The sequence below is a fragment of the Pinus tabuliformis genome, chromosome X (assembly GCF_031772625.1).
Source record: "Pinus tabuliformis cultivar Carrire ecotype Pingquan chromosome X, CPIR1, whole genome shotgun sequence".
Lineage (NCBI taxonomy): Eukaryota > Viridiplantae > Streptophyta > Pinopsida > Pinales > Pinaceae > Pinus > Pinus tabuliformis.
In genome coordinates this window covers 314,371,193-314,515,371 of record NC_142308.1, presented here as the reverse complement: position 1 = coordinate 314,515,371, position 144,179 = coordinate 314,371,193, and positions in this window count along the sequence as shown.

Genomic DNA, 144,179 nt, shown 5'->3' with positions numbered 1-144,179 from the left:
TATGCAGAGTGCAACTCAGGCTTATCTGAGGAACTTTTGAGCACAATCCTTATTGAGGCGAAAAATTGCATAGGGGCCACTAGGAGATAGGATTGCACAATGGAGATAGTCAGTGGCTGATGCAGGATGTTACCCTGGGAGACAAATCTACGTAGTTTTCAGATGCAAGGAGGATTGGGTAGCAGAGAGAACTGGAGGACAGATCTGCGCAATTCATGATGTCAGTGAACTCCGGTTGAGGGAGGACACTGCGGGGCACTTTTGATATTTTGGAGGCAATACGTGAAGGGATATTTATGAATTTTAGGTTTCCAGTCTGCAAGGGGAGAAGCTTGAGGACTGATATTGTGAAGTGCGCAGTTTAAGTCAAGCCAAGAGGAGATACTGCGCACTTATGGGGATGAAAGGAGGTTTCTTAGCTCTCAAATTACGCAGTGCAACTAACCTGGGGGTAGTGATTGAAAAATGCATAGTTCCAGGCAACAAGGTTTCATCACTGAGGGCTAATACTACGTAGATCGCATTTTAGTCGGGGTCCAGTGAACTGAGTTGCCCGGTCGGGAAGATTTTCAGAGAAATGACTAAGTGCAAGAGGAAGGTGAACTTGTGTCGAACTTGAAATTTGTGATCACACACTTAGAATACTTTGAAGGCATGAAAAACTAGACCACTAGAACAACAATACAAATCACTAACCTCTATGAGACTGTCTCATAACAAGAAGCGACAAGTGCGACACTTGAGTTAGACTTTAGGATGACCAAGACAACAAGTGTGCAACAACGATTAAAACTTTGTTTATGAATGTGACAGACGTTTACATAGCTAGGATAACTCAAATACACAAAGACTAACATTTGAAGCCACCATAAAAGGTCCACAAGCATGGTAAAAGAGTCAAACATGTCAAATGATGACAATTAATCAAACAAGAAAAAGGGTTGAAAATAATCTACGAAAGCTCTCGAAATTGTTTCAAGTATTTTCAAGAATAAAGGAAAAGACCAAGGAAGGCTCCAAGATTGGAGTGTAAGCCAAAATTTTGGAGGGTGTTCCAACCATTACAACAGGGTACATGGCAGTGCAATCCATGGTAGTGTTATCTAATACATAACCGTATGATGTTAGCATTCCTATACACTCATCATATGTGGTGCGCCTTCCTATATACCCAAAGGTATGTGGAAGAATTATCCTATATACTTCGAAATACATGGAAAGAAGACCATCTCCTAATGCAAATGGTTAATGAAAAATCCTACATTTAGAGATGTCAAAAAATATATTCTAGCCTAGACCAACTAAATGTGTTTTCAATGTTTCAAATTCTCCTTAGATTCATTGGAAAATTTTAAAGGTTCCTCTTGATTAAGGTTTATGTTTGATTGTAAAAGCAAAGCATCCACTTGAATTATTAAAATGTGGCTAATATGGGAGAGCTCTTTTCAATTTGATAAATATATAGCTAGAGGAAAGGAGTAGGTTCTAGTTCAAAAATGTAGAAAACAAAGCTTCCAAACAAGACCTTCAAAGACACTATTCCAATTTCAAAATTTCAAAGCCCTAATGCATAAGAAAATCAATTTTTTTTTTTCTTTTTCCCTTTTTTTCTTTCAATGTATAGAGAACTGAAACTATGACTAAATTACTGTAATAAAAGAAATTCAATCAGATAACTATTATAACTAATGACTCAATAATCAAGTTATATGTAAAAATATCTAATGGACGAGAAGAAATAAAATTTCTACCAAAGAGCCATCTATTGGAAAGCAGGACACTACTGAGAGGGGTGGTGAATTAGTAGTGTAGGAATTTTACCAATTTTTTTTTTTTTGTGCACATCATTAAATACTTCATAAATAACTTAAATAACCATAACAAATATTAATGTAAACAATCACAATGGAACACACAAGAACAAGTAATTTTTAGAACTGCGCTTCAGCTCATTCGTAGGGAAAGATACAACTTGTTGTTACAATTTCTCTGGCTACGACCAATAGGAAGCTACAACTCCCTGATTTTTCAACTACAACTAAATGGATCTACAACCCCAACAATTCTCTAGAACCCACTAAAAGGAAATTCAACCCCTAATAAACATGCTACAACTTGCTTTAGAGACTCGATGTTCCATATTTCATCTATTTTCATTCTAGGATCGATAAGTCCCTTCTCTTCTTTCAAAAATAATTAAATATCAGTCACCGCTCAAAAATTGTTGGAAAAAATGATAATACTGAGAGGGGGGGTTGAATCGATATTAAGGTTAATTTTAACTTTTTAAGCCTATTTACTTTTCTTATTCAAGCTTAATGACACCCATCCATATAATCAACAACAATATGTAATATGGCAGCAACATTAACTCAACATACAAGCATACACACCATGAGACACAAGGTTTTACATGGAAACCCTTTCGTGAGAAAACCACCTAATATTTTTGTTGTTATTGATGTAAATAAGAGCACATACTCTATTACATCAATCTGTTTTGTGAGCCACCACTCACAGGAAGCACCAACTCCCTTTGCTTATTTTCTAGCACCCACTAGCAGGAAACACTAGCTCCCTCTTTTAGTAGATCCATGTCTAGCTTACCAGAAGCACCATGTGAAGCACCAACTTCACAAATTTGTTGCAAGTACCAACTTGCAGGACGCACCAACCCCCAAGCCTTCTCAAGCATCCACTAGAGACAGAAGCACCAACTTGTGTTATGTAGGCTCCAACCCACACTCAAATACGAACTCAATGTTCTTTGTAATTTTCCAGCCACTCTCCCTGATATCAACTATGTTCTCTACTCACTTTGCTCACTCTACAGTAGCCCATGATATGCTTCAATAATAGTCACTCATCGTAGTCGATGCAGCTATGTCTCTACTCTTCATTAACATAAACTCAACTCTCACCCTCTTGCTCTCCATAGCACACAACACAAAACTCTCTTCCTTCTTTTTCTGTACAGGCAACTTTGATCTTTCTCATACATCACATGAAACTACGACCTCTTTCACACAGCACATGAAACTACAACCTTACTCACATAGTATAGAGACAAATTTCACCTTTCTCATAGTAGTGCATCTCTCAGGATCTCTCATCTATGCATAGGCACTCTCAGCCTTTATCAGTAGAAAAATCTCTCTCTCAGCCTTACAGAATAGTGCACTCACCCACACTTTTTCCATTTAGCTCACTTTTGCAACTACTTTTCTTTGCCCCCATTGCACATTTGAGCTCCTGGGTTTTGTTCCTTTGTTTCTCCCTTATCGATGTTGCCACTTTGTCCTATATTCACACTGTGCAAGTGTACCTTGGCATGGTTCTACCATACCGTTTTCATGTCTAACATGGTTTCTTCCACTGCGTTCACCATGGGAATGGGCACTTGGCTATTTCTCCATACTAAGAATGAATTCTCAGTCTACCTACACACTCCAACCAGGCACAGTGCTCTCTGTGTGAAACTTTCCTATCACTAAGCCTCTCCATGATTATTCATTGTTTCGTACGAATCAGTTGTACTTCAGCAAGGCTTCTCTGTGGACCATGTCATTTTTTCCTTGTCTCAGAGTTTTATACTGATCTTTGACAGTCGACATTTATTCCAACGAACAACTCCATTGCACTCATTTACTCTTTAGCTACCAACTCATCCAACCTTCAATACTCCTTTTTGCTACTCTATCAGAGCTTTTACACCGTAGTGCAATTTCAAAGCCCTAGCATCTCGTAACTATATTAAGAAGATGTTACGATAATACAATATTCTAATTTGCCTTTAGCCCCTTCTTCTTAACTCCTTATAGAATCTCCACGATAGGACTCTTGCCTATCACCATCGGTATAACACTTAGGTGCTGACTCCTTTAGGGTCCTACTGGGGGCTTTTCTTGTTGTGTTATTTCTCTGTGGCCTTTTTTTTCTGGGCTCCATGATCAAGCACCAACAACATCAGAAACTTCACATATCGTAACTTTCTCCAAAATTCATTTAAAGCGGAGTTTCGAAATCTCCAACCTTCGATATGATCCACAACATTTAGGTTCTAAGTCGTGCTCTATCCCCTTGGCTATATTGGTTTCCTCGACCAAGAGCCAAAAACATCGAAGCCCCCATACTAATTTTTTTCAATAAATAACTTTTATAAAGTTCTGATATCCTCAATCCTTTGATCACAAACTTTGGATATGAAATCATCACTGCCACGTGGTGACTCGTTAGATGTGACACATGTCACTTGGTTATGGCCCATCAGGCCACCAAAAACACCAAAATTGCCTGCCACATGTCCTTCCATACTTCCATGTCATGCTGACATCATCTCCCACTTGTCCCTTATAAGAGCCAATTAGATCTTCTCATGTTTCTTTATCAAAGCTAGGAGACGTTGCCATGTGTACTTATCAGAGCCAGTCACATGCGACCATGTGTCCTATTAGAGGAGAGAGAAAAGGGCTCACACACCTTTGATTTTGAAATGAAATCCTTTGTTAATCCTTTATTGGCATTTCCAACGGTTTTCAACACTATTGACGCTTCACCCATATCGGAACTTTTTAAAGGGTTCACACAAAGAAGTTTCAATTCTTCGATTGCCAATATGCGGATATGCTAGTGTGAAAATCTTTGATCTCCTAATGCACCAATATGATAACCTTCGATTGTGGATTCACCAATACACTAACCTCTGATCACTGATGCATCGATATGTAATGCTCTGATGTTGCGATGCGTTAGTATGCCCGACCTCCGATATGCGATCGCCGATATGGATGATGCTTCGATGTGTGATCTCCGATATGCCTAATGTCATTGGACCTCCAATATGCCGATACACCAATGTGTCAATCTCTGATTTCCAATATGCCAATGTACCGATACACCAATGTGCTGATCTTTGATATCCAAGCCTTCTTAGGACTCTAAGTCCCTGAACTTCAGCGGGCCATAACTTTTTATCTAAGAATCCAATTTTGGACTTCTACATATCATTGGAAAGATTATTTGGAGCACTTTATAATGGATAGGGTTTGATATATGTAATCAGCCCATCTACTAACTCTAAGAAGGCTCCAAAATCTCAGCCATTTTTCTTCTCCTTGACTCTCTAGATAGTTGAACTCACAACCACCAAGGTGATTCTCTAAATGAAGCCTACAGTTACCATGAGATTACGTCCTAACTGGAACAATAGTAATCATTTTATGGCTTCTTCAGTAAGCCTTCTACTGTGATGATTTTCTACAAGAAGCCTGTAGCTACCATCGAATTCCATCTGGCTCATCACTGCAATCATCATTTTATGGCTTTTCCACTAAGCCTTTTGATATGACGATCCTCTACTTAAAGCTTGAATCTGTCATAGGAATCCCTCTGAGCCATGAAAAAAATGGGATTCCTCCTGGGCCATCACTTCCAACGTTTACTCTGACAAGCATCCAAGCTAGTCTGGTTGAAATCAATGCCAACACTCATGCTAATATTTAGGTAATGCCAACTTCCCAACACGTCTCCCCAACATGATTGTTGACATCAATGCCAACACACTTGTAGATGCCTTCACTAGGCCACTATCACTAGTAGAAAATGGTGAAGTTAGTGACTAGGTGACTAAAAATGTTAGTCACCACAACTTTTCCAAATGAAATACTACCAAAAATTAGCAATATTAAGAGACCCAACTAAAAACGGCTAACATAAATGACTATTTTAGTCACCAGTTAAAATATACGACTAGATAATAAGTAATACTAATAAAAATGACTAATTCAGTCTATGAAAAAAAATATGACTACCTAACAAAAACTACAATAATATGAATTAGTCGTTTATGTTAGTCATTTTAATTGCGTCACTTCAAAAATCTAAACTTACAAGTCATAGGGGATTCAAAGTTTGTTTTAGATTGGGTGAAAGGATGATTAAAATTATCGAGTTTATTAGAATCTTTAGGGTCATATCATTTGATCACATTCACAAGCAATCAAATTCAAAGGTCGACAAATTATCGAAAAGGGGAGTGGGCCAACACCTCCTTTTGCAACACAAAATGACCACCTATATAGGTTGCAACAACCATTCCAACTTATTTAGTTGGTTGCACATATATTTCACATTTCTTCTTGATATTGAAAAGTGGTAGTGCTAAGGAGAGGGTATGAACTTTGATCAAAGAATGTTCACTTAGTACCACTACCAAATTTCTTTCATGCAACTTGCATGATGATAAATGGATTACATTTGAATGTTACAAATGTGTAAGTAGTCCACATTCAACTTTTTGGTCTTCATTGTCCTTAGTAACAACGACAAGTTTGAATATTTCCTTTATTTATCATCGCAAACACATAACTCTTTGTTGTCCCAAACATAGTTAATATTGTTGGTGTATGATCTCTTAATTGTGTAATGGTCTCTTGATGATGATAACAAACTCTCAATCTCAAATGCTCATGAATATGTTGAATGAATGATCTAATGCCTTACTTGTATAGACAATTTATGATTCATTTTCTATTTTTATTGTGCCACTGTATATATGCTTCACTAGCATCCCATGCTATATGGTTACTTGAGCAAGATTTATCTTTCATTTTTCAAGTATAAGTTGGTTGCATAAATAAGCATAGTTGTGTAATTAAAATCATTCAAAATTTGTTAATAATTCATGGTTTGTTTGACTATTCGCACACTTATCCCTGACCTTTTACTTTGACGGTGAATAGTGTCAAATCACTAGTCTTCTTTAAGGAACTTGCTTTCATTAAATGACCTAGCTTAGCTTGATATTTAAGGATTCCCCCCAGAAAAGGATATCCTTCTTGTAGTCTAAATAGTGAGAGAAGGCCACCAATTGACATTCGGTGGCTTTCTTGATGGGTAGGGTCAAGACTTTTTTTTTCTATGAGAGTGTTTGAGTGGAGATACAATCTATAAAATGCTTACAAGAAAATTAGTTTCCTTTATTTCCATCACCTAAACTACTTCCAATAAAATCATGCGCTTTTAATAAAATCTAATTTTGATAAATAATTAATTCAATAAAATTTAAAAAATAAGATTATTATTATTATTGTTATTTTTTTGTATATGAGATACTACCACAGTCACCTCCAAGTGTACCCACATTGCCTCACACGTGACACACTGAGCTAATGGAAGTTTAAACCAATAACATCATAAGAAATGCCTTAACAAGCCAGTCTGTCATCAACTAATCTACACCATGGGGAAAATTAGAAATAACTTTCAATATTAAAAAATATCTTTTAATATTAAAAAATATAGCCAATTTATTTTATTTGAAAATCAATTTTAACATCTAATTTAAGGAAAGTCTGTAAAATAAAATTTAATGTGAAAAATGTTAAGAAAAATAAAGTTGGGGTAAATTATTAAAAAAAAATTAAGTAAAGTGAAATATAAAATTAATAATTATAATTATAATTAATAATTCAATCATATTACTCCTAATTTAGCAAGTGTCATATGCATAAAATCTCTTCATATGCAAACCTTTTTTAAAATGAAAAGAGATTTGATCCCCTCTACCCTTGGTAAATCCAAAATTAAGATCTAAACTTAAGATAGATCCAAGCTAGTTTTATATCAATTTATGTAATTGAAAGTAAAGAATTATTATTTTAATGAAAAGTTACTTTCAAAAATATTTGTAATTTCCTCAATTTTAAAATAAAGCTAGCCTAGTTCCATCTTAACTCTGGATCTATCAAGCGATGAGAGGGATCACATCTCTTGAGGTGCAAACCTCTTTTTTGAGTGCAAAACTTGAGGAAATGTTTGTACCTCGAGAGATTTGATACCTCTCTATGCTTGACAGATCCAGAGTTAAGATGGATCTAGGTTGGTTTCAGTCATGTGTGACCAAAGAAAATCTAACGAACATATGATTAATTTGATCAATAATACATAAATTCATCTAATATTAATATAATCATTTTAAATATGCTAATATGTCTCAGATTAATCTATATATTTTAATTTTAAATTTTCTTAGTTGCCTCAGTTTGTTGTGATGATAATAACTTTAATGATGAAAAATGATGAAATATAAATTTTGAATGTAAAGGGACAATGTAATAGTGTTGAATGATATAAAATGTGAATAATAAGAATATAGTCAATTACAAATAGTCTTCATTGTGGTTAATCTAAAACTATTTTCTTCTATTATTCTTATTGTCACCCTTTTTACCTTTTTCATCTTTTCATATTGATTGTCATATTTCCATATCGATTATATGAAAAGGATAGGTTAAACCATAAACCATTTAAATCTTTAGCTCAATCTATTGTAGTAAACATCATTCCTTGTCTCTCCTTCTCTCCAATATTAATAGGTTGAATTACTATAACACAAAAATCAATGTACATTGTCAATAATTTTTTGTTCTTACACTAAAATCAATGCACAATGTTAATCCTATAACTTTAAAATTAATGTACCATTATACATCCAATTACATCAAAACAGAAATCAACATTTACACTAAAATTAATGAATCTAATGCAAGTAATTAAATAATATTAAAAAACAACATTTACACTAAAATCACAGCATCTAATGAAAGCAATCAAATAATATTAGAAATAAACATTTACACTCAAATCAATTCATCTAGTGCACGTAAGAAAATTGGATTATAAACCAACATCTATACTGAAATTAATGCACCTAGTGCAAGTAAGAAAATAGGATTATAAAGAAACAGATACTCTGAAATAAATGCATCTAGTGCAAGCAATCAAATATGTTTAGAAATCACCATCTACATTTAAATCAATGAATTTAGTGCAAGCAATTAAATAAGATTAGAAATCACCATCTACACTGAAATCAATGCATCTAGTGCAAGCAATCAAACATTATTTGAAATCAACGTCTACATTGAAATCAATGCATCTAGTGCAAGCAATCAAATAGGAATAGAAATCACCATCTATATTGAAATCAATGCATTTAGTGCAAGCAATCAAATAGGATTAGAAATAATCTACATTGAAATTAATGCATCTAGTTAAAGTAATCAAATATCATTAGAAATCAACATATACACTAAAATCAATGCATCTAGTGAAAGAAATCAGCATCTACATCGAAATCAATGTATATAGTGCAAGAAATATTCTTCCCTCTCCCCCCCCCCATATATATCTACATCTCCACTCTATCTCAACCCCCCAAACACACATGCTATTTCAATTTATACCTATCAATCTCTTTGTCCCTCCCTCTCTCCATCTCTCTCTTCTTTCCTCTCTTCACTTTCCATCTATATCTCTATCTCCATTTGCCTCTCTATATCACCACCAAAACATACACTCTATTTCTTCAATCTATCTACCTATCCCTCCATCCTCTTCTCTCTCTCTCTCTCTCCCTTGCTTTTATCTCTCTTCCTTAATTCTTTCCTCTCTCCCTCTCTCTCCATCCTCTTCATCACTCCCTCTCTCTCTCTCTCTCACCTTTCTCTCTATATTTCTTTCTTCTTACCCCTATCTCTCTCCCCCTCCAAATCCATCTCTTTTTCTCTCCCTCACTCCACTCTCTCACATCCTATCTCTCTTCCTTTCTCTCTTTCTCTCTCTCTCCCTTACCCTTTAGCCTCCAACTCTATTACTATATCCCTCCCTCTCCCCTTCTCTCCCCCATTCTCTAAACCTCTCCTTCTTTGTCTTTATCTCAACTCCAAACATACAAACTCTCTCTCCATCTCTCCATTATTACTCCCTCTCTCTCTCCACTTACCACTCTCTATGTATTTCTTCTTCCCTCCCTCTCTCCCCCACCAACTCCATCTCCCTATCCATCCCTCTCTCCTCCTCTCTCTCAAATCTTATCTCTTGTACTTCCTCTTTCTCCCTTTCTCTCCTACCTCCCTCTCTCTTCCCCCATCTCTCTCTCTCTCTCTCTCTCTCTCTCTCTCTCTCTCTCTCTCTCTCTCTCTTCCCTCCAATCTTATCTCTTCCCCCGTATCTCTCTGTCTCTCTCTCCACCTATGTTACTATATCCCTCCCTCTCTCCTTCTGTCTCCTTCTCTCCCCCCTTCTATCTATCTCTCCTTATTTATCTCTTTATCTCACCCCTAAACATACACTCTTTCTCTCCAAATCTCCCTTACCAATCCCTCTCTCTCTCCACTTCTCACTCTCTATGTCTTTCTTCTTCCATCCCTCTCTCCCCCTACAACTCCATATCTCTATCCCTCCCTCTCTCCTCATCTTTATCATCCTTCCTCTCTCGCCCTTTCTCTCCTATGTTTATCTCTCTTCCCCTCTCTCTCTCTGCCTTCCAATCCTCTCACTATCTCCCTCCCACTCTCCTCTCTCTCTTCCCCCTCCATCTTTGTGTCTCCCTCTCCCTCTCCCTCTTTTACCCTTCTCTATCTCTCTCTTTTTATTCCTCCTCTCCCCTCTCCTTTAGTTTATCTCCATCTCTCCCTTGTCACTCCCCATATTTCTCCACCTCTATAACTTTATGTCTTTGTTCTTACCTCCAATATATATAGAGTTAATATGTATCATGACATATTAATATATATTATAATATAACAAATTTAATATTGGATTAAAACAAAGTTATCATATTTAATAATATCAATATTATGATATATTAATATGAATATTAGATCTAATAATAATAATAATATTTTAATATTAATATTATGGTTAATAGTATTTTTTGCGTGGTATTAATAATAATTTGGCCCATAGGCTTCACCTAAATAAAACCTATTTTTTGAGTTTTCATAAATATAAAGAGGTTAATGGAGTAAAGATAAAAAGAGGTTTTATTTATTTACCATACCTTTGGAGTAAATATATAAAAAAAGGTCTTATTTATTTACCATACTTCTGGTTTATTTATATTTTTATTTATTTACCATAGCTCTTTCTTTTAACTATTCGTAAACCTCTTTATATTTTAAATTTATGTTGTGTTTATACATAATAATAATTAGATTGATTTTTAAATAGGGCCGACATTAGATTAACAATGTTAAATGTTAAATATTAACTTTTACATTTACGTTTATGTTTACATTTACATTTAAGTTTACATGTTTACGTTTTTACCGAGATCTACCCCATGGGCGCAATAATTATTTTATTTTTAATCTGAAATTACAAATAACTTTGAAAAATACATATAAATAACCAAAAACAATTTTATATTAATTAAAATAAAATAAATTTCAATTAATTGAAAGTTAAAATAATATTATTTGAATGAAAATTTGATTTATATTTTCAAAGAGAGTAAAGAGATTTATAATTATTTTATTTAAACTTTGAATTACAAATAACTTAATAATTTAATAATTTAAACTGCTATAAATTTGGGGTTTTGGGTGATTTTTCCCTAAACTATAGGGGTTATAGATCATCTTGCCTTGATAATTGGCAATGTAAAGGCATTGTTTTACATCTCACACTGTTTCTACCAGGGTAACACCTATCCAAATCCAAATCTCTAGGAGGATAAAATTGATCCAGATCTAGATTTTTAGTGGATCCATGTGTTTGGTGCCCCTGAAAACCAACATCTCAACCATTAGAGTGATTTCACATTCTATCGGAATTGAGCTAGCAACAACTAGTTGGGAACTAGAGAAAGAGAGATGAACTGAGTTGTGAAACCTGGAAAAAATGTAGTAGGTTTTTAGATTCGAAGTTCCTTGTAATGAAGACATGGTGGGTGCTTTAGATGTTGGTTACATGTCTAGCAGTTCAAACCATTGCCCATGGATCAATGGATGTCGAGGTTTCATCGAAATGAAATTCAAACCTTTCCCGACGGATCAATGGACAAGGTTTCATCGAAATGCAGCTTGAACCGTTGCCGACAGATCAATGGATGTCGAGGTTTCATCGAAATTTGGTCTTTGAAAATGTTGAGGAAACCTTTGGATCTGATGCTCGATTACTCTCATATTTTTTGTTGAGCTAAATCAAATATTCAGCTTGCAGAATGATTGATCTAATCATTACGCACTATGGGAAAGGTCAAGTATCTTCCTTCTTGGCCGATCTAGATACTATGCTAGATCTGGTGAGTAACTCTTAACAAAGTGTGAAAAAGCATTTCCTAATTAATTTTAGATTTTCTGGAGTATTTCCATATTTTTTTTATTAGATTACGTTTTTCATCTATATCTCGAAGATGATAGTGGATGGTTCCAAATTTAGATTTGACATTTTTTAATTATTTAAATCATGTGTATTTGATTTTTCTGGAGCTTCTCTATGTTATTTATTTCTCTTGGGAGATCAGATCTTCCATATATGTCTTCAAAACTTCGACCCGAAAATCATTATCCTTTTTCTCTTAAATGTTTTATTTTTTGTTTGAATTCAAATTGCAAATATCGGTAGACATGGTTTCTAATGCAACTTTAGCAACCATGGCCAAACACGCAAGAAAGCATTGCGTACAGGTTTATCAGGTTGCTTCTTCAATGGTAAATCCCATCACAATTCAAGAATTTTAAAAAATAATATTTGAACATTTTAAATGTAATCCCTACATTGATTGAAAAGGAAACCCAGTAAAATTGTTGAAGCAATTGACCTACGTTAATACTATGGAGAATTATGGGCAGGCTCTAGACACAGCTATTAGTTCGACAAAAAATGCCAGTAAAATTGTTGAAGCAATTGACCTGTGTTAATACTATGGAGAATTATGGGTAGGCTATTATTTCACCAAAAAATGTAAGTTGTAATGATGCTCTGTGTTTCTCACTCGAAATTTTGATGAATATAAGTGGAATTTGAAAAGTTAAAAATTTACACACGTAAATTTTATTTTGCATATAATTTTTGCATGTAATATTTGTTCAAGGAATAGATTCATTATTTAATCTAAAGGATTATTGGTTCACCATAAATAAAAAATAAAAAAAATACATAAAATGAATAATTGCAAAATGATAGTCATATTGCAGATAGCGAGGTTATCAAGATCATCTATCAATATCATCTAAAAAATATATGTTACAGTGATTGAAGCACCTAGAAAAGATCTACGAGCCATATGCATTCTATGAAGGAAGGTAAATTATGTGCAATGGAGATGAAAAACAAATTTGTTGGTGCTGTATTGTTTTAAACATTTTGATTGGTAATAAAGCAACGTACATTAATATTTTTTTTAATATATTTATGCAGATTCGATACAATTTTGAAAAATTGTTTCAAGAGCTATCTGAAGATGAACGAGACAATTTCAGATTTCATGTGAAGATGAATGATATAGTTTCGGATTTGATGTTAAGATTATCAGGTGGAAAAATTACATTGGAAATATTCATATTCCTTGACTTGGTGAATATATCTTAAATGGGTGAATATGTATCAGTGGATCACAATGGCTGCAATGGTCGACATCAATTTTCACTTCACTGGGTTCACTATTTCTGGGAGAGTGATGGGGGTTGTTGGAGCAGAAAGTTGTCTATATATAAATGGAGGTCGTGCCAGTGTGAACGTTGAACTCATTTCCACTAGAAATGATCTCATTAATGATGTGTTTATATAGCAAGGAATTAGTTACATGTTTACAAATATTACTCCAAGGAAATATAGGCTGGCTGCTTCCCATTATGAATACATAAACTTCATCAATTCTTGAGTAGTATACAAATATTAGGTCATATCAAATCCCACTACATTTTTTTTCAAAAAGGAAAGGCCATGATAGTTTTCTCTCTTTTTCTTAGCTTGATACATAGAATAAGCTTGGAGATTCCTTAAGGATGAGTGTCTAGAGGACACAATAGCCCTCCCTCCATGAAATCAAATGTGAAGAAGTGGAAAGAACAAGCTCTATGAGCCAATTGTTAAACAAAGGAAGAAGATAGAAGGTCATACCTAATGTTGCTACACATGAGGAACAATGATTGAGGTTTATATAGTGTATCTTCTATAATATTCTCTTTCAAATATGTGACTCTCATGTTCTCTTAACAATTTTCCAAAGAGGCTCTCCAAAGATGGAGTTGGGCTTTGGAAATCTGGTAGTAGATGACATCTTTTATGTCCCAAGTTATGATATGGATGATTTAGTTGTTTCTCAGGGTAACCCTATTTTAGGTGTTCATGTATACCTTTATTGAGATGATTTCCATGAGGTGAAGTGCCCTCAAAGAAGCTCCTTGGCAAAATCAAGCACTTTGTCGTGCAATATATGATGCATATGGGAAATTTGCTTTTAATTTTATGCCATGTGGGAAACAAAGGTTGTTTCCATTCTACAAGGGTGAGAATACAATATTTAATGTTTCACTTCAATCTATAGAGGTTCTTGTTGAGCATAGTCATGCTAATATATCTCAGCCATTTTAGGTCATAGGTTTCTCAGTTGGAGGACTTGTGGTGACTTTTGAAGGAGTTTGTTTTGAAGGTGTTAAGATATTAGTTGATGGACAAGAAAGAGCTACAACATATTTCTAGGGATATTACAAACTTGATCATGAAACATCAACACGCTACACAATCAAGGCTAATAAGGATCACTTTGAGTTTAGGAGTTTGGAAAATTTCATGGTTCTGCCAAACATGGCTTCAATCCCAAAGATAGAAGCAACACATTATAATATTTGTGGTTCCCTAAAATTAGTGACAAATGGCTATTATGGCAAGCATCAAGTTGGCTTGACACATGGGCTAGACAATGTTAAGCCTGAACTAAAGAGGATTGATGATATGGGAAATTTCTGCTTTGAGGTTCAACCATGTTAATATGGAATATCCCCACTGACCACAACAGTAGAACGTGATTCTGGTTTTCAATTTTCACCATCACATATTGATGTGACAGTAACTAGACCAATGTTTGGCATTGAATTTATAAAGGCCCTTGTTGATATACATGGATTGGTGATATGCAAGGAAGGATGCATCTCTTAGGTTTCTATATCACTTACCTCTCTCGTTGTTGAACTCTGGGTTCAGAGAAGCTTAACTCTTTAAGTTTAAAAAATGAGAGTAGTGACTTCATATTTGAGAAAGTCCTACCTGGTGCATTGTGTCTTGAGATAAAACATGGACCTTCACCTGATTTGTTAGAATGGGATGATGATTGGTGTTTGGAGAGAATGGTTATTGATGTCAATGTTGGTGTTTTCGATCATTCAGAGATAGTGTTTATCCAAAAATTTTATTGGTTGTGTATTATGTCTACTCATCCTGTGCTTCTTACATTGTGTAGCCAAACAAAGAACCAATGAATTTTTTGATTGAGAAAGGATGGTAGCAAATCTACTTAGAAGCTTCTCGTGTGCACATGCTTCATTTCTTGAACTCGTGCATTTTCTTTGGAATGTCTTCATTAGAATTCAATGTATTGAACCATAAGCCTATATATTTGACTGGTGAAAAATATCTACTGAGTGGTGAAATACATGTTGATTCAAGTTCTTATCCCAAAGAAAATGAGTTTTCTCGAAGAATTATTATAGACATACGACAAAATGAGGGTGCATTTATAGATATGATCAATAATGTCAAACTTGTTTCAAGTGCTAATGGAGCAAGAAACATTGTTGTATATCAGTACACTCATTGGGCCAATCTTGAAGATGAAATGGTCTTTGTTCTGAGAGATAAAAGGAATGCTAGTGAGTTTTTTTTTTTTAAAGGTCTTGTTTTATCCAAGAAGTTGGTACGTTATTGTTAAAATTGATGGGTACAAACATGCTATTCCTTCTTTTGTGGGTTTCCTAGGAATGTACATTCAGGGTCAGTGCTTCTAGCAATCCCAGGTGTTGAAATTAAAATAATTTCTCAAAATGACAGTAGCAATGGTCTTTTGAAGAAGGGTGACTTGGTTCTTCAAACTTCGACGTGATCAGATGGTCTGTTTTTGAGTGGTCCTTTGTATGATGCTACTGAGTACTATGTTGAAGATTCCAATGGATATCATTTAAAAGAACTTGCATAGGACCCATTTTGAAGCTTAGCTATATGCTCATCTAATTTGATCGGATGCCCCACTCGACTAGCCAAACCATAAAGAATATTTGATCATCAGTATTCGACCTTCTGTGCACTCCCTGCGTTTGTGGTCCTCGGTAGAGGAATCACTGAATTTGCGTCAAACAACTGCTAGATATGGACAAAACCTCTTCAATTACATTGCTTCAAACTACAACCATGTAAGTCTGGATTTTACTATTACTTTCAATGCTTTACAATGAAACCAGTGTAAATGCAAGTTGTATGTGGATAAAATATAAACCACTGTAAACGCAGGTTGTCTTGTATGTGTATGCAGGGGCATACATGATAAAATATTTGAGAGTGAATGGGATATTGTTTCAAGAGCTTTCATGCTCTATCTTGAGACTCAATATGCAACGTGGAAGTAATTTGACTGTACTGGAAATGGACTCATATCCCAATAATGCATACAATTTCTTTGTGGACATATTGATTGAGATGATGGGGAGCTTTAAATCATTAAAGGAGCTGGTCATATGTGTTGTTCCTTTGCTTAAATAAATATGTGTCTTCTCAATTTATTGTTTGAGAGGCTTCCTAATCTCAAATGTTTGTTAATGGGTGACAACTTTATCTCTGTAAAAATAGGATTTTTTCTTTTCTTTTACATGTGTAATGAACAACATGTTTCAATGTTTAAGAATGTTTGCATTTTCTACTTAGTTGTCAGGTATAACATAAAAAAAGAATTATACAAAGCATATATTGATGTAGCTTAGGTTGACTATTATGTTTTGGTTCATTATTATGTCTTGTTTGTAGATTTAGTATATCCAATAGATATGAAACAAAACCAAGTAGCGACTTTGTTTCATATCTATTCCTTAATGAAAATCTACACTACCTAAATTAGAAAAGTTAACCTGCTATAGGATGTGAAAAGACCATAGGCCCATGGGGCTTGTATTGACGGTGAATGGGTGCACTGTTAAGGCACTCCTTGTGATAGGTCATTGGTTCAAATCCCTCATGGGTGCTTACCTACCAAAAAAAGAAAAAAAAAATGTGAAAAGACCATAAAATTCTTCTATGGTTTTTTCCATAATGTTCATAATTAATATTTATGTCTTTTACCTCGTAAATGAGTGCAAAGTTGGTTTATTCTAGTTTTGAAATGAAATGCACAAACTTTCAAAATATCCCATACCTCGACATCTCAAATCCCCACTCTCTCATCTCCATATATACAACTTTATGTAGACATAATTGAATTTCATGATAGGGAAATCAGAGTATGAGGTTGCTTTCTTCATAGCACCCCTGCTCTACAAATGATAGAACTTTGTTTAATTGATGACTTGAATTATGATGATCCGCGATATGTAAAGTTTTTGGAGGAAGTGATGAAATTGAATAGAGTTTCAAAGAAAGAAAGGATATTGGTATGAGAATCTTCTTTTTAAATACACGCTTCAAAATATTTAAACTGTTGACTAGTAAAAAGGCTTTCAGGATTCCTTTTCTTTTCTTTTCTTTTTCTTTATGGAAGGGTATGACCAATGCAGGTTGTATGTGGATACGAGGATGAATTCTACTGTTGATACGAGGATGTGGACACCAGTGGAATGACCTGCTTAGACTTGGGCAACATCGAGTATGGTAGTCTCATGGAATGGGTATGCGACATTTTTCCCCATTTTCATTTTGTTTATCATTCATTGTTTGCATTGGTTCTAATAGCCAATTTTAATTATTTATCTTTTTTCCATTTATATCATTAACATTCCATGTTTCCTAGGCAAGGTAACATCTTCGGTTGCTTTAGATGAGCAGCCTATAGGATTAGGATGTTCCCAAAGAGTTTTGAACATTTGCCCAATATGCCTTGCTGATTTTGGATTGTCATTGTGGGTTATCGCTTTAATTGTTATCTGGTTTGACATTTGTTTCTCAACGAAATTCCATGCTTTTATAAATTATTTGTATGTTAATTTTTAAAATTATTTAAGAAATTTGTCTTCAGTAGCCACACTTCAAACAATGGATTTCACACTACTAGGTTTAAGGTTTGGGTTATGTATTTGGTTAAAATTTCCCAAGATTTATATAATATCTCAAGTGTCAGGTTTGGGTTATTTATTTTGTCAAAATTTCCCAAGATTTATATCATATCTCAGCCTTTTAAAATTCATGCATTCATTCCATTTGAATTTGACACATCACGACAAGGATGAGCCCTATTAAGCTCACCAACTCTGTTACTATGGTTCATGAATGATAATTCAAATGGACTCTGAATTTGGTTTTTATCCTTGAATAAAAAGTATTAAGCAAAATCCTCTCATTCAAACTCAACCCCATGTCATACTCAAAATTTTGACATGTGAATAACATTGGCTCGACAACAAGTTTGACACCCAAGTCCTTGCAAGTTAGACAAGACTGTCCATTTAAAAAAAAAATGATCATATCCTTAAATTGTTAGCCCTTGGACTCCTTCATTAAAGAAAAGATCATTCTATGCTCTTGATAATTGGTCTATCAAAACGTGGATGGGGAGAAATATGGGTTAAGAAGTAGAGAAAGAAATTTTCCTTGACATCACCTAGAAAATTTTGAACTTTTGGGGGCACATCACATGACCCTACCATCACGACACCAAATTTTTTTGGTAAAGTTCCACTGCAAGGGATCCACTCATTCACGTTCCTCAACCCGTGATCATAAAGATAGTTCTTCCTCAACATTTTTCCTAGATGATGATAATGAGATATATTCCTTATCATCATAAAGTATTGATTTTCTTCCTTCACCCATTCTCCACCTTCCCCCTCCCAATTGTATATAAGCATCAGTTTCTCTTGCATGCTTCCCTCTGATTGCAAAGTTATACCCATACCTAAAATCGTCATCTTAATCTTAGTTCTTATGCTTCTCTTCTTCTTCTAAGCTAAGAAATCGGAAAAATATTACCTCCCTACCACCACAAATAGATAAATCATTTTTCCTACACTATATTTCAAGCTCCACAAGATGAATACTAAACAATTCTCGAGTTGTTTCTCCCTCTCCAATCACCATAACAACATCTTGATTTGGACCAGATCCATCTGTTATGTCCGTAATATTGGATTCAAAACTATCAAGGTCCTTCCATGGTGGGGCATCTCCACATATTGAATGAAAGAGAGGGGCACCTAAATTTCCAAACTAAAGAAAGGTAGCTCTCCATCCATTCACATAAGCATATGAAAGGAGAAACTAGTATGACCAAACCTGGAGAACTTTCATCACTCTCTCCTAAAAGGACACCATAATATAAGTGTAAAAAAATTCACAAAAAGATCCACACGGTGATTACACTAATTATGATATTTCTTTTACGAGTAAAAATTACCAGCCGCCTTTCCAATTAATGACCAATAAGGGACTAGATCTTAATACATGATCTATTTTCATCATTACTATCCTCAACATGTTCTATTATTCAGAGTGATATTTTGTGAATTGGAAGGTGTTTTTTTCCACATTTCTATTTTTATACCCCACATAATTGGAATCCTGCTACATTTAGCCTCCTCTACTTCCCTAGGCTAGATGTGTTAAAGAGGGTACAAAGCACTAATGATATGTTCTTTTGCCATAACTTCTTCTAATTTTTTTGGATCAATTTTGTTGAAATTTTATTCTTGCCAATTATGTGGCAGGAAATAATGTTCCATTATTATTTTTTATCATCTCTTGTTTATGAGTTAACATGCTTCTATTGTACTAGTTCATTACAACTATGTCATGTAAATATCAAGTTGAGTGGGTTTTACATTTGATTTCCATTGTAGTCAACAACTAAATATATAAGTTTTCTGTTAGGTTGAATGATGGGACAACACACTTTGATTTCCACTAGTGCTCTCTTTTTTATATACTATCACAAGTGCACAAATACAAACTCACTTTTGTTTTTACCTAGATAAGCAAATGATGCCAACTTTGTATTTTATAGTGACAAGGATAACTATGTATTAGAGCTAGACCTTGAGCCCTTCAGTTCATCCTTTCCTTACCAACATGACCATATCCTATTGGTAAAGGAGTTCAATTTCTGAACTAACATTTGTCTTCAATACTATTTCATGATAAAGAAAGAACACAACCATTGTTGGATTTCCTTTGAGAACACAAATACCAAAGCCATGTCATTTTTATTTCCTTGGTTAATATATTGTATTGTTGTGTTTGATAGTTAATTAATTATTATTCTATGCCAATAAATCTCTATCAAATAGAAAAGAAGGACTACTTGGCTGCTTTAGAGATATATAATATGAATTAATTAAAAATTCACAGGGTTATTTCAATTCTCATATTTCTATTTCGCTTCTTTAGAGAAAACTATATATTCAAATACCAACTCAACTCAAACCAAACTAAAATAGAGAATCCTAGTTATCAAGATGTTTCTCTCTCCATACCTTATAATGACATTATTTTTTTGAATTATACTTGAAGTTCACTGATAGTAACCTGTATTTATATATTTCTTTTAGCATCAAATTGAAATCATGGTAAAAATACGAATATCACCTTTAGTCTGAGCACAAGGCAGAGTAATTTTTGAGGTGTGAAGTTTTATTAGAGGCATTGTTTGTTTATTTATTTTGGTTAGAAAATGGTTTTCTCTTGCTTTTATGTGACTTTCAATTTATCATATCTAGCATGTTGAGAAATGGGAAAGAATAATGTGTGACATTTATCTTATAGAAATTGGTGTTGAATGAAAGGATAAAGAGTTTAACCAAGCTACAACCTGCTTTGGTAAAGGTAGAGGGACATCTTAAAAAGTTACCTAAGAATACACCATATACATAGTTTGAACATAAGTAATATATGGATTTTTGATTTGTAGATATGTTCTTTTCTCTATCCAAGATATCATAGCAAGACAAATATTGATATTGTAGAAATTGTTAGAGTATCTCATTGAGGTCAATTTTTCTAATGTTCTGCTTGATTGATACATTCTCATGACAGGAAGGCTTTAAATACGAATTAATATGTTACCAAAATAAATTATATTCAAAGATTATACATATAAAATATAAAAACAAATGTCAATTCCTTCATTTGATTGTTGCTTGACTCTGGTGAGATTACATGAAATGTGATTGGAAAAAGGATGGGGAGACAATATAAAGGTCATGTCTTCGATACGATTCATTTTTTGTTGGAGATCCTTTAGGCACTTCAACCATCGACTTTAGAATTTTTTCTAGTAAGTATTCCTATGGATTTTAATGTTGTGACTCTTTCACCTCATGGTTATTTTGGGCAAGCAAATGTTTTAGGAATGTGTGATAAGATATCGATGGACAGGTGAGAAAATAAATTATAATTGCAATGTCCATTCCATGATATCATCTCTTTATTGTTTGATTGTATTTTGAACGTTTATTTCAATTTTTCTTTGTATTTTAACTATGAAATTGAAAGTACTTGGTATTATGTCCGTTTAAACAACAACAAATCTTGAAGATGAAATTAATATAACACGATATTGACTGAAATCCTTTTAACTATTTTGTATTGAAATATTTTCATGATTATTAGAAAAGTTTACTTTCATGTTTTTATTTGAAAACATGTTGTTTATATACTTGACCAAGTTCATGCATTAAACAACAAATTATTGTTGCAAATAAAATGAAAAGGATTAGACATCACACCTCAGATTATTTGTTTTAACAAGTTATCTACAGCTTGATCTTTTTAGCATGTAACTTAGTTGGCATGATTGTGCCTAAGCTTTCCCTGAAGGTTGAATACTAAGTTATAGTTAAGGTGTTATTTTCTATGGTGACTTTAATTTATTTATACAGGTCATCTAGCCACATAGTGGTCACTATCTCTCAACTGAAGAAACTTGTTCGAGTTTCTTGCTCTTATGGGGAAGAATGTCTTTAACATTGTTGATGTTGAGGTATATGTAATAAAAATCCTTTATAGTCTACTTTCATTTATATTCTATTGCTCATCGTCTTTCATGTCTTACACTCTGAATTCTAGGTTCTTTTGTTTTTAGAAAAGGAACTCAGTATTGATGGTAAGTATCTGGATTTGAAGAAAGAGGAGAACATTAACACTGGAACAACAAATGCAAAAAGAGAGAGAAGAGAACCAGTCTAGTGGTACCCTTAAAGCCAATATCCTACATAAGACACACACATAGAGACTGATGTTCAAGTCTTCATAGTTGGTGAATTCACCTGCAATTAATTGACAACACAATGATAATGTTTTATGGTGATGAAACAACATTTCATGTGTAAATTGTAGTCCAACCAATGTTAAGTTGGAAACTCATATTGTAATACTCGACATTTCATATAATATAATTTATGTGGTTGAAATTATTTATAGTTGCACTTGATATTGTTTGGTATTTTAACTAACATGTGTAATTTTGAATTTTCATATTAGATGAACCAATTCACATTGTATGATGTTTTTTCAATTTAGTCGCAAAATCATACTAATTAATCTATGTTGATTAATAATGAACATAGAAAATCAATCTGAAACTACTAAATTAGAAGCTTATATTGATTAATGATGAACACAAATAAAATGAATATATGACCAAATTAGTCGTTTATAATGATTATTAATGAAAATAAGTGAAATGAATATAAACTACTAAATTAGTCGTTTATATAATGAATATGAAACTACCAAAAAAAATATTAATGACTACTGTAAATGATTAATTTTTCATTACAAATGACAACTAAATTTTGCATATATATGACTATTAGTAGCTAATCTACAGTATCTTATAACACGAAAAAAATTTAGTCATATTTCTTTGGTCATTGATTAGTTTCAAATGACGACTAAAATTTTCATATATATGACTATTAGTAGCTAATTTACAGTATCTTATAACACGACCAACATTTTGGTCATATTTCTTTAGTCATTAATTGTTTTTCTCAAATGATCATATAGTAATATATTTTGTTGTATATTTGGTCATTAATTGTGGCAATTAATTAATAAATCAATAATTAAATTAATGACTAAATATACTGCTAGATGATAAAATTGAGGCAATCAATTAATGACTAATCTAAAAATGACTAAAATTTGGTCGCGTTATAAGATATTGTAAATTAGCTACTACTAGTCACTGACTAAAAAATAGTCATTTATATGCAAATTTTAGTCATTGTTTTAGTAACTAATTAGCCATTTGTACTAGTGTATCCATCCAAACAATTACAACTATCCAACAATATCCCCCTTTGGCATTGATGGAAACACTCCATCCTTCTCTTCATGTGATGCCCAAACCTCATGTTGCTTCCACACATCTCATTGCATGAGACAACACTGGCCTGATTTCTTCTACACAGACCATCATAGCTTCTCCCCATATTCTCTCCCATTTTGACATCAATGGAAAGGGGATACATGCTTCCTTTCTCCCCCCATGCAATCACTTGGTTGTGAAGACTAGAGTCTAGTTGTTGAGATGTGCATTACGCTTCACAGACATCTCTTCCAGGACTATCATTGATGCTGCTCCATAAGCTAGGCATATTTGATATGCTCCCCCTAAACATATACTACTTGTTCTTTGAATGCCTCTAGTTTTGGCCACCTTATGGCTATTGGATGAGCGCTCTCTCCACTAATGCATCCTTTTTATAAAAAATATTGATACCCATTAAACTGTTCATGGTATCGCTACTGTTGTAAATACCAATTAATGATGATGCATTTCAGCTCACACTTCTTCACCGTTGTTACGTTTTTCGAGACTATGCTCATATTTTTGAGAATTTACACTTCTCCCCTTGAGATAATTCTCATATAATAGGGATTGCTTCTTATACTAGTTGCACCAAAGGAAATTATACAAATGGAAAAATGTACTAGGCAAACTCTAATATTTATTTTCTCAAAAAGAAATGTCAATTTGCACACAAGATTACTCAACATGAGCCCAATACAACCAATTAACATAGCAATACCAATTGAGGGCTAAGGGACATGGAAATCTTGCACCAATTGTGTTTCATGAGCACAAGACTACTATGCAAAATCAAAATTACAACTTAAATGAAATAAGGGTATTTGACCAAAGATGAAAACCTTTAATTTTCTCAGTAATCTCCCTTTCTGAAGATGTCCATTGTTGCTTACTACGGCTTATCAAATTAGCTCCTCCTGAGCCAATGCTCTTTGATCTACTGCAAATGCTTTCTTTCCTTTGTGTGGGGACTAATCCCGTGGACCTGACTTGACTGTGAGCTTCCTGTCATTCCACACTTCCATTGTAGCCCAACTTCTTTCCAAAACATAAGATATTGTTGTGTACTTTTCATGTTGGCTGCACTCTTCCTTTTCAATGTTGATGCATTCAAAATAAACCATTTTATTATTGTAATCACCAAGAAAACACATCCATTCCTTCATAATCAGATGCACCTTTCTGTTTGCTTCTCGCATCTAACTTATTTCGCCTCCCTTAAGGTCATTCTCTTCCTCCATTGAAGAGAAATAGAGGATCTACTCCCCATAAGTAGATAATCCTCCTTCTTCGAGACCTTTTATGGCCATGTCCTGTTAGAAGCATTACTCTCCAACTTCTTCTTTACCCATATTTGGGATTCTTCTCCGCTGCTAATGGATAGAGGAATCTTTTTGTTCAACTCCTCTTTCTTCACCCAAATCCTCTTGATACCCTTTCTCCTTACAGTTGGGTTTGGTACAAGAGTAGGAGGGTCATTCTTTTGATTTCTTCCTCCTCTTTGCATATTGCTCTTTTGACACAAAGCACTGAAGACAAGTCTGTATTTCTCAACTCCATTCTTTCTCCTTGTATTCAAATGCCAAGCTCCTGCATTCACATGCATATGATGAGAAGCATTCCATTTCTTCTCATTTATGTAGCCATCTCTCTTGTTCCTAAGATTTCCACAGTTGTAGCTTTCAACATGGCTTAAGACTGGGGCAGAGGAGTTACCTTTCTTGACAATATTCTTGACAAAAATCCTACCATGGCCAACATGACTTCTCTTATCCTTTTTGTGCATTCTTGGGTTACTGCTACCTAGCACATCTTGTTTCCTTGCATGCCATCTATATTCTATGGCTTTATGTCCAAATTTATTGCAAGAAAAAAAATACCCATAAAAATTCTTTTGTTGACAGATGTTACTTTTTCTTTGAAGACTCTATCTTTTAGAAGGAGGGTTCCTCTGCTGGCTCTTCATGTGCCTTCTATGATAGCTTGCATTGCTATCATGCACTCTTCCTTGCAGCTGCCTTGCCCTCTTATGCTACACTTCCTGTTGTTTCTTCTTAGCCTTATGATGCTGCCTTTTCTTCTCTCATTACTGTTGCTTTTGATGTTGTTGTTGTTGTCCAACAACCTTTATTTCTTTGTTTTTTCTAGAACCTTGAACTCTCATTACATGGGAAGTTGACCCTTCAACATTCACAATCTTGGATCTTGGTTTTTCCTTTAAACCCACACTAATCTTGATGAGAGGGGATATTTGCTTGCCAAGCATCTCATCCAAGACTTTCTTGCTCACTTCAATCTTCTGATGTTGAGACAACTCTATTTTTTACTTCTCTAAGTCATGTCTCAATGAGACTACCTCAGTTTGTAGTCTCTCACAGTAATCTTCCTTCTCGCTTAGTTGATTGGTTAACATCTCACTCAGTCTGCTAGCCTCTTCTTATTGAGAATTTAGTTCAACCATTGTTTTTCTCAACTTCTCATTCTCAAGCTCATATATTTTCAATTGCTCCTCTCCCTTAAGATTTTCCTCTGATAGGTCCTTGATCTCCTTTAGGGCAAAGCACAACTTCTTTCTAAAAAATAGCCTTTCATATATATCCTTTTCCTGACTATTAGAAGTGCTAGATGAGTCACCACAAACATCTAAGCCCATCTCTATGTCTATGGAGTCTTCCAAAAGTCTAAGGGTTATCAATTCTTCATCAATTTCAGTGATACTCCTATTCTCTCCACGGGATATACTCTCTTCACCTTCAGAGAATCCCTTATTTGATATTACTACTAAAATGGGTCTATCTTCATTAAAACTACTAGATGCATGGCTCTCTCTATCTTCAAGTGATTCACATGAACATCTATATAGTGAATGGCCTATTTATTTACATTTATTGCAAAGCAATAACATACCTTATGAGTAGCATGGTCTCTCATTGAGACTTCTTCATCATCAACAAGAGAGTGATGAGACAAAAATTCTTCATGTTCTAGTTCATTGCAAGAACAGAAGTGCTCCTCAAGCTCTTCTTGAGCCAAATGGCCATCTCCACGATATAGACATTACAGTTTGTCCAGAAATTCTATTGCTGACACACAGTTCATCACTTTATCAAAATCTGGCTTAGACAACCCTTTCATGATGACCTCCTTGGCTTTTCATTCTACTCATTCTCTTCTCTATGCACTAAGGATAAACACATATCATCATCCACGGACATAAAATAGGCTTCCATTCTAACCTTTCAGAATTCATACCAAAGCTCATGGCATGATATGTATAGAAATGGAACTCCTGTTGTTAGCCAAGGTCGATTATCCATTGTTTCCCTTTGATCTACCTTCTAACAATTAAGTTATTCATGAAGGAACATGGCTCTGATACCAATTTTTGGAAATAATGATAATATTGAGGGAGTCGCTGAATCAATATTAAGGCTAATTTTAACTTTTTAAGCCTATTTAATTTTCTTATTCAAGATTAGAAGCCATCCATATAATCGGTATCAATATGTAATATGAAAGCAACATTAACTCAACATACAAGCATACACACCATGAGCATCATACACATGAGACACAAGGTTTTACGTGGAATCCATTTTGGGAAAAAACCACAAAAGCTTGTTGTTGTTATTGATGTAAATAAGAGCACCTACTCTATTACATCAATCTATTTTGTGAGCCACCACTCACTGGAAACACCAACTCCCTTTGATTTTTTGTTAGCACCCACTAGAAGGAAGCACCAACTCCATCTTTTGTAGATCCCTGTCCAACTTACCAAAAGCCCCATGTGAAGCACCAACTTCACGTATTTGTTGCAAGCACCAACCGCCAATCCTTCTCAAGCACCCACTAGAGATGGAAGCACAAAATTCTTGTATGTAGGCTGTTGGAAACAATATTACTACTAAGAGGGGGGAGGGTGAATAAGTATTATGGCTAATTATTACTTCTTTATGCTAGTTTACTTTTCTTATTTAAACTTGGAATTCATCCATATAACCAGTAACAATCTATAATGTGGTAGAAACACTAAATCAACAAACAAGCACACAAATCATAAGCATCATACACATAGACACAAGTCTTTCACATGGAAACCCTTTTTGGAAAAAACCACAAATCTTGTTATTGTTATTGATGTAAATAGAAACACCTACTCTATTACATAAATCTATCTTGTGAGCACCCACTTACAGGAAGCACAAACTCCCTTTGATTTGTTTGCTAGCACCAACTAGTAGGAAGCACCAACTCCCTTTGTTTGTAGACACGAGTCCAACTTACTAGAAGCACCATATGAGGCAATGACCTCATGGATTTGTTGCAAACACCAACATGCAGGAGGTACTATCCCCCAAGCCTTCCCAATATCAACTAGAGATGGAAGCACCAACTTCCTATATGTAGGCATCAACCGACATTCAAATAGGAACTAAATGTCCTCTATGATTTGGCAGCAACTCTGCCTGATAACAACTTTGAACTCTGCTCACTATGTTGCACTTTTCAACTCTCTACAACTCTCTTCAGTAGCCCTATGATATGCGCAACATCAGTCACTCATCACCATGTATGCATCTCTGTCTCTTCCCCTTCAACAACATGCACTCGACTCTCATCCACTTTGCTCTCCATAGCACAAATTCTTCTCTCTGCCTTGCTTCACACAGAACATGCTCATCTCTCCGCCTTCTACTCACAGTAGCTCACATGCTCCTTCAGCCTTTCACATAGAGTACATGCACTTCAGCCTTTAACACAGGGTACACAGGCAACCTCGGCCTAGCACACACATAATGCTTCTCTTTGGATCTTCTCTTTTCTACTTAGGAAATTTTGGCCTTTACTCACAAAACTGGATCTCACCTAGCTTTTCACAGTAGTGCACTTACTCAAAGGTCATTCCTCTTGGATCTATGGAAACAATAGTGTTTTACCCCCACATGCTCAACCGATTTCCTGGGTTTTGTTCCTCTGTGGTCTCCCCGATCAATGCTGCCACATCGTCCTGTGTCAACACTGTGCGTTGTACCTCAACATGGCCTTGCATTTTTCTATCTATATAAGACATGGTCTATGCCACTTCATTCACTTGAGAATGAACCTCTGACTACCCTGAATGTTTTCTCCATACTGAGAATTAATTCTCAGTCCACCTTCTTACTGAAGCTAGGCACAATCATCTCTATCTGCAACTCTCCCATCATTGAGACTCGTCATACCTGTTCAAGGCTTACATAGATTGAAAACACTAAAACATGGCTTTTCTGTACTTCAAGGATGGTGTAAACCCTCCTCCGATATCCACCCAAGGAACTATGCTAAACGTGGTAAACATGAGATGAGTGGCTACTATGGTCATATTTGACATCCTAGGTGACCTTAAGGAAGTGGAATTGATGGAACATCACACACAATCATCCAAAATCATCAACAAAACCATCAGGAGACAAGCCAACGACTTATACAGCATGTCCCTAGGCCCCATTGTTGTTCTAGACCTATGAGACCATAGCTTCTCTCATGCTATGGGCAAAGGAGTGACTAGAGACCTAAAGTCACTCTCATAGGCTTGCAAGCTAGCGAATGTGGACCAAACATTCCATATCAATGCTAGCGACCCTCGATTTAAGCCACTTTTTCAGGTCAAGAGCCCAGGCCACTACCAAGAATGGAATGAAATCTTGAAATCAATAAAAGTATAGGGAAACAATGATGCAAAAGAAATAAACTCAACAAGGCCTTAACCAACCCCTACTAGACATAATATACATTTCATCAAACACATCATCAACATGTAACCTACATGCGTAAACAACAGAATTAAGTGTAGGGATCTCATAATTATATGAGAATCACTATAAACCATTGTTCTCGTATGTCATTTGTTGTATATTCATTAATTAGGTCATAGAAACATTATCTATTCACATACAATAAGAACATGTTGAGATCCATACATAGCTTTTATCATAAGATATGCATATAACCAACATAATAGGGACAAAAATACAATAAGCATATCAACCATAAAAATCCATATATACACCAGTAAATTTACCCATGAAAATCAATGGAATGAATTTCTCATTAATCAATGCAATGAACCAACCAGTGATGGGACTACCACATTTGACTTGACCATATATTGGCTGAGCCAAGTCTCTTTTCAGCCAATCACCCTCATGCCATATTCCAAGCATGAATGTGGGACTAATAGAAAACATTATAAACACCAATCAATGTGGATTCCACCATAGTTCTTCACCTACACCCTGAGGAATTTGAGTGCCTCATAGTATTTGAGGGTTTACCATGCATTTTTAGTCTGATCCAGGGATCACTAGGCCATACACCAAGACATACTCTCCAGGATTTATCATGCATTCCATCCCAGAATCAATAGGCCCAACGAAGAGAAGATCCACCTCTTGGCTTTACGTATATCCTGTGATTCACTCGCAAGGATTCCTAGGCCCACTAAGGCACACAATTTAGCTTTACCACAACCCACAGTTTGGTTCAGGGGTTACTAGGCTAGTGGCTTCATGCATCCTTAGCCTGGTTCAGGGACCATTGCACCATGTGCTTATCAATTCAGAGATCCACCCCACTCAGCTTCGAATCCAATTCGACCATCCCACATAAACTGAATGCAAGATCCCATCTTATCAAGGCTATCAGGAAATGGTAAGGCTAGGCTGAAAATATTATCACACCTCAAAAAAACCCATGCCATGGTGGAAAATAAAGACATGCAATCCCATGCATGCTAAGTCTAGCAAGGAAAATACACATGCAAGTCGATACCTGCAAAGAAGCCTATTGTAGCTACTTGATCCTACCTTTTCATGCTTGATCTTTGCTTTTTCTTGCCTTATTTGTCTTTCTTGCTCCAATGCCAAAAGTGCTCCAAGAAACTCTAAGTGTACAAGAGTATGAGAGAGAGAGAGAATAATGAAAGAGCTCCAAAGCTAAATTGATCAAGTCTTGCCCAATGATTGTCATAAGCATTTTTATGAATGAGGCCTCTATTTTCTTCATTTTCCATTATTTTCCTTCATTTTCCTCCTCACACGCAACCTATGACCTTTCACCTTCCTTTTCTCCTAATTTCCTTTATTTTGATAAATAAATGTGCCAAAATACCTTTTTGCCTCTTTAATGCCTTAGTCATTTGCTTTTCCGATTTCCTTAGCCATAAACAACCAAATGAACACCGACTAGGATGTCCTTCCCACTATTCAGCTTGGAATATGTGTCCCATCATCCATGTTATTTATATATTTTTACATGGAATTTTCACCAAGGTTGTTATAAAAACCTCCCCCTTGGGGGAACACCTTCCTTGGTGTTCAATCACACCTATAGACAACAATATTGTTGAAAACAAATTATACTTCCCATGGAGCTTTATAATATAGCTCGTTTGAGTATTTTTACAATGACCATCTACTAAAAGAAAACAACATGACAACATGAAAACATACCACATAGTGGAGCTTTATAACACAACTCATTACGATATTTACTATAATCACATATACACAATTACTAAACCAACAAATAAGAGAATACGATGCCCGCATCAATCAATAAGGGAATCTAGAGGCTCACACCTCCACCCTCAAAGTAGTACCAGGATTCACCTCCTTCCTTGGAAGTCCAAAATCCACTGCCAGAGTCAAACTGCATCTAATGTCCATGCTATATTCCTGTGCCACTTGTCCTCTTAGTGAACAGTTATGTCTCATTTTTCTAGATCACACTCCCAATGTGCATCTGATTCCATTTGGCAATGCTAATTATTGAAAAAAATCCATCCCTGACCTTCCCTTCTCTTCTACATAGTCCCTCGGGCACTCTAGTCACCCCTTCCATGTAGTCACTGACCTTCCAAGTTCTATTGGCACCCCATCTCGGGTAGTCCATCCGTTGGCAAGGTTTCCTTGCATCAAAAGATACAAAAATGAGGGCATATCCCTACCTCAAAACCATCATACCAGTTTATAGCATGCTCATCGTAATCAATGGAAACTATTGCGTACGAGTGTCCCACAATGGCCCTACTCCTAAAGTAAATTCCCAGCATATTGTTGAATTTTCTAATTTCTTTCACTATTGCTGCCAATTCTTGCAGTTTATTTTAACCATCCAAACATGCATTTTCGTGCTTCCTGTACCAAGCACATAACTTCCATTAGTTTCCAAATAAATTAAAATAACTTAAAATCATACCTCATTGGTAGCTCGTCAATAAGGTACACTTGCAATCCTATTTACTTCCTATCACAAAAAGTCAAACTAGCATCATGTATAAAAACATCACATCAGGTTAGCTCAAAACATAACCATCATAGATAAAAATCATAAATCACATGTAACCATCATAAACTAGAATCATGTATCACATGTAATCATCATAGACAAGAATCATAAATCATATGCATAGTAAAACTAAAATACAATACCGATACTTATCCTTCATCGATCCTTACTTTTTCCTTTGTTCTTTTGTACACACACCAGATCAGTTGCCACACCCAGTAAACACCCAATGCCTTCTCCTCCACCAAGTGCACATACCCATAGTGTGCATCACACACATGCAACCACACACACCATACAAAAAAATGCAATGCATGCACCTATACTTGACGTACAACACATGCACCTACACCCAATGTATGACACGAAATAATTCATGTGCCTACACCTTGAGTACAACATGAAGAATACACACATCACAATACCATGATTATAAAATGCACATACATAGTAGCACATACCCTCAACACAACATGTATGACATGCACACAATACCACACATACACTAGTACCATATCTACAACATGTACATAGTACCATCTGTAAAATGCACCACTTTCACAACATGTGCACAACATCACATGTACATGACACCACTTGCACAATGTGTACACAATTCCACATGTACACCACACCTCTGTACAATGTGTACACAATACCACATGTACACCGTACCACACACACGACATGTACGCGACACCACATGTATACAATGCTACATGAAATACTTGTACACAGTACCACCTACACACAGTGCCACTTGTACAACATGTACACAGCACCATATGCACACAACATCGCTTGTACATTCATGCACACCACACCATATGTACATAGGACTACATGTACAACATGCACACAACACCATTTGCACGTAGCATTGCATTTCCAACATGTACATAGCATCATCCATACACAAAACTGCATATCCAACACGTGCATAACACTATATGCACACAACACCGCATGTCCATCACACACACGATATCATATGTACACAATACTTTATATCGAACATGTACATAGCATCATCTATACTCAACATTGAATATGAAACATTGATACAACACTAACTATACTACACCATGTACATAACATTACATAATCAACATGTATGCACACTAAATATACACCACACCACATGCACACAACATCATAGGTGGAACAAGTACAACATATACAAAATATGCACAACAATTGTACCACCCATCCAAAACCACATTGACTCTTTACCAAGCAACCTTGCTTCCAGTGTTTTATCCATGCTTGTCCCATCATGTCTGTTACACTAAAATTTGTCACCATGACTATTTGCAGTTAGTATGGCTCCATCAACTGTCATACTATCCTCCTTGGCAAGTCTTATACCTCTGCTCTTCATGTCAAACTCCAAGAAAGAGAGAAAGTCTTTAAAAATCTATATAACTCTGGGTACGCAGTTTCTCTTAGCCTTACTTGCGTGTACGCACCTCAAGTTGACATTCCATGCGTACTTGTACGCTCTGTCTGTAAAGGGGTGGGTGCGTACCCCTGTAAAGGTCAAAAGGCGCAAGTTTTACTTCAAAAAAGTTACTTGTGGTCGATTCTAGAGCATTCTAGAAGTTTGTTTGACGTGTATTGAGCGCCTCCAGATGGTTCATGTATCCCTATGAAAGAGGAACTTATCCCATCAAGAGGGGAGCTATCCCATTCAAAGAGGGGCTTATCCCATTGATGGTGGACCTGATTAACTTCCTCTAAAGCACTATAAATATAGGCATTGGGCCAGAGGGAGGAGGGGTTGAAAGCTGAACATTCCTAAGGGTAGATGCTGCTGGAATTAGGACTCCCTTATAGAGCTTGAGAGGAGAGATTCCCATCCTTTCTTAGCTTCATTTGGAAGTGGGTGAGCTGATCAAAGTAAAGGAGAACTCTTGCTGGACCCTGGGAGGGACCTGCACAACACCAAGGCTTAGGTTGTAATGGTTTCTTTTGTTTCCACTTAATACAATTAAGCTCACTTTTCTCAACAGATTGTTATACATGATTTGTTTCATATACTCCTTGGTCTGTATGATGAATATGTTTTATTTTATAAGTTATTCAGGTGCTATGTAATCTTTTGGCTTGTTAGTGAATGCAGGTTTCGAAGAGAAGGAGGAGCTCATCCGGATCGACGAGGCTGGACTACTACAAAGCGTTGGACTAAAGGTATGTTATAAACACCTGATTACTTGTATTCTAAATGAATATTTAGAGAAAGGTAGTGTTTACTTGTCTTGTTTGTCACTAGAAAGCCTTAGCTTCTAGGGAGGTCAGTTTTGTCCGCAAAATTGACTCTTTCCGCATGACAAAATGGCGACTTCGCTGGGGAACTCCATTGATGTGAATGATTTTTCCTTTATGTGAAACTTTGATTTGAGAAAAGTCGTTTGTTTTCTGGTTTTTGGCTGTTTGACTGTGCATTTGGGTGGGATAGCTTAGGGTTAAATTAGATTTTAGTTTTTCTTGGTTTTGCTAGAAGTACGCAGCCTCTGCATTGAGCACAGTGCGTACCTGTACGGACTGCAGCTTTGTATACAGAGCGTACACGCACCTGTGCAAACAGGCTGCCTGCGTACCCCTGTCAAAAGCTTAGAAAATTTCCCTTTTTTCCTTTTTCTCCTATTAGATTTTGTTTATAGCTTATTTTTGCTGCCCAGATCCACTGTTCACCTGTCAGAAGCTTTCATCTTGGTTAATTTCATTGGCATTCCTACTTTAAGCTTTCATCAATTGGGTGTTTTGAGTCTCTTTTTGAGAAATTCTTAATTTGATTTCCTTTGGTCATTACTTGGAGGTTTGTCTCAGTCTTTTCACAATTTTGCATCTTTTTGCTTTTGTTTTTGCAAAAAAAATTCCCCCTCATTTGCCGGGGGGGGCTAAATTGTGTATGAGTGTTAATCGCCTTTGAGTGTTTTTATTTTTTGATCTTTGGAACTCTCACCCAATTTTCTCGACTTGCACTTGATTGGTTCTTAGATTAATTTAGAATCATCTTGTGTTTGAGAATTCTCTTGCATAGATCACATTTGAATAATTAGAATTCTCATTTTTCAGAATATGAATGAAAAATGTGCATAGATTACATTTGCATACTTTTCAAGTGAATTGTGCATAGGTTACAATTGCATAGTTTACATTCTGAAAAATTAATCGTAGATTTAGATCAGTTTTCTTTGATTTGAATTTACACAAAAAAAAAAATAAAAAAAATGGTTTGAAATTGATTTGCATTAGTTTTTCTTGATAAAATTAGTGCATTAGAGAATTTGTTATATTTTCTCTTAGTGATCAATTTTTTGCATTGTTGGAAGTGAATGGAAACTCTCTCCTTACTTTAGTTAGGATTCATCGAATTGAAAAGATTACATTATCATATTCGATTGCATTCAGTTGAGTCGGGTCATAACACCATTGGTTTCATATCCATTTACCCATTTGAGTAATAACAGCCTTAATAACACAACGCTTAATTAAAATTCATCTAGTAAATTTTACGTTTCTAGGGCTCTGAAACACCAATATAGCTTAGGCTAGTGTCTTGGAGTAGGAGAGTAATTAACTCTCCAAGACAGCAAAACCAAACAAGTAGCTCATCTTGTGGTAGGATAAATCCAACTGTTACATTTATACTCTGGGAAAGCTCCTCTTAAAGGAGAAGCACGAGATCGTGTCCGAACCAGTGAGGGGATCAATCCCCCTTCATTGGGAACGGCGCCAGATACGCACGTACTACAAACGGTAAACCTCGGATTAACCATTGTCGAGGAGCCTGGGGTCACTTGTCGGTAAACCTTGGATTATTGTCAAGGAGCCGGCAAGGGGATTGAGCTTGTTACTCTGCCCTTACGTGCTATCGGATCGTAGACTGTTCCCCCAGGTATATTTGTTGCTGTTGGTAACCTTAGTGACTATTATCTTTAGGGTTCTACCCAAGGTGATGGTGGAGGGAAGATCTCACTGTACCTGGAGTAGACGACGGCTAGACTCACTTGGATTTTCTGGGGGGTTCACTTCACTCGAGACGGTTAAAGTGGAGGAACTTGGTCCAGTCTATTCATTAAGCAGGTTTCCGGGGTAACTGTTCCACCCGCCACTTCTGTACTGAATTCTACGATGTTGGATTTCATCACCAACTAGTGTTTTCGGTCCGGAAGGTTACTGTTTGTGTGTGGTTTGACTCCTAGATTTGATAGCGCGTGTTAATTTGTTTGTTTTTACTTTTATAGACCATAGGTGTGAATTGTGAATTTTAATTGTTAGGTGTGAATTGTGAATTGTTAATTTTAATTATAAATTGTTAATAAAATTCACTGAAGTTGAATATAATGGCAAATGTTCTGAAATTTACCAACCTAGGAACCCCTCCTAATGAGAAGCCTAGTACTTTTCCTTTGGAAATGTTGGTCCTCCTTATATGGCTACTTTGTCATTACCTGGATTCACAATAGGTTTACCGATATGGTTATTTTCAACTTCGTTGGCCCAAAATACTCCAATTGTTCCACCTCAATCGAATGCTTCACCTCAACAGAGTTCACCATCTCAACATCACCAACCTTCTGTTGACCCTTTACCTTCTTCGCCTAATTTTTATTCCTGCATTTTTTCCTCTTCGCTTGGTAAAAGCCATGATGCTAGTAACCAGGTGGCTAAGAAGAAGAAGAAAGGGAAGAAGAAAAAGAAGAAGAAGAAGCAAGATAAGAAAGAAGTCAACCAACCAACCACGACTGTAAGTGTTAGTTGTGTGGAGGAAAACTCTGACATGCATCGTAAACCCAAATACCCTTGCAGGCTTTGTAAGGGTGAACACTTCCTTGTCAATTGTCCTGGTATTTCAAAGGTCTTGGAAGTATGGTCAGAAAAATCTCATCAACTTTCCATTGATCCATCAACCAGTGATAGTCAGGTTCCTGGGAAAAAGGGTAAAGTTACGTTTCCTTGTAAGTTATGCAAAGGGAGTCATCAAACTCACATTTGCCCTCACATGGATGAAGCCTCAAAATTGTTGGAAAACCTTACTGTTCCACAGCAAGAATTTCCAACTGGTTACCGTAAACTTTTTCCTAACCTACCGTCAACTGACGGAGTGATTGATCTAATTTCAAGTACAGTCGATCACACTCTTCCATCGGAGAGTGAAACTCATGTCACTCAGGTTGATGATCCATTAGTTTATCAAGTGGTCAATTCAATTTCACATTCGGTCGATCCCACTTTCCCTTTAGAAAGTGAACGTCATACCGCTCAGGTTCTTTTTGTTACATCAGATTCTTCTACGCCGGGGGGCATTTCACCTGTTTCTACAGAACCCCCTCCAAGTACTGAGGTCTTTTCCTTTGATTGAAATAGACTGACAGAACCTCGTCTTCCTTCCTCCATCCCTTTCCAAATCATTGTCAAGGTTGGTGGTAGGGACATACATCGTACTCAGGTAGATGAAGGTGCTTCTGTTAGTATTTTATCTTCAACTGTTTGGAAAGCTTTGGGTTCCCCTCAACTTGCGCCTATTACGCAGAATCTAAAAGCTTTTAACAGAACCATTAGTGAACCTTTAGGGATCCTTCCTAAGTTTTCTATTACCTTGGAAGGTAAAACTGTCTGTATTGATCTTATGGTAGTTCTAGGTCCCTTGGATTTCAATTTACGCTTAGGGGGCATCAAGCACAGTTTTCTCTCTGTTTCAAGCTTGTGTAAAAATGAAACTACTTTGAAGCATAGTTTTTGTCTGTTTCAAGCTTTTGCAAAAATGAAACCTATTTCGAGTCAATTTCAGTTATTTTCAAGACTCGTTAAACTCATGAAAATACCGAGATTATTTTGCTATTTTTCATTCTCGTTAAAAAAATGAAAATGCCGAGTTCTTTCCATCTTTTCCTGCTCGTAAATTAAATTGAAAGTCGGCCATATGAGTACATTTTTATCATTTTTTCGAACTCATTAAAACTTACGAAAAAGTGAAAACCATGAGTACATTTTTATCATTTTTTCGAACTCGTTAAAACCTACGAAAAAGTGAAACCTTGGAGTTCACTTTTAAGCCCTTTTCAGACTCCTAAAATATGAAAAGATTGGCAAGCGTTTCTTTTACACTCGTTAAAACGGAATTAAAAGACGGTCCTCTTATAGCCCTTTTCTGACCGTAAAAACATGAAAAGATTGCCGGATTTTTGTCATTTCAAATTCGATATTGGAAATAAAACGACGTGTCCTTGATCGCTTTTTACTTTTCAGATCAGAGACACTAATCATGAAAGTACTCCTTGGTCGTAAAGATCAAGCGGTTCTCTCAAGTATTATTTTATACTTTTTCGGGCTTGGGAGACACAAATTTATGAAAACATTCAACCTTGGAGTCTTCTTAAGTTTTTCAGACTCTCTAAAATTGAAAAACGCTGAGTTTCTCCTATACTGGACTCGTTAAAATTTCACAGTAAAGGACTAGTTCGATTACAAACAGGAACGGACCACTCCTTCTTAGGGTTCAAATCTAAACTAAGTTGGACTCATCTGAAGGATGAGCTTATAATCAAGCATATGGTATCCTCCTCAATCTTGTAAAAAATAAAGAGGTACTTGCCAGAAATGGTGGGGGATAAGAGAGAAAAATGAGCCTATTTGTTATCCTTTGTCTCAGAAAAACCATATCACCACTCTTGAACATGACACTTTTTCATTCACCTGGGTTGGGAAATCCTTTGCCTAACAGTTGATCAAACCACATTGAAAATCTTCAGCCGGTTCTGGGTATTAACTTTGGGTCAATTGTCACCAAGCCATCTGTCGTGTCGTTATGTGTTCAAGAGGTCACTGCAAATAAACCATTCATCTGCAAAATACCTGTCATCCATTTTTGACCATCCCTGAGTCAGTCCTTACAGCTACATTTCTTCAACTTGATCTATGATTTCGTGTTGTGGGCTTGCCTGCAACGGGTCGCTTTCTATCGACATCAGCACATTATCTAGAAAGATGATCTAGAAATCGTCAGTGCCTTGAAATCTGCATGCATCAATGGCAGATTTCTCGCCTTTGACGATAGTTTACATCATTGACTTTCGATCGAAGGATTCCGTGACATGTTCGACATCAACACATTCACTTACATCTCATGGATTGTACTGGGTACTTTGAGAACCATTGAAATCACTGGTGGTCTCTCTCACACTTGTTAACAGTTTACATTATCGACTGGTAATCAAGTGGTTTCTACCATGTTCGACATCAACTCATTTATTCGCATGGATAGAATCGTACCTTTTCGGGAAGTAGAAATGAAGACCCTGGATCTAGTTTCCACCATCCAGGCTGCGAGGAGTTTTGTATTCATTATACAGTAGACTAATCATAAACAGATGGATGCGTCCATACTGTGTCTACATGAGTCTATGATTATGATGTACTGCGAAATGATTCCTATATCAGAGCAGTAGTTAGTTTGTTAGTTAAAGTTTTCAATCTGAGTATGGGAATGCCTACCTCAGCGATGATATGATCTTATATATGTATTTTGTGTTGAATATTTGCAGGTTCCGACTGGGCTCTCCACGAGGTAATCCTTGAAATGATAAAGTACTTCACCCTTCCTAGATGATATGACACCCTAATCTACTACAAGCTTCACACTTTAGGGGGCAATCTGTTACACTAAAATTTGTCACCATGACTATTTGCAGTTAGTATGGCTCCATCAACTGTCATACTATCCTCCTTGGCAAGTCTTATACCTCTGCTCTTCATGTCAAACTCCAAGAAAGAGAGAAAGTCTTTAAAAATCTATATAACTCTGGGTACGTAGTTTCTCTTAGCCTTACCTGCGTGTACGCACCTCAAATTCACATTCCATGCGTACTTGTACGCTCTGTCTATAAAGGGGTGGGTGTGTACCCCTGTAAAGGTCAAAAGGCGTGAGTTTTACTTCAAAAACGTTACTTGTGGTCGATTCTAGAGCATTCTAGAAGTTTGTTTGACGTGTATTGAGAGCCTCCAGATGGTTCATGTATCCCTATGAAAGAGGAACTTATCCCATCAAGAGGGGAGCTATCCCATTCAAAGAGGGGCTTATCCCATTGATGGTGGACCTGATTAACTTCCTCTAAAGCACTATAAATATAGGCATTGGGCCAGAGGGAGGAGGGGTTGAAAGCTGAACATTCCTAAGGGTAGATGCTGCTGGAATTAGGACTACCTTATAGAGCTTGAGAGGAGAGATTCCCATCCTTTCTTAGCTTCATTTGGAAGTGGGTGAGCTGATCAAAGTAAAGGAGAACTCTTGCTGGACCCTGGGAGGGACCTGCACAACACCAAGGCTCAGGTTGTAATGGTTTCTTTTGTTTCCACTTAATACAATTAAGCTCACTTTTCTCAACAGATTGTTATACATGATTTGTTTCATATACTCCTTGGTCTGTATGATGAATATGTTTTATTTTATAAGTTATTCAGGTGCTATGTAATCTTTTGGCTTGTCAGTGAATGCAGGTTTCAAAGAGAAGGAGGAGCTCATCCGGATCGGCGAGGCTGGACTACTACAAAGCGTTGGACTAAAGGTATGTTATAAACACCTGATTACTTGTATTCTAAATGCATATTTAGAGAAAGGTAGTGTTTACTTGTCTTGTTTGTCACTAGAAAGCCTTAGCTTCTAGGAAGGTCGGTTTTGTCCGCAAAATTGACTCTTTCCGCATGACAATGTCACAGGCCACACTGGTTTCACTTTGCTAATGTATCCCTCGATATAACCTATCCATAACATAAGCATAGGCATAATAAAAGCATACAATATAAATTCATATTTAAATGATATTGACCTCATATTTTTTTCATGATTACTCTTCCCACATGATTCCTCATAGACCAGGAACCTCTTCATGTGATTTTCCTATGTAAGAAATAATTCCTCCACAAGAATTATTCCTGATGGCCATGTCAGACAGTGACATAGATACATGTACCCATACATACATCCTAAAATAATAATGATCTCACTAGTCAACATTATACATACATACATATGTACATATAAACATTAGCATAAAATAATCATGATTCATGATCACCCTGTCAGACATGACATACATATAGGCCTACATGTATAAACATCAACATAATCACGATCACAACAAAATTAGTAGGTATTATAAGGTCAAGGTTAAGATAACTTCCTTTATTCATGTAACACATGTGCAATTTTGAAAACAACAGTCCCGACCTAGCCAAGGCATCTGACACCTTAGATCCATTTATTTCACGTTTTCTTGATTACCTTTCCCATGATTGTTCTGTTATCATCCATTTACCACAATGGACCCAACCATTCCAACCTCTTTCCATAGTCTTACCTTATGCTGTGCTTACTCATACATCGAGCTTCATTCATGTCTTACATTACCTGTTGGGTACCACATAGCTCTCCCTGAGCTCCATCGCATTTTCCTCTTTCACAACCAATTCCCCATACTCAAAACATAAAAGGAATGAACAAAAACAACAAAAAGAAGAAAACAATGAAAACCAATAACAACATGACCCAAAAAATGAAGTGGTATGCCCGTACACTAGACATAAAAAGAGCCACCAATTAGGAACAACAATAAAAAAATACCAAAATCACAAGTTTAGCAAAAGACACCATGATTCAATCCCCATGGTTCCCAAGGAAAGCTCGACCTGAGCCTTCTTCGAGATTTCATGGGAACCTCTCGTGCCATGCAACTCCCTGCATTATACTTCCATAAACACATAATGTTAGTGCATAAATAAACATAACAATACACCAATTACCTTATCTTTGTGTTCTAAGAATGTTGCTTGTAACTGAACACATCTACACCATCTCTGAAGGGACTCCAATTCCCTTGAGACATCCACTTGTAACTAGAGATTGGCTAATATACCTGTTAAGTACATGTTCATGACTATAGCATGTATCCACATAATATCAAACAAGATTAAGGTTAAGAAGACTTCTTGTAGGCAAGTCACTCCTTCATTTGGAATTAGGGTTTCCAAACATAGCTAAAGGTATTCTTTCCTAATTCCTTTCTTTTACCTTTTCACCCTGTTGCAATCAAGGTTTACTAGTATTGTCGCATCAACCAATTATTAGTTAAGTAATCACATCAGTTGTTACCTTGTCATGCTAATACCTACCATGTTACCCTGCGACGTATCACACATGTCAACCACATGTTCCAAATATCAAGACAATCATATCTATCAATTTGAAATCAATTTTTACAAACATTCATGTCATAATCCATAGTCATTAGAAGTAATGCTACAACTATCACCTAATACCCTCAAGTACATATCAATTTTCTTAACACGTGTTAATAAAACCATCTTAAAGCAAGATTGTTGGAACACATACTGATATTATGAAATTCATCAAATGTTCAACCAACTTGAAAACATACCATGTTAAATAAATCAACTAGGAACTAAAAACTCAAACATCAAATAGACATCATAATCACACAACCAAGCACAAAATATACGACATAATAAAACTCATACTTTATTGTATATCATAGGAGGCTATCTTGTCTACACAATAAAGCTAGGCTAGCACGATACAACTTCACAACATATCAGCTCAAACATAAATCATGATATCCATAACAATAACTAACTAAAATGTTCACATCATAAGCTCATAAGCATTTGTCGTTCATGAATAACAATAAAACATGTATGATCAATATAGATTAGTATGGCACCATATCACAAATATGTCGGCTCATACCTAAATATCGCGACCCTAACCATCTACATAGGTCAAACCAGGTTAACAAAATACTTATAACATCAATATCTTCAATGTAGTGAACATAACCATCACACATATGACCAATCCAAATTACAATATCAAGATCTCAATGAAATAACCCTAATCATCAAGTTAATAGCATATAACAACATATAACATAATCATTAAGTTATCTAACTTAAAACAACAATAGCAATGCAGACAACCACAGATTACTATCATTCATGACTATCCAACACATGTGCATATCAGTACACTAATTAACTAGAATCTATAATGTATGTAACCATAACATCAAAAGGCATGTACATAAATCTAATGTATATCACCCTAATGCATATAAAAATCCTTAACTTACATACCTGCATGCTAAACATACAATACTTGTATTACGATCTGGTCTTATCCCAAAGTCTAATGTTGCAACCTCATTATAGTGATATGCATCTCCTGCCCTATCTCAGCAAACACATTAGCATCATAAAAACCAATAGCACCATGATGACCTAATTTTCATACAATGACTTCACAAGGATTGTTTGACATAATATTCAAACTATACCAAGACCATACATGGATAACAATTGTATATAGACATATAAAAAATGAGTGCCAAACCATACACACACCATTCTAGCTAGAGCCCAATCATCGATGTGTGACCATATCAAGTACCCAAACCATGAAATCATGCATGACAACAACCATTAATCCATTGTACACATTGCCACATGCAACCAATAGTATGCATAAGCAATGGAAAATCAACTACACCTACACATAAATGCATGTAGTCGAACATAAGCGATCAATTCTTCTAATCAACCTACAAGACTGATACATGTAATCCAAAATATTCAAGAATGTAACCTAACATACAAGGATGTAAGTAGTTGATATAAAATCAACATATAAGTGACATATAACCATATGAAAATAGTCACGTACTCATGACAAGTACATTTCGTGAAATCAATATCAAATTCTCCATGATAACCATACTACAACCCTAACAAATCATCATGCAAATGCAACAAGCACATGAAATGCAAGTGTAAGAGACACACATGCAACTAACATGCATGCATGACCAACATGTTCAACCCATCGAGTCGAAGAGTTGAACCATGCTCCAATACCACTCTGTAACACCCTCCTCCCACATCCACCCAAGTAACTGTGCTGATTGGGGTAGACATGAGATGAGAGGCTACTAAGATTAGATTTGACCTTCTAGGTGACGTTAAGGAAGTGGAAGCAACAGAACATCACACACACTCACCCAACATCATCAATAGAACCTTTAGGAGACAAGTCAACCACTCAAACATCCTATCCCTAGGTCCCACTGCTGTTCTAGACCTCTGAGGCCATAGTCGCTCTCATGCTATGGGAAAGTGAGCGACTAAAGACCTAAAGTCAATCTCATAGGCCTACAAACTAGTGACTATGGACTAGACTTTCCAGTGACCGTGGGATTTAAGCCACTTTTTCAGGCCTAGAGCACATGCCACTGCCCAGAATGGAATGAAATCTTGAAATCAATAAAATTACAGGGAAACAATGATGCAAAAGTGATAAACGCAACAAGACCTTAACCATACCCCTACTAGGTATGGCAGGCATTTTTTCAAACATATCATCGACATGTAACTTACAGTTGTAAACAACATAATGACGTGTGGGGATCTCATACGTATCTAAGAATTGCTATAAACCATTTTTCCCTCATGTCATTTGATTCATATTCATCTATTAGGTCATAAACACATTATCCATTCATATACAAGTAAAAACATGCTGAGAGGCATACATAGTTGTTGTCATAAAATGTGCATATAACCGCCACAATATGGACATAAATACAATAAGAATATCAACCATCAAAATCCATATATACACTAGTAAATTTACACATGAAGATCAATGGAATGAATTTCTTATTAATCAATGCAATGAACCAATTGGTGATGGGACTACCATGTTTTACCTGACCGTAGATTGGCTGAGCCAAGTCTCTCTTCAGCCAATCACCCCCATGCCATATTCCAAGCATGAATGTGGGACTCATAGAACACATCAAAAACACCAATCAATGTGGATCCTACCAGATTTCTCTGCCTACACCATGAGGAATTTGAGTGCCTCCTAGTCTCTCAGGCTTTACCTGTTGGCATTATGATACATGTGTTGTACTTGATGGAATCCCACTTGTAGCAGAATAACTCACTTGTATATGGTAACAAGATGAATCTACATAACTAGATGAATCTATAAGAGAGATATTAGATGTGACAGAATGCATGGTAGTTCAAAGGAATCATTTTAGAAGTAATATGGCAAATTACAGTGTAACAGGCCTATTCAGAAGTCACAGGACATTGGTATAGAAGAATATGAAGATGGAACTTAGGTCTACAAATCAGAATAAAGAAAGTAAAGGAAAAGGTTGATGTAAAGCCGTTTAAAAAGTATATGCAGCTCCACTTAGACAAAATAGTGTATACACGTTGGTCCACATAACAAAAAGAGCATATACGTATTCACACACTCGCATAGAAGGAAAAGAACGTACATGTTGGGAAACCAAGGTTTTGGTCCAAGGTATTTGTCCGAGGTATTTGGTCCTAAGTGGTTTTGGTCCAAGGTATTGAGAAAGGCATAAAACTATATAAGGAGGAGAAGATCAAAGGGATAAGTGCACTAGTAATGAATATCTTATGGAGTGTTAGATCAAAACAAATATGCATGTAATGGGTTTCTGATGCTTTGCTTGATCTAGACTAAATATGCACCTGAGCATTGATGATGGATGAGGTCTAATGATGGATCAGGATCATAATGACTTATAATTATGTGATCTAATAATGGATGGGTTGGATCTAATAGCTAACACATGGTTTATCCTTTATATGTCATGATCTGGGTATGTCTGAAGTCAGGAATTGCAGCGAAGTTATAAGTAAGTATTTGTAGATCTATACACTAGTTCGCTTTGGTCAAGGTGCATATACACGCAGGTTTGGCTATTCCAAGTAGCGTATGCAAAAGAAAAGCTTGATGTTCAAGGATGAATGACCTATCAAATCAATGCCGCTGTTTTATTGTTGTATGTCAATGAAGTCTTCTTAGATCTGAAAGTAAAAGTGAATGCATAAAGAGTTTGTGTCTCATTGATTAATTGATTGAGAAAGAAGGGTGATCCTTGTTGCTATCTATTTATAACTCTGTAATATGACAGTAGATATTCAGAATGTCACTGATTGGTACAGTTTGTAGGTTTTATGATTCAGTGTCTTTAGAGGTATATGCAAGCTGGGAAAAACAAAGTAGCATATACATGCATGTTTTCTTCATTAAAGAAGCATATACATTCTGACACATGCCTTTTGAGGTTACACTTAGCTCTAGTTGTTGATGCAGTGTTCTGGGTTCAGATTTGTGTACTGGTTACAATGATCTGTCTATTCTAGTTGAGGGGTTGAATTTGATTAAGTTTGGATGAATGGTTGATTTAGTTGTGTCAGAGGTTCAGTGATTGTTTGATTCAGTTGTGTTAGAGGTTCAAAGGTTTCAGTGATTCATTGTTTCAGTTATATCAAAGATTGTTTGGGTATTTGATTGATCAAATGTAAAACTAAATGCATAAGGAGGCTGGTATTTGATTGATTAATTGTATAAGTGAGAGGAAGTGATTTCTGTCGTTGCCTGTGTAAAGCTCTGTAAGTTGAAATTAGATATTCAGTACATTTCTGGTTGGTACAGACTTGATTCAAAAGTTTATGTTTTCAGTAGTTTTGAAGGTATATGGAGGTTTGATTAACTGAAGTAGTGTATACACTTTGATGCATGGTTTTTGAGGTTACAGCTGGTTCTAAATGATGATGCAAGTTTTTGGGTTTAGCACAGTGTTCTGGTGTCAGTGATCTAATTGTTTAGATTAACTGAATGTTGGTTGATGTAGATGTATTTGATGGTTGTATTGCAGTGGTGATTAATTTTGAGCTTCAATGTTGTTGATGGGTGTAGTATGAAAATTTGATGAAACATGGCCTTCAGATTGTGGTTTTGTGTTCCAGGAGTATCCAGTCTGAAAATTTATGAAACGTGGTCCTTGGAGGAAGAGAGAAGGTCGTAGCGTTCTGTAGGCTGGCGCCTACATACTGGTAAACATATCAGCCAGTACAAGTACCAGGGGGTTGAAGCTTCCTTCCAGTAGCAGCTGGAAACGAGTGAAGGTTGGAGCCTTCTGTAGGTTGGCGCCTACGTATTAGTAAATGGATCGGCTAGTACAAGAGCTAGTGGGTTATAGCTCCCTTCCAATAGCAGCTGGAAAATGAGAGAAGGTTGTAGCCTTCTGCAGGTGGGTGCCTCCATACTGGTATGACTCTTCACCAATACAAGATTGTAAACAGATTTTCTTACTATTAAAAGAAGACAGAGATGATAGCAGTAGGTGGTTTTCACCCACATTGGGTTTCCACCTTAAATATTGGTGTTCATGTGTGTTTCTTATGTGTGATGGTTTATTCTGTTATTACTGCACATGGTTACTATTTAATGTTTAATAAAGTACTGATGCACTGATTAAAGATCAACATATGATGAATTAACTAAATCATAAGTTCACTGGATATATGTTGGTTGCCTTAAGAACAGTTGCGTGCACACGCGAGTTCCCTTCACTAAAGTAGCGTATATAAATCTAATTATGAAGATGAAAAAGTTATTGATTTGTAAATACTAATTCACCCCCCCTGTCAGTATTATTTACAACAATTGGTATCAGAGTAGGTCCTTTGGAAGAAGCTTGATCGCTTGAAGGAGATCCGTAGTAACAATGGGAAAGAAACTAAAGAAGAAAGCACCCCAAAAGAAGAAGACATCTCAAAGGAACTGTGACAGTGGGAGAGATGATTGGCCTTTATGTAGAAGAAACTCTTCAGATTTAGAATCACCTCAATATCAAGATGAACAAGCAAAAAAACTATCAGGTATGAATTGGTTGTCCTCTGGTGATACATTTCTCTGTTCATTTGAAGATATTGAAAGTGATACTGAAACAATAGAATTTTCTCTTATGGGTGAAAGAGAAAGAACTCAAATAGAGGTAGAATTTAAAAATCTCATAGACACAATTAGAGATCAACCAGATCTATTGGATAAAAGGGCGTGTGCCTTCAAAGAAGAAGTTACCAGACTAAAAACTCAACTAGAGGAAGGAAACAAAGTAAGGAAGTGGTACAAGGAAAATGAAGATCAATGTCAAAAGCTGCAGGATGAAGTGACATCATTAAGAAATGAAGTAAATAAAAGGAGTACAACAATCAAGAGACATAAATATATATCCAGCTACTATGAAAGTCTTGAAGCTAAGATCCTCTCTCTAAAAGAAGATCTTGAAAAATCAAATAAGAAAAATGAAGAACTACCTCAAGTAGATGAAGAACAAGAAAATGAGATTCTCAAATTATGGAAACAATTGGAAGAAGGAAGAAAGGCTGAAGAAATCTTGAAGAAGCAATATCTAGAAAAGGAAGAGCAATATCAAGTTGAGGTAAATATCTTACAAGGTAAATTAGAAGAAAAGGATAAATTGTTACGATTTCAAGACAGTACTAAGATTTTGGAGAATATTCTTAGTAGTCAAAGGTCTCCTACCATCAAAGTTGGTCTTGGTTTTCATCAATATGTTGAAGGTGAATCTATCTCACAAGATGAGGCAAGGAACTCTAATGCAAAATCTGAAATTCTCAACAAGGAGATAAAAGGTCAACCCCATCAACAACCAAGGAAAGAAATTCTTCAAAGAAAAACATTCACTCCTAACTATGGAAGTGTTAATAGATTCTTTCCTTTGATGAATAATGTAGAGTGTTTTATATGTCATAATTTTGGACATGTTGTAGCAAGATGTAGAAGTATAATGGTTCAAGCTAATAACTGTCACAGAGAAAGATCATCAGCTTCCAGGTACTTCAACGGATATTGTTTTTCTTGCAATATGTTTGGTCACAAAGCCATTGATATCTATAGAAGAAATATGAAACATATAAGATGTTATGCTTGTAACAAGTTTGGGCATATATCAAAAGAATGCAGGAGCAAATCTCAGCCAACATACCAAAAGGAACAAACGTCATCACACTCCAAGGTATGGAATAAGAAGGAATTATAGTCAAAAAGATGTGGCATAGATCAGTATACAGATAGAATATACTCAGGAGGAACTGCAACTATGAAATTTCAGTATCCTAATTCTTATATGCAGTTATCATGAAGACAAATCGCGTATATACGAAAGTTAGAAGTTGCACAATCATGTATATGTTGGTTTAATGAAGAAGCAGTTGGACAGACTCAAAAAAATGATCTAATATGATTCAGACAATCATCAATTATCTTTTATGTCTTGATGATGGATGACTACAGTCTGTGGATGTTATTTAGAAGTGCTTTTTATCCTCATAAGTTGTTGATAACTTGATGTATATCTGATTGATGATGATGCCTTGACATTTCTTACTGATATATGCAATGATTAGATCTGACAGTGAACATGTGACATAGGTTCAGGGGGAGAATATGCTAGGCTTCTAATATTGAATTGTTGGCATTATGTTTAGAAGTCTTTGGTAACAAATGATTCTTATCAATGGTGATGATGCTTATGTGGCTAAAGTTTTTTGATACATCATGCTATGTAGCGGATATAAGTTGCCTATGATGACAATACTTGTATTGCTTGGGGTTACATAGTTGTTATTCAGATCAGATTTATGGATGATAGTGGATGACTTTTTGATGATGCATACAGTACATATATGTTTCTTACATGGTGATCTTCATAAGGACAAGGAGAAGTACAAAGCTTGAGTACACAACTTCATTATTTGATGACAAGCCACACGTTTCTTTTATGCTGCTATCATCATGCCTTCAAAGATGCATAAAGTTCATATGGGGCAGTTACGATGCAGGATTACTATAGTTCTTGGCTCTCACATGGTTGAGGATTGTTGCTGTTGATGGTATCAAGAAAGCTTGACACATGCCTATGAGCTCATGTTTTTCTAGATACATATTGCTATCTCTTTGATTGATATACAGTATGCTAGATACATGGATGATTACTTGCATCTTGATAAATATCGTTGGTTGGCCAAGAGAATGGTGTTATTGCAGGCATAGCCATTTGAGGACATGGATATTGGAAGACATGGCTTACTTATTCACATAATGATGATGACTTCTTACTTTATGATGATAGGTTTGATACTCACATATGTTGATTATCATGGTTGATGCTTATCAGATGTGGGATGTTCCGTAGTGATGATACATGGTTGATATATTGAGGGTTCTTGTGGAAAGATCATGCAGTTATTGATGAGGTCAAGAGGATGAGTCGATATCTATATATGACATACTTTGTCACAGGTTGATGATATTTACATTGTCATATCTTGAGAACTGATAATGGATATATACAGGTTGTTGGTCTGGATGTTGCTTGCATATGCTTATGGTGCAAATCATATATGGTGTATGATAGTTGATGACGACTATGATGGTCTTGTTTTGGTCTTTGGTCTTTGTTAAAAATGTCATGTATATCATTTGATGTAAAGGTCATGTAAAGGCTGATGATGTAATAATATGTCTCTATCTATCATAGTCTTTTAATGAGTCCTTTTTGGTCATATGATGTAATTTGTACCCCCCCATGCATGGGAAGGATGATGTAATAATTGCTATATTTTAGTCATGTATAAACAATTGGTATATCCCCACTTGGTTGGGAGATTGATGTATGTATGAGTCATTGGTGATAGGAAGGTCAAACTCACATAGTTGAGTTATAGAGTCATGTTATTCTTTTGGAAAATATTTTTGTAGACTTTGCATGTGCTCAGGGGGAGCATGGATGGTTTAGTGCATCACAACATGTACAAAGGGGGAGTTTAATCAACGAATTCAGCATGTGCCTAGGGGGAGCATGATCAATGTTTATATTCAGTTGTTCAGATATGAAAGCCTTCACTTTGGTCAGCCCTTTGCCCTTGATATCAAAGGGGGAGAATATCTTGGTCTGCCCTTTGCCCTTGATGTCAAAGGGGGAGAGTATTTTGGTGTTGGTTGTTATCTCTAATAGTTTCTATAGCTTGTCATAATCAACACCAACATGGTTGCCATCAAGTCCAAAGGCGGAGATTGTTGGCATTATGATACATGTGTTGTACTTGATGGAAACCCACTTATAGCAGAACAACTCACTTGTATATAGTAACTAGATGAATCTATAGGAGTGATATCAGTGACAAAATGCATGGTAGTTCAAAGGAATCATTTCATAAGTAATATGGCAAATTACAGTGTAATGGGTCTATTCAGAAGTAACAAGACATTGGTACAGAAGAACGGGAAGATGGAACTTAGGTCTACTGATCAGAATAAAGAAAGTAAAGGAAAAGGTTGATGCAAAGTAGTTTAAGAAGTATACGCAGGTCCACTTAGTCAAAACAACGTATACACACTGGTCCACAGAACAAAAAGAGCGTATACGTATTCACGCACTCCAACAGAAGGAAAAGGGCGTACATGTTGGAAACCAAGGTTTTGGTCCAAGGTATTTGGTCCAAGGTATTGGTCTAAGGTATTTGGTCCAAGGTATTGGTCTAAGGTATTTGGTCCTAAGTGGTTTTGGTCCAAGGTATTGAGAAATGCCTAAAACTATATAAGGAGGAGAAGATCAAATGGATAAGTGCACTAGTAATGAATATCTTATGAAGTGTTAGATCAAAAAAAATATGCGTGTAATCGATTTTTGATGCTTTTCTTGATCTAGACTAAATATGCACCTGAATGTTTGATGATGGATGAGATCTAATGATGGGTCAAGATCATAATGACTTATTATTATGTGATCTGATAATGGATGGGCTAGACCTGATTGCTAACACATGGTTTATCCTCTATATGTGATGATCTGGGTATGTCTGAAGTCGGGAATTGTAGCGAAGTTATAAGTAAGTATTTGTATATCTATACGCTGGTTCTGTTTGGTGATGGTGCATATACAAGCAGGTTCGGCTCTTCCAAGTAGCGTACGCAAAAGAAAAGCTTGATGTTCTAGGATGACTGATCTATCAGATCAGTGCTACTATTTTATTGTTGTATGCCAATGAAGTCTTCTTAGATCTGAAAGTAAAACTGAATTCATAAAGAGTTTGTGTCTCGTTGATTAATTGATTGAGAAAGAAGGGTGATCCTTGTTTCTATCTATTTAGAACTTTGTAATATGAGAGTATATCTTCAGAATATCACTGATTAGTATAGTTTGTACGTTTTATGATTCAATATCTTTAAAGGTATATGCAGGTTGGGCAAAACGAAGTAGCATATACATGCATGTTTGCTTCATTAAATAAGTGTATACATTCTAACACATGCCTTTTGAGGTTACAATTAGTTTTGGTTGTTGATGTAGTGTTCTGGGTTCAGATCTATGTACTGGTTACAGTGATCTGTCTATTCCAGTTGATTGGTTGAATTTGATTAAGTTTGAATGAATGGTTGATTTAGTTGTGTTAGAGGTTCAGTGATTGTTTGATTCAGTTGTGTCAGAGGTTCAAAGGTTTCAGTGATTGATTGTTTCATTTATATCAGAGATTGATTATTGGGTTTTAGTTATATCAGAGATTGATTGGGTATTTGATTAATCAAATGTAAAAATGAATGCATAAGGAGGATGGTATTTGATTGATTGATTGTATAAGTGAGAAGAAGTGATCTGTGTCACTGCCTATGTAAAGCTCTGTAAGTTGACAATAGATATTCAATATATTTCTCGTTGGTACAGACTTGATTCAAAAGTTTACGTTTGCAGTAGTTTTGAAGGTATACACAAGTTTGATTAATAGAAGTAGCATATACAAGTAGTTTGGGTTCAACCAAGTAGCGTATACACTCTGATGCATGCTTTTTGAGGTTACAGCTAGTTCTGAATGATGATGTAGGTTTGTAGGTTTAGCACAGTGTTCTGGTGTCAGTGATCTGGTTGTTCAGATTAACTGAATGTTGGTTGATGCAGATGTATTTGATGGTTGTATTGTAGTGGTGATTAATTTTGAGCTTCAATGTTGTTGATGGGTCTAGTATGAAAATTTGATGAAACGTGGCCTTCAGATTGTGGTGCTATGTTCCATGAGTATCCACACTAAAAATTTATGAAATGTGGTCCCTGGAGGAAGAGAGAAGGTTGTAGCCTTCTGTAGGCTGGCACCTACGTAATAGTAAACATATTAGCCAATACAAGATCAAGGGGGTTGGAGCTACCTTCCAGTAGCAGCTGGAAAACGAGTGAAGGTTGGAGCCTTCTGTAGGTTGGTGCCTACATACTAGTAAACAGATCGGCTAGTACAAGAGCTAGGGGGTTCTATCTCCCTTCCAGTAGCAGCTAGAAAATGAGAGAAGGTTGTAGCCTTCTGTAGGTGGGTGCCTGCATACTGGTATGTGTCTACACCAATAAAAGATTGTAAACATATTTTCTTACTATTAAAGGAAGACAAAGATGACAACAGCAGGTGGTTTTCACCCACGTTGGGTTTCCACCTTAAATCTTGGTGTTCATGTGTATTTCTTATGTGTGATGGTTTATTCTGTTATTACTACACATGGTTACTATTTAATGTTTAATGTTTAATAAAGTACTGATGCACTGATTAAAGATCAACATATGACGAATTAAATGAATCATAAGTTCACTGGATATACGTTGGTTGCCTTAAGAATAGTTGTGTGCACACGCGAGTTCCCTTCACTGAAGTAGCATATATAAATAGGATTATGGAAATGAAAAAGTTATTGATTTGTAAATACTGATTCAACCCCCCTCTCAGTATTATTTCCAACATTACCATGCATCCACAGTTTGATCCAGGGATCACTAGGCCCTACACTAAGACATACTCTCTAGGCTTTACCATGCATTCCATCTTGAAATCACTAGACCCAACGAAGAGAAAATCCACCTCTTGGCTTTACCTATATCCCTCCATTCACTGGAATGAATTCCTAGACCCACCGATGCACACAATTTGGTTTTACCACAACCCATGGTCTGGTTGAGGGGTTACTAGGCGAGTGGCTTTTGTTATCACCTAGATTGACCTCAGGCTGAATGGAGGCAATTCTAGGGTAACCACAAACCAAGCTTAACCTAGTAGCTAGCCCTAGCATGCCGGGAGAGGGCTCTCTCCTTATGAATCTCAGTCAGGATGACTAAATCAGGTAAGGATTTTAGGCTAGGTATAGTATTTCAAAAGGTTTTGATTGAATTTTGTTGGTGTTTGCAAGATCAGGCGGAGCTCGGCAATTTGGGTATGGGAAACTAAGTCGAAATTGCAGGGATTCTATGGGGCAAGGTAGGTATGATATTCAACACCTTAAGCTTGATGGGGTGAAAGGCTAGACTAGTGAGGAGCTAAGAAGGGCCTAAGCAAGTCAAGAATCCTTCCTAAACAAAAGAAAACATGAAATATTGGTGTTTTCCCAAGGCAGAGCATTAAAACCTAATGTATTCCACCTATTTGACTTGAAACCAACCAATCAGAAGCAATTATATGAAAGAGGCATACACAAATAACATGAGAACATATTAACAAAAGAAGAAACACATTTTAAAGGCCATACCATAGGTATACCATAAAAATAGCTGCAACTTTATTAGTTTCCTGCCACAACTGCTACAAAATGATAAGTGTTCAGTACATGAGCATCCAACTGAATCCAACCCTTGAAAATGATAAAGAGAATACATGATATAGACATCTAAACCACTCATCCTAGCCATAAGGGTTTGAATCCATGAGAATAGGAGCTGTTTCAACCATTTCTAAACTAAGAATAGGAATCTAGGCAGTCAAACAACTTGCCTCTACAAGAGTGGAAACAGATTCATTACCCTCAAAACCACTTTTTGTCCATGAATCTACCATCTACTAGTGTTTAACTATTACATTTACAATCCATGGAATTAATTACATCAACAAATTCACTTGCATGAGAGAGAAATCAAGAAAATAGGCGAAATTAGGAAAAAAAGTCATCCTGAGTGAAAAATGCCCTACGCACAGCGCCATTGGTCCTACGCGCAGTGCCACTTTGAGTTCACTTTTGGAGGCCTTCCCATCATCCAAATTGAGCCCAGGATAGCTCATTGGAAATTTATTTAAGTCTAGTTTTTGGAACACCTAGAATTTATGGATTTGGAGCTCATTTGACCCCTCAAAAACTGATTCTCCCAAGGCTGCTTCTGTGTGTCCAAAAACTGGCATAGAGGTCAAATTTTGAGTGTTTTTGGACCTTTTTGTGGATTAAATTTGCTCCAAAAATTCTGAAAATTGCTAGGGTGCATGTCCTTGATGCCTTGAATCCAAAAAATCAAACCATTTGTGCATTGGATGCCCCTAGGAAAAGCGCAGCGCCACTGCAGATTCCCTATGTTTTGAATTTCCAAATTTTCAAAATGTCAAAATTTCTTCAAAATCTGCCCAAATTTGGCATGAGACACCACCATCAACTACTTTGATGGGCTAGGGAGGCTTCAGCCAACATCTTCAATCTATCTTGCTCCTTTTTGCCTTCCAAATCTCTCCTTAGCCTAGCCTTTAACTTTCTAATCCTCATGTTACAAATTTTGTTGTGGGTCATGTAATGGTATGCCATGTGTTTGAGCATTTTCTTATCCCTGTTGGCCTTCTCAATGAGCCCTTCAAGATGTATGTTGACTCTTTCAAGCCAATTCTCCCTATCATTTTCAATTTCTTGCTCGATAGGAGTCAAAGTGACATGAGCCTCTTTGTCACTTTGCCTCTTTGCTTTCAATAGTTCAAGCTCCATGAGGACCTGTTTATCACTTAATTGTTTGTTCTCCTGTTCCAAGTATTTGATGATGAACTTGGCTCTCTCTAAGTTGTCTACCAAAGCTTGTATTTGAGCTTCCCTTTCCTATATGATAATGTCTTTGATGGTTTCTTCATCCTGAGCCTCCAAGTCAATGATATCAACTCCATGATGAGTATAGTGTTGTTGTGGCTCCTCATGCTCAGTCAAGTCAAAATCTCTTTCCTCCTCATCACCAAGGTTCTCCTCCTGCACTTTTTCCTTGCCTTTGCTCAACTGCTCAACCTGTACTTGTTTTGTCGATGTAGAAGGCAAAGCCCCTTCCACACCTTGTGGAGATAACATTTGCCTGTGGACTGATGAAGAAGGCAAGGTCCCTTCCACTCCTTGTGGAGTAAACACTTTCCTGGTAGCTACAAACAACTTCCTTGACCCTCTTTGATATGTCAAGAATACCAACACCTCAGCAGTTTTTGTCTCTATGTGTTCTTCTCCTGTTTTCACATGAGTAGAGGGCCCACCTGTTTCTTGCACCATGGAGGGAGGAATCTGAGGTCCTCTGAACATGTCATGAGCTATGAAAGTCTCCCAAGGAATATTGAGAAGACTGAGATGGTGAAGGACAATAATTTTAATTAAGGAGTAATGATATATATTGTTCATCTGCTGAGGATATGGCTTCTTTTGCACAAGGTAAGCCATCTTGTCAATGTTTCTAAGAAAGATGTAAGGGAGATTCAACATTTTTACTCTTGTAAAGTGCATGAGGAGTCTGATATGGTAGGTATACAGCCTAGAAAACCTACCTTCACAAGTGAAATACTTGATGATAATCCTCATCAAAGGTACATACCTGTTCTCCAAGAATTTGAAAGGGAAAAGCCTCTTCACCTAGTTTCTATACTGAGGGTTGATGTAAGACTCATAGTAATTCTCATCAAGGTCCTAAGCCTTGTACCATTTCTCACCAGGAATTCTAGTGGCCTCTGAAGTAATTGATGGTGACACTGTGAAAGTCACCCTAGAAAGAGTCACTTTGTTGTTATGTAGGTTGGCCACAAAGAGTCTAGCCAATTCATGATGAAATTGCACTCTCTCCACTAGTTCACAGAATTCATAACATTGAAGGTGCCTGAAACAAGAAACTGCTAATGGAGAGGCCTATAGTTCTACTAAGTTGGTTGGTTCCTCTCTTGTGATTTTGCCTCCCTTATGAGGTTTTCTCTATTGCCTTCTTCTTTCCACTGAACTGTCACTGGTTGTCTCCTCATCATAGTCAGAATCACCTCTATCCATGATTAATCAACTCTCTTAGTTTGCACAGTTTTAACAATGTATGGGATGAATGGTATGTTCTAAGGCTTGTAGGGACGGGTATGGATGAATTTAGGAATCTATGGGTAAAGTATGTGTTAAATTGGAAACTAGGGCAAAACTCCATGTGGGTCAGCTTAGTTATGGCAGCTGATAATTTTATTAGATCCCTCTCGTCGAGAGGTGTAGGATTGATCCAGAGGTCATCCGATTCCGATAAGTATTTATGGAGATATGAATTTATTTTGTTTATGTAATTATTATCAAGCCGACCAGCTCTTATGTAGGCTCTAGAAGCCAAAACGTCATGTCTATTCAACCTTACGCTTTTAGTATAAATAAGAGAGGATGTGAAGTCTTTTAGACACACTCTTCATGTGATCTCCTCCTCTCCATGTCTTTGGGTTTTTGGTGAAGGAGAGAGACACTAAGAGTACGTTGGGATAAATAGTGATGCCCTAGCTATAGTGATGTCCTAGCCATAGTGATGCCCTAGCCGCAGTAAGCCGTAGGCTTATGAGGAAATCTAAATGCAGCCAAAAGGAGACATGTTCACGCAGCCAAAAGGAGACCTATTCACGTAGTAAAAGGAGACTTGTTCACGCAGTAAAAGGAGACTAGTTCACGCAGTCATAGGAGACATGTTCACGCAGTTAGAGGAGACATGTTCACACAGTCAGAGAAGATAAGAACTTGGTATTCTCCTCTAAAATTTCGATGGGTATAGGTGCAGGAAGGCATGGTACAGGTCTCGGATGTCTGGTAGAGCGAATACTTCCAATGGGTGAAACAACCTCAAACATTCCTCTGCTCGTGGATTGACATGATCTCGGACCAATATTTAACCACAAGTAGATAAGGCTTCAGATACACAATAAGCCACTGCCATAATAACAGTGAAGCCATCTCGATGAAGGGTAACGATCTCAGCGTCTCAAATCTGGGTGGATCTATCTTAGATCAGCCATTGTATATGGATCTCGGTGCTACTTCATTCTCGAATTACCTGTGAGCATAAGGTATCCGCAGATGAAGTGAACTGAACTCGGGTAGAGGGACCCGCATTCAGGGTGATAGATATCATTAAGGAGTAATAGATCCGCATTGAATTAAGGAATCATATAAGGTGCAGTCAAGCTGGATCCCAGATTGATGGAGCAGCAAGGTCACCAAATAGACAGTCTCGGCATAGAGATATCTCTGAGGGACAGTCATAACCAGATCTAGGATGTGTGATGAGGACACACTCTCGACATACCTATGATTAGAAGTAGAGAAAAGCTCGGACGAGGGTACCATATTGTCTTGGTATATAAATCTCGGTGGCATACCTATAGCAGCCCAAACACAATGAACAGCAGTGATAGAACTGTAACTCTCGGCATACTATCTCTGCAGAACCGTGTTGATGGAATGAGTTTCCATGATGCATAGTATTTAGATCTATGATCTTAATTTGAATATCAGTACCATACACTTGCTCAGCATATTAATATGCAGTCACAATGACAAGGATCATAAGCAGTAATGTTCATGATGATTACAGTCTCAACATAATGAGAATGATAAAAATGAACAGTCTTAGATCATGAGGATAAATAGGGTTGCATGATGATGGAAGATGCAGCATAATAGGCATGTTAAGTAAGGAGAAACATGATGATGAAAGCAGATGAGAGCAGCTTAGTCATCAAGATCCAGCACTGTGATGGTACAACATAGTGCTACACGGTAAGGTGCAGCTAATGGACGAAATGCAACACTACGATAGGTGAAGCAGTCACCTTGGAGAATTAGTTGAAGCAATATGTCTTCAACTGATCTCATTGTTATAGAAGATGATCTATGCTTAGATCTAGACAAGTCAAAGTGTTGACTTCTGTTGTAATTGTACTCTCTCTCTCTCTCTCTCTTTCTCTGCTGAACTTTCAAGATAAAAGAAGATTTGATCAAAGGGTTTCCCCACACATTTTGGGGTTTGTCCCTGGCTTGCGCCACATCCTATGTCCTCTTTCCTTGGCTTGTCTTTTGTGTTTTATATTTATGTTCTATCTGCAGTTTATCATAATGCTGATGTGATTGCTAACTGTGAAAATTTAAATAAATTGCTCTAGCATAGAACATACCTTAACTTAACAGTATGAGAGGGAGGGGAAGGTTTAGGGAGTGATAAATGAGTGGTATAATATGATAAAAATGATGGAAATAATAAGTGTAGGGTTTAGTTATGAGTTTGAATGATGGGGAAAAAAACAAAAGACTAGGATTTTATAGTGAAAATTAGGGTTTTATATAAAGAGCGAAAAACTTGTCTAAAACTTCATATATGCAAACTAATCATCAAGCCAGGTGTTGGTACTTACTTGCAAGGTGAAATTTGGAGGAAATCTGGCAAAAAGTCAAAGATTGGAGTGTTTTTAGTGTTGGCTGCCCTAAGCGCAGCGCCTCTACACAGACGCACAACGCAAGGCTCTAAGCACAGTGCCCACTGAAATTTAAACTGTGGAAAATTGCCCTACACGCAGCGCAAGGCCCTACGTGCAACGCCCTTCTCCCTATGCGTAGCAGTGGGCAAAAATCCTCCAAAAGCATAGCGCTAGTTGCCTACGCACAATGCTACCCCTACTTTGCTAAAATCACTTTGAAATTGCTTATTCCTCCTCTCCTTTGGCTCCTTGGATTTGCAAATGATACAATAGAATGAAAATAGAAGAAAATGGGTTTATATATGAACCTCATTTTAATTTTTACTTTTTGAAAACCCACTTTTCCAATGTTTCTTTGCCTTTTTAAAAACCCTGATTTTAATGCCTTTCACTTTTTGCTTTTGCAGGTGGATTTTCTCATGTTACCTTGATTTCTTTGTAGTCTTTGTAGCCTGGCAGTATAGTTTGGTGACTTATGGGAAGCTTAGGATCAATATTACATATAGAAACATGAAATTACATAGGAAATGATAATAAAAAACAAGATACTCTGTTTTCACCTCAAAATATGTTTTGAGGTGAAAATTACATTTAACTTCAATAAAAATGATTTTCAATTCTTCTGACACTTTGCTTGAGTTTATTTGGCATCCTCATGTCCTTGCTGATCTTTATTGGCATTCAACCATCAAATTTAACTACGGTGAAAACCCTAAAACCTAATGAGACCAAACCCTAGTAACCTAATGGAATGAACTGCAGAAGAAAAATGAATTTTGACTCAAAAAAATAAGCAAGAGGATCAGCGAGTAGGTTTCACAAGGGAAAACAACAATGACCTCAACCACTAGTGGATCCATGACCTAATGGATTATTGAAAATTTACATTATGGGACTCCTACTATGAAAATGCAAAAGAGCAAATTTTGATCACTGATGGCAGTACGAAAAGACTGACACTAACAACTTCATGCATCCTCAATCTGATTTAGGGACCACTACACCATGTGTTTTTCAATTCGAAGATCCACCCCACTCAGTTTCGAATCCAATCTGATCATCTTACATAAACTCAATGAGAGAACCCATTTCGTCAAGGCTATCAAGAAATGGCAAGGCTAGGCTCAAAATATTGTCACACCTAGAAAAACCCATGCCATGGTAGAAAATAGACCCATGCAATGCCATGCATGCCAAATCTAGAAAGGAAAATACACATGCAATTCAATACCTGAAATGAAGCCTATTGTAGCTACTTGATCTCGCCTTTCCCTGCTTGATCTTTTCTTCCTCTTACCTTCTTTGCCTTTCTTGCTCCAATGCCAAAGTGCTCCAATCAAATATATGTGTCCAAGAGTATGGGAAAGAGAGAGAATAATGAAAGAGCTCCAAAGCTAAACTAATCAAGTCTTTTCGACTGATCCTCAGAATCCTTTTTATGAATGAGGCCTCTATTTTCTTCATTTTCCATTATTTTCCTTGATTTTCCTCCTCACATGCAACCTATGACCTTCAACCTTCCTTTTTTCCTAATTTCCATTATTTTCATAAATAAATTAGCCAAAATGTGTTTTTTCCTCTTTAATGCCTTAGCCATTGCCTTTGCCGATTTCCTTAGCCATAAACAACCAAATGAACACCCACTAGGATGTCCTGTCCACCATTCAGCTTGGAATAAGTGTCCCATCATCCATGGTATTTATATATTTTTACATGGAATTTTCACCAAGGCTATTACGCATGGCATCTCTGTACTCAAGCATTTATTTCTATAATGCATGCATAAGATATCTCTAGCAACCAACTCCACTTCCTCTACATTTACTCTTTAGCTTCTGACCCATCCAGTCTTCAACGTCTTGTATTATGCTATTGGATAATTCACACCACACTGCTATATCGGAGCTTCCACATCACAGGTTGACAGTGGTGCAATGTTACACATTATTGATTTCTGATCTCTCATAAACAAGCCCCTTTTGATTAGCCCCTTGATATACCTCAGTCATAGGATCAAGTGTTGTGACCAAGCACCAACCATATCGGAGCCCCCTTATTAGCGATTTTCATTTGTGCCATTGCGCCAGTAACAACAAACTGTTGATCACCAATCTCCAATTTCCTATCTCCCTGCTCCTTAGTCCTTGTTGTGCCTTTCTCACCATAGGACCGAGGGTGGTGACCGATGCCTTGGCCTTAAGGTGCTAAGGCCTATAGAATCATGTCCAGGAGCCTTTTTCCCTTTATAAAGTGTCGCGTCCTTGGTTTCGTGTCTTTCCTCTAGATCATGCACTTACCACATTGGATCCCCTTATCAGTGATTTCCATTTTATGGCAATGTGTTTTCCTTCACAAATCACCAAGCACTGATTGTTGATATGCCCCTCTATTCATCCCTAGACCTCGGTTTCTTAACACTTCACGACCCTGTGCTAGCCCCCATGTCAGAGCCCTCTAATCAGCGATTTACAAATGTGGCGAATGTGTCAACCATCACAAACCTCTAATCGTTGATTTCTGATAGGCATTAGGAACCGTCTATTAATCCTTGGCCCTTGGTTCCCTCAAGCCTTTGTGACCACCTTCTATCCCACATCCCAGCCAAATTTCATTGTGGTACATGGCCAACCATTGAAAACCTCCAATCGCTGACCATCAATTTGACATCGTGACTGCCACGTGGCACTCCTTGACTGGTGACACATGTCACTCAGATATGGCCCACTAGGCCATCCATAAGCACTGAAACAACCTACCACATGACCCTTTGTACCATGATGTCATGCTAACATAAGTGGCCCTGTGTCCCTTATTAGAACCAATTAGATCCTTGCACTTGTCCTCATTGGAGTTCCTCTGATGTTGCCTTCTATTCTTATCGGAGCCAACCAGACTCTACCATGTGTCATCATTGAAGCCCATCACTAGCTGCCAAGTGTCCTTTATCAGACCCAATCGGATGCCTCCACGTGTCCTCCTAGATGGAATTGAAAGAGGCTTGCATATCATTCTTTTGCATCAAATTCCTTTATATTTTACCTTTTGGCCTTCCCGATGATTTAACAAAGGATGCCTCATTTCCTGGCATTTTAATTGAGTCGATGTTCATTGGTTGGTGATTCACAATCATTTTTTGATGCACCTGGATTCTCCAATTTGTGGGACTTCCGATACGTGGGATCTCCAGTCTGCGGGACATTCGATCTGAAAGATCTTTAATTGCTAATAAATGATTTGCAATTTTGTGCATTGCTCCTTAGGATCCTTTGATTGTTGATTTCTAGGATTTCTTGGCCTTCGATATTTGATATTTGATGTCACTACACCTCCGATTTGTGGGACTTTCAATATGCAGGATTCTTCCCTGCTTAAGGCTTTAGCACCCTGAACTTCATCAAGTCATAACATTTGACCCATAAGTCCATTTCTGGACTTCCACATATCGTTGGAAAGTTCTTCCAAAGAACTTTCCAATGAAAGGGTTTCTATTAGCCATTGAGCCTATCTGATACCTCAAAGTATGACTCCAACCTCACTTCCAATCTTCTACTCCTAAAATCTCCAAACAGTTAGGAGTCATATCCACAATGTGTCCTTAGCATGAGACCTGCAGCTCCCATGGACTTCCATCCTGGGCCGTCACTGTAATCATCATTTTATGGCTTTTACAATAAGCCTACTACTATGATGATTCTCTACATGAAGCCTGTAGCTACCATGAGATTCTTCCTGAGGCATTACTGCTAGCATCTATTGCAAGAAGCAACTAAGCTTGTTTGGTTGACATCAATGCCAACACCCCTACCAATTTTTAGTCAAGACAACTTCCCAACACCACTCCTCACCATTACTATTGACATCAATGCCAACACACTTGCAGACGCCTTCACTAGGCCATTGGCCATCAACATTATGCCAGTTTTCCAACAATTTCCCCCTTTGGCATTGATGGCAACACACCATCCTTCTCTCCAAGTGATGGCCAAACCCCAGGCTGCTTCCACACATCTTATGTCATGAGACACTAAAGGCCTTCTTTCCATCATAACTTCTCCACAACCATTTGATGGTCAAACCTCAAGCTGCTTCCACACATCTCATGTCATGAGACACCAATGGCCTTCTTGCCATCACAACTTCTCCACAACCTTTCTCCCCCTTTGACATCAATGGAAAGGGGCCACAAGCTACCTTACTCTCCTCATGCAATCACCGATTGTGAGGACTAGAGTCTAGCTATCAAGATTTGAATTCTACCTTGTACACCTCTCTTATAGGACTTTTGCTACTACTTCTCTCTAAAATAGGGAAATGTGATATGCTTCCCCTGAACATATACCGCCTATGGTTTGTCCTTCCAGTTTTGGACACCTTATGGCTGTTGGATGAGCACTCTATCCACCAATGCATATTTTGTATAAAAAATATTGATACCCATTAAAATACACATGGTATTGTTGTTGCTACAAATACCAAGTTGTAATGATGCATTTCATCTCACCCTTCTTCGTTGTTGTTACTGCTTCTGAGACTGCTCTCATTCTTAAGCATCTCCACTTCTCCCCTTTAGATCATTCTCATACTATGGGAACTAATTCATAGTTCACACCAATTGCATCAAAATAAATGATACAAGTGGAACACTATACCAGGAAAACTCTGTTATTTCTTTTGTCAAAAGAAAATGTCCATTTTGACACATGGTTACTCAATATGAGCCCATTAAACTAATTGACATACCTATACAAATTGAGGGTTAAGGGACATGAAAAAACATACACCAATTGTTTTTCATGAACAAAAGAATGCTATAAATTATATGCTTACAATTTAAATGAAATAAGAGTGTTTCATCAAAGATGCAAACCTTTCTTTTGCTCAGCAATCTTCCTTTTGAAGGTTGCCCATTGTTGCCTGCTACTTCTTTGTCAAAGCAGCTCCTCGTGAGACAATGCTCCCTGATCTCCTACAAATCTTCCTTTCCTTCACATGAGGGCTGATTTTATGGACGTCACATGAATGTGATCCTCCTATCATTCCACACTTCAAATACAAACCATCTTCTTCTCACAACAAAAACTATCGTTTTGTCCTCCTCATGCTAGCTACACTCCTTCATCAATCAAATGCACAATACTTTTTATCTTCATTGTTGAGAAATGGCAACAAGAAATTCTAGTTTAATTTTTCCTTGAATTAAACTATGAATAAAAATAGAATTATTTTCTCATATACATTTGAAAATACTTAATTAAGTTTAATTAACTTAATTAATTTAGGAAATTCGAATTGGAATCCTTTTGAAGATATATATATGTTCTGCCTAACTTATAGGAGTTCAGGATGAGTTATGAATGAGTTGTAATTAGTTAACTCAGTTTATTGAGTTAAGTCCAGTTAAATTAGTTCCAATTAGTTTTAGGAACTAATAGTGAGTAAACAATCAGTTAGGACACTAATGACCTAATTAGTGCTACACTAGTTAACTGAAGATTCCACTATCAGAAACTCATGCATGTCGATTCTGAGAAATACCTAGTTGAGACTAGAGTGTAGGGACAGTGTACTATTTGTTTTAAATTTTTCTGAGTTACACTAATAGTTCATGCAATCAGGAACTGATCCTTGAGGGATTGCGCTATTTTTAGAGGCTTTATTTCCCTTTAAATACAACCTATCATTCATAGGAATTACACATTGGAATAGAGACTTGGAGAGCTTGTGAATTGGCTAAGATTTGGCGTTGAGCTTTCTTATGAGTTGGAGATTGAATTTGCTGAGCGCGGGGATTGTTATAGAGAGAACAAGAATTGTAATTTAATCTTGAGTTTTCAGATTAATACAAAATAGAGAGTGGGGTTTTGAGTTGTGGCTTTACCAAAATATTTATTGTGTTATGTGCCTTTGATTTTCTTCCTCTATTGATTATTGTTTTCTCAATGTTTATGGGCTTTTGCTGTAAAGAGTAGAAGTAGATTATTGTCTCTTATTTTAGTAGATTACATGAGCTTGTGAATCTACATGTCTTTCTGCATGGTATCAGAGCAAGATTGAGTTTTGGGCCGAGAGTTTAAAGAGAAGTTATGAGAATTTCCATGGAAAATTTTTAGAAACAAATTGTAGATTTAGATTCCCTGGGAAAATATACCCAAATTCAAAAAAACATTGGTCAAATCAGAGTTCGAATGAGGGATATATCACTTATTTAAAATCATCTCTCTACAAGAGATTTTGAAGTTTTGAGTTTTTGGGTTACAGGTGAAAGTCGAATTTGCAATCCATACTTCAGGATCGGAAGATCATGTTCCATGGGTTGAGGCTTGAGTATGCCTTGGAAGGAAGCTCAAATTTTATATCCTAGAGGGATAGGATGGAGGCTGTAATAGAAGATAATGGCTTGGACGAATTCATTGATCAAGAAGTCCCCAAGCCAGTAGCTACAGATGCACAAAACTTGGACGGATGGAAGAAGTGTATGGAAAAGTCATGGTGGATAATCCTTGAGGGAGTGCGAGATCATATTGTCTCAAGTCTCCATGGAAAGGAAACCCCACATGATATGTGGAAAACATTGGTGGACTTGTATCAGAATAGCAGTGATAAAAGGAAGTTGACACTAAAGGATAAATTTCATAAAATCAATATGGGGAAAGGCGAGATGATTCCAAAGTACTTGACCAAGTTCACTCAATGTTAGGATGAACTTGGAAGTGTTGGAGTCATGGCTTCAAAGGAGGATATGGTGGCCCTTTCCCTTCTTAGACTCCCAAAGAGTTGGCATAGTTATCAAGACTCTGTCAATGGTCAGGAGAAGCTCCCAGATTGGGAACGACTATGGTCGGATTTGATGGAAGATGAGATCAGGAGGAACACTAGGGATGGCTTTTCATTAAAGACTGATGATGAAGAGAACTATGCCTTAGCGATTAAGGCAAGGAAGGGGAAATGTAAAATTTATCGTTCCAAATTAGATTCTTATCATGGAGGTAAGAAGAAGGACATGACGAAAGTTAAATTCTTTCATTGTGACATGATGGGTCAATTTGCTACAAATTGTCTGAAGAAGTCCAAGGAGAAGTCCTCAAGAGGAGCGACGGGTGAGGCTTTGGCCTCCCAATTTGAATTGAACTTTTCCCTCATTGCATTCATGGTGTCTTCAATGATGGGAAGTTTGTAGTACTTAGACAATGGAGCTTCTTTCCACATGATTAGAGACAAAGAGCTATTCAGTTAAGTGGAGGAGAAAGATCTCAAGATGCATATCGAGATGGGTGATGACGGTAAGTATAGTGTTAATGGTGTGGGCACTATTACTTTTCAGAGGGATCATGGGGCTCCACTCACCTTGAAGAATGTTATGCATGTACTCGGACTGACGAACAACTTGGTATCTATTTCCATGCTTGAGGATAGAGGCTATGATGTGATCTTTCCAGAAGGAAAGGCATTACTTCGACACATAGCCATGGGTCAAGTAAAGAAGAAAGAGATTCAAGTTCAAAATCTCTATAAGATAGAGGTAGAGGATTGTGTTTCTTTGAGTTCAAAACCAGAAAAGATGTTGAGCTGAGACGTCGGTGAGTTGTGGCATAGGCACTTGGGCCACTTATATCATGGGGCTTTGAAGACATTGCAACAAATATTTACCAGTCTTCCCAAAGGTATGCTTGATCAAGTTGATACATGCAATGGTTTTACTTTGGGAGAATACACCAAGTCTTCATTTGGAGATAGAGACAGTCGTGTAGATTCTATTCTAGAGGGAGTCCATTCAGATGTGTGTGGACCATTCTCGATAGTATCCACTGCGAAATACAGGTATTACGTTATATTTGTAGATGACTATTATTGTAAATGATGGATATTTTTCATGTAGAGAAAGGATCAGAAATTGACGAAGTTTTGTGAATTCAAAGCATTGGTCAAGAAAGAGTCAGGAAAGAAGGTTAAATCTCTATAGACTGATAATCATGGAGAATATGTCTCCAATGAGTTTCAAAACTTCTGTGCAACAAAAGGGATTAAGAGAGAGTTGACGACACCTCATAACCCTAAACAAAATGGGGTTTCTGAGAGGAAGAACATGATCATAGTAGGGGCAACAAGGGTGATGTTGCATGGTCAAGGCCTACCACTACACTTGTGGGTTGAGGCATGAAACACAATGGTTTAGGTTGAGAACCGTAGCCCATATTGGATAATTGAGAGTAAAACACTAGAGGAAGCTTATTCCGGTAAGAGGCTAGATGTTGGACACTTCAGGATTTTTGGGTCATCGGTTTATTGCGATGTGACCAAAGATGCACAGAAGAAACTTGAGCCAACAACAAATTTGGGGATTTTTATGGGGTACATTGATACTCCCCACAACTATCGGGTGTACATGCAAACCAGTCGGATGATAGTGGTTCGTAGGGATGTCAATTTTGATGAGGATAATTCCATGTGAGTATCCCTTGAGAGGGAGCTTGAGCTACATGTGGAGGAGGGAATATTAGTTCCTAAGGTTTAGGAGCCTCAGATTGATGTGGAGCAACCACATGCAGAGGTTCTGGGAGTGGAGACATCCACTCAGGAAAAGTCTTCCAAAGAGGGAAGAAAGTGCACTAGAGAGGTTGACAGATTGTTGGATGATGCACGAGAGAATGTGGGATCACCCTCTTCTCAGTGCGGACAAAGAAGGTCACTAGAGAGGTACACTGGATACATGGCACTTATGGGTGGATGTGTTGTGACATAGCCATCTTCCTTTTAGGAAGCAGTGCAGCAGCCAATTTGGGTTGATGCAATGGTGGAGGATTATGACTCCATAGTTCGAAATAGTTTTTGGGATGTGGTCCTGAGACCAGAGGAAAAGTGAGTTGTGAGCTCCCATTGGATTTACAAGGTAAAGCAAGTTGCAAATGGTAGTGTTGAGAAGTATAAGGCCACATTTGTGGCCTGTGGCTTTTCATAGGTAGAGGGCATTGACTATGATGAGACCTTTGCTCCTGTTGCAAGGTACTCATCTATTAGATCTATTTTGGCACTATCTGCACAGATGGGTTGGAGTATCCATCAGATGGATGTGAAGACTGCCTTCCTTAATTACATGATTGAGGAAGAGATGTACATAGAGCAGCTCGAAGGTTTTGAAACCTTGGACTGTGAGTCACATGTGTGTCGACTCAAGAGAGAGTTGTATGGGCTGAAGCAAGTACCCCATGCTTGGTACACCATAATAGATAGCTACTTCACTGGGTTGGGCTTCACGAAGAGTGAAGAAGATGCGAACATGTATCACATAGTGGTGGAAGGTAATATTTTGATCATTGTACTTTATGTAGATGATCTCATATTGATAGGTGATAAGAATCTCATAAAATCTTGCAAATAGGACCTTGCAAGAGTGTTTGAGATGAAGGAAATGGGGCTCATGCATTACTTTCTTGGCATGGAGGTATGGCAGGGAGATGGGGAGTTGTTTGTTTCTCAAGTAAAGTATACGATGAGATACTCAAGAGATTCTGTATGGAGAGAAGTAAACCCATGGAGACTCCTCTAGCTGGTAACTAGAGGAAGGAGGATGCTACTTTAGGAGAATTAGTGGAAGCTATTTTTTACAGGTAGCTTGTGGGTTCACTCATGTATTCGGTGAGCACATGACCAAATATGTGTTATGTAGTTAACGATCTTAGTCAAGTGATGGTTAGGCCTGCCATGCTTTATTGGAAGGAGGAAAAGAATGTATTGATATACCTCAGAGGCACTACTTAGTTTGGGTTGTGGTATAAACAAATAGAGGGAGTGAAGATTCAAGGCTTCACCGATGCAGATTGGGTAGGAAGACCATCTGACAGGAAGATCACATCAGGAGTTAACTTTAGTATTGGGTCAGCTGCAGTTTCTTGGTACAGAAGGAAATAGAGATTGGTTGCACTCAGTTTGGCAGAGGCAGAGTACATGGATACAAGTCAAGTAGCATGTGAGGCTATCTGGATGAGGAAGATCCTAGTTGGCTTGTTTGGTCAGTAGATGGATCCGACAGTGATTTATTCTAATAATTAGAGTTGTATCAAATTATCTAAAAATCTAGTTTTTCATGATCGGTCCAAGCATGTAGATATGTAGTATCATCATCTCAGAGATTGTGTATTGAGGTGGATCATGTTAGATTACATTCCCATGGAGGAGAAAGATGTTGACATCTTGACAAAGGCATTTCCAAGATGTAAATTCGAGTTTCACAAAGACAAGATCGGGGTAGAGGATTATCCCTTTCTTGTTGAGAGAGAGTGTTGAGAAATGGAAATAAGAAATTCCAGTTTAATTTTTCCTTGAATCAGATTGTGAATTAAAATATAATTCTTTTCTCATAGAAATTTGAAAATAATTAATTAAGTTTAATTAACTTAATTAATTTAGGAAATTCAAATTAGAAGTCTTTCAGAAGACATGTATATGTTCTCCCTAACTTATAGGAGTTCAGGATGAGTTATGAATGAGTTGTAATTAGTTAACTCAGTTTATTGAGTTAAGTCCAATTAAATTAGTTCCAATCAGTTTTAGGAATTAATAATGAGTAAACAGTTAGTTGGGACGCTAGTGACCTAATTAGTGCTACTCTAGTTAACTAAAGATTCCACCATTAGGAACTCATGAATGTCAATTCTCAGAAAGACCTAGTTGAGACTAGAGTGTAGGGACAATGTACTATTTGTTTTATATTTTTCTGAATTGCATTGATAGTGCATGCAATCAGGAACTGATCCTTGAAGGATTGCGCTATTTTTAGAGGCCTTATTTCCCTTTAAATACAAGCTATCCTTCATAGGAATCACACATTGGAATAGAGACTTGGAGAGCTTGTAAATTGGCTAAGATTTGGCCTTGAGCTTTCTTATGAGTTGGAGATTGAATTTGCTAAGTGCTGGGATTGTTCTAGAGAGAATAAGAATTGTAATTTCATCTTGATTTTTTGGAAATATATAGTGGGGTTTTGAGCTCTGGCTTTCCTCGGTTGTTTATTTGTTATGTTCCTTTGATTCTCTTCCTCTATTGATTATTGTTTTCTCGATGTTTATGGGCTTCCGTTGTAAAGAGTAGAAGTAGATTCTTGTCTCTTATTTTAGTAGATTACATGAGCTTGTTAATCTACAAGTTTTTCTACATTCATGGCCTCCTGTATCTGAATTAATCGGCCTCCCGTGAGGCCCTTCTCTTCCTTTACTAAAGAGAAATAGAGGATCAACTCCCCTTGAGTAGATTCTTTCTTCCTCTAGACCCTTAAAGGTTGAGTTCTCATAGAATCATTCCCTTTTTTCTTCTTCTTCACCCCTATTTGGGTTTTCTCTCGGTTGCACTTGGGTAGAGGAAACTTTCCTTTCAACTCCTCTTTATTAACCCAGATCCACTTGGAGCCTCTCTTCCTTTCAGAAGGGATTGCTAGAAGAGTAGGAGGATCACTCTTTTGACTTCTTCCTCCTCTATGCACCTTTCTATGTCGATACAGATCATTGAAGGCATATGAGTATCTTTCAACTCTATTCATTCTCCTCCTCTTAAAATCCTGAGTTGTTGCATTTGCATAGAGATGCTAAGAATAATTTTGTTTCTTCTCATTTCCACAGACAAATATCTTGTGCCTGATCTTGCCATTGTTGGAGCTTTCAACATGGCATATGACCGGGGTAGAGGAGTTACTCTTTCTGACACCTCTTTTTTCAAAAATCCTCTCAAGGTGAGCATGCCTTCTTCTAGCCTTATTGTGTATTATTGGGTTTCTGCTACCCAACACATATTGTTTCCTTGCAAGCTATCTACAGTTTATGGATTTGTGTCCAAAATTTTTATAAGAAAAATAAAAACCATGAAAAAGATTTTGTTGACAGATGTTACATTTTCTTTGAAGGCTCTATCTTTGAGGATGAGGGTTCCTCTACTGGCTCTTCATGTGCCTTCTATGATAGTGAGTATAATTCTCATGCACTTTTCCTTGTAGATTGCTTGCCCTCTTCTGTTGCACTTGTTGCTATCGCTGCTTGGGCTTCTGTTGCACTTGTTGTTGTTACTACTTCTTCTTCTCTTGTTGCTGCTACTTTCCTTATTGTTGTTACTCTTGTCCAACAATATTTCTTTCTTTGTTGTTGGAACCTTTGAGCTTTTGATATTGAGACAAATATTTATTTGAATTCTCTAAGTCATGTCTTAATGAGATTACCTCATTTTGTAGTGTCCCACAACAAGCTTCCTTTTCACTCAACTGCTGGGTTAGCATCCCAATTAGTCTGTTAGCCTCTTCTTGTTGAGCATTTAGTTCAACTAATGATTTTCTCAACTTTCCATTCTCAATCTCATAGACTTTCAATTTCTCCTCTTGCCTAAGAATTTCCTCTGATAAGTGCTTGACCCCCTTTAGAGCTGAGGAAAACCTATTTCTAGAAAATATATTTTCATCTGGATCCTTTTCTTCACCATTAAAGTGCTAGCTTTTAACAGGCATGGTCTCTCTTCTAAGACTTCTTCCTCATCAGCATAAATGTGATGAGCAATAACATTACCCTGTTCTGGTTCATTTCTAGAGCAACATCACTCCTCAACCTCTACTTGACCCTCATGGCTATATCCACCATACAGACATTGCAGTCTGCTCAACACTTCCTTCGTTGACTCATAATTCCTTAATTCATCAACATCTAACTTACATAGCCCTCTGAGGATGACCTCCTTGTCTTTGTCGTTGTTTTCTCCATTCAAAATAGAGAGACATATATCACCATCCATCAACATCAAGTAGGATTCCATTCTAACCTTCCAGATTTCTTACCAAAGCTCATGGCACGATCGATCTAAGAATGGAAATTCTTCTACTGCTAGCCAAGCTCCATTAGCCATTGTTTCCCTTTAATCTACGTTCTAGTAATTAAATTATTCCTGAAGGAACCTTGCTCTGATACCAATTGTTGGAAACAATATTAATACTGAAAGAGGGGGGGGGGTGAATCAATCTTATGGTTAATTTTTACTTCTTTATGCCAGTTTACTTTTCTTACTTAAACTTGGAATTCATCCACATAACCGATAGCAACCTATAATGTGGCAACAAATATAGCTCAACATACAAGCACACAAACTAGAAGCATCATACACATAGACATAGGTTTTTCATATGGAAACCCTTTTGAGGAAAAAAAACAAAGCATGTTGTTGTTATTGATGTAAATAAAAGCACCTACTATATTACATCAATCTATTTTGTGAGCACCCATGCACAGGAAGCAACAAATCCCTTTGATTTGTTTTCTAGAACCAACTAGCAGGAAGCACCAACTCCCTCTGTTTGCAGACACGTCTCCAGCTTACCAGAAGTACCATAGGAAGCACTAACCTCAGGGATTTGTTGCTAGCACAAATGCGTAGGAGGAACTGACCCCCAAGCCTTCCCACGATCAACTAGAGATGGAAACACCAAATTCCTGTATGTAGGCACCAACCCACATTCAAATAGGAACAAAATGTCCTCTATGATTTGGAAACAACTCTGCCTGATAACAACTTTGAACTCTGCTTGCTCTACTACACTTTGCAGCTCTCTTTGGTAGCCTTTTGATCTTCTCAACAATAGCCACTCATCACCATCTGTGTAGCTTTGTCTCTACCCATTCAAAAACATGCACTTAGCTCTCGATCACTCTACTCTCCACAACACACATTCTTCTCTCGGCCTTACTTCACATAGTACAGACTCAGCTCTCGACCTTCTACCCACAGCAACTCGCAAGCTCCTTCATCCTTTCGCACAAAGTATAGGAACTTCTTCCCTTAACACAGAGAACATAGGAAAATTCTGCCTAACACACACAGAGTGATGCTCTCACAGTCTTCTCTTTTCTGCTTAGGTAATTTCGGCCTGATGACACAGAACGGGCTGTCACATAGCCTTTCACAGTAGTGAACGTGCTCAAAGCTCTTTATTCTTGGCTCTATGGAAACAATAGTATTCCTCCCCCCCCACATTCTTAATTGAGCTCCTTAGCTTTTCTCCTCTGTAGCATCCTCGATAGATGCTACCACACTGTCCTGTGTCAACACTATGCACTGTACCTTGGCATGGCCCTGCATTTTGCTATCTGCATCGGACTTGGTCTCTGCCACTAGATTCACTTGGGAATGGTCCTATAAATATCTTGACTGGTTTCTCCATATTGAGAATTAATTCTCAGTCCACCTTCTAACTCAATATAGGCATAGTCATTTATGTCTACAACTCTCCCATCACTGAGACTCTCCATACCTATTCAAGGCTTACAGAGCTTGAAAGCACTACAACATGGATTTTTTGTACTTCAATCATGGCATCTCTGTACTCATGCATTTATTTTTATAATTCATGCATGGGATATCTCTAGTGACCAACTCCACTGCCTTTTTATTTACTCTTCAGTTGCCGACCCATCCAGCCTTCAAAGTCTTGTATTGTGCTATTGGTCCACAAGGATAATTTTAGGGGCGAATGTTCGCCCTTTGGCGAAATTAAGGGGTTTTAAATTTTTAGTGGGCAAATATTTTGTATCATAGTACATTTTTACAAATCACCTCAAATAGCCCACCTTATTTTAAGGGAGAGGGTAAAAAAGGTAAATTTAGCCCTTGAAATTAGGACTTACAAACTTCCATTCGCCCATTTTCAAGAATAGGTTTTATTTAAGTGAATCCTATGGGCCAAATACCATATTAATAAAAGAGGTATGGTAAATTAATAAAAATATAAATAAATGAGAGGTATGGTAAATAAATAAGTCACCTTATATACATGTAAGGGTGTAAACAAATAAAAATATAAGTAAAGTGGATGTATGGTAAATAAATAAAACGTGTTTTTATACTTACTCAAAAGGTATGGTAAATAAATAAAAATATAAATAAACTAGACGTATCGTAAATAAATAAAACCTCTTTTTATATTCAGTCCATAACCCTCGTTCTATTTATGAAGGCTCAGGAAAGAGGTTTTATTTAAGTGAATCCTATGGGCGAAATACCATATTTGTAAAAGAGGTATGGTAAATTAATAAAAATATAAATAAACGAGAGGTATGGTAAAAAAATAAAACAAATTTATATATCTACTCCATAAGTCACCTTATATTTACGAACACTCAAAAAATGGGTTATATTTAGGTGAAACCTATGGCCAAAATACTATGGGACAAATACCATGGACTAGATTGTTATTAATACCATGCAAAAAACCATTATTAACCCTAATATTAGAATTAATAAAAATAAAAATGGCACATGGTATTGACCCATGGTATTCACCAAAATGGCACATGGTATTGACCCATGGTATTCACCTGGAATGTAGCCTATTTAAATGGGGGAATTAAACCAGCATGTAGCCTATGCTAAGATTCACTAGGACTTTACAAAGTTTTATTATTTAGTGAAAGACTCGCCAAGATCTTACAAGATTTTATAATTGAGTAAAATATTCGCCATGCCTGGTGAGAGATTCGCCAAAAAATTATATATACATATTATATTATTGATGAAATCACCTTCCATTTTTCCTATATACCTTGGAGATTCGCCCATTTATTATATTTATAAATTTAGGGGGGTCTTAAAATTTTCCCTGCTATTGGAGAATTCACACCATAGTGATATATCAGAGCTTGCACATCACAACTTTACAATGGTGCAATGATACACATTGCTGATTGTTGACCTTCGATATTTAATCCCATTTGTATTAGCCCCCTGATGTATCTCAGCCATAGGACAAGGTGATGTGACCAAGCGCCAACCAAATCAGAGCCCCCTTATCGTTGATTTTCATTTGTGCCATTATGCCAATAACAACAAACTGTCGATCGTCAATCTATAATTTCCTATAACCTTATTGCTTGACTCTTTCCACCCATTTCTCACCATAGGACTGACGACAGAGACTGAGGGCTTGGCCTTAAGGTGCTAAGGCATATAGACTCCTATCTGGGAGCCTTTTTCCTTTTATAAAGTGTCACACCCTTGGTTTCTTGTCTTTCCTCTAGATCATGTGCTTACCACATCGGAGCCCATTATCAAACATTTCCACTTTGTGACAATGTGTTTTCCATCACAAATCATCAATTTTTGATTGATGATAGGCCCCTCTATTTAGCAATAGCCCTTGGTCCCTTAACACTTCGCGACCATGTGCTAGCCCCCATGTCAAAGCCCTCTAATTGGTTATTTCCAAATGTGTCCTATGTGCCAACCATTGAAAACCTCCAATCACCAATTCCTGATAGGTGAGAGGCATCGTCTGTTAACCTTTAGCCCTTGGTTTCCTTAAGCCTTTGCGACCACCTACTATCCTGCATCCCGACGAAATTTCATTGTGGCACATGAGCCAACCATTGCAAACATCTGATCACCCATTGCCGATGTGATGTCATCACTACCACATGGCACTCCCTTACTAGTGACACATGTAACTCAGATATAGCCCATTAGGTCATCCATAAACACCAAAACAACCTGCCACGTATCCCTCTGTACCATGACATCATGCTGATGTAAGTGACCATGTGTCCCTTATCGGAACCAACCAGATCCTACTACTTGTCCTCATTAGAACTCCTATGATGTTTCCTTCTATGCTTATCAAAGAAAAGTAGACTCTACCATGTATCCCCATCGGACCCCATCACTAGCTACTATGTGTCCTTTATCGGACCCAATCAGATGCCTCCACGTGTCCTCCTAGAGGAGAGAGAAAGAGGCTTGCCTATCATTCTTTTACATCAAATTCCTTTGTATTTTTCCTTTTGGCCTTCTCGGTGATTTAATAACGGATGCCTCAATTCCCAACATTTTAACTCAGTCGACTTTTGTTGATCAGCGATTTACAATCATTGTGTGATGCACCTGGATCCTCTAATTTGTGGGACTTTTGATATGCGGGATCTCCGATCTGCGGGACTTCCGATCTGTGGTACCTCTAATCGCTAATAGGTGATTCAAAAGTTGTTTGCTACTCCTTAGGATCCTTTGATAACCGATTGTCGGGATGGCTTGGCCTCCGATCTTTGATCTCCTTGTACCTCTAATTTGCGAGACTTGCGACATCCGGGATTCTTCCCTACTGAAAGATTTAACACCCTGAACTTTAAAAGCTCATAATGTTTGACCCACACGTTCATTTCTATACTTCCTCATATCATTGGAAATATCTTATAGATTACTTTCGAATGAAAGGCATCCAATTAGCCATTGAGCCCATCTAATTCCTCAAAATATGGCTCCAACCTCACTGCTAATCTTCTATTCATGAGCTCTCCGGACAATTAGGAGTCACATCCACAATGTGTCCTTAGCATGAGGCCTACAAATCCCATGGACTTCCATCCTGGGTCATCACTGTGATCATCATTTTATGGCTTTTCCAATAAGCCTACTACTATGATGAATATCTACATGAGGCCTACAGCTAGCACGAGACTCTTCCTTAGCCATTACCGTCAGCATCTGTTGCAACAAGCAACCAACTTGTTTGGTTGACATCAATGGCATCACTCTTGCCACTTTTTAGGCAAGCCAACTGCCTAACACAACTCCTTAGCATGATTGTTGAAATCAATGCCAGCACACTTGAAGATGCCTTCATTAGTCCACTGGCCATCCACACTATGCCAATTGTCCAACATGGGCTCCAACCCACACTCAAATAGGAGCTCAATGTTCTCTGTAATTTGGTAGCCACTTTGCCTGATTTCAACTCTATTCTCTACTCACTCTGCAATGGCTCACTAATCTGCTTCAACAATAGTCACTCGTCGCAGTCCACAGAATTATATATCTTCTCTTCATCAACATGCTCTCAGCTCTTGGCCTCTTTCTCTCCACATCACACACACACAACTCTTGGCCTTCTTTCTCTACACGGGAACCTTCGACCTTTCTCAAACAACATAAGAAACTATGTCTTTGCTCACACAATACATAGTCAACTTCCTCCTTTCTAACAACAACGTAGCTCTCAGGTTCTCTTATCTCTACATAGTCTTGGCCTTTCTCAGCAGAACAATCTCTCTCTTGTCCTTACATAGTAGTGCACTCACCCAGAGATTTTCCACTTAGCTCACTTTTGCACCTATGTCGCTTTCCCCCATTTCTCATCTGAGCTACTGGGTGTTGTTCCTCTACTGCTCCCCTATTAATGTTGCCACTCTGTCCTATATTCACACTATGCGAGCATACCTCGGCATGGCTCTACCATTTTCTATCGTGTCTGACTTAGTCTCTACCACTGCATTCACCATGAGAATGTGCACTTGACTATTTCTCCATACTAAGAATGAATTCTTAGTCCACCTGCACACTCCAACTAGGCACAATCCTCTCTATGTGAAACTCTCCTATCACTGAGGCTCTCCATGCTTATTCATGGTTTCACATGGCTTTGATGTACTTCAACATGGCTTCTCTGTGGACCATGTCCTTGTTCCCTTGTCTCAAATTTTTCTATTGATCTTTTATATTCGCCATTTATTCTAGCGACCAAATCATCTATGCTCATTTACTCTTCAGTTGCCGACTCATCCAGCCTTCAATACTCCTTTGTGTTGTTATATCAGAGCTTTTACACCATAGTGCAATTTCGAGGCCCAAACATCTCGTAACTCTATTAAGGAGATGTTGCGATATTACAATATTCTGATTGGTCTTTAACCCCTTCTACATAGCTCCTTATCACATCTCCACCATAGGACTGCCGCATGTGCATGTCGACATAGCACTTAGGTGCTAATTCCTTTAGCATCTTGCCAGGGACCTTTATCCTTGTGTTATTTCTCTATGCCCTTGGTTTTCTGGGCTCCACGACCAAGCACCAACAACATCAGAAGCTTCACATATCGTAACTTTCTCCAAAATTCATTTAAAGTGGAGGTCCAAAATCTCCAACCTCTCATAAACTCTGCAACACTTAGGTGTTAAGCCATGCTCTACACCCTTGGCTCTATTAGTTTCCTTGACCAATTGCCAACACATCAGAGCCCCCTTATCGAAATTGTTTCAATAACCAACTGTTATAAAGTTCTGATATCCTCAATCCTTCGATCGCTAACTTTTGATATAACATCATCACTGCCACTTGGAAACTTGTTAGAGGTGACATGTGCCACCCGTTTATGGCCCATTAGACCACCCAAAATGTCAAAACTTCCTACCATGTGTCCTGCCATACTGCCACTTCATGCTGATGACAACTGCCACTTGTCCCTTATCGAAGCCAATCAGATCCTATCATGTGTATTTATCGGAGCCAACTAAACATTGCCATGTGTCCTTATTGGAGCCAATCACATGCGATCATGTGCCCTGCTAGAGGAGAGAGAAAAGGGCTCACACACCTTTGGTTTTGTGATGAAATTGTTTGTTAATCCTTTGTGTTCCTGATGGTTTTTAACACTATCGGTGCTTCACCCATATCCCAAATTTTTAAAGGGTTTGCATGAAGAAGTTTAAATTCTCCAATAGTCGATATGTCAGTATGCTAGTCTACTGATCTCCAATCTCCAGATGCGTTGATACACTGACCTCCGATTGCCAATGCACCGATACACCGACCTATGATCGCCGACGCATTGGTATGCGATTATCTAATGTTAAGATGTGTTGGTATGGCTGGCCTCTGATATGCGATCATTGATATGGATGATGCTCCAATGTGTGATCATCGATATGCTTGATGTCGTTGGACCTATGATATGTCAATACACCAATGTGTCAATCTTCGATTTCTGATACACCAATGTGCCAATATCTTATGTCCCAACCTTCTTAGGACTCCAAGTCCCTGAACTTCAGTAGGCCATAATGTTTGATCCAGGATTCCATTTTTTTACTTCCTCATATCATTGGAAATATTATTCAGAGAGCTTTCCAATGGAGAGGGTCTGACGTAGGTTTTGAGCCAATATACTACCTCTAATATGGCTCAAAAATATCTTCCATTATTCTACTCCTTGACTCTCAGGACAACTCAACTCACAACCACCAAGGTGATTCTCCACATGAAGCCTATAGTTACCATGGGATTTTGTCCTAACCAAAACAATAGTCATCATTTTATGGCTTCTTCAGTAAGCCTACTACTGTGATTATTTTCAACAAGAAGCCTACAACTACCATGGACTTCCATCTGGCTCATCATTGTAATCATCATTTTATGGATTTTCCACTAAACCTATTGCTATTATGATTCTCTATTTAAAGCTTGCAGCTATCATAGGAATCCTTCTGAGACATGAACAACCATGGGATTCCTCCTAGGCCATCACTACCAACATCTATTGTGACAAGCATCCAAGCTAGTCCCGTTGACATCAGTGCCGACACTCCTACCAACAGCTAGGCAATGCCAACTACCCAACACATCTCCACAACATGACTGTTGACATCAATGGCAACACACTTGTAGATGACTTCACTAGGCCACTGGCGATCCAGGCTGATCTAGGAATCTTTCGCTTATAGATGTATGAAAAGAATCACATGTGAAAAATGAAGCTTAACACAGAATTGTAATGTGCACATAAGAAAAGAAGAATTAACACATAAAATCATGACAAGAAGACATCAAGACTTGATAACGGAGTTCGTCCAACTTGAACTACGTCTCTGGGTCCTGATCGATAAATGGAGAGGCCTTCTTATATTAAATGTCATGAAAAGAAGAGAATTACAATCATCAGTTGCATAAAAAGAGGCTTATACCTCCATTCTGGAAGATGGTTGTGAAATGGAGACCTCAGATGGAGAAATAAACAACACTAATTCATCCGTGGCAATGAGAGGGTCTGAAAACATATAAAACTTGTCCAAATCAAACAAAATGCACTATTGGCCATGTTGAGTCTTGAAAATGTCATTCATTTCCATTACACTTTCACTATTATGTCCATTATATCACCTCCATTTCACTTCCATTTCACTACTATGTCACCACATTCATCCCACTTTCATTATCATTGGGCTACCTTTATGTTTTTCCAATATTTATTATTTCTAAGCCTTTTAAGTGAATTTGTGGTTAAACATTAGAAAATAATGTGCATATGCTTATACCTAACAAATGGGTTGAGTTTGTTGACATGTGTAGGTTGAAAGGAGACTTCTAGAAGACCCTTATGTGGCACTCTAAGGCCAAATTCGAATTTGGTTGGAAAGAATCATGGGATCATGAGGATATGTGTCACATCTCCTAATTGTATTGTAACTCTAAAAGACATGTGTCTTATCAGTTCCTATTTTGATTAGGACTCTAGAGGTAGAGGGAGAGATTCATGGATTATCATTAATGAGATGGCTCTCATCTTTTTGTATAAATAGGAGATCTCTCTCCTTCATTAGTTAGTCTCTCTTTAGTCTTTCCTTTAGTCTTTTCTTAGTCCTTTTAGTTTGTTAGCCCCATGGCTTTTGAAAGCTTTGGAGAGCTTTGTTGTACTTTGCACGTTTGAAGAAATTGAATAAAGATTTGATGTTCTCAACATGGAAGGAGATGTGAAGTAGATTTCATGGAGCATATTAGGATGTAAGTAGATTAGATTTCATTTTGTAAATATTGCTTTGTAGAATGTAAGGTAGATTAGATTTTCATTCATGCAATTTTAATTTATGCAAGTGTGTTTAATTTTGCTTTGATTTCATAGGTAGTAGGGGGCCCCTGCCTTGTACAGTTTGAATTACTGCATTTTATTTTCTCCCGGGATTGTGTGTGTTGTATTTGCTTTAATATCTAATGGTAGTTGCAGTTGTCTTATTCATAGTGCTGCCCTTTTTACTTTGTTTTCTAGATTAGCTTTTAGTTTAGTTTTACAAGTTGTATGCTAACTAATTTATGGTCTCTTTATCATAAATTATTTATCTTTAAGAGAACCGAATACTAATGAATTGCAGCTTGTTTTGAAGTAGTCTTGGCTTGTAGCACTAATTCTTTTTCCACTTGTTACACATAATCATGTATGTAGGAAGCAGTATGATGGAAAAGGCATAGTAGTGTTATAATTTGTCATTTAGAGTTTTTATCATTTCTTGGATTTGTCTTTAGCTACTTCCTAATCGTGTTTTACACAGTACTATGTGATAGAAGCAGGGAGTTAGGAAGAGATAACCATTATCATCAGTCCTTGAAGTGATTTTCTTATTTCTTTTATTTGCAGCAATATGAGTAGTGACTAATGCCATTAGAATGTGGTCATTTACTTTCAAGTCATTTCAAGTTCTTTGCTTTCAGTTTCATTTCAAGTTATTTCTTTCAAGCTCTTTCTTTGCAAGTTTAAAGTTTGATTACTTTCTAGACTTATTTCTAACTACTTCTTAATCGTGTTTAACATAGTACTATATGTTGAAGCAGGGAGTTAGGAAGAGTTGAACATTATAACTGGTCTTTAAAGTGGTTTTTCTTACTTGTCACCTTAGAGCTTGATTACTTTTTTGGACTTATTTCTGACTACTTCTTAATCGTGCTTAACATAGTACTATATGTTGAAAGCAGAGGGTTAGGAAGAGTTGAACATTATAACTTTATAAAATGACGAAGTAAGAAAGAGGTTAACTATGCACATATAGTGCACCACACTTCATCAGTTTACGATACCCGGATTGATAATTTATGTAGAGCAATTTAAGACATTAAATTGACTAAACAGGCCACCTGAAAGCTCTCCTGCCTCAAACAGCGTGCTGAAAATCCTCTCCCTCATACTTTTTCTAGGCATCGAGCTTTTATATGTGTCATTTAGGACACCGTCGCTTAATAATCAGAGGTCGGTTTTTGTTAGAATGGAAACCGGTGGAGTCGAAGGATCGGCGGGCATAACAACCCTTTAAAATAACCCTTTTTCCACTCAAAGCAATATACACAAAAGCATTGAAAAATACAAAAGGCTAGAACTCAAAATATATCAAATCGAACCTATAAATCCATCAGGTCTGATCCTTATCGCCGATCGCTATCACTGATGTCATCGGCCCTGTCAATCAGGAATCGCCGATCACTAATTGCCAATACGTCGATCCGCCAATTAGATATGGACTGTTGATATGTTCCTTGATTGGATGGTATAGATTGCATTGCATGTCGCTATCGCACTGTTCAATGGCCCTGTCGCGGGGAATCTCCGATCGCCGATTTGCCGATCCACCGATCTCCAATTTGCCGATTCACTGATCGCTGATTTAATAGCCGTTGATTTGTTTCCTAATCTGATGGTTGAGATTGCCCATCACTGATCGGTAGATCACAATGGCACTGGCCCGAAGGTCTTGGTCATGTGCCTTATGTTTCACCGACCCGATTTGCCAACACTAATATCGGTGATTGCTACATCATAGGTCTGAGGCCCCTGATATCGTCGATCGCTTGCTCCCGACTTCGATTTAATCAAAGATCAATGATTGAGGGTTCTGCAATGCCTCCTTAAGTCTGCCTCTTTGGGCCCTTTGATTGCAATTTTTCCCTTTAAAAGCTTAAAGAAATTTTTAAGAGAAAATGCCCCATTTTCAAAGGAACTAAGGCAAACTCTTTCTACCATAACTTTATCATCCGGTCTCGGATTAGAGTGTCGTTCACACCATTGGAATCAGGGTGACGAGCACTTTGATCTGATGTCAAGATACCTGCTTTTCTACCACTTTGAATTTTGAGCTTTTCCATGCCATTGTATTTGAAGATCCACCTGGATCAATCCTCCCCATTGAGGAGCATTTGGACCGCCAAAAGCTTTCACTAGTCAATTGGCAAGTGAGGGAATTGTTCCCTCACATTTTCCTTCTCTAGCCATTTGGCCTTGCTAGGGTGCGTTCCCTTGTAACCAACTCGAAGGTATTCCACATCTCCATGCCATGAAGTCTTGGTCCTTCTATCAAGGATGATGTCTTTAGGAAAGTCATCGAGATATTCTAGAGCAAAATCATCAACTATAGGAATTGTGCCCACCTCATCTGTGTCCATGATCAGTGGTGGCTCATATAACTTCAAGTTCTCTACATTCACTATTGAGTACATCTGCATATAAATCGGAAAATCAGGATGAAAGGCATTGTTTCCAATCTTCTCCAATATGGTGAATGGACCATACCAGATGGGTCACAACTTATTCCCTTCTCCCTTCATCCTGTCCTTGTTGATGTGGAACCACACTTTTTCACCCACTTGGAATCGATGGTCGACTCGGTGTTTGTCATGTCGAGCCTTGTAATGGGCTTGACTTTTCTCCAACTGCTCTTGTACTGGTTGTTGAATCAGTTGGATTCATTGAATGAACCACTGAGCTTTATCCCTATCATTACGTCCACTGGAGCCATCTTCCCTTCCAAAGACCATATCAAAAGGGTCCTTTGGTAGGTAACCAAAGAATGTCTCAAATGGTGAATGTTGCGTAGATGACTGCACTCCTCGGTTGTAGGAATGTTGTACATATGGGATATTTTCATCCCACAACTTGGGATGTTTCCCGCAATAGCCTCTTAACAAGTGTACCACGGTACAGTTGACAACCTCTGTCTTTCCATCAGTCTATGGATGGAATGTTGTGCTTCTTTTCAATTTGGTGTCCATCATCTTCCACAAACTGGTCCAAAACTCTACGAGAAAGCGAGAGTCTAGATTTGACACAATTGATGTGGGTAATCCAAAATGGACCCAAACATACTGAAAGAAAAGGAAGTAGTCTGCTCTACAGTGATCTGATTTTTACAAGGGATAAGAATACACATCCTGCTAAAATGGTCAATGACAACATACAAGTAGTCGTGACTCTTTCTGGGCAAATGAAAACCTCCTACAAAGTCCATTAACACACTTTCCCATGGACGACCCAAAATAGGGAGTGGTGTGTAGAACCTGAGTTTTCTATGAGGGCTTTGAAACAAAACACATCACACAACCCTTTACATAGAGAGTCATAATGTTTTTCATATGAGGCCAAAAACAAAATCTTTGTACATGACATAAAGTCTTTTCGACACCAAAGTGTCCAGACACAAGAGAGGTGTGGGCCTCTCGAATTACATGTACTCTTCCCCTATGGGAATACACAATTTACCAAGGTGATACAACAGTTTCCCCTGCAAGTGATAGTTGTCCACCTGTGAACCATGGGTTAGTTTTGCATAAATCTCCTTAAAGTCATCATCGTTAGCATATTGTTCAGCATAACTCTCAAAAGATAACAAAGCATTATGCAAAATAACAGAAGCAGAAATAGGAGGGTGAGATAGCATATCAGCCACTTTATTGCTAGTGCCCTTCTTATACTTTATTACCAGATGAAACTGTTGAAGAAAGCCATCCACTGGAAATGACGAGATTGTTGCAACTTGGTTTGTGAATGAAGGTACTGCAAGGGCTGATGATCTGTATGGATGATGGTATCCTTTCCAATTAGGTAGTGTTTCCACTTTTTCACACTCTACACCAGGGAAAATTTTAGGGGCTAATATTTTCCCATGGGCTAATTTTCTATACTTTTTCCAAAAAATAAAAAATAACTAATGTCTATTTTTTTGTAAAAATGATTCGCCCAAATTTTATAGAATGAATTTTTTTACCCTAAAAATTTCCAAAAAATTATATATAGACTATATAAAAATATTACAAATTTTAATATTTTTACAAAAATAGCTCCAAACATTTTGTAGATTTCATACTATGGACTAGTGGGGTTCGCTAAGGTTTCTAAACTTTAAGATAAATTTCCATCCTTAAAATTTTCCTTGCATTCCACCAAGGCATAAAGTTTCTTGTCATAAGTGGGATAGTTTATCACAGCTTGAGAAAACTTCTCAGAATGGTAACAAATCGGCTTCTTTTGCTGCATTAGTATAGCTCCCATGGCATAACTACTGGCATCGGTTTCGATATCGAATGGTTGTTGGAGATCAGGTAAGTCTAAGACTAGCGCAGTGATAATATTTTCCTTCAATGTCTTGAAGGACTTATTCTGTCTTCCTCCCCATTGGAAGACTTGTTTCACACTTGTAAATGTGTGCAAAGGTGATGCAGTAATAGAGAAGTTGGCAATAAATCTCCTCCAATACTGGACTGCACCTAAAAAGTTGTGGACCTCGGTTACACTAGGAGGCTTAGGCCAATTTACAATTGCTTCAACTTTAGAGGGATCAATTTTTAACTGACCATGATCAACAATATGACCTAGGTAACCCAAAGAGGTTTTCCCAAACTCACACTTTGACAATTTTACAAAGTTTTTTTCTTTTTTTAGTACATCAAGCACTTTCTTTACATGACACACATGTTCAACCCAACATTTACTAAAGACAAGTATATCATCTAAATATACAAGAACAAGTTCATCAATGAAAGGCCAAAAGAGATAATTCATGACCCTCATAAAAGTGATTGGAGCATTGAAAATTCCAAATGGCATCACCAACCATTCAAACAACCCCTATTTGGCCTTGAAGGTAGTTTTCCACACGTCCTGCTTTGCAATTCGGATCTGGTGATAACCACTACACAAATCCAATTTTGTGAAATAAACAACATTCTTTAATTGATCTAATAAATCATCTATGCATGGAAGAGGGTAGTGATTTTTTAGCGTGATCTTGTTTAGTGCGTGGTAATCCACACACATCCTCCATGTGCTGTCTTTCTTTGGGACTAAGATAATCAGTGAACCACACAGAGAAGTGCTCGACCTGATGACTCCTCGGTCCAGCAATTCCTGCACCTGTTTCTTGATTTCCTCCATCTCAATGGTCGACATCCTATACATGCCAATATTTGGCAAAGGAGAATCATGCTGCAAATGGATTTCATGTTGGATTTCCCTCTTCGAAGGTAATCCCTTCGGTTCCTGAAATAGCTCATCATAATTAGAAATTAATTCAAATATTTCCTGTTTATGTTCTTGATCGTAGCTCTGGAAAGCATTAGTGAACTCTACCTCTTTTTCCCTTACAACCATAACCATGCAACCCTTACTAGAATTCACCAGTCTTTTCATTTGCCTAGTGCTTACAAGGCTAGCATTGATTTTATTTTGATGAGCCCTTACTATGTATTCTACCCCATCCTTTGTGATTTGGTACTTGTTTTCATGACAGAAAAAGATTGCCTTTCAATCATACAGATATGGACTCCGTAACACCATGCCACAGATATCCAATGGTATTACATCTAGTTCTACTTTGTCTACTAGCTTAGAAGCAATCACAAATTTGGCCTTACACTATTTAGTTACATTTAGTTTTGCTTTATCATGTATCCATCCAAGCGGGTAAGGTTTCGTGTGTGGTTTTGTTTCTAAGTGTTGGGACTCAGAATTGACCTATTTTTGACCTTATCTTTTTGCCGTATTATTATCCTTTTGCAGTCATAAGTTGAAAGCTTTTATTTTATAATGACATAATGACCCCAAGGTATGAAGTAACCTCCCGCATATCTATGTTTAATTGTTTATTTCATATTCGTGAATATCTTTATACTTATCCTTGGAAACGCTGACTAAACTGTCAAGTAATTGCCTTAAGCTTGCAGGAATTATAATGTATAGTTGCTGTAACACCAGAAACAGCAACTACGCAGTTGCTGCAACACCAGAAGCAGCAACTCCGTAGTTGCTACAGTCAGCAACAACAATCACCTAAAGCAAGCTATTTTGTAACAGCCACGAATAACAGATGGAAACTATTTAAAGAACCCTGACGTGGCATAATCAAGCGGAGGTCTAAAGAAAGAAGAACACAGTCAGCATGGCCTAAATCAGGAACATCATGGGGAAATGGCAAAGGAATGTGAAGATCCCGAGAAGACGGTCGAAGTCAGTTACCAGCTGTGTAACAGCCAGAACTCAAAGAAAGAACATATTATCATACTGTTGTAACAACGTTCTGAATTGTTTATTTTTGATAAGATGGGTTAACTGAATGGGCTGTAATACTTTATTGTAATAGATGTCTCCTCTATAAAGAGGAGACATCTACATTAAAAAGGGGATTAGTCAATGTCTATGGTCAGTCTGTAAGAAGAGATCTTGAGAACATCAGCAAGTCTGAACTTTATTGTATTCAAATCTTTTTGGCAGATGAATATAAAACTGTTTTGAGCACTTAATCCAGTCTTCGTTTTCCTGGGGAATCTTATGAGAGGGACTGGGCCCACCTTCCTCACAAGATTCACCCATTTACTTTCTTTTCAAGTGTGTAAGTGTGCAATAGTTTCTTTCTGGTACTCTGTTTGGATTTGATAGCATTACCTCTGGTATTCTCTGTTTTGCGAGTACTCTGTTTCATTAATCATTTGAGTTTGTTTCTCACCGGTGAATGAGAGTGCAGTGTGCATTAGTAATTTGATTACAGGGGCAGGTGTTGAACGTCCCCACTTGGAGGATAGGGTCCTGATCCTCTGCCAACAGAGCATCCATCATTTCGCTTTCCAGATTTGTATTTTTAATTAATTTCTTTTATTTTAACAAGTACTGTAATGATATAGCATAAGAATCACGTATACTACAACTTTTCAATGCTTTTAGATTTTGAGTACATACAGTACGCAGTAGCCTTTGGAATAAAAATACTTTCCCTGGTTGACAATTAATGTGGTACTTGAATGTTTAATTCATAAACAATTCAACTAGCCAACATTTTGGCGCCGTTGCCGGGGAAGGCAACTAAAGAATTCTAAAAGCATTAATGGTTTCTTTGTGAAAATAACAGGTGTATGAGAGGATGCAAGAAACCTAATTTTACAGGCGGCAAAGGAGGAAGGAAGACTTACATCGACGAAATCATCTCTAAGGTCGAAACATCACAGAGGACGAGTTCCCGGAGACCTCAGATCCAATACTCCTCACAAACAGACCAACAGACGGAGGAAGTAATAGGACCTGAAAGGAAGCTGGAAACACCAGAGTACACTGAGGAACCGGTAGAAGAACCTGAAGAAATAGAAGACACAGAAGATAAAGCAAGTGATTCAGGGAAAAGACCAATGGAGGATAACAGAACAGAAGGGAGAGGGGAAAACTCGCTCTCTACCCTGGAATTCCCTATTGGGGAGCTCTCGAGAGGAACAACCCCCATGAAAAATATCCCACTCTCGGCATTACCCAATTTTCACGGATTATCCTCCGAAGACCCAGACAAATTCCTCTTTGAATTTGACATACTGTGTAGAAGCTATGATTACATAAGTCCTAATCAAAAGCTGAAATTGTTTCCAGCAACACTAAAAGGGAATGCGTTGAGGTGGTTTATGAGCTTAGGATCTCAGGCAATCACCACCTGGGACCAGATGAAAGAGGGATTTCTAGCCAAGTATCAAGACTACTGCCGGACAAGAGAAAGAAAGGAAGAATTGTTTAAAATGGTTCAGAAAGAGGACGAGAATTTGGAAGATTTTGTGAAAAGATTACAGTATAATCTGCAGCGGTCTGATCATCCTAATATGAGTAAAGACATTTTGAAGACCATACTGCTGAAAGGGGTAAGAGATGACTGCCTAGACATGCTGAACATGCTTGGGAAAGGGGACATTTCCAAAGAACCCTTTGATGAAATTATTAAGCTCTGCATGAGGTGTTCAAGGGGAGCGGCAGGAAGATCAAAAAGCAGAGATAATGTGTATTCAAGGGTTCAGAAGTCAGCCAGTGGAGGAGCAACAAGAGCTGAGATAGGTAACTTATTAGAAGAATTTAAAACTGAAATGCTAAGTTCTTTTGCTTCACAAATTGATGCTCTGCAGGTTAAGAAGAAACAGGCAGAAGCAGAAGCTGCTCTGGCAATTTTCTGTTCAAAATGCAGAGAAAAACATCCACTCAGAGAATGCCCACTGGACAAGATACCTATATGCACAATCTGCGAGAAGGATCATGAAACACAGCAATGCCCCTCTCTGCCTGGAATCAAAGCAGCACTGCAGACAACTGAAGAAGAAGCTGAAGCAGTGTACCTGATGACACAGAGGAGGCAATGGCCGCAAAGACAAGGTATGAGCTCTAATACAACATTCAATCGTTGGAATAATAATCCTCCTTTTTACCCACCCATGAATCAAATGCAATACCCACCCTTCAATACAATGAACTTTCCACTTATGCAGCAACCAAATCTTCCTTTTCCTGACCCTACTATATGGAATCCTTGGGTTACCCAGCAACCATACTTTAATCAATGGAATCCAAACTGGGCAGCCCAACAGATACCTTTTCCTCAACAACAACAATCTCTTTCCTTACCATCTAATAATCCTCTGAATAATCAGGCAATGAGACCTCAGCTGCCTGTACAACCTAACCCCAATCCAAATAATAATAAATCCCTGCAAGTTATTGACATTCAAAATCAGCCTATTTCTCCCCTGCAATGTAGTGATATTCACCTTCGCTCAGGGAGAATAGTCAAACCTATTATAGATGATATTACGGACTCTGACAAAGAAGAGGCTAGAAAAGAGAAACCAGCTAACCATAGTGCTGAAACAACAGAATCAGCACCTAACAATAATGACCAAACAATAGATCCGCCATTCCCTGAAAGGCTGACTCTCACTAAAACACCTGAACAACCTACCTTCAATCTTTTAGGAGAGCTATAGAACTTGTATGTCAAAATCCCATTATTGCAAGCACTAAGGGATGTTCCTATATATGCTAGAACTATTAGAGACATTTGTATAAAAAAACCTGGAAGGAAGGCTAAAGACCCCCTCACAGTTCATGTGATGGGGGAATTAACTGCCTTAATGACTGAAAAAGATTATCCTGTGAAGTATGGTGACCCTGGTCACCCTACAGTAACAGTCTAGGTCGGAAAAACCTTTATCTCTAAAGTATTAGTAGACTTAGGAGCTGCAATAAATATCATGACACTCGAAACAGCTCAATTGCTCTAGCTAAAAAACTTTATCAGGGAAACTCCAACTATCTTAGAATTAGCTGACCATTCTACGATCAAACCTGAAGGGGTCATTGAAGACCTTATAATCTCTGTAGAATCCTGGAATTACCCGGTTGACTTTGTGGTATTACAAACTAAAACAAAGTTGGGGGGTCATCCGTTGATTCTAGGGAGACCTTGGTTGGCTACAGCTGATGCTTTCATCAGCTGTAGATCTGGATCAATGACCATCTCCAATGGACAAGAAACTAAACAGCTGACCCTCTATCCTCATGCCACTCCCATGATTAACAGTGACAATTCTGTATGGGTAGACTATGAGGATGAGGAAACCCAACCGATACTAACTATTGGACAAGCTTTGACTTTTAAAGACTCCTCCGAAGATGAACTAATTAGCAGTTTTATTTATGAACCCTCTTCGGTTAATCCAGAAACATTTAACCACTTCGCTGCAATCCTAGAACCTGAATCCCAGCAGAATATGAAAGACGAAAACTTATGCCAGACAGCATTAGGCAACCCTTCCAAGAGCACAACAGTTGAAATTGAACCTGGTAAAACACTGAATATAAATCCTGATTTGACTGATGATGAAAAACAAAAATTAATAAAGTTACTCCAAGCAAACAAGGAGGCATTTGCATGGGACTACACAGACATGAAAGGGATCTCTCGTGAATTATGTACTCACCGAATATATATTAAGGAGGGATCTCGGCCAGTCTGTCAACCCCAGCGAAGAATGAATCCTAACCTTAGAGAAATTGTGAAGGAGGAACTCCAAAAACTTTTAAATGCAGGATTTATATATCCAATATCTGATAGCGAGTGGGTTTCCCCACTCGTAATTGTACCAAAGAAGAATGGGAAATGGTGAGTATGCGTAGACTATAGATCATTAAATAAAGCAACCCAGAAAGATCATTTCCCTTTACCTTTTATTGATCAAGTATTGGATAATTTAGCAGGTAAGAAATTCTTCTCATTTTTGGATGGGTTTAGTGGATACAACCAAATTAGGATTGCACCCCAGGATCAGGAGAAAACCACATTTACCAGCCCATGGGGAACCTTTGCTTATAGAGTACTTCCATTTGGGTTGTGTAACGCTCCAGCGACATTTCAAAGAGCGGTGATAGGAATCTTTTTTGATATGTTAAACGATTCATTAGAAATATTCATGGACGACTTTACTCCTTATGGAGTGACCTTTGAAGATGCTCTGCAAAACCTTGAAAAAGTACTTAAGCGGTGCATAGAAGCACACCTTGCTTTAGGCACTGAAAAGTGCCATATGATGATGAATCAGGGTATTGTATTAGGTCATTTCATTTCATTTTTAGGAATTCAAGTCGGCCCAGCTAAGATTCAGGTGATTCAGAACCTTCCTATCCCCAAAACACAAACTGAGGTAAGAAGTTTTTTAGGACATGCCGGATATTACAGAAGATTCATTAAGGATTTTTCTAAAATAGCTTCTCCTTTGTTTGTGTTATTAATGAAAAACGTTGAATTCAAGTGGACTGATGACTGTGAGAATGCATTCAATAAACTTAAGCATCAGTTGTCCGCAGCTCCTATTTTGAGAGGACTTGATTGGGCATCACCCTTTCATATTTCCTCTGATGCCTCAGATACGGCAATTGGAGCTGTCCTGGGTCAGGAAGAAAACAATCTCCCCTATGCTATCTATTTCATCAGCAAAAACATGACACCAGCTGAGCTAAATTATACAGTAACTGAGAAAGAGTTTTTAGCAGTTATTTATGCTATTAATAAATTTCAGCATTATATTACTGGCTATACTACCTTTGTGCATACTGACCACTCGGCCATCAAGTATTTAATGAATAAATCAATTACAAATGCTCAAGTCACCAGGTGGTTATTACTATTACAGGAATTTGATATCACAATTGTAGATAGGCCAGGAAAAGAAAATGTAGTTGCTGATTTTCTTTCTCATTTAAAAACTGATGAAAATGTTCCAGTAGATGATTCTTTTCCTGATGAGTATCTATTTGCAGTATCTTCTCACTCACCTTGGTATGCAGACATTGCCAATTATCTAGTTGCAGGAAAATTACCATCACACCTATCACACAGAGAAAGAAGGAAGATCATCCAGCAAAGTGCTAGGTACAGCTGGATAAGCGGGTGTCTATTCCACACAGGAATAGATCAAGAAATTAGGAGATGCATTGGGGAAGACGAGATTTATGATATATTGAAAGCTTGTCACGATGGTCCTTGTGGAGGAAATTTTGCAGATAAAAGAACAGCTCACAAGGTACTTAGAATGGGTTATTACTGGCCATCACTTTTTTAAGATGCTAGAAAATATGTGAAGGCTTGTGACAGCTGTCAAAGAATGGGCCAGCCCAACCATAGGGATGAAATGCCACTCAATCCCCAGGTAGCTCTCGAACCCTTTGAGAAATGGGCATTAGATTTCGTAGGTCCCATTAATCCTCCATCTAATCAAAGAGTTTATATTTTAGTATGCACAGATTACATGACTAAATGGGTAGAGGCCAAAGCACTCATTAAAGCTAACGAAGAAGCAGTACTAACATTCTTATTTGAGGAAATCTTTGTTAGATTTGGACTACCCAGAGAATTAGTCACTGATGGAGGACCTCCTTTCAATTCTCATGGTTTCAAAGATACGCTCCAAAAATATCATATCAAGCATAAGATGACCACACCATACCACCCCCAAGCAAATGGGCAGGTGGAAAGCACCAACAAGGTCATAGAAGCTATCTTAACAAAAACGATAAAGGAGAATAGAAGGGACTGGTTTCAGCGCTTGCCCGAGGCTCTTTGGGCTTACAGAACCACTTGGAGAAACACAACAGGATTTTCACCCTATGAATTGGTTTTTGGAAAGAATGCTATTTTTCCTATAGAGTTTGAGATTAAAACCTTAAGAACTGCCTTAGCTATTAACCTTGATTTAACTGATGCACAAACAGCCAGGTTGCAGCAGTTGCAGGAATTGGATGAGAAAAGACTGGATGTCGTCCATCAAACAACTATGATACAGCAACAAAGGAGCAGATGGCATGACAGAACCATCAAGAAAAAGCAGTTCTAGAAAGGTAACTGGGCTCTACTTTATGATTCACATTTCGAGAATTTTCAAGGGAAGCTGAGAACAAGATGGTTAGGGCCGTACGAAGTGGATACTATTTTCCCAAATGGAACGGTTAGACTTTTAACAATTGATGGAAGAAGAACACCACTGTTAGTGAATGGCTACCAACTTCGGTTATATCAGCGGCCGGTTTCCAAAGAGGACTTTAAAGCCACTTGCATGGCAATAAAACAGTATTCTTTTCCAGGGGAACTTGCTGTCCCTCAAAGCACTTGAATTTCTACTATTTATGTAATTTTTAGGATTAGACATTCTTTTTTTCTTAGAAACTAATAAATCCTGCCAAGGATTGCGATATTACATTTTAGTATTTTGCAGGTGTTAGCAGTGGGAAATAGCTGAGAACAAAAGTCTCGAAAGGAATTACTGTGTGGACTCCAAATTCCTGTTGCTGCAACACCACTTCCTGTTGCTGCAACACCACTTCCTGTTGCTGCAACACCACTTCCCGTTGCTGCAACACCATTTCCCGTTGCTGCAACACCATCCCTGTTGCTGCAACACCATTTCCCGTTGCCGCAACACTATCCTTGTTGCTGCAACACCATCCCTGTTGCTGCAACACTAGTTCCATTACTCCAGCACATTCCCCGTTTTCACAAACGTTTTCCCCCAATCCCTGTTGCCCCAACGGTAATTTTCTGTTGCTGCAACACCAGTCTCGGTGCCACGATATTGCTTCCCGATCACGAAATATCCTTCCCAGAAAAATTCCCTCACGAACAAATCCTGATAAAATATACCACCCCTCGTGATGATTACAGCACCTTACTATCACTTCCCGTCATTATCATTACAAATCACCCATATTCCCGTGCTTTCAGATCCGCGGTAATTATTATAATTTGACAGAAGACAAGAAAAGACTTTTTGACGCAGCGATCAAAAAGGTAAAGTACGAAGGTACGCACGTTTATGAATGAGCATTAAATAATAGATAATGCGGAAAAAGGTTGATAGGTCCATCAAATGATTGCGTTCCCAATCATATCATTTACATGTAGGAAGGGGGGGGATTACCAAAGCAATTCTCATAATGACAAACCACGCCAACCACCGCCACCCTTAATTCTCCCGGTTGTATGTAAAAGCTATGGCATGTTACCATTTGCGATGTATACTCTGAGTTGAAAACGGTAGCTCGGCTCTGAATTCTGAAGATTCACCGAGACAACAGCCATGGGAGGAACCCTCATTACTCATGAACCAGCCACGACAGCAGTCCTGGAACTCTTTCCGGAAATTTACCAAATTTTCTTGCAAGCTGGATGGATAGAGTATTTCAGGAGACTTCCGGACTTTGACGAATAGCAAGTCCTGGAATTCACATGCAATTTGACAAAAGGATTCTCTGTCGTCCAAGGAATTCAAGTTCCAGTCACGGAAGAAATCATAGCTGAAGTCACCGGACTACCAGCCACTGGCACATGGTGGTTCAGCAGAAAGCACCTGATTCTGAATGCATAGCAAGACTTTCTCCGACCAGGCGAGGAAGTAGAAACCAAGGGCAGAGGTGTAGCACTGCGGTTGTTACCTCAACCATGGCCAAAAGTCGCTGAATTCGTCAAGCAATATCTGACGTGCGAAGGTCGTTACCAGGTAATCTACCAGCACGACTTCGTCCTGTTAAATCACTTAAGAAATGGTCAATTATTGAACATGCCATATTATTTGCTGGGTTGTCTCAAAAATATGTCACGATATGCTATGAAAGCGAAGCATCCAGTTCTCTCCCTAAAACACCATCGCTTAGCCCAATTGCTGATTAACAGAGCTCTCGCTCTAAACATCCCTCCACCCCCCATTAATCCCCATCTGGAGGAAGGAATTCCACAGCCTGAGCATGAAGGTCCTCATCAAGAAGAGGAAACTCTTCGTCAAGCTGAGGACACACCTCAGCAAGACCAAGAGCTTCCTCAGCAAACGGACGACATGCCTGAACAAATCCCTTTGGAAAACCCTCAGCAAACAGAGCATATTCACGAACAACCCCAGGAAACACCCTTGCATGTTACTGAGAATGAACAAGCAGTAGCAGAATTAACCACATCTCCCAAAAGAACCAATCCTTCCACTCCCATACTCAGTATTTCTACTAATGATTCCGACGATAATATCCCAATTACTCAGCTTAAACGAAAAATGCAGCAGGTAAAGAAAACCCCAGCAAAAAGAAGAAGAACTAGGGGTTCAACCAAAGCACCTACTACCCCGACTACTGTCCCTACCTTAAAAGCCAGCAGGAAGAGAAAAACACCTCAAGTCCCTGCTTCTCTACCAAAACGAAAATCGGTAGTAGTTGAATCCCCTAACTCCTCCAGTTCACCACCCATCGCTTTAAGAACCCGCACTCCAGCCACTCCTCGAAACTCCTCTCCCTCACCCACAGAGGCTGATATGTAGAGCGTTCATAGCTTCGTGGCATCATATCTTAAGACAGCTGATACACAAGAACCAGCTGCTGACACCCAGAGTGATAGTGACCAAGTGGCTGCAACACAAGAAACAACCACTACCCCAAGTGACACACAAGAACCACCTATGGGGAATACTGATCAAATTGACGAAGCAGAACCTCTGCCTCCACTGGAATCTACTGTCCCACAGGATCAGCCTACTATAACCGCCCTACAAGAAGAAATTGAGTTTCTGAAATATCAGATTCAGGACTATCAGGAAGAGATAATAAGGGTCAGGGAAGCATATCAGAAAGAATTCAGCCTGCATGTCTTAGCAAGAGTAGCGTCTACAGCAGAGAAAAGTAAAGATAACGAATATATGTGTACAAATTGTGGTGAAATATATACTCAGGCAGGACATAAGGTAGTACAAGAACCAATGAAGGAAGCCTCCGCTGCTGAAAATGAAACAAAGGAGTCTGCTGATGCAGAAATAGAAATCCCACAATCCTCTGCTGAGATAGAAAAACCTGTTGACACACAAGAACCAACAGGATCTTCAGAAGAAATGCAGGCAGAAAGACCTGTTGACACACAAGAACCAACAGGATCTTCAGAAGAAATGCAGGCAGAAAGACCTGTTGACACACAAGAACCAACAGGATCTTCAGAAGAAGTGCAGACAGACAGACCTGTTGTTACACAAGAACCAACAGGATCTTCAGAAGAAGTGCAGACAGAGAGACCTGTTGTTACACAAGAACCAACAGGATCTTCAGAAGAAGTGCAGTCAGAGAGACCTGTTGCTACACAAGAACCAACAGGCCCTCCAGAGAACATGCAGGACCAAGATCAAGGACTTACTGACACACAAGAACCAGTAAGTTCACTTGAAACTGCACAAGATCAAGGACTTACTGACACACAAGAACCAGTAAGTTCACCTGAAACTGCACAAGATCAAGGACTTACTGACACACAAGAACCAGTAAGTTCATCTGAAACTGCACAAGACCAAGAGCTTACTGACACACAAGAACCAGTAAGTTCTTCAGAGACTGCACAGGAACAAACAGAGGAGCTTGCTGACACTATGCAGGAAGAAAAGAAAGAGGAGAACAAGGATTCACCCTGGCCTACCCAATCTGCTATGCAAGAAGAAGCTACACAAGAACCAGGAAATGAAGAAGGAAACACTGAAAGTGTTATGGAACAAGAAGAAGACAGAGAAGAAAATGAGGAAAAAGGTACAGACTCACCGCAGCTTACCCAGAGTATTATGGAGGAAGAATAAAAAGATACAGACTCATCACGGCCTACCCAGATTATTATGGAGGAAGAGCAAATAGTTTCAGAAGGGAATAAAGAAGAATTGAATTCGCCCAGCCTCAGTCAAACTGCCAAGGAGCAAGGAGAAGTCGAAGAAAAAGAGACAGATTCACCCCGGTCCACCAAAATCACTTTGGAGCAAAATGGATTAGTCCAACAGGAGGAAGAAACTCTAGTCAGAGATGAAGAGAGAGATGCTGGATCATCCCAGCCCACTTCAACAGAGCAGATGACCCTGATTGATGCCTGTATACAAATAGAGCTCCCCACTGTTAGTGATGCATGTATAGAAACAGAAAGTTTTCAGGAATTAAAAGGTAGGTGGTGGAGAGAATATCAGCAGTCTCAAGGCAAAGAATTCGAACAACAAAAGGGGACCTGGTTTGATCATGCTTATAAGAACTGGGAAGCATTGGAACAGTGTAGGGCCCAGTATAAAGAAATCAAGGAACTGAAAGATAGAATGTCCCAGATGTTTGAGTTATGTCAAAGAATGCTTGCCACAAGGAAACCCTCTTTTAACTATGCTACATTTTTTAGGGAAAGACTTGAATTTATACAACTAAAGGCTGTCAAAGAGGGTAGGCCTCATCAAGTGGTCACAGCAGAGCAGTTTATGCAGACCTTTGCAGAGGCATCCAAAAACGATCAAAACCTGCTATGTGAACTATACCTCCATAATGAGGTCGTGTCTGAAGAAAGGAACATGAACATGATACCTGTAGTTGGTAACATACAATTGAGAGCCTTCATCTCCTTTTTGGCTAATCAACTTACCTGGCAGAATGCCTATGTCTCAGCCCACCAGAACGAACAGAATTGTCTTCTGTGGATTCGAGCTGAACCACAGAACGCTGCCACTTTCATTTCACAACACTTAAAAATTGTAAGCGATCCTGATATGAAGGATCATGTCATGAAATTGCAAACAGATGTCCTAACAGACTGTCAGCATTATGTAAAGACCAAAGCATCCTTGGCTGTTAAAGCAAATAAGCTGTTTTGGGAAAAATGCCCCGCAGAGAGGCAGGAATATCACCCGTATAACCCATCAAATCTGCAGGTAGCACTTTCAAGGGTACCTCAGTATGTTGAATGCATGCAGCGTTGTGCTGAAAATTGGATGGGTTATAAATTTAAATTCCCACATTTATGGTTATCTGGTGATCAGTATAAGGGCCAGTTTGGACTTTCTAATAGAGAAGAAGCGGCAGCATGGAAGCATATACAAACTGTTTGTGGTTTCAGAAAGAAGTTTGATGTTACTCCCTACAGCTATTGTCTTAGTAATCTGCATTGTTCGTCCCAGTTCTCCGACTCAGACTCAAAGTAGCCATTGCATGGGGACATGCAATCTCTTCAGTTGGGGGGGATGTTGGGACTCAGAATTGACCTATTTTTGACCTTATCTTTTTGTCGTATTATTATCCTTTTGCAGTCATAAGTTGAAAGCTTTTATTTTATAATGACATAATGACCCCAAGGTACGAAGTAACCTCCCGCATATCTATGTTTAATTGTTTATTTCATATTCGTGAATATCTTTATACTTATCCTTGGAAACGCTAACTAAACTGTCAAGTAATTGCCTTAAGCTTGCAGGAATTATAATGTATAGTTGCTGTAACACCAGAAACAGTAACTACGCAGTTGTTGCAACACCAGAAGCAGCAACTCCGTAGTTGCTACAGTCAGCAACAACAATCACCTAAAGCAAGCTATTTTGTAACAACCACGAATAACAGATGGCAACTATTTAAAGAACCCTGATGTGGCATAATCAAGCGGAGGTCTAAAGCAAGAAGAGCACAGGTAGCATGGCCTAAATCAGGAACAACATGGGGAAATGGAAAAGGAATGTGAAGATCCCGAGAAGACGGTCGAAGTCAGTTACCAACTGTGTAACAGCCAGAACTCAAAGAAAGAACATATTATCATACTGTTGTAACAGCGTTCTGAATTGCTTATTTTTGATAAGATGGGTTAACTGAATGGGCTGTAATACTTTATTGTAATAGATGTATCCTCTATAAAGAGGAGACATCTACATGAAAAAGGGGATTAGTCAGTGTCTATGGTCAGTCTGTAAGAAGAGATCTTGAGAACATCAGCAAGTCTGAACTTTATTGTATTCAAATCTTTTTGGCAGATGAATATAAAACTGTTTTGAGCACTTAATCCAGTCTTCGTTTTCCTGGGGAATCTTGTGAGAGGGACTGGGCCCACCTTCCTCACAAGATTCACCCATTTACTTTCTTGTCAAGTGTGTAAGTGTGCAATAGTTTCTTTCTGGTACTCTGTTTGGATTTGATAGCATTACCTCTGGTATTCTCTGTTTTGCGAGTACTCTGTTTCATTAATCATTTGAGTTTGTTTCTCACCGGTGAATGAGAGTGCAGTGTACATTAGTAATCTGATTACAGGGGCAGGTGTTGAACGTCCCCACCTGGAGGATAGGGTCCTAATCCTCTGCCAATAGAGCATCCATCATTTCGCTTTCCAGATTTGTAGTTTTAATTAATTTCTTTTATTTTAACAAGTACTGTAATGACATAGCGTAAGAATCACGTATACTACATCTTTTCAATGCTTTTATATTTTGAGTACATACAGTACGCAGTAGCCTTTGGAATAAAAAGACTTTCCCTGGTTGACAATTAATGTGGTACTTGAATGTTTAATTCATAAACAATTCAACTAGCCAACACTAAGCTGAGTTTCTTTACTAGGGATTCTGCAATTAAGTTTGCTTGGGACCCAGTATCAAAAAGAGTTTCAACTTTAGCGTGATTTACAACAACTCTGATATGAAACAGTTCAATTCTCTTTCGGTAATTACGAAGGGACTCATTTACAAAATTGGTACCTTCATGCGATTCAGAATTAACATGAGGTGTAAGTGTAACTTTTGTTCCTGCTGCTGTGATTAGTGCTTCATCTCCCGAATCCGATCCAAGATCTTGTTGTGCCATTTCCACTGTCTTCTGCTTCCCTTTTCCTCCATACTTCTTTGGACACTTTTCTGGGTGTTATTTCCAACAGTGATCATCATCATGGCTTTCCTTTTTGCAATGATTGTAATACGACCGTTCTCCCTCTTTGGTTGTTGTTGTCTTCTTCTCCTTTTCTTTCCATTTTTCTTTGGATTTGCCATTGGGAGGTTTGAACGATGGCTTTCTGGAATGATCATCTCTTTCATTTTTTCCCTTTTTCTCAATATGAATTGCCTTCACGCTGGTTGCGTCAATAGTGGTTGGTTCAAACAACAACAATGAATGCCTAATATAGCTATGAAATGAGCTAATATACTTAGTTACAACTTCAAGTCTATCAAGTGAAATACCCAGTTTAAGTGCTTGCTTTCTAAAATCCTCTGTAAAAATCTTAACATTCTAACCTTTGCCTCGTCTTAAATACTACCAATTCATCAAGGCTTTTTTCTTGTATCCTAAGGGATAAAACTATTCCTTTAACACAGAAATAAAATTAGGCCACGAGGAAAAGAGCTTACCCACATTCTTACTGCTCTGCAATTTGCTCTCCAACCAAATGAGAGTAGTGCTACTCAGCCGTAGAGATGCTATCTGAATCTTTGCCTCATCCTCCACGTTCTGCTGAATCTTGCAGTAGACCTAAATCTTCCTAATCCAATTATTAAGCTTTTCTGCATTACTTTCACCATTAAACATGGGAAGGTAAAATTTCACATCTAATTTAAAGAAAGGTTTCTTAGATGCATCCTTTGAATTTCTACGATTATGTTGGTGAGAGGAAGGAAAACCTTCACTCCTGGAAGGAGAAGGAGGGGGTTCTTCTCCACCATTCCCATTTGCTGAACCTTGTTCTTCTAGGTTTCTTTCTTATGCTCTCTCCAGCCTTAAAACCAGCTGAATGATATTCTTCGCCATTGAATAGAATGTCTTTCTAAAATTACGCTCCTCTTCAATATGAGCTTCATCCTCTCCAATGTTTCTCCTTTGATGTGCACACCCTGCTTCAGGATCTAAAGGTTCTATTTCCCCTTCACCTATTTGGGGTCTATTTTTTGTTAGCATACAAACATGCAATTCACATCTAAAAAGCCTTGCTCTAATACCACTTGATCTAGGAATCTTTCACTTATAGATGTATGAAAAGAATCACATGTGAAAACTGTAGCTTAACACAGAATTATAATGTGCACACAAGAAAAGAAGAAGTAACACATGAAATCATGACAAGAAGACACCAAGACTTGATAATGGAGTTCATCCAACTCAGACTACGTCTTTGGGCCCTGCTCGATCAATGGGGAGGCCTTCTTATATTAAATGGCATGAAAAAGAAGAGAATTACAAGAATTAGTTGCATAAAAAGACGCTTATACCTCCATTTTGGAAGATGGCTGTGAAATGGAGACCTAAGATGAAGAAACGGATAGCACTAATGCGTCCGTGGCGATGAAAGGGGATGAAAGCATATAAAAATTGTCCAAATCAGACAAAATGCATTATCGACCACCTGAAAGCTCTCCTGCCTTGAACATCATGCTAAAAATCCTCTCCCCTGTACTTTTTCCAGACATCGGAATTTTATATGTGTCATTTAGGACATGGTTGCTTAATAATCAGAGGTCGGTTTTTGTTAGAATGGAAACCGATGGAGTAGAAGGATCAGCAGGCACAACAACCCTTTAAAATAGTCCTTTTTCTGCTCAAAGTGATATACACAAAAACATTGAAAAATCTGAAAGGTTGGACCTCAAAATATATCAAATCGGACCTATAAATCCATTGGGTCTAATCCTTATTACCAAGCGTTATCACTAATGTCATCAGCCTTGTCTATCGGGAATCTTCAATCACCAATTGCTGATATGTCGATCCGCTAATTACATCTGGACCATTGATCTGTTCCTTGATTGGACGGTCTAGATTGCACACTTGTCACTATCATACTGTTCAATGGACTTGTCGCGGGGAATCACCAATTTGCCGATCCACCGATCGCCAATTTTTCGATCCGCTGATTGCCAATTTAATCCTGGTCGTTGATCTGTTTCCCGATCCGACATATGAGATTTCTCGTCGCTGATTGGCAGATCACAATCGCACTGGCCCAAAGGTTCTGGTAATATGCCTTGTGTTTCACCGACCCAGTCCATCAACGTTGATATTAGTAATTGCTGCATCGCAGGCCTGAAACCCCTGATATTGTTGACTACTTGTTCCCGACTCCGATTTATTCAGAGATCGCTAATCATGGGTTCTGTTGTGCCTCCTTAAGTCCCCCACTTTGGGCCCTCTGATTGCGATTTTTCCCTTTAAAGTCTTAAAGCCATTTTTAAGAGAAAAGTCCTCATTTTCAAAGGAACTAAGGAAAACTTTTTCTGCCATAACTTCATCATCTGGACTTGGATTGGAGTGTCGTTCATATCGTTGGAATCAGGGCGATGAGCACTTCGATCTGATGTCAAGATACCTACTTTTCTGCCACTTTGAATTTTGAACTTTTCTATGTCATTGTACTTGAAGATCCACCTGGATCACAGGGAATGCCAACTGTCCAACAAAAATCACCTACACCATACCAACACATAGTTGGTCCAAAAGATTTGTCTTAAAAACATTGTTTCGATTCTGCTTAATTAGGCCTTCTTTTATAGTTTTTTGTTTTGCTAATTTTGGCTTCTTGGATTTCTGCATGCATCAATATTTTTTTCCTTTGTCCTATTCAGATTAGTCCTATGGCTGTGTTTAATCTTGATATGTTTTTTTGGGATTAATATCCAAGTGAATTTTTTGCTTTTCTTCTTATTTTAGTTGATATAGAGATTTTAAAGGATTTAGTAATATGCCTTCTATTTTTAGCTATAGTTTAATTTGGATTAGCTTCCAAAATTGTTGTAAAAAATGATTATTCCACCTTTTTTCCTTTAATCCCCTTTTGTCTAATATCCCTCACCTATTTTTCCACCATAGAACCAGTATCCACAACCGTGAATTAATACTTAGTGCCCCTATTTCCTACGTATGGCATAGGGCCTAGTGTGGGTGCTTAGCCCATCGTCCCCAACATCCCTACACTTTCATTTTTGTGCGGCTATGAAAACCTGTCAGGGTCTATCTACTGGGTCAACGTGTCTGGTGGGGACCACCCATCACCCTTTATAATTAGTTGTTGCTCTACCTTAGTACCTCGGTGCCTACTTCTTAGAATCTCTGCTAAGAACTATTATCAATCGTGCCGAGGTAAATCCTATAGGATGAGTTGCCCTGTGGGGTCCTCTCAACACTCTTCTCATTTCATGACCTTTGTCGTGCCATTAGTCGATGTGTCCTAGCTCCTGCTGCCTGGAAATACCTCTTGCACACTTATTTCAATGTTCTGAGATGATCTTGCTGACATTATGTATGCTGACAACACTAGGGATACCTAGTTCCTACAGAGTGGTGACACATGTGACCCGGAAATAACCCACTTGGGTACCTAAAAACGCCAAATTTGCATGACACATGTCCACCTCTTATTGGTTGTTGCTGATGTCATAATTTTTGTCATCTAGGACAATCACATGCTGCCACTTCTATTTTGTTGGAGGAGAGACAAAGGGTCCCAAGGTCTTGGTATTGCAACTAATTCCTTTGGCAAATTGGTTTTCCAAAAAATGTTTGCTTTAGGCACTTCTATCCTCAACACCACTCCTGAGTAGATTATGGTTTCAAGAGGAGTGACTTTGGGGTGGTTATCCACCATTGATGTACACGATCGGTAGTGTGGGAAACCACCTCCTATGACCACCATGCCTATCTAAAGGGTAATCAGGTGTCATCGAAAAGCCGCTACATGGCCTAATTATTTCATCATGATGCTTAGTCATTTACGTCCTACACAATCCTTAAGGGTGCACCCACCGAGCTACCTCCATCGGGCCAACTTGTACTATGGGCTCTCCCCCCAGCCTATGCTAAGGATCTCTTCTTCTATTGTGACTTCCTCATATGTCCAGTCGCTAAGGCCTCCATGGTGTTTTTCACATCTTCCTAATCGTTAAGACTTTTGTACTATTAGCATATCATCAGGGTATATCTATTGGGGTATTACCACTAGGTGGGCTCCACCTATGACCAATGGGACTGCTTCCCATAATTGTGTTATCTCTCTAGGTCATCTCGGAGCTTTTCATAGAGGCTCCATCCATTTCTTCCACTATAATTTGTCAACGTGCTACACTTGGCTACACACCAAGCCTCCTCCAAATTCCTTCTAGCTTTGCTAATTTTGACTTAGTGTCCTAGAGCTTTTACTGGCTCTATCTTTCAAACTAGGAGGTCATTTTCGAACTTTTGCATACCATTGGAAACCATTTTCAATGATCTGTCCATCTGAATGGTTTCCATTTTCACCTGAGATTATCCATTGCATCAAAATGGGCTCCAAATACTCTGCACCATTCTTCTGCCATGTTGCTCTTTAATTTTTCTCCTTGAAACCTTATTTGACACCTGTGTCACCTATTGAACATAATGATCACTTTGTTTCCATCACCCTGTTTCCATCAATGAAAGCATTCTTCAATAATATCTCCCTTTGACGTTGATGGCAACACCAAAATCAAACAAAACACACTTTTCTCTTGTAGAAACATGCCAACATAGATTGTCTCCTTTGAGTGCTACTCCCAGTAAGATTTTTGATGCAATATTACTGCTACTAGTATTGTTGTTGGTCTTTCATAGGTCTCTCCCCTTTTTATTTTTTATTTTGTTTGATTTCATTTCTTTAGATCTATCCTCCTTTGACGTCAATGGAAGAGTGATGGGCCTCTAAATTAGACATAAATTAAGGCCCATGCCTTTAAGTTAAACAATAACTTAAGACCTATGACCATACTTCAACACATTAAACCTCTCTTTTTGCATTAGATAATTTATTTTTAACTTTAATATATTCATTAGGAAGTTATATGAATAATCGAATATTTGTTCCTAATATTATTTATTTTTTGTGGAATATTATGAGAATATTGGACAGATTATGAAGAGTTGGAGGAATGTGTTCCACTAATCAAGGGAGCAGATCCACCAATCAAGGGAGTAGATCCACTAATCAAGTGATTTCACTGGGGAAAGCTTCCTCCATACATGGGGAATGATTATTAATCATTTTGTATAAGTACCAAGTCGAATTTACCTCTAGGAAATGATTGAGAAAATCTAGGAATGTGTTCCCTCCCATTTAGTGCGAATTCCTAGTATTGGGACTATATCCACTAATCAAGGGATTTTGTTGGAGAAATGTTATCGGGAAATCTAGTGTCCACTCGGAGCTTCTAGTCCCACAAAGACTGGTAGCTATCTTAGAAACAAACTAACTAAAACTACTTTCGTTTTCCTTTATGAGAAATAGATAAGAGTGGAATGAAGGACACCAACCTCAGACTTGCACTTGGTTCCTTGCTCGGTTCCTCTCCCTTCTGACAGATCTTTGCCACTTCTCCTTCATCTACCCAGCTTCAAATACCACCTATGGAATCAAAGTAGCATAATACTATCGAAGAACAGGGATCTACAATCATAAACAATATAGGAACAGATGTATATTGACCACACAAATGCATATATCATCAAACATACAAGAATGTGGAGGAAAACTTGAATAGCATTATTAATATCAAGAGTAAGCAAAGAGGATTACAACCAATTGTTCTAACCCAGCGTCATCCTCCAGCATGATAGCCCTTCTTTCACCTCATGAAAAGCTTATATCACCCAACACCATGATGTTCCAACAAGAAACCAACAACACTTCCTTACAAGATACAAAATTCCAGCCCCTCTATATCTGGGATGAGGGATCCATATATAGATGATTGCAGGGGGGTGAGTCAGCTTTTGGGATTTTGATTAGTTTCCTCTCTCTGATAGTTCTTGATTCCACTTGGAGATTGATGATCTCTTACTCATCCTTGGGCGAATTCAGAGAGGCAAGTGTCATAGGAGAAGTTTCTGGGAGATTCCATGATCATCCACCTCGCAAACTGTCTCTGCCATTTTTCCACTCTCACCCATTACACCCCATAGAAGGGCTTTTCAGTATGCATCGCACCTCCCGTGTGCATTAGGTGGGATGCATCGCACTTTGACCATGGAGCAGGTGAGATGGTCCAGTTTTGACTAGTTCTGAGCAGTTTTTCATGGAGAAGTTCTGGGAGATGATGTAATCAGCTAACCTTGTTCTTTTAGGGGATGGAAAAACACTTTTTGGGACTTAGGAGCCCTTGGTTTATGGACATGTTTGATTGGGGTTGCAGTGCCCAAAAATGTCTATAACAGTTGCTCCCTAAAGCATGTGGTTGTTAATCTTTTGATGTCGGGTGAAATGCTTTATCATGAGGATCCGAAGTTTTTTCAAGCTGGAAGGTGACCTGTAATAAGATACAATACAATACATTATCTTCATAATATTTTTCATGATCTAGCTGAGGTGGGAATTCCCATGCTCAACTTTATAAATTCATTTTCATGTACATAAGACAGACAACCGTCTGTGCGGGAGACTGATGATTCTGATAGAGTCATCATCCTTTGATTCGGATGATCATCTGTGCAGCAACAATGTACATTTGATGTCTTTATTTTCTTAAATATATCACAGCCCGGATAGATGAAACTAGGTCCGGGGTCTTCAAACTCGTTCAATCTTCTCTCGGAGTACAAGTCGATCCATGTGAAAGATGTTTTGCAGTCGAACATGGAAAGACATTGCCTGATTACCAGCCAATATGTAAGTTGTTAACAGGTGCGAGAGGAATCACTGATAATGATGATGACCCTCAAGGTACTACAGTACAATTCATGTGGTGTAAATAAGGGACTTGGCATCGAAAACCATAAAAAATCTTTCGGTCGAAGGCCATTGATGTAAACCTGTCGCCGGAAGTGAGAAACTTGCCATTGCGGCATGCAAGCTTCAAAGTACTAAAAGGGTTGTTCCTAAGTCGACTTCTTGGATAATGAGCTGATGTCGAAAAGAAGCGACCCGCCATAGGAGGGCCTTAATGAATCCCACATCTATGACACGGAATGGAGTAAATGATTTTGGAGGTGAAAATGATCTGATGATACAGGGTTCAGGGTGGCAGTCATGAAAGAATGGAGCATGAATGTATTGCAGTGGATGAGACACAGGTGAATTCTCTGAGCCACTTCTCTTGAACATACTGGCTACACTGACATGATGGATTGGTAGCGTTAACCCCAAATGTGGATGGCATGATGGACCAATGGTGATATGACCAGTGAACGGAACAACCCAACCCGACTCGGATGCGGAGTGAAAGTGTCATTTTCAACAGCGACTTGCTACCAATAAAGTTTCTTCAAGTTTTCTTCCCAATTTTTCCCAGTCATCGCTGACCAGTACCACTTTAATTTTGTCAAGCTTGAGGAGGATAACATATGCTTGTTCTATAATTTTCCCTTCGGGCAAACCCATCGCTATATTTTAACAAGCCTAGCGACAGTGAAACTCGTTCTTGTCTGTATGGACAAGTTTGTCGCTATTCAGTTTTAACGAGTTTAACGACAAAGACAACTCAGTCCTTTTCAATTTTAGAGAGTCTGAAAGGGATTTAAAGGAAACTCCAATAATCCTTTTTCGTCATATAATACCTTAAGTCCGAAAAAAGTATAAAATAATACGAAAGGGATGAATTTTCGGTAATTTTAACGAGTCGAACAAAACAAGCGCTCGATCATTTTGTGTAATAATCCCTCAGGTCCAAAAAGATTAAAATATAGAGGAGGGATAGCACTTATGGTTGCTTTAACAAGTTGGAGAGGCCAATCGCTCGACAATATTTTCATATTTTACAAGTCAGGTGAAAAGAGCTTAAAGGAGACTCGTTTTTTGAGGAACGAGTGATAATTTCAGGTAGCAGCTGATTCTAGGTAATGTTTGGAATTTTCCATTCACGGCAGTGTCACAAGGATGGCTAACAGGATCACTCTTCTCAACTATTCCTCAAAAGGGTAAACAATCAAATGGAGGCGAATGATCAGCTAAAACAGAGTGGAGGTGATGATGAGAACACGACCAAGGCTCAAAAGCTGATGATAATGCATTCACAATGGTTATTTACCAGAGATTGGTTCATTTTTTAATGAGCTTAAACTCTGGGGGAACATTTGCTCATCGCTTAGGTTTAATTTTTAACGAGCTTGAACTTCGCATAAAAACTGCTCATGGCTAGGTTTATTTTTTAACGAGCTTGAACTTTGTAGAAACATTGCTCATGATAAGTTTGCATGCCCCCAGCATAATACCGCAAATCGAGGTGCATGCCCCCCAAGCTTCATTGCATTCATTGTGGTGGTTGGAATGAAGGTTTACCTTCGAGATATTTGAAATACTCGACTTGGATTTTACAAGATCGTAATCAAAAACTCAATTTGGAAGCGAATGAGGGCTTTCGTGGATCATCAGAATGCTTCCCGTAACTTGTGAAATATTGGGGAGAAATGTTTGTTGGTGAACGATTGTAATTCCTCCTTGAAAGGGAAATGCAATCTTCCTAAAGTAGGTCGACACAACGGCTTCCATAACATATTTCCAGGGCCTTCCCATTAAGATGTTGTAATCGAGGTTTCCATCAATTACTTCAACATCTATTTCTACTGTTTTTCCCCCCAGTTCAACTTGCAAGTTACTTAAAATCCGTATGGGGTGTATGTTCGTCCATCAAATGCTTTTAATGTCATCGAACTGATTGTGGCAAGGGTGGAGATCCTAACATTTTCCAGCAACTCATCGACATAATACATGTAGATGCCCCCTCATCAATAATTGTTCGATGAACAGTTTTGTTGAGGGATTTCACTTGAATAAGGAAAGCTAGTTGAGATGGTAACTGAGGGTCATATGCTTTCTGATTAAAGGACACAAGATTGGAATCCGTTGGGTCAATCCCAACTATCACTGATAATAAATCTTGCTTTTGAGTGGGGCAATTTGGCAGTGCCTCAAGTGTCGACATAGCGGATGGTGATTGGGCCAGATCCTCCACTATATTATAATGTTGTGCTACTCTGGCACGAGGATTAAATGTCGATTTGTGTACTACTCCCTTTGGCAGCTTTATTGTTAGTTCAGGAATGATGGGTGGCACAACTTTGGTCGAAGTTGTTGTCGAACTACTAGGTTGATCATTGGCCTTGTTGTCTGACAGCTGTGGATTCCCGTAATCTTTATTCCTTGTCGATATCAAAGCATCATTTTGTTGCTTCGAAACTGACAACATTAGCACTTGGGACGGGGAAGCATTGTCACTAGCAACCAGATTTGTTCCTGGATTAGGAAATAGATCAGTCAATACTGTCGAGGTTTTTGAATTCTTGAAGAATTTTCTAAGCTCAGCTTTATACGGACACTCTCTTGTCCAATGATCCTCATCACATATTAGGCATGGAATTTTTGGTTTCCTATCTCTAGAAGGGTTTGCAGAATATTTTTCAGGGGACAACTCTTCCTGTTTCTTCTTCTTCCCTTTCTTTTTCTTCTTACCTCTTGGTTGCTTGGTTTCTTTGCCTTTGTCAGTCGATACGACATTTACTTCCAAGGCGAGAAGTTCTTCATTTGCATTTTGACCTGAAACCATATGGGATTTCTTTGAATTAGCCTTTACGGTTTTCGTGTTGGTTGTTTCTATCAGACCGTCCTTGGCATGAGAGTCTTTGTTTGATTTTGGAGATGGAGGAACAGAAAATTCCGGTCTAGGAGCATGAGGTATTTTATCGTAGAGCGTGCCAGACTGAGTATAGATCAAGTCTAGATATTGTGCACGAGCAATTACTTGCTCTTCAGTGATGACTCCTCCCTTTGCCACATCTTTCGTAATAGAAGGTAACAATGACTTGATAAACCATTCAGCCAATAGCTGATTAGGAACATATGTTTTTACCATTCTACGATGACATCGCCACTCATGAATATGATCGGATATGTGAGTGGCCGTCGTTTGCTTGAAATTGGTAAGAAGATTTGTTCCCATTTCGTACCTTATAGGTAACTGAAAATGGGTTAAAACGGCTATGGCTAGGGCACTGAAGTTATTAAACGAAGCTCTAGGCAATTTGATATACCATTTTGCTGCCGAACCAGTTAAAATTCACTGAAAAAGGTGATGCCTGATCGAATCATCATTTAGGGTGTTAGATGAACACCACAGATGAAAGGTCATCACATGATTTGACGGGTCTTCACCCAGATTTCCATTAAATTTAGGAATATCTGATGGAAGTTTGTGAGGAATCGCTGGCCACCAAGGGGCGTAAGCGATTGGATCATTTGTTAGCTAGTTTAGATATGGTAACTCTAAAGTTGCCACGGATGGCAACTGTTGATTCAGGTTTGGTGAAGCATACCCATGATAAGATGGGATTGCCTGAACAATGGGTCTTTGCATACCAGCATAGTGCATTTGATGTTGATAACTCTGATAAGGTTGATGGGCATAACCATTATGAAATGGTTGATGCTGTATGTTTTCAATACACGGCTGCCCATTACTTGCAAAGACTTGGTGCTCAAATCCTTAGTAAACTTGTTGGAATTGTGGTTTTTGATATTGCACCAGCAATGGTTGTGAGACCATGTGCTGTTGCGCAATACTAGCCATTTGACCGAGATGAGGGGTAATGGTACCCGTTTGAGCCTGGGTCACTTCAGTTAAGGAGCCACTAACCGATGATTGTGGTGGCGTCGCATGGACAAGGGGTTGTTGTATTGTGACCTGAGAGACTTGAGGTTGGCATACAACAGGTAACGCTTGTACTTACGACACTGTCACAATAGCTGGTGTAGTGGGAATATTTGACATAGGCATACTTTGTTGCATTGAGTATACAACTCTTGGTTGTTGAGGTAGTATTGGCATCCAACCACTGGATGTAATTCCAGTATAACCTGAATTCTGTTGGGAACTCTCGTATGTTTGACCTCCTGGACGAGACAATGAAAGGACATATTGCCCCCCATACGGCGGTAATCCGGTGCTTAAGGGAATTATTTGCCTTTGAGGACCGGACTACCCAAATTGACATTGTGAAGGATCAATTTGCTGAGACTCAACATAAGAGATTCCAAATATTATTCCGGACGAACAAACGGGAATAGACCATACCGTTGAAACAACCCCTGGATGGATCCCATTCAGTGATTGTGAGCTAGTTTCGATAGATGGTACGTCGACGAACATTGTCGGAGTAGCAACAGGAAGTTTTGCCGCTGCTGTGTCAAATGACATAGTCCTAGATGTCAACGGTTGTTTAGACATATCTAGTCCATCCAAAGGGTTTCCTACTGATTCTATAGGAACTTCCGATAACGGTAGACTGATTTCTGATGAAAAAGGATATAGAGTGACCCCTACTCCAAATTGCGATGGAGTACTAGATGGCGGCTCCTCTACAATCTCTTCTATGGCAATCAAACCGGGTGGAAGAGGTAGACCGTTAGGTCTGTAAAATATTTTCGGTGCCAAAGAAGGTATAGATTCTGCAGTGACTGATGTTTTGGGAACAACACCTTTCAAATCAGCTATGGATGTAGCCGGTTCAGGTATAGAAGTTTTTAGCTTCACACTAGGATCAGTTCTACTATCCTCTTGCAACTGCGGAACTTCTTCTGTAAAGGCAAGGGTACCAGAAATGTTTGGAGTAACTGGAGTCTCTGAGGGTGTCGGAACACTTGTTCCAACCCTACCAGGGGACTTTGAGCCGGTTAAATGAGTTTTCTTTGTCCGGAATATTTTTGATTTTGGGGACAAAGACAATTGACTCATAAGTCTCCGCAAATGACGGGGTTTCAATTGACTTTCTTCCACAATTGGGGATTACTCTATCAACTAAAAATAAAGGGGAAAATATTTCCAAATTAAATGAATTTTAGATGCTTTGACACAACTTGTTTTTTCAATTTTTAAGAGTCGAGAAAAAACAAAAGATGACTCTAGTCACCTTCGATTTTTAATGAGCCTGAAGTAACAAGTGCTCAGATGGACCTTTTCCTCTAAGGAGTCTAAAAAGAACGAAAGAGACTACTATGGAAATCTAGACAGAGGGATTACCAAACCAATCGTAAAATTGCAGAATACTTTTTATGGTATGGCAGTCAATCTTCCCAAATGCTGTGTTCAGTGCATTGTGATCGATAGGGTGGCAGACACGTCTTCCTATGGATAAAGGATATAGCCTATTGTGGTCTCGCAATATATACTCGACGGTACATGGGAGCACAAGTCCGTACTGGCACTTGTCGTCTCAAAGAGGAGGAATCACCCAACCAACATTGAAAGCGACAGTTACCAGGCTTTACGACGCCGGAATACGTCTCTAGCCTAGACTTCTAGATGTTGTGCGTTAGGTTCCAAAGCATTTTTAGGTTCATTAAATTTATTTTATAGTTGATCTTTCTTAAGAGATTTTCCTTTCAGGTTCATCGTGTGATGTAGATGTACAATTCCTAAAATGCAATCTAAGATGATAAACAATCGTTTAATCTTCTTTTTGCAATGAAAATCCTAGCTACTAAAAAGAGAGAGATGATATTCTTTCAACATAGAGAAGAGAGCACACACTAGATGCACTGTCCTAAATCAAACCAACAAGCATTCTAAATGCAGATGCACATGCATGTATTTGTTTTCAGCTTTCTTAATGTGTGAATGACAAGAAGAATGCTAAGTACAAATCTAAATTATCTTTTCAAAGCGACAGTACTAACAAATTTCTCTTCAAAACAAAAGGAAGATAATGACGACAATTTACTATTTTGAATTGAAAACTACCTTTGACATTTGAGAATCTACTAATTCAAATCAAATACAAGAGTAACTGTATAATCGACCATCAAGAACAATATAATTCTTTTCTTTGACTGAAAACGACACTTGTGACACTTTCAAATCAAAAGATGACAGTTCGACTATGTTACTACTTTGCAAAAGAGAACTGAAAATGGCAGAAAATACATAAAAACATTCACAGTTATTTGCACAATGGAGGCGGAATAATGGAAAGGAAGGGGGCTTCCACAGTGGTATACTGATCACAGACAACAAAACTCTAGAATAGTGCCGAAAAGAGTGAAGAAAAACCAAGACATGGAGGCAAAATTAGCCTTTTCTGATCATCGCACCTATAACATAGGGAAACAGGGATGCATCCCACCTACTACACACAGGAGGCGCAATGCATCCTGGTTTCCTTGAAGAGAGGGTGTGATGGTACCAGGACGAGACTTTACTTGGCTCTTGGTCACAGTTTGCAGCTTAGTTCAGGGATTTAGGCCGAGCAAATGATTTACAGTAAATAGAAATCACAGGGGCTAATCTAATGAGGTTACTAGAGCCACCACTAGGGAAATTAGAAGGTTTGCAAATCAATTGTTCAGTTTATAAACAAAACCCGAAGATACACTGAAGTAGCATTGATCTACTTTGCACTTGCATAGCAAATGCACTTCGAAGGCTAACTGGATTGACTTCAGGCTCCATCTGTAAGTTTATAAAAAAAACAAATAAAGACAAACAAACAATCTATTCACTCCCTAGTGGAATCGCCATTTTGTTATTGGGAAATATAGTGTCCACTCGGAGCTGTTAATCCCACTAAAACTGGTAGCTATCTTAGAAACAAACAAACTAAAACTACTTTCATTTTCCTTTATGATAAATAGTTAAGAGTGGAATGAAGGACACCAACCTTAGTCTTGCGCTTGGTTCCTTGCTCGGTTCCTCTCCCTTCTGACAGATCTTTGTCGCTTCTCCTTCATCTACCTAGCTTCAGAGAGCACCTGTGGAATCAAAGCAGCATAATACTTTCGAAGAACGGAGATCTACAATCATAAACAATATAGGACCATATGTATATTGACCACACAAATGCATATATCATCAAACATACAAGAATGTGGAGGAAAACTTGAATAGCTTTATTAATATAAAGAGTAAGCAAAGAGGATTAGAACCAATTGTTTTGACTTAGTGTCATCCTCTACCATGAAAGCCCTTCTTTCACCTCATGAAAATCTTAGATCACCCAAGACCATGATGTTCCAACAAGAAACCAACAACACTTTCTTACAAGATACAAAATTCCAGCCCCTATATATCTGGGATGAGGGATCCATATATAGATGATTGCAAGGGGGTGAGTCAGCTTCTGGTATTTTGATTAGTGTCCTCTCTTTGATAGTTCTTGATTACACTTGGATATTGATGATCTCTTACTCATCCTTGGGCGAATTTAGAGAGGCAAGTGTCACAGGAGAAGTTTTTGGGAGATTCCATGATCATCCACCTCGCAAACTGTCTCTACCATTTGTCCACTCTCACCCATCGCACCCCATAGAAGGGATTTTCAGTATGCATTGCACCTCCCATGTGCATTAGGTGGGATTCCTTGCACTTTGACCATGGAGCAGGTGAGATGGTCCAGTTTTGACCAATTCTGAGCAGTTTTTCATGGAGAACTTCTGGTAGATGATGTAATCAGCTGACCTTGTTCTTCTAGGGGATGGAACAACACTTTTAGGGACTTAGGAGCCCTTGGTTTATGGACATGTTTGATTGGGGTTGCAGTGCCCAAAAATGTCTATAACAAGAAAGCTTCCTCCATTCATGGGGAATGATTCCTAGTCATTTTGTATGAGTACCAACTCAAATTTGCATTGTTGTATTTTCTTTGCAGGGATGTAATTCTATCGATGGAATAATGAAGATTGGTTTGATGTTCAACTTCTGAATATTGTTCTTCTCCATAGGTCTCTGAGTTTCTTTAGGCTTGGCCATCCTAGGAACCTCAGAGCCCTTTTGTATCATTTTCTTTCCTTCTTTTCGCTGCTTATTCACATGCATCCTAGTTTTTATTTCTTTCTATTTCTGCACTTAGTATTAATGATTTCTTGTTGTAGGATTGAGTTAAATGGTTGATGTAAGTTATTTTTCAAGATCACAAGCATTATTTAATCCTTGGAATAGCTTTTGAAGTTCATAATAATCATTGAGTTGCTTGGATTAGTCTTCTTATTCCCAAATCTAGATTGTTGGACTTCCCTTTTAACAAAGAACAATAAATTTTTGCTATTTTTTAGAGCATGATAACGAGATTCAATCGAATTGATTCCACTTGCATTAGATCAAAAAAAATTCTAGTTCATAACAAAAATTACCCCATTGAATTTTCACCTTTTGGTTAGGAATATTTTAGATTTACTAGCTCACTAGTTCTCGAATTTCTAGATTTTTTACTAGTAATGTTTTCTTATTTTTTTTTTGCATGGGTTAACAGAGGTCTTCTTGAGTGATTCCAATTGGAATGGGAACCTAAGACATCCTAGTTGATACCAAAATTTTTCCCATCCAATTTGGATTTGATTTACTTGGTCATTCGATGAATTATAGTAAATATGTACATCTTGTAGGAAAATCAGGGGATCCTGTAGGAAATCACTGTAGCATCCTATAGGAAAGCCTATTTTGAGGCCAAACTGAGGAAAAAATGTCTAGGAAGTGAGCAAAGGGTCCATAATTTTCTCCCAAACCTTTTGACCATTCACCATCATCTCCAATCCACCTTCCACATCACCAAAAGAGATTACCTTTCACACTCTCACATGGAAAAAAGACAAAAAGAAGAACAAATTTATTTTATTCATTTACATGCACAACTGTAGAAGGTTTGATGGTTTGAAACTGCATGCTTAGGTTAGTAGGATTCCATAAATGTTAACATAGAATTCTTTTGAATCAAAGCCTCTTAGCATTTAGTTAGAAAATGGTGTGTTTTAGCATTTGATTTCATTCTCTTTCCTTGTACTTTGTTTCTTGCAATAGGTTAAGGTTCCATTTCGAACATTTCACTTTCTACAATTAGTTTAGGATTTGACTTCAGTACATGCAGTCCATTACATCATGATAGCAAAGGAAGGACACATTGTATGCCACACATATAGTTTTGGCACCTCTTAAGTTTGTACGAACCCGGGTTGATAATTAAAGTCAGTAGCCTTGGGAGTTGCAGCATTCTTGTTGCAATATCGAGGCTCATCATTTTTTGGCATCGTTTCTAGGGAGGTGTCAAAGTATGCATTCTTTTATTCCCTAGTTAATTCATTTTTTTTTTAACGATAAAAATATTTTCATTAGGCATATTTAATTTCAAAAGTAGAAAATTTAATTGCATTATAGTTTTCATTCAATAATAAACAAAAACAAAATTCTCCAACACCAACCCCCCCTCTCATTTGATCACATGGTGTAGTAAGAGCCATATCACCATTCACTTTTGTAGGTAGAAGAAGATCACAAAGAATGTAGAAGAAATGGATGGAGATGATGACAATGAGGAAGATCCTCTCGGATTTTCAATTCAAGATACTGATGGTAGTGTGCACATGAAGAACATCCCTCCATCTTTTCTTCCAAAATTTCATGGTTTAAGGTCAGAGGATTCGGAAACCTTTCTCTTTGAATTTGAAATTGTTTGTAGATCTTATGGTTACTTATCAAAAATTAAGATTGTTTCTGGCAACATTAAAGGATAGAGCTCTTAAATGGTTCATGAGTTTAGGGAATAATTCAATAAGATCATGGAATGATATGCAAAAGGTATTTCTAGAAAAATATAAAGATCATGATCTTAAGAAAGAAATATTTTGAATGAATCAAAGAGAAGTTGAGAGCCTTGAGGATCTAATGGAGAGGTTCATGTATAATCTTAAGAGGGAAAAACTACATCATTTAGGATCCGACACACTAAAAACCCTCTTACTTAGAACAATTAGGGATGAGTGGATTGATCTCCTTAATCTCATGAGTAGAGGTGATGTATATCAATTATCATTTGAGGAAATTTGTGAAACATGCAAACACATATCAAGAGGAAAAGCAAGAGTAAGTAAATCAGCATCAAGATCAGTAAGTCAAGCTAAATTGGGAAATTTGTTTGATGACTTTAAAACATAAATTATTAACAATCTAACCAAACAAGTAGAAATTTTAAGAATACAAAATGAGCAAAAAGAAGATGTTTGTGTTGTCCATGCAGAATCACATGATGTTAAATGTTGCTCCTCATTACCAAGGTTGAAGGAAGTTCACCAGGAGGACAATGGAGCAAGTCAATTGCCAATGCAACAATGTTATGTAGCTCCAAAAGGACCATGGCAGCCTATTCAGCCTGATATGATGCAAGACCCTAATTCATAATTTCAAGGTTATGCATATCCACCTCAAAGTAATTGGAACACACCTTTTCCTTGGCAACATTGGCCATCTCAACCCCAAAACCAATCTTGGCAACAAGGTTGGCAAGGAACTTATGGGAGCCATCCACAATATCCTCAGTGTTTTCCTCAATATCCTCCATACCAAACTCCATGTTATCCTTACCATTCACCTCCACCACAACCACAACCCCATCCACATCCATCTCAAATATACACTCCCACTCAACTACCTGTACCACCATTTCCAAACCCACACATTAAAGTAGCTCAGCCCACTTACAATGCTAAGGTACAAAACTTCCAAACATCTCCTCTTGAGCTCAATGGTATTCACCATAGCTCAGGAAGATTATTTGTTGGGTCCCTATAATACTAGTGATTACCCCATTTCTATTGGAGTTGTATCCCCTATTAATATTGTTGTACCCCTATTATCCCCATATTGTTATTATTGTGCCCCATAGAATCCCTCTATTGTTATTTTTGTGGTTTTATATTATTATTGTTAGGTCGGCTGGGTTATATTGTGACTCCTTAGACTCCTATATATAGAAAGGAGGTTTTGTCATTTGAATCATCCAAGAATTGTTCATTTATGTAATGTAAAGGAGGTTTCCCCCTCGAAGAGGCTGAATTCTAAGGCATTGATCTATCTTTTCTATCTTTTCTTGAGCTGGTTTCATAACATTTGGTATCAGAGCTTTAGATTCTAGGGTTTCGCTGCTCCAAACAGGTCATCATGGAATTTTCACTATAACTATTTTTCTGCAACGTTTCAGAAGCTAAGAAAAAAACCCATTTTAGAAGAAATCGCGTTGAATTCGGGTCCAAATTTCAGAGCTTTTTGTGCTATATTTACGGAGATATGATCTGAGGAAGTTGGTCTTTTTGCAAACTCCTGAATTACATTCCAAATAGGTGACCTGGGGAAAATCGTGATAACATTCTCTCTGAGCATTGGATGGAAATTTCATAAGAAGGTGCAGAAAGAGGACGGACTGTAGTTTCTTGTATATCTTTTTTCGATCCAAAGGTCAAAACAGTGACTCGTGGCACGTCTTACAAGTTCGCTCTACTGAACTAGTCTATAATCAGGTCATCTTGGGAGATTGTGCATAACTCTTCCTTGTAGAATCCAACTTGGATCAGGATAGTGGCATTGGAAAGAGGACACAGAGGGCTACTACAGATCGTAATTTTAGAACTGGATGATCTAAAATTGCAGAGATACATTAGATTCAATATCAAGCTTCTACAAAGTGAAAAAAGGTGTGTAGCTTTTTAAATTTTTGCATAAGCTTGGTTTGAAAAATTAGTTTGAATCGGTAATTGATGCCCCAAGGAAAGATAATGCCGAAACTTAGTAAGCAACCTAAAAGCTCTAGCATGACTTATGAAGAAGAGGAAGAAATGCAACATGATATATCAAAATTATGAGACCAAGTGCAACAAGTGTCACTTGCACAAAACGCAACAGAATCTAAGATGGATGGTTTAAGGAAAGATGTAGAAGCTAAGATGGATGGTTTAAAGAAAGGTGTAGAAGCTAAGATGGATTGTTTAAAGAAAGGCATAGAAGCTAAAATGGATGGCATGGAAGCTAAGATGAATGGCATGGATGATAAGATGGAAGAATTGAAGATAAATATGAATAAGTTGCCATAAGAAATGGCCACTAATGGTGAAAGGGTAGTAAAGGAAACTCATGATGAGAACAAAAGAAATGTCAATCATGACTCTATAGACTCTAATTTTGGATCGAAGACCCACCATATTCCAAAAGGTGATATGCGGATGTTTGATGGCAAGGATCCCGCAACATGGATATTACACATGGAGCAATTTTTCAATCTCAATAATGTGCAAAACACACAAAAGGTACGTATTGCAACTTTATATTTGGAACCAAATCAGTTTGTATGGTATCAATGGCTTTTCTCTTGTAAACAAATTATCACTTGGGCAATTTTTACGGAATAATTGACAGCACATTATAAGGATACAAAAAGAAACACTTTTTTTAGCCAATTGATAAGTCTTAAACAAAAGGGTTCAATAATGGAGCACATTGAGGAGTTCCAAAGATTGAACATAAGGGTAAAAAATATTCTAGAGGAGCATAGGATTGATGTGTTCATAGGGACTTTAAAGGATAATATCCAACATGATGTTCGCCTTTGGGAACCTGATTCATTAGAGAAGGCATTCAGGTTAGCAAGAAAAATGGAAAGCAAAATTATGGCAACCAGGAAGCATACCACTCACAACTATAAAGATGGAAGTGTTGTTGCCCCTAGTCTTCCACAACCTATAAGGTTGATACCACAACAATTGAAAGAAAAAGGAGCAAAAGGGCTTTGTTACATTTTTGATAGAAAATACACTAAAGGTCATAAGTGTGCTGAGAAGAAATTATTCTACATAGATTGTGAAGAGGAAGAAGAAAAGGAGCAAGAAAGGTCAAAAGAAGAGGATATACTCCAAGAAAAAAACCTAGATAAAGAAGAAATGAATCCAACCATATCTTGTAATGCATTGGTGGGAATTACCACTCCTCAAACCATCAAAATAGAAGGACAAATCAAGAAGAAAAAGGTAATAGTGTTGATTGATTCAGGAAGTACCCACAATTTTATTCATTGTAAGGTAGCAAAAGAATTGAATTGCTTCTTATATCCAGCACCAGAGTGTCAAGTGATGGTTGCAAATGGAAGAACAATAAATTGCTCTGGAAAGTGCCATAATATCAAGCTATCCATGGGAGAATATGTATTGACTAGCCCAATTCTTTCCATTCCAATGGGAGATGTTGATGTTGAACTAGGAGTCCAATGGCTACAATCCTTGGGTACAATAACTTTTTTTTCAAGAACATTTCATGAAATTTACTGTGGAAGGAAAGGAAGTTGAATTAAGGGGTATTGCAGGGAAACATGGAAAGATAATCAGCTCTAACAATATGACAAAGCTTCTAAAAAAGGAACAAAGAGGTGTAATTGCACAATTATGTTCGCTAGATGTTTCCACATTGGAGTCATCTATTTCTCCAGATCTCCAAAATGTCTTGGAAAATCATTCCAAGGTATTTGAGACTCCCAAAGGTCTCCCACCTATTTGTGATCATGATCATTCTATTCATCTGATTCCAGGAAGTGTTCCTCCAAACATTAGGCCGTACAGATATCCCTATGCCCAAAAGAGTGAAATTGAACATATGGTTGCAGAAATGCTAGAGGCTGGTATAATTCAACTGAGTCAAAGTTCTTTCTCTGCTCCTGTAGTATTGGTGCACAAGAAGGATGGATCATGGTGCATGTGTCTGGATTATAGGGAGCTCAACAAGCTCACTATTAAAGATAAGTTTCCTATTCCTGTCATTGATGAATTACTGGATGAATTGCATGGATCAATTTACTTCACCAAGTTGGATCTTTGTTCAGGAGATCATCAAATCAGAATGAAGACTGAAGACATTCCGAAAAAAAACATTTAGAACTCATGAGGGTCATTATGAATTTTTGGTCATGCCTTTTGGCCTTACCAATGCACCTTCAACATTTCAAGGTTTGATGAATTCCATTTTCAAACCATTCCTTAGAAAATTTGTGTTAGTATTTTTTGATGATATACTAATCTACAGCAAGTCTTGGAAGGATCATGTTGAACATGTTGATAGAGTGCTACAATTATTGGAGGAGAAACAATTATATGCAAAAAGATCAAAATGTTTCTTTGGAGTACAAGAGGTGGAATATCTAGGTCATATTGTATCTCATGAAGGAGTTAAGGCAGACCCTAGCAAAATTAAAGCCATTAAGGAATGGAAAATCTCCACATCCATAAAGCATCTGCAAGGATTTCTTGGGTTGACAGGGTATTATCGCAAGTTTGTTAAGAATTATGGGATAATAGCAACACCTCTAGCAACATTATTGAAGAAAGATGCATTTTCATGGACTCCAGAAGAAACAAAGGCCTTCGAGCATCTTAAAGAGGCAATGTGCCAAGCATCAGTCTTAGCTACACCGGACTTCACAAAAACCTTTATTGTGGAATGTGATGCTTCAGGAAATGGAATTGGTGTTGTTTTAATGCAAGATGAAAGACCCATTTCTTTCGAAAGTCGTCCAATCAAGGGAAAGTTTTTACACAAAGCTATTTATGAGAAGGAAATGTTGGCAATACTCCATGCACTTAAGAAATGACGACCCTACCTAATGGGAAGACACTTCAAGGTAAAAACGGATCATGATAGCCTTAAATACTTTTTAGAACAAAGATTATCCTCTGAAGAGAAACAAAAGTGGGTCACAAAGATGTTGGGTTATGACTTTGAAATCATCTACAAAAAAGGGAAGCAAAATGTGGTGGCAGATGCACTCTCAAGAAAGGATGAGGATGTGGAAGCATTGTTGTGCACCATTTCTATTATCCAACCAGATTGGATAAACGAAGCAAGGGAGGAATGGAAGAATGATGAAGAAGTGTGGGCACTTATTCACAAGTTACAACAAGACTCCATTACGTCTGATACATTTAGCTGGCAAAATGATTTGTTATGGTACAAAGATCGCTTATACCTCTGTAAGAATTCCCAGCTAAAACAAAAGATTCTTATGGAATTGCACACTTCTCCCTTAGGAGGGCACTCAGGATTTTTAAAAACTTACCACAGGGTTAAGATGGAATTTTTTTAGGAGGGCCTTAAATCAGATATTCAAAACATTGTGGCGGAATGTTTGGTTTGCCAACAAAATAAAGTTGAAACAATTAAGACACCAAGTCTATTACAACCTTTATCCATTCCAAGCCAACGTTGGGAGGAGGTTTCAATGGATTTTATCACAGGTTTACCCAAGTCTGAGGGAAAGAGTGTCATCATGGTGGTAGTTGATAGACTTACCAAGTATGCGCACTTTTGTGCAATATCACATCCATTTAAAGCCAGTACAGTTTCTACTGCATTTATGTAAACAATTCAAAAGCTACATGGAAACCCAAAGATTATTGTAAGTGACAGAGATCCCATTTTCACTGGAAATTTTTGGACAGAATTATTTTCTTGTCTTGGTACTCAGTTAGCTCATAGCTCATCTTATCATCCTCAATCTGATGGGAAAACTGAGATAGTAAACAAATGTTTGGAAGGATATCTTCATTGCTTTGTATCTGATAAACAGACACAATGGGTCAAATGGTTGCCTTTGGCTGAATGGTGGTATAACACTTCCTTCCATACAACAAAAAAAATGATCCCATTTATGGCACTTTATGGATATCAGCCACCATCCATCACATCATATTTAAGAGAAAATTCTAAGGTTCAAGCAATGAAACATCACATCGAACATCAACAACATGTCCTCCAACTCTTAAAGGATAACCTCGTGTTGGCACAGAATAGAATGAAACAACAGGCAGATCAACATCGTAGCGAAAGAAGTTTTGATGTAGGTGATTGGGTATTCCTACGGCTACAACCATATAAGAAAATATCCCTCAAGCAAGCTAAGAAGGATAATAAATTATCACCAAAGTATTATGGTCCATACAAGGTGTTGCAAAAGATTGGTACTATGGCATACAAATTGGAGCTTCCTGCAGCTTCTCGCTTGCACCCAGTTTTCCATGTTTCATGTTTAAAGAAGGTTGTAGGCGACAAGCTCCCAGTTCAAACAATATTTCCACAACTTGATGAGGAAGGAAAAATTATATTGGAACCAGAAGCAGTCACAGAAACAAGAACTCGACAGTTACGAAATCGATCAATTTCGGAGTATCTTATCAAGTGGAAGAACTTATTTTCTGAAGATTCCACATGGGAGGATGAGAATTTTATACAGAAGCATCTAGAACTACTGAAGCATTGAGGACAACACTTTTTTGAAGGAGAGGGGCATGTTGGGTCCCTATAATACTAGTGACTACCACATTTATATTGTAGTTGTATCCCTTATTAATATTGTTGTGCCCCTATTGTCCCCATATTGTTATTATTGTGCCCCATAGAATCCACCTATTGTTATTTTTGTGGCTTTATATTATTATTGTTAGGTCGGTTGGGTTATATTGTGACTCCTTAGACTCCTATATATAGAAAGGAGGTTTTGTCATTTGAATCATCCAAGAATTGTTCATTTATGTAATGTATAGGAGGTTGCCCCCTCGAAGAGGCTGAATTATAAGGTGTTGATCTATCTTTTATATCTTTTCTTGAGCCGGTTTCATAACAGTATTGCAAAAAAGAGATTATCTTGATAACATTGAAGGACCACATCTAGAAGAAGAAGATTCAAATAAGAAGACTACAAAACCATGGGTTGTGATTGATGAAGAGCATACATCAAAATCAGAGATCGAGAGAAATCCCTCATGGTTACCATCAAATCCTCCATCCATTTAAGAGAACAATCAGAAAAAAGAGGAAGATTTGAAGGTCATGGTAGAAGAAGACATACAAGATGATCAAAATCAGTAAGTGGATCAGAGACATCACAACTATATTGAAATATGGTTCCAGATAGTCACTAAGTTGCAACAATACTCTCTTCTTCAATTGTTCTTGTACTCATCAAAGTCAAAGCATTTTATCACTAAAATCCAGGTACTTGTCAAAGCATACATTTCAGGCCTCCACATCATTTTGTCTATCATCTTGATGTGTACATGGCTCCATTCAAAGTATTCTTACACTTGAAGGTGATTTTGTTTTTCAATTAGGGTAGGGTAGGAGAAAAAAAAATTGAAAAATAAGAGGAAAAAATAAAAATATAAGGTGAAAACCTCCTTGGAGGCACCTCAAATTGGCTCATTGATTGAAAACCTCCATGTGGCAGTCAATGGGTTGAAAAAAAATAAAAAAAAGGAAAAAAAAAGATCCTAGGTGAAAACTTCCTTTGAGGTGCCTAGGCAGACCTACTAGTTGAAAACCTCATTGAGGCGGCTAGTAGGCCTAGAAGAAAAAAAAAGAGAAAAAGTAAAAGAATCCTTGCTCCATGTATGCATGTACTCTCCAACATCTGCAAGCAACAAGAACTAGTTGGTACCAAAAGGAAAATTGGTCAAGCCTAGTCAAAAGAAGTCAAATTTTGACTTTCTTCTACTTCACTCAAATGCTCCAACAAGGCCAAGGCCATGCCAATCGATAAACCACATGTATTTTCGCCATCCACCCATCATTATCAAGGTTCTACGACTCATTTTCCTTGCTATACTAAAAAACTACAGGATGCTCTGTTTTACTAAAGGATACAAAAATACATGGAGAAGAACTTTGTTTTTACCATAACATGAAAACCATGCATCCATTTGCGAAGCTGTTTTAGGGGGAGATGCATATGGATGATGGTAACATGCCAAAGCAAATTCAACAAATTCCAGTGCACAGTTTCGAAGAAATTGGCCTCCATCACCTTCAACCATTGTTTCATTTTCGCAATATCCATGCATCCATTTAAAAAGATGTTTCATGGGGAGATGCATATAGATGATGGTAGCATTCCCAAGTGCACGGTTTCCAAGAAATCAGCCTCCATCACCTTCAGCTGTTTTTAGATTTTCTCGAGATCCGAGCATCCATTGAGCACAATTTTTATATGGGAAGGTGCATAATGATGATGGCAACACGCTCAAAAAGTTTCAGCTCAATCCAATCTGCCATTTGGGGGATATGGACAAAAATTCGTTGTCCTATAAACCTACAGGATACAGAACAACACCTATAGGATTGGTAGTAAGCAGTTTTAAAGGAGATCCAATGGTAAAAGAAGCTCCTCTAGAGTTTAGCAACAACATCAGGATCATCAGCATCACTATCAACACCTACACATCAACATCAACTCAGCACCAGCATGCATATCTCTCCAACAACCATCAGGTAGGTACAGGTATGCAATATTCTTGACCTCTTCTCTTGAGCATATTATAGTTATAAATTTGTTGTCAATTCTTGAGAGATGAGGTTTTGTAAGCTAAGGATGGGCCAACAGTGTCAGCCACCTTGAACTAGTTGATTTCAGCTCACTCCATTTCTCATGCAATGTTGGAAAGTCAAATTATGAAGAGTGATGATTTCAAGGAATGAGGACAACAGTTAAAAGAAGAAATTTTTGCAAAGGCCAAGTCACCACAACACTCCATGCCCTCCATCCACTTCATATTCACTATCTATTCATCATTCATCCATCCCATTTCATTCTTGAAAAAAAAAACAAACAAAACATCCTCTCCATTTTCACAAACCTACACTACTCCCTTTGAGCCCTAGCATCATCATCTGATCCCTCTTCATCATTTCTCATCACTCCCATACAGTTAGAAGACTATGAAGGAATAAGGAATGACTACTATAGGAAGGCAAAATGCTGCTACAAGAAGGAAGAAATGAAAAAATTGTGCTAAAACCAAAAATGGCACTGCCTAAGAGAGACCTAATCAAAACAAAGAACTCCAAGGCCATTAGGCAATCATCTAGGCCACAAGGGAGAAGAAGAAGGCCTACCTGTAGTTTCGTTTTCCCCATATCTCCCTTGTATCGATTTCGTCGCTCCTTCTCATACTTAATCTATTTGAGAAGTACCCTATAATCACAAAAGAAGACAAAACCGATCAAAGCATATGATCTATTGAAAATAAGTGAAAGGAATCAGAAAAAATTCACACACATAAGCATTATGAAAGAATACAAACATACGGAAAAAGGTTCAAACACTTTATTAGATAGAAGAAGGAATTACAACCATAAATGTCTGATTCAAAGCCATCCCTCTAGATTGGATCCCTCCACATCACATCAAAAGTAAGACAAACTTGTAGCATCATAACATTTTCTCCAAAGCCAAGTCTCATAGCAGTATTATCTCTTTACAATTCAACATAATCCAGCCCCTGATCACTTAGATGAGTGGTCAATTTATAGGAAGATGAAGGAGGTATTGTCATTAATGGTGGCATTGAATGGCCTTCCATACTTAGAATTAGTTCATTGGAGGAAGGGGTGAGAGGATAGGATGCACCTTAACTCATTTCTCATCTGTTTTCAAGCTCATAGGAGTTGATAAGACAGGGAAACTTCTAGATGACTCCAAAAGATAAGAATATTCCCCAAACCCTATGTGATTTTCACTCATTCTTGCCTAGTAGAGGTGAAAGGAAGCCTAAGTGCTCTGCAGAGCTCCATGGTTGTGGACATAACTACTCTGCAACACACCTTCATAAGAGCTTACCTACGCTGGTCCCTCTAGAGGAAATTTTTGGATGTCTTCAAGTCATGAAACTATTTGGGAAGGAGGAATTAAAAGGGGTGACTTCTTTAGGGCATGAAGCAACATAAATTAGGGTTTGATGAGCCCTAAAACACTGATATGGATGTTGGGATTTGATGTGCCCAAATGGATCTGTAGCAATTGTCCCCTAAAGCATGAAGTCAGAAAAATGCCAATGTCGAATGAAATGCTTTACGATGTGATGAGGAGGTATCAAAGTGGAAGGTGACCTGCATCAATTACAATACATATATCATGATATTTTATTTTACATGAATTGCTAAGGGAAGGCATACCCGTGCTCAACCTATAAACTTTCATTACATGTGCATAAACAATCGTCTACAGATATAGACCCATGATCGGAATGACCATCAATGTAAATCCATTGTACATATGATTTAGTACTCCTGAAATCGCAATCCGAATGGATGAAACTAGATCTAGGGTCTTCTATCTCGCTCAACCGTTTGCTCAAGTACGAGTCTAACCATGTGAATATGTGATCTGAAGGTGAACATGGGAAGACACCATCTAATTACTAGCGAGTGATGTAAGTTGTTGACAGATGCGAGAGAAATCACCGATAATGATAATGATCCTAGAGGTACTGCAGTACATTATGCATGATGTGAATGGATGATTGGATGTAGAACAACATACAAATTCTTTCAGTTGAAGGCCATTGATGTATGCCTATTTCCAGAAGCGAGAAACTTGCCATTGATGCATGCAAGCCTCAAGGTATTGAATGGGTGTTTCTATGTCAACCTCTTGGATAATGAGCTGATGTCGACAACAAGTGACTCGTTGCAAGAGGGCCTTGATGTATCCCAAATCAATGACATGAAATGATTGTAGTGATTTTAGAGATGGAATTTGACTGATGACACAATATCAAGAATGGAGGTCATGAAAATGAAGGTTTATGAGTATTGCAAAGGATTAACATTTACTGAATGACTTTTCTTGAACATATCGGTGACATTGAATGAATTGGCAGCATTGACCCAAAATCAAAGTAATGGATGGTGTGATAGACCATAGGTATCATAGCCATCAAGCAGATAACCCAACCCAAATAGTTTGAATGAATTGGCAGCATTGACCCAAAACAAAAGTGAAGGATGGTGTGATAGACCATGAGTATGTAACTGTCAAGTAGATAACCTAACCCAAATATTCATGGAGATGAAGTGAAAGTGTCATGTTCAAGATAAACCTGCTACCATAAAGTGGTTTTCCCCTTTTTCCATTTTTCCCCAGTCATTGCTGACCAGTACCTATTTATTTTTATCAAGCTTGAGGAGGATAACATATGCTTGTTGTTAATTTCACCCTTTGGGGGAATCCATCACTATTTGATGTTTTAATGAGTCTAGCAAAGGTAAAACTCGGTCTTGTTTAGATGGACAAGTTTGTCACTATTTGATGTTTTAATGAGTTTAACGAAAAAGATAACTTAGTCCTTTTCATGTTTAGAGAGTTTGAAAAGGGACAAAAAGAAAACTACACAAGTTCTTTTTCGTAAATTAATCTCTCAATCCTAAAAAGCATAAAATAATACAAGAGAGATATCATTTCCAATTTGTTAACGAGCTGGAAAGGACAAGCACTCAGCAATATTTTCATATTTAGAGAGTCTGAAAAGAGCTTAAAGAGGACTCCACTTTGAGGAACGAGTGGTGTCTAGGGTAGCAACTGGTTCCGGTGATGTTGGAACTTCTAAAAACATGTTGATTGATGTGAAGAGGTTGGCTAATAAGACCACTCATTGCAACTGTTCGTCAAAAAAGGTAAAACAACCAAGTGAAAGCATATGATCAGCCAAAGGGATGGTGGCGATGGGATGAAAACAACCAAAGCTCATCTGAAGAAAGAGGCAGATAGAATGGAAATCACAAGGGTTAAAAATGGAAATGGGTTCATTTTTACACAAGCTTGAACCATAGAGAACTATGCTTGGATTCAGTTTCATGTTTACACAAGCTTGAAATGAAAAACTATACTTGGATTCAGTTTCATTTTTACACAAGCTTAAAACGAAAAACTATGCTTGGATTCAATTTCATTTTTACACAAGCTTAAAATGAAAAACTATGCTTGGATTTAGTTTCATTTTTACACAATCTTGAAACAAAGAAATATGCTTGAGATTGATTTACATGCCCCCAACATGATGAAAGGGAGACTCTCCTATAACCAGATGGAAGTCAATACAGTGAAGCAGGAGGGCTATCCAAAAACTTTTTGGCTTCTTCCATATAGGGACAAAGGTGAATGGGGTGATTCCCTTCACATAACCTACAGGAAAACTTAACATTACCACATGGTGTACCTCCCCAAGCTTCATTACATTCACCTAAGTAGACTACTTGTGGCTATCAGGTGGATGGAATGAAGGTTTTTTTACGAGATCAAGTGAAAGACTTGACTGGAATTTTACAAGATCTAATCAAAGACTTCAATTGGAACTTTGCTCCAGGGGTCCTTGTTTCATTTTTTAATGAGTTGGACACAAGACAAGGAACTCTGCTCAGTTTCCTGGTTTCCTTTTTTAACGAGCTTGACATAAGACAAGGAACTATGCTCATACTCCTTGTTTCATTTTTTAATGAGCTTGACACAAGACAAGGAATTATGCCTATGGGAGCTATTTAATTTTTTAATGAGGCTGACACAGTGAAAAAACTATCCTTATATCCTTTGTTTCATTTTTTTAATGAGGTTGACATGAGACAAGGAACTATCCTCATACTCCTTGTTTCATTTTTTAATGAGGTTGACACAAGACAAGGAACTATCCTCGTGGACCTGTTTCATTTTCTCAAATACCCTGGTTCACAACTCATAAGAGGTCATCAAGGAGAGATCTAGTTCCAATGCCCCCAGTACATGATGTACAACACCACTGAATTGATCGTTAGTTGACGTAGGTATGGAACGGGTTGCCACATAATTGACCCATGGCGGGGATGATACCATTGGTACAAAAGGACCATTTAGGGAAGATGGTTGGCTGGAAGCCATACTTGGATTGAGAAATGAAAGCTGGTCAATGGTGAAAATTATGCCTTCATGTGGGAAACACATCACTCAAAAGAGTGTGGAAACAATAGCTCCCATGTCATAAACATAGTCACTCCCTAAAAGTAATTTGTAATCTAAAGGGCCTGGGACTATCATCAGATTCAGATAAATGATTTTTCCTCCCAAAGTAATAGGTAACTGAGGGAGGATCCCTAAGGGTTGACTGGTTCCTCTATTAAAATCCAACAGATTCTGAGTAACTGGCACAAGTGGCGGCGAACCGAGTGCTTGAGAAGTAGTTGAGGAAAGGATACTCACAAATGCACCTTCATCTATAATAGTGCCCGATACAATCATATTACAAACCTATACTATGATCTGGAAAGACATATAAGAAGGAAGATAGAATCCTGCTAGCTAATTCCAATCAAAGGAAGTGATTAGACTACTTGGAGGGGGTATTGTAGAAACAGAAGAATTAACCCCTTGAGTTACGAGAACGAGACGATTTTCCTCCTGTCTTGATGGAACAGGAGGATTTACCCCAAGCTCATTGGAATCTATAGAAATGAAAAGAACCCGAGTGGTATCATATTCACTCTCTTCGAGAAAGGTATGATTAGCTGAAGGTGAAATCCGTTCAACTGTTACCTCAACCTCTTGATTTGGGTCAGGTATAGACTCATAGGATTCACTTTCAGAGAGTGGGTTTGATCGATGCTTGATTTGAGTCAGTCAATTCATCTACTAGTGAAGGATTAAGGGAGAGTCTCTTGTAACCATATGGAAGTTGTTGCGCAGAAGTAGGACGGTTATCCAACACTTTTTTGGCTTCATCCAGATAGGGACAAAGGTAAAAATGGTGATTCTCTTCACATAACCTACAGGGAAACTTAACTCTACCCTTCTTTCCATGAACTTTACTACCACTAGTTAATGGTGTGTCACCGCCATGATCTCTAGAATTTGATGACATAGGATGATATGAACGAGAAGACCATTCTTCTAAGATCTGAGGAATATCAGGAAAATTTTGAAGAAGATGGTCTCCCACACAAAGTTTGCATGGATATCGAACTTTGTGAGGCTTAATAGATGGTTTCTCATTAGATGTTGCATTCAAATCAATGATTACTTGGTTGGCCCTATGTTGAATTTGCTTCTTCTTATCCACATGGTTACTAGTACCAATACTTTCACTAGGTGAAGAGGAAGAAGGGGAGGAAGAAACAACCAACGAAGAAGGAAAAGGGTTAACTTTAGGATCAACTAGAGGTTGATTTTGTCCAATTGGAGGTGTACTCATTTGTGGAGAAATCATGACGTTTTGAACTAACGAGGTTGAAAGGAACCATACTAGAAAGCTAATGGTAAATCCTGGAAGGGAAAATGTAGCCATATAAGGAGCACCAATATTTCTAAAAGGAGGAAAAGGACTAGGATTCCCATCAAAAGGAATTCCTTGATCGGTGGAATTCAGATTTGTTGCCATATGTTTCAACCTAAGATCAAATAAGGACTGAGTGTGGAGGATTTTATCTGTGGTCAACTAAATTTATTTTAATCAAAGTAACATAACAAAACAAAAAATGGATAATCTAGGAAAAAGGTTTACCAAGCAACTGTGAACTGCAGAATACCTCCTAGTGAACCAAGAAGTATGGGTAGGCAATCTCCTCGAATACTGTGTTTGGTTTATCACAGTGTACAAGGTGGCCAACTCAGTTACCTAAGGATGGATAGAAACCTAGTGTTGTCCTCCCATATACACCTAAAAGTACGTGGAGGTCCAATCTGTATAAGCGTTGTCTAATGCAAAACCGCACAGTGAGAGCATTCCCATATACTTTACATACTATAACACCGCCCTATATACCTGAAGGTACGTGGACGAGCTACGATATACTCATGTATGTGGAATGAGGTATCAAACTCGGGATGTGTTGCAGACAAGTTAGCGACAACTACTTTGTTTTACGATGCCGGAACATGTCTCTATCCTAGACCTCTAAGTGTTTTTTGTTAGGTGACAATGCTCCATTAGGTAAATTCAAATAAATTTTAAGTTGATCTTCTTTATAATTTGCCTTTCAAGGTTCACCACGTGATGTATGTTTGCAATTTCTAAAATGCAACTAATATTATAAGCATTATTTTCATTCAATCAAACAATGAAAACCTTAGCTAGTAGGGATAGAGAAATCATATCTTTGACAAAGCGCAAAGAGCACATGTAATGCAATTTCCCTAGATATTCCTTTCAAGCATTCAAAAACTACAATATGAACGATGCAAGTTTTTCTTTTCAAATCCCTTAATGTTATGATGAACAAAAATGAAATATGCACATACAATCAATCAATCTTTCATAAGAAGGAAGACTTTTACGACAGTTCTGTTTTGAAGGAAAAGAAGACTTTATGACACTTTCTTTCGAACAAAGATTAATCAACTATATTCTAACTTTGACTATAGACTGATAATGACAAAGAAAACATTAAAGAAACATTAATCAATTAAGTCAAAGTCGGGCTAGCAAAGGAGATAGAAACTTGTTCTCTGAGATATGACATTCATTGATCAATCAACAAGCAATCAAACAGAGGAAAATTGGTAAAAACTCAATCCAAAGGTGAAAATTTTCCCTAAGGTGGATCAACGCACGTTAATCAGGGCCTAACTACACTATAGAGCACTGTCTCTCACTCAAGGGTGCTCTGCAAAGCACTATCCCCTAACCAAGCCTGCGCTGATTTCTAAGAGGCCACTCAAGAGTCATCTAACCTCAATTTGTTACAGATCCATTTTGGCATGTCAAATCCCAACATCCAGATTAGAGTTTTAGGGCTCATCAAACCCTAATTTCAGTGTCTTCGTGCCCTAAACAAGTCACCGCTTTGAATGCCTCCTTCCTAGACAATTTCATGACTTGAAGACATCCAGAAATTGCCTCTAGAGGGACCAGCGCAGGTAAGCCCTTATGAAGGTGCGCTGCAGAGAAGTTAAGTCCATTAACAGCGTGCTCTTGTTGTGGGGAAAAATGCCTATGCAGGACGATCCTATCCACCTAAGGTGTGACAGTGCCTTAGCAACAAACAAAAACAACTATTCTAGTATTCTTCCTTTATGAATTAAGAATGAAGAGAGATGGATGGACTAACCGGCGTCTTCCGTTTATCCCTCGATCCGGTTTCTATTCTCTTTGGGAGTTCCCAGCTACTTGCCTTCTCGCTCACCCAGCTTCAAGAGGTTTCTGCAAGATCACAAGAAGAGAACACTACACAAATACATAGATTCATATTCATAACTAGTTCAGGATTAGAAATAAACTAAACATACTAATGCAATCATACATCAAAGATACACCAGTATATAGGAGAAACCAAGATAGCTTTATTGATGAATAACGAGGTTCAGGAAGAGATACAACCCAGAGGGCTCCAATCCAGCATCTCCTTCCCAGCAAATGAAATTCCTATCTTCCCCTTCCTTCAAAGCATTAAGCACCCAATGATTCCAATCTCAAACCAACAGCAATTCTTTGCAATAACAAAATTCCAGCCTCTAGATCTCATGGAGGAGAGATCCATATATAGATGTTTGGAGAGAGGATGAGTCAGCTTGAGATCTGACTAGTGTCCTCTCCCTCTGTCAGTTCTTGATTCCACTTGGAGGTTCTTGCTTCCACTTGGAGATTGGGAACCTCTTACTCATCACTAGTCGAATTCACTGAGGCAAGTGTCATTGAGGAAGATTCTGGAAGCTTCCTGGGTCTTGACACCTCTTGGAATGAACTTGCCATTTGTCAACTCTCACTTAGCGCACCCTGGTAGTGCTTCTACCTGCGTTGCAGTGCAGGTAGCCAGTGTTGACTTTGCATTTCAGCGCAGAAAGCTAGTGGAGCCACTGAATTGATCCTGAATTGACTTGTTTTTTAGCAGTTTCTGGTGGAGAACTTTTGTGAATTGTTGTGGTTTGTTAGCCTTGTTCCTCTAGGGGTAGGAACAACATGTATAGGGACTTTGGATCCCTTAGATTATGGACATTTCATGCTTATAGCTGTAAGGCACAAAAATGTCTATAACAGTTGCCCCCTAAAGTATGAGGCCGTTTATCGGGTGAAATGCTTTATCAGGAGGATCTGAAGTTCATTCATTGCTGGGAGGAGACCTGTAATACAATACAATACAATACATTATTTTTCATACTGCTTTCATGATCTAGCTGAGGCGGGCATTCCCATGCTCAACTTTATAAATTCATTTTATTGTACATAGAACAGACAATCGTCTGATGGTAGACTGATAATTTTGATGAAATTATCATCCTTTGGGTAGGATGATTATCTGCTGCAATGATGTACATGTCAATGTCTTTATCTTTCTTGAATATATATCACAGCCCGAATGGATGAAACTAGTTCCGGGGTCTTCAAACTTGTTCGATCTTCACTCTAAGTACAAGTCGATCCATGTGAGAAATGTTCTGAAGTCGAACATGGAAAGACATCGCTTGATTACCGGTCAATGAGGTAAACCGTTAACAAGCGCGAGAGGAATCACCGATAATGATAATGACCCTCAAGGTACTGCAGTACAATTCACGTGGTGTGAATAAAGGACTTGGCGTCGAACACCACACAAAATCTTTCGGTCGAAGGTCATTGATGTATACCTGTCGCCGGAAGTGAGAAACTTGCCATTGAGGCATGCAAGCTTCAAAGTACTGAAGGGGCTGTTCCTAGATCAACTTCTTGGATAATGAGTTGATGTCGACAAGAAGCGATCCGTCAAAGGAGGGCCTTAATGAATCCCACATCAATGACACGGAACGGAGCTAATGATTTTGATGGAGGTGAAAAACGATCTGTGACATATGATTCAGGGTGGCGGTCATGAAAGGATGAAGGATAATGTACGGCAGTGGATGGGACACGGTTGACTTTTCTGAACGACTTCTCTTGAACATATGGCGACACTGATGCGATGGATCGGTAGCATTACCCCAAATATGGATGGTATGGCTAGACCATGGTGATGTGACCGGTGAATGAAACAACCCAACCCGATTGTGGTACGGAGGAAAAGTGTCATGTTCAAGAGCGACTTGCTACCATCAAAGTTTTCTTGAGTTTCTCCCAATTTTCCCCAGTCATTGCTGACCAGTACCTCTTTATTTTTGTCAAGCTTGAGGAGGATAACAGATGCTTGTTCTATAACCTGCCCTTCGGGCAAGCCCATCGCTATGTTTTAACGAGCCTAGTGATAGTGAAACTCGTTCTCGTCTAAAGACAAGTTTGTCGCTATTTAATGATTTTAACGAGTCTAACGACAAAGATAACTCGGTCCTTTTCATTTTTAGAGAGTCTGAAAAGGTACATAAAGTTAACTCCAAAAGTCCTTTTTCGTCATCTAATCCCTTAGGTCCGAAAAAGTATAAAACAATACAGAAGGGATGAGTTTTCGATAATTTTAACGAGCCGAATAAAACAAGCGCTCGATCTTTTTGTGCAATAATCCCTCAGGTCCAAAAAGATTAAAATCTAGAGGAGGGATAGCACTTCCTGTCCCTTTAACGAGCTGGAAGGCCAAGGACTCGGCAATCTTTTCATATTTTACGAGTCAGATGAAAAGAGCTTAAAGAAGACTCGTCTTTTGAGGAACGAGTGATGAAACAGGTTAGCAGCTGATTCCAGGTACAGGTTGGAATTTTCCAATCACGGCAGTGTCACAAGGATGGCTAGTGAAATCACTCTTCGCAGTTGTTCCTCAAAATGGGTAAACAAACATATGGAGGTGAACGATCGGCCAATGGAAAAGTGGAGGTGACGGTGCAAACACGACCAAGGCTTTAATGGCTGATAATGTTACATTCACAGTGGTTATTTACCGGAATAGTTCATTTTTTAACGAGCTTAAACGCGGGAAAACACTTGCTCGATCTTATGTTTATTTTTTAACGAGCATGAACTATGTGCTAAAACTGCTCGGATCTTGCGTTTATTTTTTAACGAGCATGAACTGTGTGCTAAAACTGCTCGATTTATATGGTCAAATTTTGATTTTTTACCATGACTAGCTTTGCCCTTTTCAAAGATAGTACTGTATCCTCAATTGCTACATCAAACTAGTTAGAAATGAATAACATTTGCTTGAAAACGAGATTAAAACCCTAATATTTCGCTTTGAACTACGTAAAAAGCAATTAAAAAGTGTTTTTACCTCTCATTTTACCATTTCATTTGAACTTGGTTTGTTGGAGCTTTGGAGGTGCCTCTTCCCCCTTGATTTTCCTCAGCTGATTCCAGGAGATTCTGCAGACGATTTTCGGCACCGTCTGGACCAGGTAGGAGCTAAACCCTAGCTCTTTCTTTTCATGGTTTCCTTTTTCCATTCTGTGCCTATTTTCCTGTTTCCCTGAGCCCCTGGGGTTTTGTTAGGGCGTTCTGCCATCAGTGCACCTGGTTCACTCGAAACCTGCGCTGAATGTCAAGCTGCATGAAGGCAGTTTGACCTTCAACGCAGGTGGAACACTGGCTAGTTGCACTGGGCACAGAAAAATAGTTTTGTTGCACAGTTTTTGATGAAAATTTTGCCAGTTTCTCATCAAATCCAGGATCTAACTCCTCTCATGTTTGTTTTTCAGAGATTATTGGAGCAAAATGACCCTTACATGGCGAGAACGATAACACGAAGAGGAGGACATGATTTCCCTCCATGATCCTGTCACGGTGAACGCGCTGCGGAACTGTGGTCTGCTGAAGTTCTTTCGTATCTCTAGTATGAGAGCACAGATCTCCCTACTGTAGTATATGCTTGATGCTTGGGATCCTATCAACCAAGTATTTCAGATTAGGGGCAAATATATCCCCTTGACCTTGGTAGACATTTACTTCTTGACTGGCTTGTCGAGGCGGGGTGCCCCCATTTCTTTGTCAGGTTCGGCCAGAGGGAATGACTCTGTGAGAGATTATGTCCGCCAGTATTGCAGGGAAGGATCTCAGCCGAGTAGAGACGGCAAGGTCGTTATCCGTGAGATTACTGACAGGTCTCTCAGGTCCATTCTGTATACTATTGGTAGGATGGCCGGTAGTTCATCTCTTCATGTTGCCAACAGATCCTATGTGCAGCATGCCTTGGAGTGCCTCCAACCGAAAATATTCAACTGGTGTGATGCAGTACTTCTTCAGATGAAAAGTCAGTTGACCAAGGTAAAGGACGGGAAGCTGAAGAACTTTGGATTTGGTTCTATTTTCACTGCCTTTGCCTTGGAGAAGATACCACTAATGCAGCCTCAGTATATCGCACTCGACTTGCCTTCTCCTACCGAGCCACGCATGCAGAGATGGGTTGATCACATGTCTAGGCATGCTGGTCAATCTCAGATTTCTTTCACTGATACCTTCTTCAGGTGGTTCGAGCGTCAGGAGATGGTCTATTCCGAGTATCCATATGTTGGCATGGATTTCCGAGGTGATCTAGACTTGGTACTGCCGGATGGCGAACAGTGGGGCGCTATTGGTAAAATCTTCGACCATATCACTGTTTACTGTTTTCATTTATAATGTCCTTGTGCTTTATTCTATCAAGACTCTAATCAAACTCATGTGTGCATGCAGATGTTGGCCCTATTCGTCCAGCAGTTCGCCCAAGAGCGCCAGTTGCTGCCCCAGCAGGGGATACTGCTGGGAGGGTTATTCTTCGTGACCTTGATGTGGCCAAGACCCTCACAACTATGCAGGAGCAGGTTGAGAGCCTTACTCTTGGCATTCCGGATGTGAGGATCGATGAGTTACCTCTATAGTTGCAGCAGCATACTACTGGTGTGCCTAGACGATGGACTCATCTCTTACGCATGATTGCATAGGCCGTGACGTGCTATCATGAGCATCACTAGGCTAGGGTGCCCCCTATCATTTTTGAGCTTTTGGGTCATGCAACCGATTTTTGTCTTGGTTACAGAACATCATGTATAAACGATAAACAGCTTATATACATATATTTTGATTTTGGAGGTTTATTCTGGTTGAGTTATATGATCCATATGTACAACATTGATGATGTGTCTCTTTTTATAAATGTCGCAAATGTCTATCTAACACATAGTTTGCTAATGAGTCGGTTAATGTGTTTAAGTTTCTAGAAATATGTTGGTATTGTATTAAATCAAATTGTCTTTACAAAATCTTAACCCTTAGGAACATGTGATAAATAGCTGGGTTGCGGACGGAATATATACCATTGAGTTGTAGTATTACGAGTTGTGAGTCTAGCCTGACGATTAGTCGGTGTATACCATGGGTGATGGCATCAAAGAGTAGTTCTATCAACGCGCTATACTTAGCGATGTTATTCGTTGATTTCCCGATACATACACCTCTGAAACTTACTAACTCGCCGCTTGGATCAAAAATGGCCCAGGCTGCGGAGGACAGGTTCCACGAACTACGACTCGCTCCGTTGGCATATCCAACACATGTCTCCAGAAGGTTTGACATCTGCAATAAATGTAAAAAGGTGGATTACTCAACCAAAACAAACACTTTAGCGAAAACAAAATACAACAAAAGCATACAGGTTACTATTTAAGCATAGTAACACTTGAGGTACAACCCATTACGGGGTTGCGCCAGTGGAATTCCGTCATAATCCATTAACTCGTAGGCTCCTTTTGCTAACACTTGTTTAACAATATAGGGGCCCATCCATAAAGAATTAAATTTACCTGCTCCCAATTTATCAGATTCTTGGTCATAAAGCAAGACCAAGTCACCTTCTGAGAAGACACGGGGTTTGACATTTTTGTCGAACTGCGCCTTGACTCGTTTCTTATGGGCTTCGTTAGCCAAAGCGGCATCACGACGGGTTTCATCCAATTGGATTAATTCCAAGAAACGGGCCTCTTCTTCTGAACTTTCGGGGAGGAGATCAATTGCGAGTTTAAGAGACGAGATTTCACACTGGATTGGCAAGACTGCTTCCAGGCCATACACCAGTTGGAAAGGTGTGAACCCGGTCGCATTCCTTACCGATGTTCGGTAAGCCCACAAGGCCGAGTACATGATTAGGTGCCACCTTCTTTTGTGAAATCCGATCATCCTTTGCAACATACGCTTCAGGACCTTGTTGATTGCTTCAACTTGTCCGTTGGCTTGTGGATAATACGGGGTAGAGCTGTCGTGAGATAGCCCTAGCTTGGCAGCTAATTCAACCATCATGTGATTGCGAAAATGCGATCCATGATCTGTAACTATAACCTGTGGTACGCCGAACCTGGCGACTACATGATTGAAAAAGAAAAGGGCAGCTGTTTCACCAGTGTTATCTAATGTAGGCATCGCCTCGGCCCATTTGGTAAAATAGTCAACGGCGACTATAATATACCCATGCCCCGCAGTCGAGGTGGGGTTACATGTCATGAAATCGATGCCCCATTTGGCGAAAGGCCCAACAACAACTATTGGTTGTAAAGGTGCGGGTGGTCTTCTGGTTTTGCTATCAAAAATTTGACAAGCATGGCAACTTCTGACTGCGGTTATGCAATCTTTGAACATGGTTGGCCAGAAGTATCCTGCTCGTAAGATTTTTTGTGCTGTAGCATATCCAGATTGATGCCCCCCACACGCGCCTGAATGACACTCATTCAGGGCTTTTTCGGCCTCCTCATGGGTGAGGCACCTTCTCAGAACTGTATCGATACCACGACGGTAAAGCGTATCACCGACGATCATGTAGTCTTTCGCTTGGTATCGTATACGTTTCTGTTCTGAGTGAGAGGTGTTAGGCCTGAATTTTTGGGTTTGGAGATAAATTATTATATCTCCATACCACTCATTGCTTGTAGATATCAGAAACAAATTCTCGTCCACGATTGATTCTTCGGATGTTTCATCGTTGCACGATGGGATGAGATCGCACAATAATTCTGCGAAAACTAAAGCTTTCTTTGATTTGGATTTTACAAATTCCAGATCAAACTCTTGAAGGATCGCTATCCATTTTGAATATTTGCCCCCCAGCAACTGTCGCGACAATATATAAGTCATGGGGTTGCAATCTGATAGAATGGTAGTTTTCCGAAAGAGGACATAATGTCGAAATCTTTGTATCGCTTGAACAGCAGCGAGTGCTAGCTTTTCAACGTAAGAATATTTGCTTTCTGTATCATTCAAGTTTTTACTTAAATAATATATAGGATGTTCAATTCCATCGACTTCTTGAACTAAAACCATCGCAATGGTCGTATCCGCTGCAGCCAGATACAGGTTAAAATCTCTTTGATAGTCCGGGGCATACATTAATGATGCTTTTACTAGAGAATCTTTCAAAGCATCAAAGGAAGCTTGCGCCACCTGATCCCAGACAAAAGGTACATCCTTTTTCAAAAGACGAGTATAACCTTTAGCAAGTTCTGCGTAATTTGGAATGAACCTCCTCAGAAAGTTTGTTTTCCCTTGGAGTTTCTGAATCTGAAGCAAATTTGAAGGTGGAGGCAAATTAATGATTGCCTGAACCTTGCAAGGGTCGAGACGAATCCCATCCTTAGAGACTACAAAGCCAAGTAAACGACCAGAACCGACGCAAAATACACATTTGTGCGGATTGAGTTTATCTTGTAGTGTCGGCAACGTAGAAATATCGCTCTTAAATGCTGCGGATGATCAGTCCGCTTTCGCGAATGAGCCGGAAGGTCGTCGAGGTATGGTTGAACGATGTTCTTGATGTCATGGAAGGCATAATTCATTGCCCTCTGAAACGTCGCCCCTGCGTTCTTTAAACCAAAGGGTAATTTTCGATAAGCGAATGTGCCCCACGGACAAATGAATGCAGTCTTTGACTGGTCCTGTGGGCGGATATTTATTTGATTATACCCAGAAAATCCATCCATGAATGAAAAGATTTCACATCCGGCGCATTCATCAATTATCTGGTCGATGAAGGGTGTAGGGTAGTTGTCTTTCGGACAAGCTTGGTTTACATCCCTATAATCGACACACACTCTAATTGTCCCTTGTTTCTTCATAACAGGGACAATATTCGATACCCAATCGGTTAGAGGAACCGGGTAGATGAAACCAGCATGGAGAAGCTTTTCAACTTCTGCCTTAATGGCAGCGGCTTTCTTGGGGTGCACCTGCATGAGCCGTTGTCTTACCGGTTTGACATCTGGATACATCTTAATTTCGTGTTCAACGATACTCGAGTCAATGCCTGGCATTTCATCATATGACCAAGCAAAGACATCTCTGAACTTGCGAAAAAGAGCGTTATATATTTCCAGTTCTGAAGGAGAACAACCTTTGCCGACATAAATATTCTCTACAACATTTGTTTTAGTCGAGATATTTATGGCTATAGTCTCTTCAATATTGGATAATTTTCGCTCGGAATCCACCGTATTTACAGTATTTGATAGGAATTCAAAAACTGAAGGGTGATAAAGGTCATGTTGAGTATCTTCTTCATATTCTAGAAGAAGGGAACGATGGTGGCAATCATTCCATGGTGCCCCCTCAATCAACATTGATTGTAGGATTCCTTCGTCGGTCCCATGCACTCTCGACCAAGGATCTAATGGGGTACCATATTCTCTAGACCTATCTACCCAAACGCTTGATGAGCGTTGATTTGGGTTCGCCTCCCATGCCCGAAACATTGATTGCTACAATATTTCTATTGGGCTTGGGGGTAAAACCATTGTATGATCCATGTTGATATCGTCTTCTGAGATCTTCGTGGAAGATATCATGTTGCAGGTTCCTACCAATGCTACTTCTCCTATATAGATTGGAGGTGGAAGTGCGAAAGTTCCCATTAATGTGGGGTCTTTCAGTAGGCCTACTCCGATATCTTGAAGCGAATGGTTGCTCCCATGGATCATGGGAATGCTTCCTGTAACTTGTGAACCATTAGGGAGGAAGTCTTGTTGGTCGACGATCGTAATCCCTCCTTGAAAAGGGAATGCGATCTTCCTAAAATAAGTCGACACTACAGCTGCCATGGCATATATCCACGGTCTTCCCAGTAGGATGTTGTAGTCAAGATTCCCATCGATGACTTCAACATCTATTTCTACTGTTTTTCCCCCAGTTCAACCTTCAAGTTATTTAGGATACCGCATGGGGTATAGGTCCTTCCGTCGAATGCTTTCAATGTCGTCGAAGATCGCGACAAGGTTGGAGACCCTAAAGTTTTCCAGCAACTCATCGACATAATACATGTAGATGCCCCCTCATCAATGATTGTTCGGTGAACAGTTTTGTTGAGGGCTTTCACTTGAATAAGGAAAGCTAGTTGAGCTGGTAACTGAGGATCGTATCCTTTGTGGTCGAAGGATACAAGATTGGAATCCTTAGGATCAACCCCACCAATAGCCAATAACAAAGCCTGCCTTTGGGATGGACAATTTTGTAGTACTTCAAGAGTCGACATAGCGGATGGCGATTGGGCCAAATCTTCCACTATGTTATAATGCTGCGCCGCTCTGGCGCGAGGATTAAATGTCGACTTGTGTACTACTCCCTTTGGCGGTTTTATTGTTAATTCAGGAATGATGGGCGGTACAACTTCTGTCGAAGTTGTTGTCGAACTACTTGGTTGATCTTTACCTTTGTCGTTCGACAGCTGCGGATTCCCGTAATCTTTGTTCCTTGTCGAAATCAAAGCATCATTTTGTTGCTTGGAGATCGACAACATTAGCACTTGCGACGGGGAAGCATTTCCACTATCAACCAGATTTTGACCTGGATTTGGGAACGGATCAGTTAACACAGCTGAGGTTTGCGAACTTTTGAAGAACCTTTTAAGCTCAGCTTTGTATGGACAATTGCCTGTCCAATGATCCTCATCACATATAAAACATGGATTTTTTGGTTTCCCTTTCCCAGGAGGGTTTGAAGAAGTTTTTTCAGGGGATGACTCACCCTGTTTCTTCTTCTTCCCTTTGTTTTGCTTCTTCTTGCTTCCTGGTTGATTGGTTTCTTTGCCTTTATCTGCTGATACGGCATTTACTTCCGAAGCAAGAATTTCTTCTTTTGCATTTTGATCTGAAGTCTTACGGGCTTTCTTAGACGAAGCCTTTGTCGATTTCGTGTTTGTCGTGCCAATCACACCATTGCCGGCATGAGAGTCACTATTTGATTTAGGAGGAGGAGGAATTGAGAATTCCGGTCTAGGGGCGTCAGGTATTTTGTCGTAGAGCGTGCCAGACTGAGTGTAGACTAAGTCTAGATATTGTGCACGAGCAATAACTTGCTCCTCCGTTACGACTCCCCCCTTGGCCACATCTTCTGTTATGGCAGGAAGTAACGACTTGATAAACCATTCAGCTAATAGCTGATCGGGAACGTACGTTTTCACCATCCTACGACGACGACGCCACTCATGTATATGATCGGATATATGAGTGGCCGTTGTCTGCTTGAAGTTGGTTAAGATTTCCGTTCCCGTTTCATACCTTATCGGTAATTGAAAATGGGTTAAGAAAGTCGTGGCTAGGGAACTGAAATTGTCGAACGAGGCTCTAGGTAATTCAATATACCATTTTTCCACTGGACCCATTAACGTCCTCTGGAAAAGGCGAAGCCTTATCGAATCATCGTTTAAGGTGTTTGATGAACACCATAGATGAAAGGTCATCACGTGATTCGATGGATCTTCACCCGGATTTCCATTAAATTTAGGAATGTCCGATGGAAGTTTGTGAGGAATCGCTGGCCACCAAGGGGCGTAAGCAATTGGATCGTTTGTTAACCGGTGTAAATCGGGTAACTCTAAAGTTGCCACGAATGGTAACTGTTGATTCAGGTTAGGTGAAGCATACCCAGGGTACGATGGAATTGCCTGAGCAGTTGGCCTTTGCATACCAGCATAATGTAATTGATGTTGGTATGACTGATACGGTTGGTGGACTTGACCACTGTAAAGTGGTTGATTTTGACCGTTTTGAATGTACGGTTGTCCACTGTTCGCAAAGATCTACTGCTAAGAACCTTGGTATACTTGTTGGAATTGTGGTTGTTGATATTGCACCAGCCATGGTTGCGAAGCCATGTTCTGTTGTGCTATACTAACCGTTGGACCAAGGTGTGGGGTAATTGTACCCGTTTGGACCTGTGTCGCCCCACCAGTAGGCGATTGTGGTTGAGTCACAGGGTCAAGGGGCTGTTGCATTACAACCTGAGAAATCTGAGGTTGACATACAACAGGCAACGTTTGAACTTGCGACACTGTCACAATAGCCGGTGTGGTCGGGATGTTTGACATAGGTACACATTGTTGCATAGAATACACAACCCTTGGTTGTTGAGGTAGCATAGGTACCCAACCACTTGATGTAACTCCAGTATAACCTGAATACTGTTGTGAACTCCCGTATGGATACCCTCCCGGAGGGGGTAATGAAAGGGCATACTGCCCCCCATACGGTGGCAATCCGGAACTCAAGGGGATTGTTTGTCCTTGGGGACTGGATTGCCCAAATTGACCTCCAAATGGATCAATCTGGCGAGTCTCAACATAAGAGTTGCCGGATATTATTCCGGAGGAACAAACTGGAACGGACCACACTGTCGAAATAGTCCCTGGGTGGACTCCTTCTAGCGGTTGTGAGCTAGTTGGGACAGATGGTATGCCGGCAACATTGTCGGAGTGACGGCAGGGAGTTCTGTTTGTCGCTGTGTCATTCGACACAGTCCTAGATGTTGACGGTTGTTCAGACATTTTGAGTCTATCCAATAGATTACTAGCGATTCTACAGGAACTTCCACTGGTGGT